At 42.1% G+C, this 142,548-nt stretch overlaps 6 protein-coding genes and 1 non-coding gene across 35 annotated transcripts; 4 read left to right on the forward strand and 3 right to left on the reverse strand.

Moving 5' to 3' along the window:
* Positions 1-1,286: 1,286 nt before the first annotated feature.
* ZNF789 (zinc finger protein 789) lies at positions 1,287-21,752 on the forward strand. Of its 9 annotated transcripts, none has more exons than XM_033110590.1 (7): positions 1,287-1,494; positions 4,595-4,672; positions 8,558-8,678; positions 8,835-8,961; positions 10,916-11,029; positions 12,157-13,220; positions 21,395-21,752. In XM_033110590.1, exons 3-6 carry the CDS (start codon positions 8,664-8,666, stop codon positions 13,167-13,169), a joined length of 1,269 nt encoding a protein of 422 aa, XP_032966481.1. In that variant the 5' UTR covers positions 1,287-1,494; positions 4,595-4,672; positions 8,558-8,663; the 3' UTR covers positions 13,170-13,220; positions 21,395-21,752. The 9 variants fall into 9 exon arrangements, with proteins under 9 accessions (XP_032966481.1, XP_032966482.1, XP_032966484.1 ...); XM_033110591.1 differs by having other exon boundaries at positions 1,287-1,489; XM_033110587.1 differs by lacking the exon at positions 8,558-8,678 and adding an exon at positions 15,179-15,403 and having other exon boundaries at positions 1,288-1,494.
* Positions 21,753-21,994: 242 nt separating this feature from the next.
* ZNF394 (zinc finger protein 394) lies at positions 21,995-32,088 on the reverse strand. Its single transcript, XM_033109979.1, has 3 exons — positions 31,463-32,088; positions 29,208-29,334; positions 21,995-25,125 (listed from the first exon to the last, which is right to left on the reverse strand). Exons 1-3 carry the CDS (start codon positions 31,913-31,915, stop codon positions 24,053-24,055), a joined length of 1,653 nt encoding a protein of 550 aa, XP_032965870.1. The 5' UTR covers positions 31,916-32,088; the 3' UTR covers positions 21,995-24,052.
* Positions 32,089-32,172: 84 nt separating this feature from the next.
* ZKSCAN5 (zinc finger with KRAB and SCAN domains 5) lies at positions 32,173-67,194 on the forward strand. 13 transcript variants are annotated; one of them, XM_033109957.1, is made up of 9 exons: positions 32,173-32,252; positions 32,399-32,450; positions 43,595-43,876; positions 45,124-45,639; positions 49,074-49,212; positions 53,251-53,333; positions 53,614-53,749; positions 58,038-58,646; positions 64,747-67,182. In XM_033109957.1, the coding sequence occupies exons 4-9, from the start codon at positions 45,229-45,231 to the stop codon at positions 65,856-65,858; spliced, it is 2,490 nt and encodes an 829-aa protein (XP_032965848.1). In that variant the 5' UTR covers positions 32,173-32,252; positions 32,399-32,450; positions 43,595-43,876; positions 45,124-45,228; the 3' UTR covers positions 65,859-67,182. The 13 variants fall into 13 exon arrangements, with proteins under 13 accessions (XP_032965848.1, XP_032965850.1, XP_032965851.1 ...); XM_033109959.1 differs by having other exon boundaries at positions 45,127-45,639; XM_033109960.1 differs by lacking the exon at positions 43,595-43,876.
* On the reverse strand, positions 37,020-37,126 carry LOC117025399 (U6 spliceosomal RNA). The gene has a single exon (XR_004423602.1). It is a non-coding gene; the product is annotated as a U6 spliceosomal RNA (small nuclear RNA).
* A 16,711-nt stretch (positions 67,195-83,905) lies between the features above and the next one.
* Positions 83,906-88,536, reverse strand: FAM200A (family with sequence similarity 200 member A). 2 transcript variants are annotated; one of them, XM_033109977.1, is made up of 2 exons: positions 88,186-88,536; positions 83,906-85,817 (listed from the first exon to the last, which is right to left on the reverse strand). In XM_033109977.1, the coding sequence occupies exon 2, from the start codon at positions 85,713-85,715 to the stop codon at positions 83,988-83,990; it is 1,728 nt and encodes a 575-aa protein (XP_032965868.1). In that variant the 5' UTR covers positions 85,716-85,817; positions 88,186-88,536; the 3' UTR covers positions 83,906-83,987. The 2 variants fall into 2 exon arrangements, with proteins under 2 accessions (XP_032965868.1, XP_032965869.1); XM_033109978.1 differs by having other exon boundaries at positions 88,405-88,534.
* A 2,830-nt stretch (positions 88,537-91,366) lies between these two features.
* On the forward strand, positions 91,367-105,956 carry ZNF655 (zinc finger protein 655). Of its 7 annotated transcripts, none has more exons than XM_033109968.1 (6): positions 91,367-92,209; positions 93,165-93,327; positions 94,495-94,580; positions 94,976-95,102; positions 102,018-102,122; positions 102,637-105,956. In XM_033109968.1, the coding sequence occupies exons 2-6, from the start codon at positions 93,192-93,194 to the stop codon at positions 104,031-104,033; spliced, it is 1,851 nt and encodes a 616-aa protein (XP_032965859.1). In that variant the 5' UTR covers positions 91,367-92,209; positions 93,165-93,191; the 3' UTR covers positions 104,034-105,956. The 7 variants fall into 7 exon arrangements, with proteins under 7 accessions (XP_032965859.1, XP_032965861.1, XP_032965863.1 ...); XM_033109969.1 differs by lacking the exon at positions 91,367-92,209 and adding an exon at positions 92,252-92,488; XM_033109970.1 differs by lacking the exon at positions 94,495-94,580.
* Positions 105,957-109,017: 3,061 nt separating this feature from the next.
* On the forward strand, positions 109,018-121,143 carry LOC117024575 (zinc finger protein 239). Of its 2 annotated transcripts, none has more exons than XM_033109999.1 (3): positions 109,018-109,573; positions 109,881-110,042; positions 119,048-121,143. In XM_033109999.1, the coding sequence occupies exons 2-3, from the start codon at positions 109,967-109,969 to the stop codon at positions 119,989-119,991; spliced, it is 1,020 nt and encodes a 339-aa protein (XP_032965890.1). In that variant the 5' UTR covers positions 109,018-109,573; positions 109,881-109,966; the 3' UTR covers positions 119,992-121,143. The 2 variants fall into 2 exon arrangements, with proteins under 2 accessions (XP_032965890.1, XP_032965889.1); XM_033109998.1 differs by lacking the exon at positions 109,018-109,573 and adding an exon at positions 118,539-118,714 and having other exon boundaries at positions 109,961-110,042.
* The last annotated feature ends 21,405 nt before the right edge of the window (positions 121,144-142,548 follow it).

The following is a 142,548-nucleotide window of genomic DNA, read 5'->3' on the forward strand; positions in this document are numbered from 1 at the left end:
AAGGTTTTCTTCCTATTACTTCAAGAGTATATTCTGTGTGACAGGCATTGTTCTAAGTAATTTACATACTCATTTAATACTCTTAATAACCTTGTGAAATTCATAGTACTAGTCTCCTCATTTAACATATATGGAAACTAAGGCACAGAGGAGTTTAAGTAATTTGTTTCAGGTCAAATAACTAGTATACTACTGCTAAAACACACACACTCACACACACACAAACACACACACACACACACTCATAGAGAGAGTTTTGGGCCCATGGGAATCAAGACTTTAAGAGAGATTTCACATAATACCTCAAGAAGTATTTTTAAAATCTGTATTCTCTCTTACTTTTTTCTTTACTAAACACATGGAATCCTATCAAAATTTAATAAGCCCCACAATAAATTACAACTAATTGCCACTGTTAACTAATCCTATGTTGTGTCAACCTTTAAAACAAAAAGGCAAAGGGTTTAGCCAGAAAAATCAAGTTTATTCAGGACTGTCAGATGAATGGCAATTTGGAGCATGCAAACTAGGGGGAACCAGGCAAGCTGGAAGAACGAAAGAGAGGAGTGTGATTTTATAGATGAAGTTAGGAAGTTGGGAGAGGTAGTTTTGAACAAAAGCTCATTGGAGGAGAGCAAGAGGTTGGAGTTGTGGCAGCTTCTCATTGGTTGAATTATTGCTGGGAAAGGAGAAAATCTTTCTTTTCCTATCCAGGTTATGCAAAGTAAGCTGCTTCTTGCTTTTGTATGTCCGTGACAGCCCTCCCTTCATGAGTTCTGGACTCCATTTTGAATGAGGTTTTCTTTATTCATTTTCAGTTACTTTGTTTAAGTAATTGCATTCATGTAACAGAAAAGTAAATGACTCCAAATAACATCATTTTAGATAAAGATTTATTTTTAAAAATATTTTTTGTTAAAGTAATAATGAATATGTGTATAATAATTTAATTTATTATGCTTTTAGTCAGGTATGGCTGTATCCAGGGTTGGCTCTCTTAAAAAGTTCGTCATTCTACATTAGACTCAGAGAGGAGTTTTTAAAATATCCAATTGCACCAGAGCCCGCTCCTAGACATTCTGACAAGTGGTGTGAAAGAGTGGGTCTTAGTATTAGAATTTTTAAAGCCTCCAGGTGATTCTCACTAGTTTCAGGAACGCCGAAGGCGGGGCCTGGAAGTCACGTTGATTGGCCCAGCCAGGGTGGGGTGCCCTGTGCATGTGACTTGAGGACTACGTACTCTTAGCCCGACCATAGAGTTGCGGAGCCTCCGCGGTTCCTAGACGGTACGTAGGCGGGGACTTTCGGCTCCGGGCGCGCGAGTGGGCGGGAGAGAGGCGCGGGAACCTTCCGCGTTAGCGCCCTCAATTGGGGGTTAACGGAGGAGCCGATGACGTCCCGGGACAGGCAGGAAACCTAGAGAGGTACCCCCAGCGCACACAATCTTGCAAGTGGATACTTAGGACTTCCTGGAGCAGGCGCCGAGCAGGTTTGGTGAGAAAGAAGCTACTGTGATGGGAGGGATGGGTGCCGCGAGGAAGCCACAGTGGCTCCGCCACGGAAAGTGTCAGGGCTCAGAGGTTCCCCCCTTCCACCCCCGCCTTCCGGCCTTCAGGGGACGTCACATGACGTTTATGGAGCGTCTTCCTGAAGATGCCAGCTTTTGAGTATGTTCCTCGTAGTCGCGTCTTCAGCATTAAGGAAGAACAGAGTCCGATGGTTGATACTTTTGTTTAGTTTGATTTTGTTATAGGGGAAAGCAGGGTATGATTAAAAGTTTAAGGGGTTCACATTGTGAAGTGTCATTTTAGATTCTGAGTTCCAAATGTACAATATTCACAGATGACAGTTTAGATAATGAAAAGGTTGCGGTCCCTTCCCCAATGTCGGAGCCATTATCAGGACGTTTTTGAAAACCATCCTGCTTAAGAGGCAGAGGGTCTTCTTTCATAATATTTTTAGGGAATGTAAACGGTGTGTGAGGGATTTCCTTAAAAATGCACTTACATAAAAAGCAAGCTTCACCGGTAGCCAGAAAAGCACAAAAAAGAAATGCAAATTACGTTTATCCCATCACTTGTGTACTCCCTGAGAGTAACAATATTGAATTTATAGTGTTAAATAAAAGCTGAAGTGGAAGCCACAGTTTGGGTATATAACCCTAGGCCAGTCACCCCATAGCTGGGGAATCAAAACTTAAACTGTGCTAATTTCCCACCACTGCTGACTTTGTCCTTAAATGAAAAGTTGAGCTTTCTTCAAGTGGGGTGACCTTGCATCTTCCTAGCCAATCAGCTACAAAGAAGTTAAATTGTACAGTACTACTACTACACTAAAAGTAATGTAAGTTTCTAATAACCAATCATGATAGAAAACAAGGTACATCGTCATTCATGTATGGGGGAGAAAAATAATTTTCTCTCCCCTCTTCTGCGTTCTTAGCTAATACCCCCCTGCAATAAAGATTAAGAGAATAACAAACAAAAGTTTATTAACATAGTATATACTCGTATACTCATGTATATATGGTCGATACCCAGGGAGAAGTAACTCCTGCTTAGAATTCAGGCCCTAAATACCATCTTAATAGGGAAAGGGGAGGGCTGAGGTAGGCCTCTTAGAGGAGAGTAGAAAACTTTTAGGAATGGTAATAGGCCCTTAGAAGAATAGATAAGATGGCTATTAGTTTGCCTGGGTGTGCTGTTGACTTCTAGTCTCATCCTGTGACAAGAGTCAATCTTTCCTGGTTAATGAAACTCCCTGGGAGGGATTTATGACAGTTGAGTCCCTTTTGGAGTCCCTTTTGTAGGATCTGTATTTAAGCAGATAAGGGGAGGTCATAGAAAACCTCTCTCCGCATTTGCTGTTTTTCAACTGCCTGCAGCTCAAAAATAATCAATATTCCAAAGGGGCATATTTTGGGGAGGCGTGTTCTGCTATTCCTCATAAGCTTTAAACTGAGTGGTAACTGCCTAGAGCCCAGCTTCTTAACACTGAATTTTGAAGTCTCCTTGTTCAAGGTTTATTTCTTGCTCAATAAAATATTCATATCAAGTAAAGCTGAATTTCTTTTTGACAACAATTACGTCTTTGTATATAATATGTAGCCTGAAGTCTCTGATAACTGTCCTGAAATAGTTTTTACACTCTGAGCTGATTCTGTATGATGTAGAAATAAATTAAGACCACCCAAATAAGAACAAAGGCTCTTCACTCAGAACCCACTATAGTAAGGGAGTCAGCCACCATCACTCAAGTATGGCAGAGTCTCAAAGGCAGGGAAGGGAAAGCTTTATAGTGGGAAAAAAAGAAAAGCTGAACTATGCCCAGTTTGGAGGTTGGTGTGGGAAAGCTGGAGCTTTTAAATTAATAGAAGTGAGACATCCTGGCTGATTGGGTAGCGGGGAGCTTGTTTGGCTTTCTCTGTTGGTCCTAAATTGGAAGAGGGGGTAAATATTAGGAATAAGCTGGCAATTATTGATCAAGTCCTGACTTGGCACCTACTGTGTTTCCCCCAAAATAAGACCTAGCTGGACAATCAACTCTAATGTGTCTTTTGGAGCAAAAATTAATATAACACCCGGTCTTATTTTGCTATATATTTTACTATATATATTACTTTTTTTTTTTTTTTAACAGGACTTTATTGGGGAACAGTGTGTACTTCCAGGACTTTTTTCCAAGTTAAGTTGTCCTTTCAATCTTAGTTGTGGAGGGTGCCGTTCAGCTTCAAGTTGTTGTCCTTTCAGTCTTAGTTGTGGAAGGCGCAGCTCAGCTCCAGGTTCAGTTGCTGTTGCTAGTTGTAGGGGGCACAGCCCCCCTTGCAGGAGTCAAGCAATCGAACTGGAACCTTGTGGTTGAGAGGACGCACTCCAACCAACTGAGCCATCCAGGAGCTCAGCTGCAGCTCAGCTCAAGGTGCCGTGTTCAATTTTAGTTGCAGGGGGCACAGCCCACCATCCCTTGCGGGACTCGAGGAATTGAGCTGGCAACCTTGTGGTTAAGAGCCTACTGGCCCATGTGGGAATCGAACCGGCAGCCTTCGGAGTTAGGAGCATGGAGCTCTAACCGCCTGAGCCACGGGGCTGGCCCTATATTACTTTTATAATATAAGACCGGGTCTTATATAATATATGACCCGGTCTTATATTAATTTTTGCATTAGACGCATTAGAGCTGATTGTTGGGCTAGGTTTTATTTTCGGGGAAACGGCATTGCTCCATTGGTTGTGGTTTGAGTTCTGGGCTAGTTGCTGCAGGTTGCATGTCAAAGTGCCATTTTTGTCTTTTTTATCCCTTTATGTATTCAGTCTCTCAGTGACGTGCTACAGAACATAGTCTAGAGAGAAGGGGAGGGCAGGGCCACAGATTCTTTTGGATGTAGCTTTAGAAATTGATCTAACTTCAGAAATTATATATTAAGAAGACTTTTCTAGTGGCTCCTTTCATTTTATCACATATTCCAACACCAAACACAGTGACTTTGTATTAGCTGAGGTTTGTTAGTCCTGTTGGAATTCCCTGTCCCAGAGTTGCCTGGTGAGAGAGGTTCAAATTCGGACTGCCTTACTCGTTATCTTTTTCTCTCCTTCAGCCTACCCTGGCGGCCAGGATCGTGCCCCAGCTCAGAGGCCAGGCCATGGAGGCTGTGTTCCTGACAGCCCTGTGGAAGGTGAGCTGGGTTCCTCCCCTGCTTCCTCAGTATAGCCCTGTGGCTGGACAATCAATGGCTTTAACGTGGTGTTAACTCCTTCTTTTAGGTTGAGCCTAAAATTTGGGGATTTTTTTCCTTCTTGAAAGGTGAGGTAAAGACCTTAAACTCTGAAATTCAGACAGGTTCAAATCCATGCTTTGTTTTATATGTGTTACCTTCAGCAAGTTATATAAGTTCTCTGGGTCAGTTTCCTGATCTGTAAAATGAGCTAATGGTAGTACCAATAGCAAACAGTTGTGAGGATTAAATGAAATAAGGTACATGGAGTACTTTGCATAGTATCTAGTTACATTTTAAACATTCTGTGAGTTTTAGCTATTGTACCATAATTGTTCGTTGTTTCTATCAGTAACCATTATTGTGTACCTACTGTATGCCAGATACTGTATTTTGTGCTAGGAGATAAACTCTTCCCTGAGGGAGTTTATAAGACATTTGGAACGGTAGATAATGTAAAGTCTTATAATACAGAGATAAATTCTGATCTGTTAGTATTAAAGGCTATCATGGAAGCTTAGTTATTGCATTTGTAACGTTATGGCGGGTGATTATAAGAAGTTGATTTTGAAAGTAAGGAGACAAGTTGGGAAGCTGTTGCAACAATACGGAAAGAACAATCTTGATCAGGAGGGAAGGAGCTGGAGTCAGAACAGATGGACCACATTGCTCCAGTGTGTCCGCACGTTCTGAGGGGTTGTGAGCTCTGCCTGCCTTCCCGCTGCATCTGCAGCCCTCCGCCACGGCCAGAGAGCCTGCGCTCAGCGGTGCGCGGCGCTCTTCCGCTCCTCCATTCCTGTGTCTCCTGCTTTCTCCGTCCACAGGCAAGCTCGCCTGTTCATGTCTTAAGACTCAACTCAAAAGTCATCTTTGTGAAATCCTCTCTAACTTCCTACGTTAACTATATTATCCTCCTGTGCTCCCACGCGGGCGCTCCTGGTGGGTGGAGGGCGGTTTAGAAGAACAATTTCAGAAGAGCTGTGGAGGCCTAATCCAGATGGTGGCTTGTGGAGTGATTGGAGGTGAGTGTGGAGTTTTCTTTACAGAAGCTGGTCCAGTAAGCGAATGAGAGAGAGTGGAAACCAGAGGGGAAGAAAGGCTCAAGGAACATCTTTTTAACAATAGGAGAGAGTTTAGCATTTTGCTGGAAGGAGTTAGTAGAGGAGTGAGTGTTTAGGAAAAAACACTTCTGTGTTTCTCTTCTTTCACGCTTTACTTCACTTCTGACACCAGAAATGGGGTTTTTCCACCTATCAAGGTGGGGTTGTTCCACCTATCAAGCAGTTTGTGACACCAGCGAGGTGCCCTGTAACGTTACTCAATTCTGACCCTCTACCTGGACTTAGCACAGGACCCTACAGGTGAAGGCCTCTGTCCCACAGGACTGCCGTCTACTCCAGCCTCCGGTCACAGGTGCAGGTTGTCACCTGTGCTTCTGAATGATTGGCTCTAACTTGGAGTTTTCCACGACCCCCTCCTTGGGTTCTATGAATTTGCTGCAGTGGCTCAAAGAAGTCAGGAAAACAGTTTGCGTACTAGATTATGGGTTTGTTCTAAAAGGATAAAACTCGGGAACAGTCAGATGGGAGAGATGCATAGGACAGGGCATGTGGGAAGGCACGCAGAGCTTCCGTGCTCTCTCCAGGCGTGCCGCCCTCCCAGCATCTCCACGAGTTCAGCAACCCACTTTGGGGGTTTTATAGAGGTTTGTTAGATCTGATTGATTAAATCATTTGGCCTTGGTTGGTAGGTTCAATCTTCAGCTCCTCTCTCCTCTTAGGTGGGGGGCAGGAAGGGGCTGAAAGTTCTTACTCTCTAATCTTGTGGTTCTTCTCCTGGGTACTGGCTCCCAGTTTTAGGGACTTTCCAAAGGTCACCTCATTAACATAAACTTGGGTGTGTTGGAAGAATTTTATTATGAGAACTAGACATTCCTTTCACCTTTATGGCCTGGAGCAATCTCAGAAACCGAGGACAAAAGATCAGGTATTACTAGATGCTCATTTGCTCTTATCCGTTTAGGAAATTACAAGGGTTTTAGGAGCTCTGTGTCAGAAACAGGGACAAAGATCAATTACACGTTTCTTACTGTAAATCACTCTATCACAAGGGGAAAGAGGGGAAAGATACAGAAAAGGAAGACTCATTGTCATTGGATTCAGACCCTGGAGGAGATGAGAGAATGGAATCAAAGGCAGAGGAGGAGGGATTACTAGAAGGGCAGCCTGAGGGAGGAGGAGAGGAGGAGGAGTAATAATGGTCTGGGGCAGCGGGGAGTGTGAGGAGTTGAAGAGCACGTGCTCTGGGCTGTTTTCTGGGACATAACTAGCATCGCCTTCTGAAAGGCAAGGTGAGGTACCTGTCCTCACAGCCCCCTTTGATTACCCCCACGGTGTATTGGCCGCTGGGTCCTTGCCATGTCGATTTCTCCATCTTTCCCCACTGGACCGTTCACCCCTTGAAGCAAGGACTAGGGCTGCTATGGGTTTGTACAGTTGTGCGCTTAGCAACTCTAGGGAGCCCTGTCCACACAGCTGTGATGTCAGTGGTGTCCTTAGAGTTCAGCAGCGCACCGTCTGAATCGCTGTGTCATGTAGCCTCAGCAGGAACTGTAACCTTTATTTTTAGTACTGGCCTATAGCATGAAAGCTAACAACTCATTGCTCAGTAAATGTTTCTTGAAGGAACAGGAATGATAAAGATGTAGAGGACCACTGGTGAGGAATTTGAGAATGAGAGTTGTTGAGAATCATTAAGAGCCCCACTGTAAAACTCAGTGTACGGAGATAACTCAGTGGGAGATTGAACCGTTTCACACCCCCCGCCCCAGCGCTTGTTAACCTTCCTGTAGATGCAGACAGTGCGGACGGCTGAGTCGGTCAGGTTGAGGAGACTGTACAGGAGGGACATTCAGGACAGAGGTGAGGGGCTTGAGGAAGTCAGGTTTGGTAGGCAGGAAAGAAAGGCCATGTGATTTGGGAAGTTCTGGTGTCTGTTTCCAGAGGAGAGCTTCTCAGGATGGGGGTGGGTATTCCCTACTAAGGAGCACCCTTGTTCTGTACAAATACCCCCTGAACCCACACAGTGTCTTGTAAGAGAAAGTGGTGGGGAGACAACCAGGCCGCTGCTCCAAGGGCCTCAGTAACGTGTAAATGAGGCGCCTGTTCTCAGCCCACATGGGGTGAGCACACAATTGCAAATGGAAACTTCTACTGCAGACATTGTGCTGAATACTTTATCTCTCTGAATGTACTCTCCACCCTTCCCCACTTTGGTCTGTGCCCTGGGAGGCTCATCTTTATAATCACCATCAGTAGGTTCTCTTGCCCTCTGGCTTCTGGTAGGCTTTGACAATGGATGGAGGGGGTCAGGGGACCAGAGACTTGGAGGAAATTAATGTCAGGTGCTTATTCCCACAGCTCCCACCCTGCTGGCTGCCAGACGACAGTGGCTGCATTTCTCTAAGGCCCTGGCTCCAGCCTTGTTCCCTCTTCGACAACTTTCTGGATTCCAATAACCCTTTCCCTCCCCTCCTCTTTAGACCTAGTAGGTAATGGTTCCCCAGCATAGCCAGCCCCTGCATGCTTCAGCAGGCTTTGTTGGTTTTCAGGAAGCCTGTCCATTCCATCATGACTAGTCTGCATGCTAAGCTCTTTGCAGTGAGCTCATTTGTGTGTGCCATCTCTTCCTTATGGGAACCCGGGCAAAAGAAATATATTATTTGTAAAAGGTAGTATTGTATAGAGCAGGAATGGGCTGCTACCTGGACCTGGTAGTAAAGTTTTATTGGAACACAGCCATGCCCATTCGCTTATCTGTCCTCCATGGCTTTCTTTTGTGCTACAGCAGCAGGGCTAAATAATTGCTGCAGAGACCAAGTGGCCTGAGAAGCCTAAACTATTTGCCATTTGGCCCTCTAGAGAAAAAGTTTGTCGACGCTAGAAGAGAGAACATGCCTGGCCTGAGGGTAGGAAGATGAGTTGATCTCTGCCTGAATCTGCCTATTGATTGAATGAGCTTGGCCAAGTCACTTTACCTCATCAAACCTGACCTATAGAATAATAACAATTGCTCGCAAAGTTATTGTCAGAACTGAGGCTATAATTAGTTAATATGTTTTCAGGAGGAGTTGTCCTTTGAGGATGTGGCTGTGAACTTCACCAGAGAAGAGTGGAACAAACTTGACTGGACTCAGAGAGACCTCTACAGAGATGTGATGCTGGAGAATTACAGAAACATGATCTTGCTGGGTAATGACGGCTTAAAGATTTGGCTTTGAGTGCTTTGAGTGTCTACACAAGTCCTCAGTCCATTTTCTGCTGTTCCAAAATCAGAAAAAGTTCTGAAAACCGGAAGTATTTTCGTAACTCATTTGGCTACAAGACCCAACATGACGTCATCGGGTGACAAAACCTGATTTCATCCTACACGAAGCTATTTATCATCCTTATTTTTCCCACTTGGTCTTCGTTTTTGTTTTTTAGCATTAGAAATGTCAGTGTGTTTGATTTAAAGGTACAGCTCTAAACCCTGTTGAGTTGGAGGTGGTATATAATAGAAAATGACACACCAAGTCATCTTTCTAAAATCTGGAAAAATTCTGAATCCTGAAACACAACTGGCCTCCAGGGTTTCAGATAGGGGATTGTAGACGAGGAATATTTTCCTTTTGTTTTAGAGTCCATTCCCCACTCCCACTGGCCTCCTCCACCACTACCCTATAAGACCTCTTGGCATTGCAAAGATTTGGATTGGCCTATTTGGATTCTAAACGTTAGCTTCTTATTCTCTTAAAAAGTCTTTTCTCTGGCAATGGGTTACTTCTTTGTTTGCAGCATCACTACCTGATCAGGAAATGATTCTTAACTGAGTTCATTTCTGAACCTTCACTGCTTCCGTCTTCCCAGGAGCCAGCCTTTGTCTTATTCCAATGCAGAGTCCTGTGGAAGTTTCCTGGATAGTTTTCTTTCTGGGACCACATGTTTGCCCTCCACACTGACACTCTTGGCACAGAGTATGTGGTGGGATTGTCCACCTACCTCCGGATTTGTTAATGTTTATTTTCCTTTTACAAATTACGAGAGCATATTTGAATACATGGAAGGTATAGGAAAGCATGAAGGGAAGAAGAAAACATTCAGGGGTAACACTTAATATTTTGGAATATTTCCTTCCAGTTTTTTTGTTTCCCTATGCTTTTTAAAAATGTAGCTGAGCATATTCTTTGTATAATTCTGTAATCCCTTTAAAACTCAGTGTTACAGCATCAGCATTTTCCCTGTTATTAAAAGCCCCCATAAATACAGGAAAAATTTTAATGTAATTCTATTGTATGATGCATAATATTTAATCATTTTCTCATTTAAGAATGTTTAGCTTGGCTTTGTTTTTGTTTGTTGCTTTGGTTGTGTGTTTATCATCTATATTATGTTCCAATGGATATTTCTGACTATAAAGCCCTATATGAATATCTGATTATTCCCCAATATATAGTCCCAGGATTGGAATTTTGGAGTTTGAGGATATGGGCACTTTTCAGCCTCTTAATATATACATATTATTGAATGATTTTTCAGTAATAGAATAGAAAATAAAAACCATTACAGGCCCACTGCCCAGAAGTAACTTCTGTCAACATTTTGGTTTACTTTTTCCTTGTCTTTTCACATATATGTATACGTACATATGTATATGCACACATATAGATAGTGTTAAAAACAAAATGAGGATTATCATACTGTACATGAGTTTGGTATTCTGCTTTTAAATATCTAGGGGGCATTTTCCTATTTTAATAAATGTTTTTTGAACACATGGATTTTTAATATGTGTCTACTACTTTTGCCTTCATTGTATTAATGTGCTATACTTTAATTATCCCCCTATTAACGTTTAGTTTATATCCATTTTTGCATTGTTACAACTCTACTGAACATCTCTGGAACGTTAATTTTTGTCCTCCTGGTTCCTTAGGCTGTATTTCTAAGAGTGAAATGACCACATCCAAGGGTGTGAATATCGTTCAGGTTATCAATAAAAATGACCAAATTTTCACAAAGATTGTGCCAATTTCTATTCTCAGGAGCCCTTTGATTATTGTCCTTATTTCTTCTTGCCGCTGTAGACCCAAAGGTTAAACTGAGCTCTAGGACCTCTCTCTGTAACTCACTAACCACCACATCCCATTTGCTTCCCCATGAGTAGGATTTCAGTTTCCCAAACCTGAGGTGATCTGTCAGCTGGAACAGTGGGAAGACCCATGGATCCTGGATCTGCCAAGAGCTGGTACTAGGAAGGCTTCCAGTAATGCTTGCCCAGGTGGGTGAGGAGGCCCAGTCAAATGGAAATCATAAAGAGAAAGGGAAGTCACATTAATGAAGCCCCTTTGTGTCCCAGATACTGAGCCGGGTGATTAGCATATATCCTCCCACTTGTTTATCCCTACTGCCCTCAAGGTGGTAGGTATGACCACCATCCCCATTTTCCAGATGAAGAAACTGATAGATTAAGAAACCTGTCACACAGTAGATTGCTATTTGGGATTTGATTTCAAGTCCTCAAAGCTCATCCTGTCTGTTGCAGTGAAGTACTTCTTTAAAGCATCTGGTCTGGTATTTTCTGACAGCTCTTGCTGTCATCCTCGATACGCTACCCTCAATACTTATCCTTCCTTTCTACTTTTTCTTGTTCCCCTGCTTTCATTTTGTTTTTCTCTTCCTCAGTGTTTCTTGAGGTGCCTACTTTTTCCTACTTCCTATATCCTGCTCTGCTTCTACCTTTTTCCACATCCTTCTAAGGTTTCTCAGTAGAGGCACTTTGACGTTTTGGGCTAGGTAATTCTTTGTTGTGTGGGAGCTGCCCTGTGCGTTGTAGGATGTTTAGCAGCATGGCTGGCCTTTACCCATAAGAGTCCAGTAGCACCACTCCAATGTGACAACCAAAAATGTCCATTGTTACATGTCCCCCAGTAGCTAAAATCACCCCTGGTTAAGAACCAGTACTCTATTCTGTTGCCATTTGTACCTACTTCCCTCTGGTTCCTTTTCTATTCTATCTTATACTTTTTCCATTTTTAAGGAGCCGTTTCTCCCAGAATTATGTAAAGCATGCTTATTTAGAAAATGTAAGATGCTACCTCTCCTACATTTATGTGACACTACTGAGTACCCATAGTTAAGTTTGTTCAATAATGATGATGGGTTCATTTGGTTCTCACATTCTCTGATGCACACACTCTTGTTCATTTTTTTAGTTGGTTGATGTCAAGAGCTCTTTCTGTTATAAAATCTGGGAGTGCTATGAAAATCGGAATTTTGGCCAGATGTAACAAAGTGAGCACCTCTTAGCTTCATTTGGGTATCTTATGTCACAAACAGTTGACTTCTGTTCCCTTTTTCCTTCTGTGGTAGACAGGTCATTTATATATTTTCTTGTTACTTCACTAGGTTCTGAAGCCAGATACCAGATGATAAAGTTAACTCCAAAGCATAACATTTCTGAAGATTTAGAGTCCTGTAACGTATCGGTGGTAGGGCAGAAGATGGTCAAGAGACCTTCAGAAAAATTACTTAAATGGAACAAATTTGTGGACATTTATAGAGTTAGACTCCCTACTGTTGGTGATGAATGCAACCAGGACTTCGTTCAAAACCGTAACCCTTTTCAGGATCAGCATGCTCAAATAAGGAGGAAGCAGGGCAAATGTGAGGGATATGGAAAAGCCTTCCATCAGAGATCATCGCTTTTGAGGCATAAGCAAATTCCTACAAACGCAAAATCTAATGAATGCAGTGAATGTGGAAGAGTCTTCAAGCGTCGGGCAAATTTTGTTCGACATCAAAGAATTCACACTTCAGAGGACCCCTTTGAGTGTGACATATGTGGGCAAGCCTTCAGACGGAAGTCAGCTCTTAGTGTCCATAAGCAGTGTCACCCTCAAGAAAAGCCATATAAATGTCATGAATGTGGAAAATTTTTCCGGCAGATGGCATATCTTGTTGAGCATAAGAGGATCCATACCAAAGAAAAACCCTATAAATGCAGTGAATGTGAAAGAAAGTTTAGTCAGAATTCAACCCTTATTCGACATCAGGTAATCCATAGTGGAGAAAAACCCCATAAATGCCTTGAATGTGGAAAAGCCTTTGTTCGGAATTCAACCCTTAAGAGCCATCAACAAATTCACAGTAAACAGAACACTTACACATGCAGTGAATGTGGAGAATCCTTTGGTCGGAATATAGATCTCATTCAGCATCGAAGAACACATACCAAGGGAAAATTATTTGAATGTAGAGAATGTGGAAAAACTTTTAGTTTTAAGTCAAATCTTCGTCGACATGAAGTCATTCACAATGGAGAGAGACCCTACAGATGTGACAAGTGCGGGAAATCTTTCAGTTGGCGCACAAGCTTTATTAAGCATCAGGGTACTCACAGAGAGCGGAGAGCTACGTGATGCTACCCAGAAAAGCTGCCATTTAAAGACCAGAACGTACCACTATTGCAAGTATGTATAATTTGATTGTTTTATGAAAATTAGTAAACAGGAACCAAACTGGTTTTTCTGTGGGGACCCCTTTTTGTAGGTAACCTTCTTGCTGTAGTCCAGAACTACCTGATAGACAATGTGATAGGCTCTTGTGTGCAGTTTCCCTTGAGCCCCCTATGCCTTCATTCTCCCAAGTCAAGTTAAGGCGGAAGGAAGGCATAGTAGCTTTGTTCTGTGGTCCCCCAGGCTGGAGACCGTTGGATCATGAACAATTTATGAAAGCCTTTCTTGGTGTCATACAGAGCAATGACCTAGATTGATAGGCTGTTTAAAAATAAGTGCTACTCACTAGTAGCTAGTGAAGTATGGAGAATTACTTAAATTTGTTTATAGAATTGAGTATGCTAATACATTTTACTGCGAGTTCTAAATCCGTGTTTACAGCAGCTGCTGTTGGCACCCTGCCGTGTCCCTCCGGCCTTACTCCTTCCATGGGTTTCATGCGCCTTGCACTATCTTCATCTCATGGCCTGCGGGCTTTTTCTAAAACCATGAAAGGCCACTGTTCTTTGGGGGTGACTAGCACATCCTGAGAGCAGGCCATAACCAGTACTTGATGGGAATCGATATATCCCAGGTCTCCCTCTCCCATTGGGTGGAGTATCTCTGAAGCATGTACCATACATTGGTTTCAGATTTTCCCATGGGATTACATATATTTACGCATAGGATAGCTGCTGTATTCGCTGTCTTCTCTTATCTGTGTCTCTTCTACACTCCACTCCCAGTGTTTCAGCACCTCTACCCACAAAGAAATGGCTTGTACTCAAAAAGTGTCAACTGTTCTTGAAGAGCCATATCCTTTTTGTTCCCATAGTTCTTCCAGGCACATTCTCATATTCAGGTTAAATATAGGTTGAGCTGACTGTGTTACTTACTTTTCCCTTCAGCTTACCAATACAAGAAACCCATTTGAAATTCTAATATCATAAACATCTTCCTAGGTCTGCATTAAAAATAGCTATTTAGGGAGTGGCTGGTTAGCTCAGTTGGTTAAAATGTGGTGCTAATGACACCAAGGTTGCCAGTTCAATCCCCACATGGGCCACTGTGAGCTGAGCCCTCCTTAAAAAAAAAAGCTATTTAGACCCTGTCATATTATTCAAATCCCCTCTTATTTCTTATTCTTTTCTTACTACCACCAATTCCATGATTTCTTACCCAGCAATAAATTGCTATTAAGAATGAGAAGAACGCAAGTGGCACCCCATAAAATTGAGGACTCTTAAGCCTTGCAGGAGGAAAATATTGATTAGTGTTAGGTTGTATATTGGTTTCGAAAATACCTAATCAGTATTTTGACTGGTCATTATTGGCTAGAAGAAAGGGCTGCCAAATTTTGTTTCCCTAAGCAAAATTAAGAAGTTGAAATTTCTGACTGATGAGGAGATAAGCCAATGAGAGATAAGTCCCCTTTAACCTTGGGAGATGGCGACCTGTGAAAAGCAGATCCAGCCTTGAGTACCTAGAAGTCTGGGCCAGGCTATTAAATCTATTCTGTTCAGATAAAGTACAAGCTTCCAGCTTTCCAGAATGAAAGGGCACAACTAAAGGATCCAAGGTTAACATGAAACACGCTTACAATCAGCCACATCTGTCCCCAGGGGAAGAAAAGATCTGCGCTACTCAGTATGGTAACCAGTAGTCCTATGAGGCTATTAAAAATGAAGAAATAAAACTGAATTCCTTAGTCAAAATCCACATTTCAGGTTCAGCACAGATATACGTTTCCATCATAACCAAAAGGTTTATTGAATAGAATTGTAAAGAGCCTGTAAAGACTTCTTACGGAGACACAAGGAGACTTGTATTTGGTGCCACTTCCTTCTCTACAACTAAATTAAATGAACTTCTTTCCCCTGTATAAATGACCCCTATAAAATGTTTTCATTTATGTTTGAAAATATTTTTTTCAGTTGAATTTCTGGGACACAAAGGAGGCAGGGATGACACTGGTCTGGTAGGCTTGTTGAACCAACTTGTTTCGGGAGAAAGGAGCCCCCACCTCACGAGTGCGAGTGCAGGGAAGGCTTCCTGCCTTTCCCAGAAGCGAGACAGGTGCCAGGCCAAGAGCACAGATTAGCGGTGTCATGTTTGTTAACAGCGGAAGGCAAGAGCTCCAAACTAGTCCTCCAGAGAAGGTAATGGGAAAGAAATGTTCAAGTTTTGACTTTTCTATTTGCTTAATGGACTGGACCCATTGTTCTCCATGCTGGGTAGACTGAGCAACCATCAGCTCAATCAGTGAAGGTCGGGGGAGTCTGGCATCAACAATCTAGACTATTCCACTGAACTAGAAAAGGCACGTCTTTTCTTGAGAAGACCAGTGAAGCTGTTTCACCATATTTAAGTCAAGGGGAAAAATAAATAATACAAATTTGCCTGCTTTAGGTAAAATGCTAAATTAGAAATTAAAAAACAGGGAGTGTTAAAACTTAAATAAGATATAAAAGTTGATAAATGTTTTATTTTCTCATATTTTTATACACTTGAGTACACTTGACTACAATATCATGTAATAATGGTTTATGTGCATGACCAAAATGCAGCTCACATTCAAGTTTTGACAACACCTGTATGAATCTAGACCAGGGGTGTCCAAACTGCAGCCCGCGGGCCAACTGCGGCCCGCAATCCATTTTTAATTGGCCCGCAGCAAATTCCAAAAATATATTTAGTTTACTTAAATAAACCAGGTGAGGCAATACGTACTTCACCTCGAGTGAGTGGCCAGCTGTTTGTGTATTCTACTGCATATGGCCCTTGGTAAAACACGTTGAAAAAAGTTTGGACACCCCTGATCTAGACTTTGTTCAAGTTCATTCTCAACTGTAACTTCATCAAGGTGGCTTCTCCATTTGTCAACATTTCTTAGCTGGTGGAAATTAGGTGCAAGCAAGTATTAGGTTGGTGCGAAAATAATTGCAGTTTTTGCAATTTTTAACCGTTTAAACCGCAATTACTTTTGTACCAACCTAATATAAAGCAAAAACACATAATATTCAAAAATAAATTTTAGAATAAAGTAGAAATAAATGACTTCCTGGCAAAATAAATTTTCAGTTAAGTTCTCACATTTTTTAAAGTAAATTCATGGCTACTTACTTGTGTCTCTATTGTAAATGGATATTTTTCCCACTTCCATTCTGAAGTGCATATGGCTAATATAAGTGAATCAGTAATGATATTCTGAAATACTAATAATTTCAAATTTAGAAAAAATTAGATAGTACAGAAAACTCCCTTGTACCATTTACCTAGATTCACCAAATTTAGCATTTTGCCACCTCTCTATGGGATACTTTTTAGCAGTTTGAGTAATCTAGATACAGATACATAGTTACAGATATATAGATATATACAAAAACCAATCTAGATCCAAAATGACATTTAAAGTAGAATATGCTCTTAAAATTCTGAAAGCTGCAATACTACATGTATTATTTATGGATGTAAGATCTTATAAGGAAAATATAAAATGGGGAAAAGGATACATAATTTCAGGATATTCTTTCTGATGAGAAAGAAAAAAGAATGGGATTAGAGAGGGTATATGAGGGTCCTTAACAGTATACATTGTTTTATTTCTTTAAAAAACGATCTGAAACAAATCTGGCATTTTAAGAATTGATAAATATGTGTGGTGTATATGTGAATGTTCTTTAAAATCAATCTATTTTGTGTACTTGTCTGTATGTTAGCAATATTTCACAATAAACTTGTCTATGTTTATTGTGAAATAATGTAATTCAAAAGTCCATGAAGACATGTGACAGTAAATAATTATAAAAAGAACCCTGCATGCATCTTAATTCTAGTTAAGAAATAGATCATTTTCAGAATCATGAAAGCTCCTTGTATTCTCTCCAAACTTAGCTCCCCTCCTCTTTACCAAAGATTCACAAATACTGTGAGTGTTATGTTAACCACTCTCTTATATAATGTATACATAGCACCTATTTATATCTGGACACTATATTACTTAGCTTTGCTTTTTCTGGAATTTTACATACATTGAATTATACTCTTGTTCCTTCACTGTACATGTGTTTTGAGAATCATCCAAATTTCTGTGTTGTTTAATCCTATTCACTGATACTGGGCCGTGAGCAGCCAGAGGTCAGCGTGAGCTGCCTGTGCTGCCATGGGCCACCGTATGCTGCCATGAGCGGCCGATGGCCAGCTTGAGTGGCCGGCAGCCGGCGAGAGCTGCTGTGAGCTGCCCTGAGCTGCCCTGAGCTGCTGTGAGCGGCCGACCGACGCCTGGCAACTGGCTGCCTCAGCCTGGGAGAGCGCAAGGCTCATAACACCAGCATGGGCCAGGGAGCTGTGTTCTACACAACTAGACTGAGAAACAATGGCTGGAGTCGGAGTGGGGTGGGGGGAGGTGGAAGAAGGGGAAAGAAAAAAAAAGGTAATGCCAAACTTTTCTATAATACATGTAACAATTTACACCCCCAACAGCAATAGATGAGATGTCCTGCCACTCTGTATGTTTATCAATACTTGCTTCTGACAGATTTTTAAAGGTTGATATTCTGTAAGGTATAAAATAGTATCTAATTATGGGTTAATTTGCATTTCTCTTATTACTAATGTAGTTGAACATCTTTTCGTTACCATGGGTTGTGCTTCCTATTTTGTTTGTCTTTTCCTAATCTTAATGTAGTTGAATTTATCAATCTTTTCTTTTATGATGGTGCTTTTTGAGTCTTGTTGCAGATTGCTACCAATTTATCAGAAATTTGTTTTTGTTCTTTCTGGGCACACAGCTAGACCACATTTCACAGCTTGTGTTGTTCACTGTAACGAGGTGACTGAATTCTAACCGTTGGAGTGTGAGTACAGATGATGTGTGCCACTTTTTGGCTTGGCCCGTAAAAGCCCTCACACCTCCATGCTCTTTTCCTCTTTCCAGTTGACTAGATTAGAAAACCCAGGGCATCTTGGAAGCTGTGTATTGAAGATGGAAGAGCTGTCATCAGATTGACTGCTTGGAGAAGAGCCACCCTGGCAGTCATGTTTGTGTGCCTTAAACTATTACCATGTTTCCCCGAAAATAAGACCTAGCCGGACAATCAGCTCTAATGCGTCTTTTGGAACAAAAATTAACATAAGACCCGGTCTTATGTTACTATAAGTAACGTAAGACCCGGTCTTATGTTACTATAAATTAACATAAGACCCGGTCTTATTTTATCGTAAAATAAGACCGGGTCTTATATAAGACCGAGTCTTATGTTAATTTTTGCTCCAAAAGACGCATTAGAGCTGATTGTCCTGCTAGGTCTTATTTTTGGGAAAACACAGTGTAGGACTGAGAAATGAACAACTATAACTTTTTGGGTCTATTTTTTAGAGCTGTTATAATTAAGCTAACTTAATGCAGAGTATTAAGATATTCTTTATTAATCTGAGATCAGGACAATACCTCCTATATTTTTTTCCCAAAAGACTTGTAGTGTTTCAGTAAAAAAAAACTGTATGAATTACTGAACAAATAACTAAGCTTGATCTTTTAGCAGTTTCTATCTGCTATGTGTTTAGTTGTGTATCCACTCCCAAAAATGTGTATGTTGAAGTTCTAAACCCTAGTACCTCAGAATGTGACTGTATTTGGAAATAGGGCCTTTAGGAGGTGATTAAGTTAAAATGAGATCACTAGGGTGGGCCGCAATCCAGTCTGACTGGTGTCCTTAGATAAAGAGGAAATTTGGATTCAGATCTATACAAAAGGAAGACCATGTGAAGACACAGGGAGAAGAGAGCCATCTACAAGCCAAGGAGAGAGGCCTCGGAAGGAACCAACCCTGCCAACACCTTAATCTTGGAGTTCTAGCCTCCAGAACTACGAGAAAATAAACTCCTGTTCTGGCTGGTTTGGTCCTGGTGAGGACTCTGCCTGGCTGGCCGAGAGCTGCTCTGTCCTCACAATGGTCTTTCCTCAGTGAATGTGTGAGGAAAAGGAGCGAGCAAGCTTTCTGATGTTTCTTCTTAGAAAGACACTAATTCTATTGGGTCAGTGCCCCACCTTATGAGCTCATTTAACGTTAATGACTTCTTTAGAGGCCTCATCTCCAAAAGCAAGACAGGGAGTTTAGGGCTTCAATACATGAATTTTAGAGGGACACAAACCTTCAGTCCGTAACAAATGTCTACAAGTACATCAGTAATATGGATACATTTCAAAAATGTAAGTGAAATGAATTAGACACGAGAATATATACTGGGTGATTCCATTTATATAAAGTACAAAAACAAGTAAAACTATGTTGCCTGAAGACAAGATAATGCCTTTGGTTGGGAGATAATGATTGGAGTGGAGCACAAGGGGGAGGGACTTTTGGGGGCTGGTAATGTTTATTGATTGGGATGCTCGTTACGTGGGTGTGTTTGTGACATTCATCTAATTTGTTTATATTGTAAATTGTACTTTGTTACAGGTTTTTTAAAAACCCAAGGGGTCCAGTGATACAATGCAAAAGACCTTTCCAAAGATCAAGATCTTTAAGATGCCCATAGCCCTTAATTTTAGTACTTTCCAAGAATTGTAATGATTTCCTGATTCTTTCGGAGTTGCTGTCATGTGAGCAAGTGGCTGGGTATTTCAGCAAGGAGAAGTGGGAAGACTTGAACTTGGCTCATAGGGTATCTACAGAGATATGATGCTGGAGAATTAAGCAAACAGGTCTTGCTCTGTCCCTACAGTTTGGCCTTGTTTGTGGGGTTCTAGATATGTATCTATCTAAAATTTTATGTAGGTAGATGTAGATATTTATATGTGTGTGTGTGTATATATATATATATATATATATATATATACACACACACACACATATGTATTTATAAATATATATATAAATGTCCAAGGCCTATATATAAAAATATCCACAATCCTTTTATTTCCAATTCTAAAAATCCTAAAATCTCTGAGGGCAAAAATGTTTCCTCATAATCTACTTGGTTACCAAACCTGAGCTGATCTGAACTCTGGTGGCAAATAAGGTTTACAGTCCCAGTGGCCATTTTCATATTCATACATTTTGTTTCAGAAATACTAACATGTTGGATTATGGAGTATTGGCCCAACCCCCTATGTGGTGTTATGTAAATACTTTTCTAAAAACTGAAAAATTCTGATTTTTGAGACACATGTAGCCCCAAGGCTTTATTTAGATCAAGGATTTTGCATCTATGTGTACTGGAGATTTTGGAGCTCAGAGTAACATTAACTTCCCCACCCACCTCCACAAGGAAGAGCTTGAGGGACGTGTCACATCAGGAAAGAGTAGCAGCCCTATTGGGCTGACAATTACCCTTTCCAAGCACTTTCCTTCCCCCACTGTCAAGTGGTAGCCATAAAACTCCCTGATAAAACAAAAAAATGGCAGCTTTGGTTGTATGGATGAGAACTGATCTGGAGATCAGCAATCTGGTCAGACAGAAGATTGAATTACAAGCAGTACATTTAGCTATAGGAGAACCAGAGACATGCCCTAAAGGCTATTCGTGGCTGTGGCCAACAGCTAAGCCATATATATAATCTAGTAAGTGGGTCTTGGACAATTAAAAATAATCAAAATGTGGAGCCCAATTATGATAAGCCCTTTGCTCACCAAAAGAATCCAACATGGATTCTGAAGGGGACAGGAGTGCAAAGATAGATTATCTAGACCAATCATTCAAAGTGGCAATGTGGCTCAAGATGAGTGGCCACTGAGTCCCCCAAGCCATGCTGTGCTTGTCCAATGATCCCACATTCCATTATGATACCTGCTAGATCAATAATGGTTGCCAGACTATTCAGAATCCTACCAGAAAGTAAGCATGTGGGAAGAGGGGGGCTCACCTGCTCAGCTTCAGCAGGACCCTCTACTTGGGCCTGGTAGACAGCCCTGCCTCGCACACCTTCTGGAACCCTGGATGGTTGGAGACCCTCTGATCCCTCACTCTGGCCAGGCTCCTGACCCTGCAGTCCTCGTTAGGGGGCACCAGGAACTTTCCTTTTAATTTCTGCTCTGGAGACCTAGAAATTCCAAGTAAGGTGCCCAACCTTCTAGAATAGAATTTGAAAATTTTAAAACGACATTCTAAGACAAAGATTTTAATGACTTTATAACTCTCTCTCCCAGCTCCAGTCAGGTCTTCTGTGACTTTGGTAGCAAAAATCTAGGTTTACCATTTTGTCGGACACTGCTTGGTACTATGGGAGAAAACACGTAATTAATATGATTCCTTACTGTTATGGAGCTAATTAAGGTAAGTGAGGTTGTCAGTGTGGGCCTTTCATTGATAGGACTGGCGTCCTTGTAAGAGGAACAGACACCAGAGTTCTCTTTCTGCCCACCACACAGGAAAAGCCATGTGAGGACACAGTGAGAAGGCAGCTGTCTACAAGACGGGAAGATGCATCAAGACACCAACCTTTGACGGCACCCTGATCTTGGACTTCCAGCCTCCAGAACTGTGAGAAAATAAATTTATGCTATTTATCCACCCAGTCTGTGGTATTTTGTTATGGTATCAGAGCAGACTAAGACACCCTTTATAATCTAGGGATCAGAGATGGCATATACTCGTACACATTAACTTACTATATGTAGTAGTTTGCACGTTTTCAGAAATGAAATTTAAAGTTGTTTTACAAGAGTGGAAGTTTTCCTTTATTAATTTGGTGATTTAGGGGCTGGGGAATGGGAGCTGGGATTAAAAGCAGAGAAGCATTTTGACGAAAGGCATATATGTGGGAAATTCAAGTAGTACGTAGGTAACAGTAAATGTCTATAGAAAGGAGAAGAGGAGAAGAATAGAGGAAAACTAAAAATGGAGAGAAGACGGTCCATTCTAAGTTTGCAAAATGCCTCTAGTAAAAAGAACACAAGGATCAGCACCTGTACCAGGTTATATATATGTATGTATGACTATCTACTAGCTATCTGACCTGGGGCAAATAACCTTGATAAGCTTGGGGAAAACAAGCTCATGGCCTGCTTCAACTTTTACCATCGCCTCACCCTCAGCCCAATTCTCTTAATACTAAATCTCATTTAAATAAAAGTTAAATACTCCACATGACCCCCTGAAGCCTGAATGCATCTAAGCCAGCCCTTCCACGGTAACTTCTGCTGGTTTTAAGGAGGGTCAAAGGAGATAGCATGCACTGCTATTCTACCACATCCAAGGTCAAGAACGTGAGTTCTGAAAGGCAGTTAATTTCGTTTCGGTTTTTGTACATTTAGGTAAAAAAGTTAATGTGAAGTAAGGTGATAAAGCTAGAGTAGAAGTCTCATAATAGGATGTAATTTGGCATTTGCTTCCAGGGAAGGAAATTGGGAAGGTGTATTAAAAGCCAAAAGTAGCTCACACACTGATCAAGGAATTCTACATGGGAACCTAGCCTGAGATTCTAAAGAACAATCCAAATTATAATGGTATTCACTATAGCAATGCTTGCAATAATACAAGACGGCAAATGCTTGAAATGTCCAATAAAAGGAAAATGGGTCAATTGTTACATCTACTTGATGGACTATGGTGTAGCCATTAAACATAAAATTTATGAAAACCATGTAAAATCCTTAATACACATTAAAGATACGAAATATAAAAACTATTTTTATTATATAAAAATATGCACAGAAAAAATCAGAAGGAAATACAGCTGACCCTTAAACAACACGGGTTTAAACTGTGAAGATCTGCTTATATGCAGACTTTTTTCAATACAGTCGGCCCTCTGTATCTACGAGTTTCACATCCATGGATTCAACCAAACACAGATGAAAGACAGTATTTTCAATCCATGGTTGGGAATCCACAAATGTGGAGGGCTGATTATATGCATTTTTCTACAGCATTTTATACAAGGGACTTGAGCATATGTGGATTTTCATACCCACAGGGTTCCTACAACCAATACCCATGGATACCTAGGAATGACTGAAATTTTTGGGGTGTCAAAAAGTTATACACAGATTTTGGACTGCACAGAATGTATAGGTGCCCCTAACCCCCGCGTTGCTCAAGGGTCCATTGTAAATGCCAGTAACAGATCAGGTGTGGGAGTATAGGTAATTTTTTCCTATAGTGTTTTCCCAAATATCCAAGAATGTGCTTATATCCCCTTAACTTAAAAAAAAGGTTCAAAAAGAATTTGGATGCAATACATATTACGAGTGTGCAGAACTAGAAAGAGAGTAAGATAGACTTAAGATCTAATCCAAGTTTTTAGTTGTTTAACCCAACAGGGAAAGAATGGGAAAGAGAGACTCTACAAAGTTAATTTTTTTTCAAGTCAAAAATACAAAGTGGCTCTTGTATGCACTGAACTGTACGAGGTGTTTTGGATGATAAAGTATTTGAAATCCTCTCTACCACCTAAGGGGAAAGACAATTCTAAGTGACTAAAATTAATTCTTAGGAAAGGAATTGGAGTGGAAAGGAATCAAATAGGAAAGGAATCAAAGATTTGGTCCCTGAGCAGAGGTAGGAAGAGTGAAGAGACAAGGACAGAATGTCGCATGTCAGCCCTTACTCTTGTCAGCCCTTAGGTCTCCTCCATGGAACCATCTGCTGGAGGGGCTCCCGACTTGTGCATTTCTCCTTCATAGCAATACTCTATCAACGTGTGTCTGGAGACTTGAGTCAGACCAAATCTATCTTGGGTATGATGCCCAAGGAAATACGATCCACAATAGACTGAAATACTTCACAAGCCAAAGAATGTAGTTTCTGGGCAATAAAAAAAAAAAAAAGAAGAAGAAATACAAAACAGCTCATGCAGAAGCATGTCAAAATGATGGGACTTTATTTCTATGGATCCTTTGGTGTCGGATAAGGTGTGGACTCTGTCTAAAGCTTTCCCCACATTCAAGACATTTATAAGGTTTTTCTCCAGTGTGAGTTCTCTGGTGCGTAATGAGGGTTGCACTCTGACTGAAGCATTTCCCACATTCAGAACATCTATAAGGCTTCTCCCCAGTGTGGATTCTCTGATGTTTAGAGAGGTCAGAGCACCGTTTGAAGCTCTTCTCACATTCTTCACAGGTATAGGGTCTCTCCCCTTTATGGATTCTCTGATGTCTAAAACGGTTAGAAATTCGGCAGATTTCCCCACATTCATTACATTTGTAGTGCTTCTCACCTATGTGGATTCTTTTATGCCGATTGAGATGTGAGCTCTGTCTGAAGCTGTCCCCACATTTGGAACATATGTATGGCTTCTCCCCTGTATGTGTCCTCTGATGTTTAATCAGGGCAGCACTCTGACGGAAGCTCTTCCCACATTCTTGGCATTCATAGGGTTTCTCCCCAGTGTGGATTCTCTGGTGTTTAAAGAGATCAGAACGCTGTTTGAAACTCTTCTCACAGTTATCACATTTATAAGGTCTTTCTTCACGGAACTGCCTTAGGGCCTCAAAGAGGCCTGGACTATGGAAATTTTCCTCGTTGTCAATAGATCTGTGAGGTTTCACTACTGGAAGTTTCACTGGACCCAAACTCTGTTTGCACTTGCTGCCACGTTCTTCAACATTAATGGACCTCTCTACTGTCAGGTCATGCTGACAAAGAACAAAGTTTGAACTGGCACTATTCCCAAATTCATTATTTTTGGAGTCCCCCCCTTCTGTGTAACCATTTGTGAGATCTGAGATGCTGGTGAGTCCTTGCTCTTCAGGAGAATGTTCAAGTTTCAGTGATGAGTGGTTTCCTGATTGCTTTTCGACCCTCTCATGTGTATCGCCACACTTGGAAAACGGGGGAGCCTTCCCCTGGGACCCTTCTTGTAGCTGCCTCTGTGGCTCTACGTCTAGAAATTCTTGCTTTGGAATCAACTCTTTGTTCTCAGTTCTGGTTTCCAAACCTGAAACATTAAAATGACAAATTGTTGACATTTCATCCTGGCAAGAGTGAAATAAGCAAGTACCAGCAGAAACACAGCCCCCGCCCCAACCTTTTTAATCTCCATGAAACCACTCCTGAAGCTAAATTGTTTTAAGTTAACCTGTCAGATGTGCTGACATTTTCCTGTACAAAACCAATTCCTTTGCTTTTATACTTGTGCCTGTACCCACTAAGCCATCTCTTCTCCCCCCGCCCACTCCACTGTTGTTCGTCACCATACTATGACAGGTAAATTGGGAAGGGGTGTTAAGAGAGGCGGTCTAGCCTTTATCCCATGTCTGAAGGATGGTTTAACAAAAGAAATTCTATTCCTGTGATGAGTTACAGTAGTAGACATACCAGGAGCCTCCAATGTCTGAAGGCAAGGTTTGTGTGGGAGATAAATCTAGGACTGATTTGAAACTCTATAAAGGAACCAGATTCTATCCCCTGGTCCAGAATTCTTGCAGTTTACTCTCCAGGAAGGCTGAACCAGATAAATTCTGGATTGGGGACATCAGACACAGCTAAGAATAGGGGACAGGTACCACTATCATATCAGAATGATCAAGTGAAAAGTGACACCCTAATTAATTGGTAGAACCTCACTACACTGTCCTCTCCTCAGGCTCAAACTATTGCTCCAAAAGCTTATATCCTCCAGGCAGAAAGGGCAGTAATTTTTATGGCAGGGATTTCATAGGCTTATTCCCTGTTGTATCCCCACTTAGAACAGCACCTGGCTTACTGCAGACTCTCAATAAAATATTTGTTGAATAATCTCTCTATGGTAAAACTCACCAACTCAGGCCAAAAGACCTAGAGACACTGACATAAGGGAAGTCCAAAATCTACCATCACCTGATGGCCAGCCACCCCTATCCTGGAGATCCCCAGTTCACAAGTCCTACCCTAACAAACAGAGATTCCAGTCAGAATTCTTACGTTTGACTATTAAATACAAACAGAAAGTGAAAGGTCACCAGTAGTTCAAGAAAACCTCTAATAGATATGACAGTGAAACATATAATGCATGAAATGAGAAAACTTAATAACCTATAACTAGTATTCTCAGATAAATAAGAGAAGATATTGCATCCAGAAAACAAGGAGGCTATAAGAAAAGGAATATTTAAAGAAAAAAAGTTCTTGAAAGTAATGAGAGCAAAAATATTTCAGTTTAAGAGTTGAAAAATAAAGCTAAGGAGATCTCATAGATGAAGAAATGGGAACAGGGTGAGAATAAATGGGAACAGAAATGGGAATAAAAAATTCCTCACAACTTAAAGGTATGAGTGTCTATATTATAAGGCCCACCAACTACTCAGAACAATGAATGAAAAAAAAAACACCTCACACTAAGGCCTATCCATGGTGAAATTTCATACTAGCAGGATTAATAAAGAAAAGCTTCTAAAGGCTTCTATACAGAACAGATTGTACACCAAGGATGAAATATCACAATGGAATCAGATTCTCAATAGCAACATCGCAAGCTAGCTAGAAAATTCACTGTCTTCAAAATTCAAAGGTAAAATCATTTCTAACGCAGAATGTTTGTCCAACTACTCTACAATCCAAATGTGAGAGAGGAGTAAAGACATTTCTGACACTCAAAGTTTCAAAAAATTTAGCTCCCAAGTATATGGAACACACTGGAAGATGTTCTCCATCAAATCAAGGGGGTTAAACCAAGGAAGAAAATGGTATGAGATCCAGGAAAGAATTCCCAGGGTAACAGTGAAGGAAAGTTCTAGGATAACAGCTGAGTAACAGGTCTGGAGAAGAAGCCTGTTCACACTAGAGCAGAGGAAGCTTCAGGAGGATCTCTCCAAGAAAATTTGAAGATGATGGCATATCTGATATATGTGAACACTAATGGACAAAACAGACTGATTTAACTATAATGAGAGAATTATGGACTGCTAAATGTGTGTATGTTGGGGGGATAAAACTCTTGTCTTAGTAGGCAGTCAAGAGATAATGACTGAAATTGGGGGAAAAATAGTAGAGTAGGTATCTTATTTAGAAATATAAAAATAAGTACCACTGAAAAGAGTTAAAAACATTTTCAAGTTGTTATGTCTGCAAAATTGGAAACAGGATTAAGAAGGGCCTAATATTTCCTAAGACTATCTGAACCATAAAGTAAAAGATTGGAAAAACTGACTATATTAAAAATTTTAATTCTATATAGCAAAAGATGCCATAATGAAAAGACAAGCCACCTGTATAACAAATAAAATAACAAAGGATTCATATCAAAATTATAAAGGACAGCCACAAAGCAATTTTTAAAAAGATAATGCAGGAAAGAAGGGGAGATAAGGATATAAACAGGCAATTCACAAGAGAGGAAACCAGAATGTCCAAAATATATCTGAAAGATACTGAACTCATAGAAATCAGGGTAAGGCAAGTTAAAGCCACCAAACACCATTCACTCATTAATCTAAATAGTATTTACCCAGCACCCGTTCTGTGCCAGGCACTAGTCTAGGCACTTAGAATATATTAATGAACAAAACAGTCAAAAATCTTTCCTCTTGTGGAGTTCACATTCTAGATGGGGTGGTCAGACAATAAATAAACAAAACATTAGACAGACTGTTTGAGGTAATAAATGCTATGGCCCAAGTCAAGCCAGCCAGAGGATCAGTCAGCAGGGTGGGAGGAGACGGTCAGGTCAGACCTCACTGAAAGGTGAAATCGGAGCAAAAACCTGAAACAAGTCAGGGAGTTTGCTTATAGTTTGTGGAACTCTGGAAGAACATTCCAGGCAGAGAGAGGGAACAATTAGAGCAAAGACCATGAAGCGGGTTGCCAGCCATGGTCGAGGAGTAAGTAGCAAGGTCAGTGGAGCTGGAGCAGAGTGAGTGAGGGGAGCAGGAGATAGATCGGTGTGGTAACGGCCAGTCACACTGGGCGTCACAGGCTTTTACTCGGAGTGAAATGAGGAGTGTTGCAGATTCTGAGCGGAGGTGGGACGCAAGCTAACATTTCAAAAGGAATACTTGGACTACTGTGTTAACACATCATGCCATCAGCTGCACACCAAATGTTGACAAAGATGTAGAGAAAGAAGAAACCTCGTATACTGCTGGTATCCTTTTGGACAGCAAGATGAGCAAACACCCCTAAGTACCTTCTCTTCAGAAACTCCTACCGTGTTTCCCTGAAAATAAGACCGGGTCTTATATTAAGTTGTGCTTCAAAAGACGCATTAGGGCTTATGTTCAGGGGATGTTATCCTGAAAAATCATGCTAGGGCTTATTTTCTGGTTAGGTCTTATTTTCAGGGAAACACAATACATATGACCACAGGGAGAAAGATACAAGAATGTCCAGTGTGATACTGTTTGTGGTGGTTAAAAACTAGAAGCCTTAATGTCCGTTTATAGGAGAATGGATAAATGAATCTTGAAATATACACAATGAAATATAAAGGTGTTAAAATGAATAAACATCAACATGGATAAATCTCAAAAATGTAATGTTGAGAAAAAGGCAAGGTGCAAAAAAATCATACAGTAATATAATTTATATACCATAAAAATAGTGTATACACATTCACAGGTTTTTATATTTACATGTTTATACATGTATATGTAGAGAGAATGTGTGTGTATGTGGTTACATAAATATATAAAAAGAATATAAAGCAAACATGGAAATAATAAATACAACAGGATATTGGTTACTTCTGGAAAAGGAGCATAGGGAACCGCTTTCACGAAGGGTTGCACAATAGCTATAACATATTATTTTGGGGAAAAAAAATGAAGCCAATATGGCCACTACTAAAATTTGATAAACCTGGGTGGTAGATACACAGGTGCCCATTATACTTTTTAATACTGTATGTATTTTATTAAAAAATGAACCAAAATAAGCTGAATCTATCACCTAACAGTATAGAACAAAAAAATCTTCCTTGGGTCACAAAAGAGACTCTAGGTCTCTCCACTTATGTCTGTGAATGGCACTGGCTCAGGGAGTGGACTGAAGCAAGCCCTTCCGACATCACACATCGCTAGAGACAAGCAAAGTCACAGCACTTACGTGGCGGGACTGTGTTCCCATAATCCTTCGGTGTGCTCTCCCTGTAGAAGTCCCTCTGCACTGCGTCCAGATGCTCCCAGTCCTCCCAGGTGAGAGACACAGCCACATCCTTGACCTTCACCAAACCCTAAAACAACAGGAGATCTCTCAGCACCTGCTGTCCCAGGACAGCGTTCCCACGAGTCTGAGGATGAGGCTAGACTCCAGAGAAGGGTCAGCCAGCACCGAGGAGGAAGCACTGAGAATGAAATAACCACCATGGCTGTTGAGTCCTTATCAGTGAATCATGTACTGATGGGGGAGTTTCAAAGTGACTAATGACAGAGGCTGCCATTCTCTTGCAGTCCCAAAAAGCCTTTCTGTGGACCATCTACACATTTGAGGTTAAGAGTGAAATATTCACTGGAGTTATAGCCCTGTGATTTATCAAAATGGAAATCTGGTATAGATGAAAAATGTACAGATGACTAGAAAGTCCCAAGTTCCAATGCTGGCCCTGAGACAGTTTCCTCATGTGTGAAATAGATAACAAAAATATACCTTAAGAAATGAAGGTACCTCACCAACAACTCCTCAGTATTAATTTCCTTTCCCTTCCTTGACCATTGCACAGTACGATATTATCCAACAAGATAACCTTTTCAGATGGTTTATTTAAATATAAGTTGACCATTCAGAGACAGTAAGAGTTATAGTTCTTATAAAGGGAAAGTTTTAAAACTGATGCAGGGAGATGGCTGTCTAGGTTCCACTAATGACTCACAAACTGACTCCAAGGATCTGTCACTCAGTGACAAGGAAGGGGAATATATTTTGTTTATTTCTGCTATGTCTTGTTATATTTTATATTGTTTTGACATCTTAAAACAAAAACAAAACCACCTTTCTGGCTGTGGAGAGTGCCCTTGCTGGGGCCAGCTAGTTCTTAGAGCAAAGGGCTCAGCTGAGATTGGTTAATCCAGAGCCCGTATCTTCTCCATCTGGCCCATACACTCCAGGAGGCAACATTCCCCCGCTTTAATCATCCCAAGGCCAGGTACCAGGCAACTAGGGACACTGCTATAATTTATAGCCCACTGAAATTAAACTAGCAGATCCTACTGCCCCCCCCCCCCCCCCGCCCTGCCCTGCCTTTCCATCAGAAACCCCAACACAGGCTCTGGCCTAAGCTTTCCCTTAGCTCCTGTCACCTGCTTGACCGCCCTGGTGTCTTTTCCATGACGTCTGGCATGCAGTGCCTCCTGTCTCTTGGACCTGAGTGTGGTCCAAGTTTCCCCCCAGCCTCTCCTCTCTCTCTGTGTAAAGGAAAACCACACTCCTGTGTGTCTTTTCTTTCAATACTCTGAATACTTCACTACAACACTACTTCACTTCTAACACCAGATGTGTTTCCACACGTCAAACAATTCTGCAACACCAGCTGGGTGCCACACCGTTTAGTGTAATTCTGATACTGCCTACCTGGAGATGGGCTCAGGTCCCACAGATTAAGGGCTCAGTCCTACAAGACCGCCCCCTCCCCAAATTCAGGCACCAACTGCAAGGCCATGATCTGTTTCTGACCAAGCAGCTGTAGATCAGAGGTTTCCACAACCCCCTCTTTGGGTTCAATTAATTTGCTAGAGCGGCTCCAGAACTCAGGAAAGCAGATTACTTACTAGATTATCAGTTTATCAGAAAAGGATATGACTCAGAAAAAGCGAGATGGAAGAGATGCATAGGGCAAGGTCTGGGAGGGTCCTGAGCTCAAAAGCTTCGCTTCCCTTGAGTTGGGGTGCATCGCTCTCCCGCTAAGTGGATGCATTTACCAACCTGGAAGCTCCCCGAACCCCATACTATTGGGATTTTTATCGAGGCTTCATCATGTAGGTATGATCAATTATTAACGCCACTTCCAGCCCCTGTCCCTTATCAATTGTGGGAGAAGGGAGTCGCCAAACCGTTAAAAAGTAAAAAGGTTCCTCACATTCGGAGTGGTAGGGAATTACCGTTCTAGCCTCCTGACATCTTTCTTTCCCAAATAATCTAGACAGACAAAGGGGTGTCTAACAATGGGTAGACAATACTCCTGTGTAGGTTTTGTGCTGAGAGGTCATAACTTAAGGACCATTTCCTGGTTGGATTTGTCAGCGTTTCCCACGTAAAGTTTCATGCACATTCTAAAGTTTACACAAAATGTAATGAGGAAAAACTTCTGAAATTCGTAGCAGTCATAGCCCTCCGTTCCCCACACTCCCATCTCCAGCACGCCTCACCTGGGGAGAGGTGGCCCCGAGCGCTCTCTGAAAAGCCCGCACTACCGCTGCGGCCTCCTCCGCGCTCTCGGGGCAGTGCTTCCGCACCCAGGCCTGCAGCTCGGCGGGCAGGATGGTCAGGAACTGCTCCAGCACCAAGAGCTCCAGGATCTGCTCCTTGGAGTGCATCTCAGGCCTCAGCCACCGACGACAAAGTTCCCTGAGCCGGCTAAGCGCCTCTTCGGGTCCCGCCACTTCCTGGTAACAGAACTGCCTAAAATGTTGTCGACAAGCTTCGGAATCGTGACAGTCCCCTGGTGGGTCGGGCTCCCGACCTCCGGCTGAGTCTTCCTCCACTTTAACTATCAAAAGTCCATCACACAGGGGCGGCGCGGCGACCCTGGCCCCCCCAGCCACCCTCCAGGTCTCCGCCTCAGCGTCGCTGCTTTGACTTGCGGTGAAGATCGAACTCATCTTTCTTTGGACCCTGTCGACTTGCCCCGAGTTTTACCTTCAGGTGAGAAGAGAGCAATCCCTGCAAAAACCCAAGAAACTCATGGGCTCTCCCCAAACAGCGGCCCCCTCCGGGACTCCTCCTATCCACAGCTGTGCCACTTAGGACCTGCCTCTTTGGTGACAAAAAAAGGTAGTATCCCAGGCAGGAAGTGCGTCACCGAGTCACTGCGTTGCCCACGCCGGCAGGCATTTCCGGGGCCTCTCTAGGCGCCCGGGAGGAGTGAGATGCATCACCCGTGGTTATCCTTTCCCACTCCTTCCAGGGATTCTCTACTTCTTTCCAGGGATTCTCTAGGTGTGTACCTTGCTTTGTAGGGCTTGCAGTCCTTCCGGTTACAGAACTAAAGGATACTCTTCTTTTAAAACTTGAATATCATTCTTTTTTTTTTTTTTTTAAAGATTTTTATTAAAATGTAGCTAACATACAATATTATGTTTCAGGTGTACAACATAGTTATTCAACATTTATATACCTAAAGAAGTGATCACTGTGGTAAGTCCAGCAACCATCTGACACTGTACCACTCTATCACAATATTATTGACTATATTCCCCCCGCTGTATATTACATCCCCATGACTTGTTTTATACCTGGAAATTTGAAACTTATTCTCTTCCTCCTCCCCCAATCTTAATTTTTCAATTACAGTTGATATGTAATCTTTTATATTAACTTCAGGTGTACAGCATAATGGTTAGACATTTATATAAGAACTGATCCTCCTGACTAGTCTAGTAGCCCCCTGGCACTACACATAGTTATTACCATATTATTGACTATATTCCCTGTGCTTTACTTTACATCCCCGTGACTATTTTATAACTACCAATTTGTACTTCTTAATCCCTTCACCTTTTCACCCTTTCCTTCAACCTTCCTCCCATCTATCACCCTGATAAATCTAGTACCCATCTGATGTCATACATAGTTATTACAATATTATGGACTATGTATATTCCTTATGTTATACCTACATTCCCATGACTACTTTGTAACAACCAATTTGTACATCTTAATCCCTTCCCCCTTTTCAACCACCTGCCCAACCCCCCTTCCATCTGGCATCATCAAAATGTTCTCGTATCTATGAGTGTGTTTCTGTTTTCTTTGTTATTTTATTCTTTAGATTCCATATATAAGCAAAATCACATTGCATCTGTCTCTATCTTTCTGACATACTCCACTCAGCACAACACCCTCCAGGTCCAACCATGCCGCCACAGATGGCAGGAACTCATTCCTTTCCATCGCTGAACAATAGTCCATTGTATATATGTACCACCTCCTTTTTATCCATTCTTCCATCGAGAGACACCCAGGCTGCCTCCATATTTTGGCCATTGTAAACCATACTGCCAAGAACATGTGGATGCACACATTCCCCTTGAAGTAGAGTTTTGGATTTCTTCAGATAAATACCCAGAAGTGGGATGACTGGGTCCTTCTTTGTCTCTTATTATAGACTCTGTTTTGCAGTCTATTTTGCTGATATAAGTATTGCTACCTCAGATTTTTTTAAATTCATTTCCATTTTCATGAAACATCTTTTTCCATCCCTTTACTTTCAGTCTGTGTATGTCTTTCTAATTGAAGTGAGACTCTTGTAGGCAGCATATGTAACGGTTTTGTTTTCTTTTGTGTGTGTAATATGACCTATTTCATGTTTATTAAGCTTTCTCATTTTTATTATTAGTTTCAGGTGTACGAAATAATGTAATAGTTAGATATTTATATCCCTTACAGTGATAACTCCCCTCCCCCAATCTACTACCCCTCTGACATCGTATATACCTGTTACAGTTCCACTGATTTTTTTTATTTATTTATTGGGGTGACAATTGTTAGTAAAATTACATAGATTTCAGGTGTACAGTTCTGTATTACATCATCTATAAATCCCATTGTGTGTTCACCACCCGGAGTCAGTTCTCCTTCCATCACCATATATTTGATCCCCCTTACCCTCATCTCTCACCCCCCATCCCCCTTACCCTCTGGTAACCACTAAACTATTGTCTGTGTCTATGAGTTTTTGTTTGTCTTGTTCTTTTGTTGTTTTTGGTTTATATACCACATATCAGTGAAATCATATGGTTCTCTGCTTTTTCTGTCTGACTTATTTCACTTAGCATTATACTCTCAAGATCCATCCATGTTGTCACAGTTCCACTGATTCTATTCCTTATGCTGTATTCCACATCCTGTGAATATATATATGTATGTATATATATATATATATATACACATACATACATATATATATAATTACAGTTAACATTCATTATTATTCAGCTTCAGCTTCAGGTGTGCACTGCAGTGCTCAGGCACCTGCACCATCTGTGAAGTGGACTCCCTAATGAGACAGGTGTCCATTAAATACCCTACAAAATCTTTACAACATTATTGATTATATTCCCCAAACTGTCTTTTGTATCCCCATGGCAATCTTGTGGTTACCAATTTGTGCTTTCTAATCCCCTGACCTTCTCCTGCATCCCCACCCCCTCCCACCGAGCAACCCTCAGTTTTTTTTTCTATATCTGAGACTGGTTCTAATTAGTTTGTTCATTTATTCTATTCTTTCGATTCCACATATAAATGAGATCATATGGTATTTGTCTTTCTCCATCTGACTTATTTCACTTAGCCTAATGTTCTCTAGGTTCATCCATATCGTTGTAAATGGTAAGATTTCATTCTTCTTTATGTCCGAGTAATACTCCATTGTATAAATGTACCGCAGTTTCTGAATCCAGTCATCTACCGATGGGCATTTCGGTTGTTTCCATGTCTTGGCTGTTGTGTATAGTGCTGCAATATACATAGGGGTGCATAAATTTTTTAGAATTGGTGTTTTGGATTTCTCTGGATAGATACCTAAAAGTGGAATTGCTGGGTCATAAGGTACTTCCATTTTCAGTTTTTTGAGATACTTCCATGCTGATTTCCATAGTGGCTGCACCAATCTGCAATCCCACCAGCAGTGCACGAGGTATCCTTTTTCTCCACAGCCTCGCCAGCGCTTGTTGTTTGTTGATTTATTGATGATAGCCATTCTGACTGGGGTGAGGGGGCATCTCATTGTGGTTTTTATTTGCATTTCTCTAATTATTAGTGAGTTTGAGGATTTTTTCGTATGTCTGTTGGCCATCTGTATGTCCTCTTTAGAAAAATGTCTCTTCTGTCCTCTGCCCATTTTTTAATTGGGTTGTTTTTTGGTGTTGAGTTGAATGAGTTTTTTATAAATTTTGGATATTAACCCCTTATCAGATGTACCATTGACAAATATCTTCTCCCATTCAGTGGGATGCCCTTTTGTTTTATTGAATATTTCCTTTGCTGTGAAAAAAACTTTTTAGTTTGATGTAATCCCATATATTTTTTTCTCTTACTTCCCTTCCCTAAGCGGCTATATCAGTAAAAATATTACTAAGGATAATGTCTGCAAATTTTCTTCCTATATTTTCTCCTAGGAATTTTATGGTTTCAGATCATACATTTAAGTCTTTAATCCATTTTGAATTTATTCTTGTATATGGTGTAAGGAGGTGGTCCAGCTTCATTTTTTTTGCATGTGTCTGTCAAGGTTTCTCAGCACCATCTATTGAACATATTGTCTTTACCCCAATGTAAACTCTTGCTTCCGTTGTGGTAAGTTAAATGACCATATAGGTATGGATTTATTTCTGGGCTCTCTATTCTGTTCCATTGATCTACGCGTCTGTTTTTATGCCAGTACCATGCTGTTTTGATTACTATAGCCTTGTAGTATGATTTGATGTCAGGTACTGTGATACCTCCCACTTTGTTCTTATTTCTCAAGATTGCCATGGTTATTCAGGGTCTTTTATGGTTCCATATAAATTTTAGTATTATATGTTCTATTTCTGTGAAAAATGTCCTTGTTAGTTTGATAGGAATTGTGTTGAATCTGTATATTGCCTTAGGCAGTATGGACATTTTAACTATATTAATTACTATATATATAATATGCATAATGAAATGGCAATAACTACATTTATATAAACAATAAGTTTCAATATAAATGGATTAAATGCCCCAGTGGCTGATGGATAAGAAAACAAGATCAAAAATAGTTTAAGTGATATGTGGGATAACATCAAGTGCAACAACATGCGTGTCATAGGAATACCAGAAGGAGAAGAGAGGGAGCAAGGGATCAAGAACATATTTGAAGTAATGATGACCGAAAACTTCCCTAACATGGTGAAGAAAATCAATATACAAGCCCAGGAAGTGCAGAGAGTTCCAATCAAGATGAACCCAAACAGGCCCATGTCAAGACACATTATAGTTAAAATGGCAAAGGTTAAAGATAAAGAGAGAATCCTAAAAGCAGCAAAAGACGGACAGTGAGTTACATGGGTGCTCCCATAAGACTATCAGCTGACTTTACTACAGAAACTTTTCAGGCCAGAAAGGAGTGGCAGGAGGTATTCAAAGTGATGGAAAAATGATAGGTTTGCTGGATGTAGTAATCTTGGTTGTAGTTCCTTGCTTTTCATCACTTTGAATATTTTGTGCCAATTCCTTCTGGCCTGCAAAGTTTCTGTTGAGAAATCAGCTTACTGTCTTATGAGACCTTCCTTGTAGGTAACTATCTGCTTGTCTCTTGCTGCTTTTAAAATTCTTTCTTTGTCTTTAACCTTTGGCATTTTAATTATGATGTGCCTTGGTGTGGGCTTCTTTGGGTTCATCTTGTTTGGGACCCTCTGTACTTCCTGGGCTGGTATGTCTATTTCTTTCACCAGGTTAGGAAAGTTTCCCGTCATTATTTCTTCAAATAGGTTTTCAATTCCTTGCTCTCTTTCTTCTCCTTCTGGTACTCCTATAAAGCAAATGTTGATATGATGTTGTCCCAGAGGACTCTTAAATTATCCTCATTTGTTTGGATTTTTTTTTAATTTATTATTTTAATTTATTGGGGTGACAATTGTTAATAAAATTACATAGATTTCAGGTGAACAATTCTGCATTACATCATCTATAAATTACATTGTGTGTTCACCACCCAGAGTCAGTTCTCCTTCCATCACCATAAAAAATATGGAACGCTTCACGAATTTGCATGTCATCCTTGCGCAGAGGCCATGCTAATCTTCTCTGTATCGTTCCAATTTTAGTATATGTGCTGCCGAAGCGAGCACTGTTTGGATTCTTTTTAATTTGTGCTGTTCTGATTGGGGTTTTTTTGCTACCTTATCTTCTAATCGCTGATTCAATCCTTTGCTTTATCTAGTCTATATTGATTCCCTCTCATGTTTTCTTCATTTCAGTTGTATTCTCTGTTTCTGGCTCTATTGGCTCTATTTTCATGTTTCTTATCTCTTTGTTGAAGTTCTCACTGAGATCATTGAACATCCTTATAACCTGTGTTTTGAACTCTGTGTCTGGTAGATTGCTTGTCTCCATTTTGTTTAGTTCTTTTTCTGGAGATTTGTTCTGTTCTTTTGTTTGGGACATGTTTCTTTGTCCCCCCATTTTGGCTGCCTCCCTGTGTTTGTTTCTATGTATCAGGTAGGGCTGCGATGTCTCCCAGTCTTAGGAGAGTGGCCTTATGTAGTAGTCGTGCTGTGGGGCCCAGTGGCACAGTCTGCCTCGTCACCTGAGCCGAGTGCTTCAGGTGTGTGTCCCCTGTGTAGGTTGCGTATGCTGTCCTGTTGTAGTTGAGCCTTCAGTGCTGTTTGCACATCAGGGGAGGGATTGACCTTCAGGCTGATTGGTTGTGAGGACTGACTATGACTACAAAGGAGGAGCTGTTATTAGGGGCTGACCCTATGGAGCAGGATTTGCCTTTGCAGGGCTCTGGCTTCTGACCAGTTCTCAGAGGTGACCAGGTGACATTCCAGCTCAGTCAGAAACTGGCCATCAGGAGTGCCAGCTCCAGGGCCTCCTGGATGGTGTCCCACCATAGGCCAAGTACAGCTACAGCCTGTGCCCTGCCCGGGGTCACCAGGTATGAACCATAAAGCAATCCGCAGATGGCTGCTACCCATGCTTGGCTTGGAGGTACCTTGAGAGGCCAAGTTGTGAACTGATGCTAAGCTGTGAACTGGTGAAGGCTTGGGGCGGCTCAGCAAGACATAAGGGACACACTAAAGCCAGATGCTGCTTGTTTCAGTTTTGCAAACCTTTAAGAGGTTTTGGAAAACTCTGCAGCATGAGCCAAGACCAGCCATTTATATGGAAAAGCCACTATAAGTGGCTTGGGTGTGCCTGAAAGTTGGGTGCAACAGGGTCTCAGGGAATCACTAGGGTAGAGCAAATAGTGTTAGACAGGTTGATGGAGACTCAGATGTGGTAGCCCCCTGCATCTGCATGCCGGGAAGGGGGAGGGATCAACAAAGAAAAATGGATTCTGTCAGCATGTCTTTCTGGGAGAAAGCTGCCCCTATAGCCCTTGCTCTGAAGTCAGACAACTCAGTTCCTCTCTGTATGTCCCTGGCATCTTTTGAGATGCTGCCCCAGCACTGGAGCTCAGAGTGAGTCCATCAGTGAGTAACCTGTGAGGGGGCCCTTTAAGAGGATTGCTTGGGATTCTAGCCACCCTGTCTCACCCAGTACAAGCTCCACTGTTTTATACAGCTAGAAGTTATGGGGACTTCTCTCCCCATCACCGGAACTCTGGGCTGAGAGCCTGGTGTGGGACTGGGACCCCTCACTCCTTCAGGGGGGACCTCCATAGCTGAGATATACCTCCCAATTTTTAATGGCCACACATGTGTGGGATCAACCTGTTCCACACCTCCCCACCTTGTACCTGTCTCGAGATGGCTTCTTCTGTATACACTTAGTTGTAGGACTTTGGTTCAGCTAGACTTTAGGCTATTCTTATTAATGGTTCTGTAATTTAGCTGTAATTTTAATGTGGTCATGAGAGGAGGCAAGTTCAGCATTTACCTACTCCACCATCTTGGCCAGAAATCTTGAGTGTCATTGTTTAATACATTGTCTGTGAATAAACTTTTGTGCATCTTGTTTTAGGAAAAGTTAAAGGTCCAACTGTGCAATGAGGGGTAAACAATCATTCGTCCACATGGTATTTGTTTATACAAGAAAGGTTTGGAGTGTATCTTCATGCCAAGGCATAGTATTTTACACTATAGATATAAAACTGGGGAAGACATAGTCCCTTCCTCAAGTTGCTCACTGTCTCCAGGGACAGACACCATTATCACTTCTGAAATCTAAAACCCTATTCCCCACCTTTTGTCCTTTGTCTAAAATGTCATATATACCCAATGTTGCCTCACTGTCTTTGGAATTTTCAAGCATATGTGAATTCCCTATGCACATGTATTGAAATTTTAATTTCTCCAGTTAATCTGTTAATTTGATTATTAGCCCAGCTGCAAGAACTTAGAAGGTGGGAAGAAAAGTATTAATTTTTTATTTTCAGCCCCCACGGTATACAGACACCCACAAGTGACAGGGCTACATGAGGCCTTATCTAGTCAGCATCAGCATTTCCTGGGATTTTGTTAGAAATACAGAATTTCAAGTCTTACCCAGACCTAATGACTCATAATCTGCATTTTAAAAAGATCCCCAAATGATTTGTGTACACACTTAGTTTTGAGAAGTAGTGATCACATGAACCTTTCTGACAGTAAAAAATGTAGTTAACTATTCTGTACATGTACATTATGTTTAGCATACATAAGCCATTTCCACTATCCTTCATTATTTGTACACACAAATATTTTGTGAGATGACAATGTGAAGCAGAGTTCTATCCTAGGGGAAATTCTAGAAGCAGTAAAGCTCCACCTGTAGGTATCTTGGACCCTTCATTTGAAACTAAGCTTTAATTCAGTTTGTAACAGGAGTAAATGGCAAATTATAATTTTGGTCATTTTTTAAATTTACCTTCAAAATATTTTATGATGGTTTGATTTTGACTCTTGGACTCTATTATATATGACGGTAACTCTTAATTATAAAATGTTTGAAAATACATAAAATATCAAGGACTTATTTCAGTATCATGGGAATAACTGAACCTTTGGGTCCCAGGTACTCAGAAAAGTCAGGCAGGTAATAATATAGCTAATAATGGAAGATTTCTTTCTAGTGTTTTTTTTTCTTGATTCAAGAAACAGTATAATGAAACTACAATAATAATCTTTTACATGTTTCATATCCATTTATATTCAACAATGTTCAGAAAAACAAATCACATAATACTATCCACTAATTTAACATTTACATTAAATCATCTGCATTATTTAACAAGTGAAGAATTATCAAAGTTATATGTTATAGGTAAATTCATTTTTAAAATTCATTTATTTAAATGAGTAAAATGAATGTCCTGATTTATGAATGCAAAGTCCCAGGCAGGGTCAGAATTCCTTATGATATCTCTATGGACTAAAGTTTAAATTATAAATTAATGATTTATCCAAAAGTTGTGCCAAAGCACAGGTAGACAACCCCTACTTTAGGCTTTAGCAGCTAAGTGGTCATACTACTTTGTTGTGATGTTTTGATTAGACATAAACAGGACATGAAACAGGCCAAGGCAGATTTTTCAGGATTAATTTTTAGGACAAATCTACTTCTAGACAAATTCACTACTCTCAAGGCTCAGATTTGTCATTCTAGAAATTTGGAGCAATCTGTAATAATTTAATGACATAACTTATCCCATGTTTGTATCTGATCTCTCCAAGTGGCTTCAAAGTCCCTGCAGGGCAGAAACTTTGCACAAGTCTACTTATTCATCTGTTTGAGGGCGCTATCATAATCTGGCAGAAATTCAAAAGTTCTTTTCCCAGTATTGCGGGACAAAGCTTCAAGGATGGGCAAGGAAATTAAAGGTAGAATGCAAATTCATAATTAAGCGAACCCTTTACAGTATAGGCAAACTTAGCTCCAGAAAATATCTACCTATGTAACTAATATGGAATCTAAAAGAGAACATCAAGTACTATGAGGGCAGTACAAGCATTTTTCATTACTTCCCAGCAAGAGAAGCTGTAGGTTCTGTCTGCTCACCAGCTGATTACCAGTCTGTCTCCGGGTTGTGTTATGCACTCTGATAATGGTACACTGATTTTCTTAACGCTTTTCTCCCTTTCTCCTGTAATGTAACTTTTGCCTTCATCTGTAGAATGTCAAGTGCTTCCATCTGCCCTCACTGATATCACTGAATGGTATATTTCCGTGTTCCTAGTATCATTTTTGGTGCTTTGTACACAGAAGTTAATTGAGAAAGGCTAGTTGCCTCACATTTAAAAAGTAATTGAGGAAGTAATTAAGTGAGAAAAGGAAAATAGTGCAGGATAAGTAAGATGGAGCCATAGATAAGATGGGATTACAAATTGCCTATGGTAAGCTCCTATGTACTGGCAAAAGATAGCCCACAATTTGGCTCTGAAAAGTGTCAGCATTCAATGCAGGAAAAAAAATCAGTTACATGATTTGCAGTATATCTCGGGGAAAAGCAAACTATTAATAGTGGCTTAGGAGAAATCCAGCTATTCTTGGTACCAAGAGAGAAGAGAAATTTCCCTTGAGGGCCGAGGAAATGGACACTATGTGACATAATGGACAACATCTTAAGATTTCCCAAGTAAATAAGCTTAACGGATTTTACTTCCCCTTTAATGTTAGCTGATGTTAGGTATCAAAGCAGAATTCAAAAAAGCTGATTCTGTGAAGGAAGAAAACAGTGTAGTTTAACTATTCAGCTATCTTAAGTTCTGGTTTAATATAGGACAAAATTCAAAGTACCTGGAGCAGCACTTTCCAGACCTTTTGCCACTCCATGCAGACTGATGGTTATGTGAAAAGTCCATTTCCAGAACTACCTGGATTGTCACTCATTTCTCTCCTCTTAAGATAATACATCTTATCGTAGTACATTGCAAAAACAGCCACTAAGGTAAAACAGAAAAGATAAAATACCAGGAATACACTTTGCAGTTTCTCCTGTCAAGAAGTTGAGTACTTCCGCACCATTTGAATTTGGGCTGGCCTTGTAGCTTGCTTTGACTAACACAATGTGGCAGAAGTGACTATTGAGCCTACGTATCAAGACCCCTTGTAACCTCTCTTTTGCTCTTGGAATCTGCCACCACCAAGTGAGCAAGTCTGAGTGAGCCTGCTGGATGAAGGGAGGCATGTGACTCAGTTGCTTCCTGTCACTCCAGCTGACAATCAACCAATCCCCAGAAGAACTGCTTAGCTTACCAGCAGCTCACCACAAACAAAAGAAGGAGCCCAGCAGAAGAGCCACCCAGATAAGCACAGACCAAATTGTCAATCCACAGAGTCATAAGCTAAATAACTGATTGGGTTTTTTTTTAAGTCACTAAGTTTGGGGGTGGCTTGTTATACAACAAAAGGTAATAGATATACTTTTAAAAACTAAATCAACCCACTTCACAATATTAACAAAAACACAAAACGAGATATGTGCAAACCTATATGAAGAAATATTTAAAACACTCCCAAAGGATCCAAAATTAGGCTTTTTCTTCTACAAATGAAAAGACATACCATGTTCTTGGATAGAAAAATCAACTTTGTATGGATGTCAATTCTCCCTAAATTAATATAAATTAAAAATGACCTTAATACAGATTTCATTCTGGAACCAGAAAAACTGAATCTGAAGTCAAATTGGAAAAAATAAAGAAGCAATAATACTTTGAAAAAGAAACGCAATTGTGGGCATTTGCCCTAAGAGATATTAAAACCAATTATTAATCCTCAATAAATTTAAACAGCATGGTATTATCAAATCCATAAACAAATAGACCAATGCAACAGAATAGAAAGTCTAGAAACAGACCACAAAACATACAAATTTAGTATATGATAAAGGCATAATCACAAACCAATGGGGGGTAAAGTTAGACTTTTTCATAAATGTTGGGACAACTGGGTAGTGATTTGGAAAAAGATAAAGTTGGATCTATACTTCACACTATACACCAAGAAAATTCTGAATGGATCAAAGGACCCAATGTTTCAAAGTGAAACTATGCAAAGTTCTAAATGTAAGGAGTGAAACCATACAAATACTACCGTGTTTCCCCGAAAACAAGACCTAGCCAGACCATAAGCTCCAATGCATCTTTTGGAGCAAAATTAATATAAGACCCAGTCTTACATAAGACCCATTATTATATTATTATATTATAATTATATAAGACCCGGTCTTCTATTAAAATAATTTTTGCTCCAAAAGACACATTAGATAGAGCTGATGGTCCGGCTAGGTCTTATTTTTGGGGAAACACGGTACAATGTACCAAACATACTGAAGTGTCAATTTAAACCTCTCCAGCTCAAGGTCTCCCTGGAGATAGCAGGGGAGTTTAATTTTTTTCATTCCCATAAGGTAGACCACAGCGCTAGCAGGATAGTCTCAAAACCAATCCTGGATTGAGTGAAAATTCATCCCACACACTAAAAAATAATTCTCCAGGAGTATCCAAGGATGTGTGCCTCCTGACTCATAGAGTGGAGTCGGTGAGCCTCATTTTGGCGACGCGTGAAAGAGAGATGATAGTCTTGTCCTATCGAACAACTTTGTAAACTGATACAAAAATGAGAAATTATTAAGGATGAGATCCCCTTGGCTGACTCCCCTCTCTTCACAGGTATGCAGGGCTACCCCTACTTTCCCCAGCCAGGAGGGCAATGGACTTCCCCACACACCGCCTTTCAGCAAGAGGCGCCCAAGGAAACGCCTCCCTGCCCTCCCGCATTCAGATAGGCCCGCGAGACTGAGGCTGCAAGGAGAGCCACGGCTCTATTGGTTAGCAGGCATGGTCCGCGCGGGACTTCCTGGGATATGTAGTCCCGGGAGCCGTTGGCTCCCGCGATTCGCGAGTCTGAGGACGGAGATTTCGGCCCAGAGAGCTGGCTGCGGTGGTAAAGAGGTGGGTGTGTCTGGAGAAAGGGTGCAGGGGTGGTGAGATTCAGATGAAGAAACCGAAAGGTCTAAAATTAAAGAGAAATGAGTGTTGCGATCTCGCAGAAAGGCACGGACCTACTTCGAATTGGGGCGCAGAATGTTGAGGGTGGGGGAGCGCAAGTTCCACGGCCAATCAAATACTAGCAACTGTTGCCTTAGCAACCGCTCAGGACATGTAAGGCTCTGCACCCTCTCCGCTCTCTAAGGAAAAAGGAGGAGCCCAGGCTGTTTAAATGGCCTTGGGGTTGGGTGGGGAAGGAAGGTACCTCCGTTTTCTTCGCCGCTCTAGTGACGCTGACCCTGCGGTTCGGTGGGCGGGGAACAGCCCAGTTTCGGGAGGTAGGACGGATCCCGGGCTGGCGCCCCATCTCCCCGCCGATTGGCCCTCAGCCTCTCCGGGGCGGGGCCTGGTGCGGGCACCTCCCACCCGATACGAGGAGAGGACCTCCGGGATTCCTAGAGAGGATCCGGAAGTGCTCTCTGGGGTGGGATTTTGGCTCAACCCGGTTGGACTGGGAAAGCTTGGACTTGCTTACTTCCGGCGAGGAAGTGTTGTGAACTGTCGGCTTCGGTTTTCTCTCGGTTTGTAAGAAGAAACCCGTCTTCTGAACCTTGATTGCGGGAGCTTGGTCTTCCAGGAGAGCTCCCGAGACTGCGGCCTTGAGGAAAGGAAATAGGCTTTGTGTCCAGGCGGTAGTCCTGTCCCTAACCTTGACCGGGCCGGTCTCCGTGTCTACCGGGTCAGGGTCGATTCCAAGGAATCCAGGTCCAGATCTGTACTTACAAACCTGCTTCCCCTCGGGACCAATGAAGTCTTCCGTTGGTCTGTCAGGCTCCTGTGGCTTGAAAGACAGGACCAATTTTGACCAGTGTAATGTTTTTGACCCGTGTTCTGACTTAAGTTTGGCTTATGGTAGAGAGAAGGAACTACTGCGTCTGGACTAGTTAGTAAGTCTTGTCCTTTTATTTATATGAAATTTAATGTTTTTTACCACTAAAATTGTGTTGGTTGGTCCTGATGTCAGATTTTTATGGCTCTCATTTCCATTTTTTAAAAGTTAGAAATAGTCTCTATTAGTAATTATTTTATGGGTGGAGTGACGGCTGCCTTGTAGTCCCTATTTTTAAGTAAATTACTCTGTTGATTTGCCCTCTTTAGTATAGATAACCTCTTTGTCATCTTTTTGCTAATAATGATTTCCAATATATCAGTAGGTTGTACACTAATGAAAGCGTCCTTCAGAAGATCTTAAAGAGCAGAAAACGTTTGATCAGTGTAACACAGCTAACCTGGAGAGACATCCCTCTGGAGTTGGAATGATAATGACAGAATCTGGGGAAGTTACAGACTTTCACCCTCCAGCCCAGACTTCACAAGAGCAAGAAGACCTTATAATAGTAAAGGTGGAAGAAGACTGCACCTGGATGCAGGAGTACAATCCGCCAGTATTTGAGACTTTTTACCAGCGCTTCAAGCGTTTCCAGTACCATGAGGCATCAGGCCCCAGGGAGGCACTCAGCCAGCTCCGGGTCCTCTGCTGTGAGTGGCTGAGGCCGGAGCTGCACACCAAGGAGCAGATCCTGGAGCTGCTGGTGCTGGAGCAGTTCCTCACCATCCTGCCTGAAGAGTTCCAGACCTGGGTGAGAGAACATCACCCAGAAAACGGAGAAGAGGCTGTGGCTGTGGTAGAAAATATACAGAGGGAACTAGACGAACGCCGACAACAGGTGAGTGGAGACAGAGCAATGAGGAAAGAGAGGAAGAAAGTTAAGGAGCTGCTGAGCAGGGGTGAGATCTTTAGCGCTCTGGTGCTTCATTCATATTCTTTTGTTCTCCTGGGATTAGGTACACTGTGGAGATTTCCTGCCACTCCAGCAATGAGAAGCAGTATCCAGTGTGTTAACCTGGAGAAGACAATCTGCGATTTTATTTATTTTTAAAATTACTGTATTTATTTTTTGAATGACATGATACAAAATTCAAAAGGTACATAAGGTTGTAATGAAAAGTAAGTTTCCCTCCCACCCCTAACTCCCCAAGCCGCCTAGTTCTCCTCACCAGAGGCAACCATTGTTACATGATACATGTATATCCTTACAGAGATATTCTCTACTCTATATGTAAGCATATATGTACATGACATGCTTAAGAAAAACAAATGTTTTAAAATCACTGCGCACTTCTGCCTCTTGCTTTTTTCTTATATCTTGGTTTGTTCCATGTTAGTGCAGATAGAGCAGCCTCACTCTGAAATTGCATTATATTCCATTGTATGGATGTACCATAATTGAACTCCTGTTGAGGGCTATTTAAGTTGTTCCTTTAGATTGTTAATGAAGTTTTACTATAACCAGCTTTGCTGCAATGAATATCCTTTACATACATCATTAATTGTAGAATGAATGCTGAGAAGTCCAATTGGCTCAGAGGCCATATGCATTTGTAATTTTGACAGCTGTTGACAGATTGTCCTCCATAGATGTTATACCAATTTATATTCCAACAGTGATGTATGAGAGAAATTTTTTGCCCACAGCCTGATGACACAATGTTATCTAACTTTTTGATTATTGCCAATCTGAAAGATGCAGTATTCCATTTTGGTGCGATTTTAATATGCATTTATCTTACATGAGTGAGTTTGACCATAGTACAAGTTTTAAAGGGCTATGCCTACACCTTTTTTTTGTGAATTATCTGTTCATATTATTTACCTATTAGAAAAAGTAAGCACTGTGTCTGTCGTCTATGTTGCAAGTGTTGTTTTCCCATGTTGTTGTTTGTCTTTGCTTATGGAGATTTTTGCTTTGCAGGGTTTTAAAATTTCTATGCAGTCAGTTTAAATCTTTCAATTTATGGTTTTTGGGTTTTGTGCCTTACTTAGAAAGGCCTTTTCCACAACAATATTATAAGAGAGTTTTTTCATAGTTTTTTCTTCATTTTTTTTTTGTACTTTTAAGTTATTGATCCATCTGGAATTCCTTTTGGTTTATGGTGTTTGATATGGTTACAACTGTGTTTTTTTCCAGCTGTCTACCCAGTTGCCCCAGCAACATGTATAGGAATCCACCATTTTCCTCTCTGAATAAAATGCCATTTTTATTACATACCAAATTTCTGCGTGTGTTTGGGTCAATTTCTGGTCTTTTTATCCTAGTTTATTGATCTTATTGTCCATGTATCAGTGTTTTAATTATTTCAGCTCTATCAAGGGCTTTGGTATTTGTTAGGGCAACCCTTCCTTCTTCCAAATTATTTTTCAATATTTTCTTTTTTTCTTACGAACTGGAGAATTACTTATTTTGTTTTCACTACCCGAAAAATCCTGTTGGTATTTTTTTTGGATTCCATTAGATCATATATTAATCTAGAGAGGAACCAAATCTTTATGTTGTTACGTCTTCTTGTACTTTGTTACTCATTTTTAACCTGACCCTCTACCTTCCTCTTGTTGCTAGGCTTATCCTCTCTTAAACTTTCATTTTCCTTTTATAGCAAAGAAACAAAACTCATGGCATTGTGGGGATACAAGAGTTTGAAGTTAGAGAATTTCCCTCTTCTTCAGAGCAATTGCACTTCAGTGTAAGGTATCAGTCTCATTATCCTTCACCTCTGGGTAAGGGATATTTCAACATTTTAGAACAGCTTTAAGCTCCTCAGCTGGTTTAGCTCACTCCATGAGGCAAGTGGGCAGTGGAGAGAGTTGCTGATGACCTGTGGCGAGACCCTGCAGCTCTGCTGAATAATCTTCCTGCAGGCGGGAATGTTCGAACCTTTGTCTTGCTTCTGTCAGGACAGGAAGTAAAGGTTCATGGTGACATCTAGTTATTATAGTTATTCCTTTTAAAAACCTAATTTGGGATTTAATAGATAAACTGTTTTCTATTTTTCAATAGTAATAAATATTCAAAAGCATAGGTTAAAACAAAGCAATTTTTTAATGGAGGATTTACAGCAGATATTACACGTTTACCTCTCTCAGTGTGATATGCAGCCCATCTTTGGAACGGACAGAGAAAAATCATTTCTTAGTGGTCGTGAGGATTTGAGGCCCAGAGAGGGGGTTTCCCATGAGCCCCCACAGCACACTTTGTCTTTCTCTCTGCCTACCTCCTGTATCCCCGGCATTGTTCCTCAACTTTATCTCCAGACAGTTCGTGTCCCAGGCTTTATCCTTACCCCTCCTCCTTGGTTTCTCTGTCCTAGTCTTAGGGGACATCAAAGGCTGCTTTGATTCTTTGGTGCCTGCGTGCCTTTTGACATAATTGGCATCATCTTAACTCTTGTTCTGAGTGGGTACACAAGAACATAGATTTCCATGCGAAGTGATATTTGCCACAACTGTTTTGCAGCTGCCTCTTAATGTAAGTACTAGGACGGTTAAAATCTAGAGTGTTCTGAAACGTGAGGGGGGAGGGAGATGGCGATTCTATCTTGTTACCTGCTAGGATGCCTCTGTGCTAGTGGCACCTTCCAGAATAGGCAGATTCTAGAGACTGGTTGTGGCAGAGTACTTGTCTGTACCCTAGGGTTGAGGAAGAGCCCAGAACAGAAAGATGGAGGACTGCAGCACGTTGGACATGAATTAACTCCAGTTTTGGTGTTCTGCTAGGGGACCGGGTGTGACTTCCTGAGTCCTACAATTGACCCTTCCAACCTCCGTTCTCACCTCTCTCCCGCCTTCACTGAACTTGACTCACACTGACCTTAGGATTCCGTGACTGTGCCAAACACGTGCTTTCTGCCTGAGAGTCCGTGCTTATGTAGTTCTGTCTGCCTGCTACACTTCTTACTTTTGTCCTGGCTGGCGTCTTTCATCCTTTAGGTGTTTACTTAGGTGACACTTCCTCAGAAAAGTCTTCGCTGGCCAGCCAATCCTAAGTAGGTCTTATCTATTCTGTCTCATGACACCACTTTCTTCTCCTTTCTAACATATAACACAGTTTGTAATTATGTATTTGTATGTTGATATGTTTAATGGAAGTCTTCTTCAACTAGACATAAACCATATTTGTTAAGTCATTGTATAATCAGTGTCTGGCTCATCATAGACTCACATTAAATATTTGGTAAAGGAGTGAATTAAAGAATAATGTGAGTTTATTGGACTCTTTAATAGCCTTCTCAGTAATGTACTGATTGGTGTGGTTGTGGTTGTTAGATTGTGGCATGTCCTGAAGTCCTTTCTCAGAAGATGGTGCCACCAGGAGCCGTGCAAGAGTCCTTCAGTCAGCCGCTCCTGTCTCTGGACCCCCAGCCTGAACAAGAGCCACAGAAGCCTGATCATCTGGAGGAAAATGGTGAGGCTCTCTAATTCAGTGGAACAGATGTGGCTAGAGAGTGGGTGCCCTGGCCATGTGGGTAAGCAGTGTCTGTAACAGAGACTTCAGGCTGGGCAGCGTCTCTGCCCTCAGGAGGCTGGGAAGGGCGGTGACCTGGAATTGAGTCCCTGGTGTTAAAAGAGAGGTCAGCTTATAGGATGTCTAGAAACTGTACCACAGTTCTGTTCAAAAGTTAGAATGCAGATGATGATAACTACACAGGTACTGTTAAAAGATATACAAAATTATTTTAGAAAAGTATCATTGTTTTACAAGAGTTCTCAGACTCTACCTCATAGATTTTGTTGTCTTAATGCTTAGGTTAAGAAAGCTTTCCGGTTCCTAACTGCATTCATTTTTGGCCGCTCATTCACCTTGACATCTTATTTCAAGCAGCACTTCACAATGACCTTTAGAGCATTTGTTCTTTCTCTTTCTCACCTTCCCTCCCTTTATTTGTTTTATTAACCTGTATTAGATAACATCATGGAGAGATTATGAACAGCTAAGTGTCTTATTTATGATGATATATGTCTACAAGTGTGTAATCTCTAATCAGAAGTTCTTGTTATCAGATATATTTTAGAATTCAGAATTTTTCAGATTTAGTAAGACAATATGATTCATATACCGTATATTACACTATCAACAGGATTTGGGGTGGTACCCCGTAATCACACACATTAATATTTCGGCAGTAACGTATGCATATTTACAGTAAGATTAAATAAAACCTTCGAATAGCTTCATATATGTTCTTGTCAGGTTTTATTGTCAAATTAGTTCAATGCCTAACTTAATGAAAAAAACAACCTTTGATATTTAGAACTCGGTGATTTCAGAATTGTGAATCAGGAATCGTGAACCTGTATTTCCTGTTTGGCCCCAGGCTTTCTTCTCAGTTCCCCTTAGTGGTCAGGTCTTTCACATGACATGTCCCATGGCTCTAACCTCTTCCAGCTTTCCCTTCACTGTGCTGATAACAACAAAAGCAGCAGCAGCAGCAACTATTAACTGTGGTACTTACTGCGGATGTGTCAGGAATTGCTCTAAGCTTTACCTACAGGAATTCATTTAACCTTCAGTATATCAGGAAGAGTAGTCTTCACTGTTACCATCTGCCCGTGGGTCCTTTCTGTTTATTTATTTTAATATTTAAGTCATTTTATATGTAATTTACAGAAGAAGAATCAAAAGATAATGAAAACAAATTTTTAAAGAAATTTTAATAAGAATTAAACCTCTTTGTATCAGGTATATTTTGATAATGGAAACAACATAAAAATGAAAGAATACTGCTATACAATACTATCCGTTTCGCAAAATGGGATGGTCCAGAATCTTGTAAAATTTGCGTGATGAAGTCCTTCCTGTTGAATGATTCACTGGATGAGATGGTCATATTCCTTTTATGAAATTAGAAATAAAGTGTTTATCATTGATTCTTGAGTTTGAGAGAATTCATCTAGGATATTATCATTTGTAGACTCATTCTAAAGTTCCCCTTATACTTTCAGTTTCATCGTTTTCATTAAGGAGCACACTGCTCCCTGTCTCTCCATCATTTTCTCATTCATCTAATAGTGAAATGTTTTCTGCTGCAAATTTTTTTCTCTTTGCCAACATGGGTGGAAAATGAAAAATTCTGAATTCTCAACTATGCTCAATGAAAGCTAAAAGCTGGTGTCAACAGTCTTATACCTTCTTGAAGATGATGCAAAACTCTGGGCAATGCACTTAATACTTAGGAAATAGTGAAGAATGATGATGTATTTCAATATTGCGCAATCCTATTTCCTTTATTTTACCATTTTCTTACTATTTTAGTCTTTTATGCTCTCATTAGGAATAATTAATGAATAATGATAGTAAAAATGAAATAATTCCTAGAATGATGAAATAGAAAAATGTTTCATGATATAGGAAAACTAAAAGCACTCAGATCCCAAAATGTATCCTGGATTTGTAAAAGGGTCCAGTAGATAGATCCATGTGGAGATTACAAGATAGAATGAGTTTTACTCTATTTTTTAATAATACTAAAATGCATTTTTTTGTTCTTCAGAAGGCCTGTAAAGGAATACAAGTCATGTAATTCTAGTCTTTAAAAATAGTTAAAACTGTTCAAACCCCAAATTGTTTACCAGGCCTGGTTGGCATGCGAAGGGTTAATGCGCACCCTAACCCAGTGGAATGAATAGGTATTGCTGTTACCCTTGTGTTAGAAATTAAGAAGCTGAGGCCTAGAAAGGTTAAGTAATTTGTTCAGGGTCAAAAGCTAGTATGACAGAGCTTGCATTTTAACCTAAGCAGTCTGGCTCGAAGTCTACACTTTTACCCCATTCTGAGCTATCCTGCCTTTGCTTTACCATCAGTCCCTCCCAAGCTGCAGAATCTTATCCTCCTTAAACCATGTCATCTTCCCTCCACTTGCAGAGTCTCATTACATCAGGTTACTCTTTTTTTCTGTTTCTAGGTGCTGCTTCTCTTTGCCCTGTTAGCCAGATCCTAGCCAGTTTCTTTATTTCAACAAAATTACTGTGGTTTTTTTGTTTGTTTTTAATACTCTGGGGGAAGCTGTATTCCTCATGCCTTTGATAGCACTGAGGGCTGGTCTTCTGCCCCTGGGACTCTTTTGAGCTTGAGAGGAGCTAGTCATCTACTTGAAAGCTAAAGAAATAACAGGTTTCACAGGAACTTCAAAAAATAAGTGGATTTGGAATGTAATTCTTATAATCCAATTACAATTGGAATGTAGTCGGTAATCATAATTACTGTTTGAGCATAGACTCCATTCATCCCTTTCTTCAAGTCATCTTCTGACTCTTTAGCCACGCTCCTGGTTTCAGATCCTGTCTCTGTTTTTGGCTTTCATCCATAACCATTGTCTCCTCCTTTTTGTGTCATTGCTCATTACTTCCTGTTCCTTGGATGTAAGCAAGCTACATATGCTACATACATCTCCATAACTGGGGGAACTGTAGCAAGGTGTAAACCATGGGGTTAACAGTTAAAACCAAGTGGATTTGTCCAAGTTGGGGCACACGTAGAGAGTGAGATCAGGGCACACCATGAATCTTGGACAAAGAACAAGCAGAGGTGACAGCAGAGAGTCAGATGGTCACCAGCTCTAGAGAATAGACCCTCTAGGCACTGCACATTATTCACTCGGCCTGCAAAGCACGCTTATTCCTACCTCACCCACCCATACTTCCTGTAGGAAGGCTTTCCTGATGCTCCCACCTCCCGCTGTCCACGCAGGTGTCCCTGCCTCTGTGTTCCTATGGGAACTAGGGTTAACTTCAAGTACAGTACTCTTTACCCTATTCTGGAAGTAAGTAAGGCTTATGTGTCTGTCCTCCCCATTGGACAGTGAAGTTTTGGAAGGCAAGAATTGTTTTATCTGCCCATTCTTATAACACACAGAGTAGACTTAATAATACATACTGATTGGCTGACTATAAAACAAGCACAGTAATTCCTTAAAGGGAGAGAATGTGGACTAAGGCCTTGCTAATCAAAGTGTGATTCAAGGAGCAGCAGCACCAACAGCACCCGGGAGCTTGTTAGAAGTGCAAAATATGGGGGCCCCCCCAGACTTACTGAGCCACAATCTGCCCTGTACCAAGGCCCCCAGGTGAATTGTTTACACATTAAAGCTTGAGAAGCTCTGGGTTCTGGGCAGGACTTCAGCTCCATGGATGCCGTGGGACTTGGGTTCTTCTTTGAGATGACTAGGTTCAATCTGGCAGAGTAGAGCGCATCCTTATAGGGTGATGGCACAATCTGAGGTCAGCAGCAGGGATTCACCTGACCAAAATAGGGAGTCCAGTGTTTTGGGGAGAAGGGTGAGTATAGGGTAGGTGGGGAATGTCGAGAGTCTTGAGAGCCAAGCAGAAGAATTTGGCCTTGATGTATCAGGGCACCGTTGTGGATTCTTGAGCAAAAGCGGAACATGATGGCAACTGGAACTGGGCAAAGATATTCTCACTGACACCTCTTTTTCTCCCCCCTCAGCCCTTCCTGCTCTCCAAGTTTCTCCCCTTCCCCTGAAGGACAGCCAGGAGCTGACAGCCTCACTTCTCTCAGCTGGGTCCCAGGTGAGCTGGCGTCCCTGTGCCTGCTATGAGGACCCATGTCTATTCTTGGACAAGTAGCTGCCTTAATCCTGAATCTTTATCAGGAGTTCTGTCTCTCTAATTGGAGAACGGGCCCATCTGGCTTCATACTTCAAAGTCTTTTTCGTTCTACCCAGTACTCCCCTAACCTCTTTGAAGAGTAGTCCCTCCCCCTACTTCTTTCTTTAATGCTCACAGTTCTTCCCCTCACTCCAAATTTGAACATAGGGAATGGGAATTTAGTGGAGGTCTCATGTTTCAGAAGTTGGTAAAAATTGAAGATGTGGCTGATATGGCTGTTTCCTTCATCCTGGAGGAATGGGGACATTTGGACCAGTCCCAGAAGTCCCTCTATAGGGATGACAGGAAGGAGAATTATGAGAGTATTACTTCCATGGGTAAGACTTGTTTCGTCTGCATGGATTAGGACATCTTAATTTTGTTTTAAAGAATATTTCTAGTACATCTTATAAAAGCATGTATGTTTTCATTGTTATGGCTTATTTTTTTCTGTGAAAGAGTAAATCTATGTGTTTTTTTTCATTCAGCTTATTCTGATTCTTTCCATCATAATAAGGGTATGACTGAAGACTGATAATACTTGGGGGATAGTATTTGTGTGCCAGCAAATACTATCTTTTTACTGCTTTAAAATAAAAGAGCGTAAAACTAACAAGTTTGAATTTTAACAGATCTGTAGTAGCTATTGTATTCTATTCCTTGACAAATTGAATAATTCTTAATTGAGTAATTCTCATGTGTGAAAGCATCTCAGACTTTGCTGAATAACTGTTTATTATAGTGATCATTACAACATCTCAATAGCATTCATTCTTTTCTTTCTAATGCATGGATGGCTAGTTGTTCACTCTGTTACCATTCTCAGATCACTGGTACCTATTTTTTGATGTTTGCCCTGTTGGCATCTACACTTTCCATGTCGTATCCCTTCTTGAATTTTGCCCCCTCCAAATGAGATTTTTGCACCTATTTCTAACTAAGTTATGATCCTGGAAACTAATATTTGATTGTGCTGTCTGGATCAATTATAAAAATTTCAGCTATAGCAAAATTTTGGAGCTTATAGCTTTTAGCTTCTTTTGAATGAATTCTTTTAGAAGAATCACTATATATCAGGTACATTGGTAGACTTTAGATGAAATACTTGATAATGCCAGATTTCTTTTGAAAAGCATTATACCAGTTTATGTTATCTAAGGGATTTTATTCATTCACAGGCTTTTATTTAAAAGTATAAAACTGATTCTTGCTCTTTTAAAGTTTCCATTTCTTTTATTACTATTTATACATGTATCTATTTGTATTCCTTTTCATTGATTTATTTGTGCATGACCCCTGCTTATTTATCTATTGAGATCTAGTGGTCTTTCAAGGAATTATTTATGTAGTGTATTTAATGCAATTTTTTTCATTCTCTTTTTAAATTAAATTCAAAAACCTCACTTGTCTAATTTGAGTCTATTAGTATTGTTTTCTTTTTCAATTACTTTACAGGTATTTGATGGGTTTTAGAGTTGGAGGTTATTGGCACAGTTCTTTTGTATACCATTCTCCAAGCAGTTTTAAATTCTTGCTTTCTGATTTTTTCTTTGCATTATCTATCTGTTTACTCTTATACTCAGTATACTCTTCTACATTAAGAACATGTTCAGTGGTTTCTGCCTTTTTCATTTCTATGGGAAGAAAATAATCACATGAATCTTGGAAATGAATCTTGGAAACAGCTGTTTCCATGGAGTGGCTTGGGATGTTTGGGAACGAAACACAGTTCATTGAAGATTGAAAAGGAGAGGAAATTTGAGAAAGTTCTTACAGATAAACTTTCAGGAACTTTGTCTATGCAGGGGAAGAGAGAGAGGGCTGGTCACTGAAAAAAATGCATGGGTTAGATGGATGGATTATTTTTGTATGTTCTTTTATTTTTAATAGACATTTTAAGCATACTTAAATGCCACTGGAAAAGAGCTAGTAAAAAGTGAGCTTGCAGTGTTGGGGCAAGGAAGAATGTATAATTGATGTAGGGAGGTCCCTGGAAAATCGGATGGCAGGGTGAGATCCAGGGTGCAGGAGGAAGGATTGACCTTGGCTAGGAGACAGACAGCTTTTCCACTGTGAGACGAAGGGAGGGGGAAAGAATAGTCTGCCAGCAAGTTTATAGTTGTGGTTATAAGATATTCAACGAGTTCTTGACTAGATAACTTTGACCTTCCTGAAATAGAAGACAGTCACCTGTTGAGAGTGAGCAGGTGATGGAGTAGGTGGTGCAGTAGAGGTAAGTGCAGTGGGGAACTTTGATTTTAAGAAGGTCATGACTGCACCTAGTTAAAAAAAAAAATAAAAAAAAAAAATATATATATATATATACACACACACACATATATATACATATATATATGTCTTCATATATATATGATTTCAATGTCATATATATTTTATATATATATACATATATATGTATGTATATTAGTATAAATGGGTATAACATGAAAAGTGAGTCACCTCCCCCCCGATCCCCAGTCTCCTAGTCCCTCACCGAGGCAGTGACTATTACTAGTTTCTTGATTGTATCTAGACATATTCTGTGTATATACAAGTTTGTGCAAAATGGTAGTGTACCATACATATTATTCTATTTTTTTAAAATAAGTTTTTATTGGGGAATATTGGGGAACAGTGTTTTTCCTGGGCCCATCAGCTCCAAGTCGTCTTTCAGGCTAGTTGTGGAGGGTGCAGCTCAGCTCCAAGTCCAGTCGCCATTTTCAATCTTTAGTTGCAGGAGGCGCAGCCCACCATCCAATGCGGGAATTGAACTGGCAACCTTGTTGTTGAGAGCTCGTGCTCTAACCAACTGAGCCATCGGGCCACCCTTCAGGAAGCTCAGCGGCAGCTCGTTGTCTTCAATCTGGTTGTAGAGGGTGCAGCTCACTGGCCCATGTGGGAATCGAATCAGCAACCGTCATTCAGAGCTTGCACTCTAACCAGCTGAGCCATCCAGCCGCCCCCATACTATTCAATTTTTAAATACAGTGATGTATCTTGGAGATCATAATGGAGACCTTTTGATGTAGTTTCTGACAAAAATGAGTAGGGAAACTAGCCAACCTTAGAAACATAGGATGCTAGACAAGGCACCAGTTAGGTTGAAGAGCATGAGTTTACAAAGCACCAAATCTGCCTGATGGGGTGTTTTTGTAAACCATTGCCCCCCATCACACACACACATTGCATGACTCAGCAGCCAGGCATAGCGTTGAGCTGTGAGTTCAGCTGAGCTATTGAGTTCTCTGTCAAACATACAGATAAACCAGGACAATCAACAGAAAGCTTGTCATGTATGTAGAGAAGAGACGGAGGAAGAGGGAAAAAAGCAAATTTGTAAACTGACTCGTATAACAACCTGTATAATCACCTTCTCTGGAAAAGGGCGATTGTTAATTGCCTCAAAGATGTGCTTTGGGCTAATCGGATTTTTTTCATATTCACCCCCAGAAAAAGAAAGACATGAGCTTGTTTGATTTGTTGAATGGGACAGAATTCTAAGAAGAATAAAATGTGTGAGCATGAGTAGATGTGAATGAAAAAGAAAATGAAATATTACGATAGTCGAGATTACCTGCCTAGTTGAATGCAGGAGGAAAAAACATGTAAGAAGTCGGGTTTTGTGATAGAGCTTTTTTGTTTGTTTATATGTTTGTTTCTACTATTAAAACGTCTGTTTAGGAAGAGAATTAAGTAAAAATAGAAGCTAAATTAAAAATAAAGTCTTCATGGTACAAGAATTATAACTTCTCCCTCTGTCAAAAAAAGATAATAATATCTACTTCAAAGGGTCATTTTAAGGATTAAATGCCATAAAATTGTAAAGCACTTAAAGGCATAGTGCCTGGTCCATAGTATGCATTCAGCAAATGTTAGCTTTTATTACCATTATTGTGTGATATTTGAAAACAGCTTTTATTTTTACAAAAAAAATTGTTAGAAAATTCTCAATAGGCCGTGACCTATCTCTCTAGCATTTAAACATTAATATTCCCTACTTTTTTGTTAACTACTGAAGATTTGTCTTTGCAAACCATTTTAAATGTTAGTGTTTTGAGTGAAATATATGTTGCTGATTCAGTTACAGGAAACTGTAGTCTCTTAAACATCTATATTCATCAATGACTACTGAGTATTAAGCTAGCTCTTGACAGTAGTAGGTCTTCTCTGTGTGTAGAAAGAATGCCTTTTTTCCTTTAGATTAATTCATACCAAACTAAGCTAGAAAGATCCCCTTTCTTCCCCAAGCTATGACTAAACAGGAAGAGGAAGGTGAACACTGGGTTAGCTGTATAACCTGATGTCAGATTTAATTAAGAATAGCTAATATTGCTCAGATATTCACAAACAGGTACTGTATTTAAGTAGCATACCAAGAGGACATCATCTTCATTAAATAGAAGGACCGCTCTCCCAGTCTCATCTCTGAGCCATTCTTGCCAGTTCTTTCTTCTTTAGCCTGTCTCAGTCTTCTGCTTAAATACTCTTTATCCCATCCCTGTATTGTAAAGTCATTTTGTAAAGTCATGCACTCATGTTGATTTCATATAATGATTCTGTATCCCTTAGGCCTTTTTTTTTCCTTCTAATGCAGGAAATAGCTAAATTTTCCTCCTATTATTTCAGATTATGAGTCCAGAAATGACAATGTGGAACTCATAGTAAAGCACATTTCTGATGAAGCTGAATCGCACTGGATGACATCAGGAGGCACTGAAAGAAATGTTCCCCAGAGTCAAGAGTTTGGAGAAGTTAGTGACCTTCACAGCATGGTAGAAAGGTGGCAGGTAAGCCCCACTGTGGGCAAGTCAAGGCAGAACCCTTCCCAGAAAAGAGATTTTGGTGCCATCACAGACATTAACCATAAGCAAAACACAAATGCTGAGAGAGGTCATAAATGTAATGATTGTGGTAAATTTTTCCTTCAAGCCTCAAACTTCATTCAACATCGGCGAATCCACACTGGGGAAAAACCATTTAAGTGTGGTGAATGTGGGAAAAGCTATAATCAGCGAGTACACCTTACTCAGCATCAGCGAGTCCATACCGGTGAGAAACCCTACAAATGTCAGGTGTGTGGAAAAGCCTTCCGTGTGAGCTCCCACCTCGTCCAGCACCACAGTGTACACAGCGGAGAGAGACCTTATGGATGTACCGAATGCGGGAAGAACTTCGGTCGGCACTCCCATCTGATTGAGCACCTGAAGCGCCACTTTCGAGAAAAATCCCAAAGATGTACGTGTGAGGACTTTGTATCGGAGAATAAATGGAGGCAAACATTATTTGATTAGCTTAGAATGATAGCACTGATGGAGTGTGATGCTGGGAGCAGTAGGATGGAGCAAAGATTACAGTCTATTTTATTATTATTTATTCTTTAATTGTCAAATTAGTAGGCAAAACCCTATGCCCTCTCCCCCATCCTCACAACTTCTCTTTCCCCAGAGGTACTGTTTTCAGCTCTATTTCTTCTGGTAATTCCATATTTTATTTTTTTATGATTATTATTTTTTAATTAGTTTCAGGTGTACAAAGCAACATAATAGACATTTAAACCCCTCATAAAGTGATAACCCCCATCCCACAAGCTACTCTCTCTCTAACATCTTATATAGCTGTTGCAATACCATTGACTATCTTCCCTATGTTGTACTCCACATCCCGTGACTATGTATACCTGTATATTTAATTATAGTTGACATTCAATATTCTTCTTCAGCTTCAGGTGTATAGCTTCAGTCTATGAAGTTATCCCCTGATAAGTCCAGTGCCCATCTGGCACCTTACATGATCTTTACAACATTGTTGATTATATTCCTCATACTGTATTAACTACCAATTTATATTTCTTAATACCTTCACCTTTTTCACCCTGCTTCCAACCCCATTCCCATCTATCACCCTGATAGATCTAGTACCTGTCTGGCACCATACCTAATTATTACAGTATTATTGACTATATTCCTTATGCTATGCCCTATATTCCCATGACTACTGTGTAACAACCAATTTGTACTTCTTAATCTCTTCCCCTTTCACCCATCCTTACCACCCCTCTCATCTTAAAGAAGTCCCTCTAAGATTCCTTGTAATACTGGTTTGGTGGTGATGAACTCCTTCAGCTTTTTCTTGTCTGGGAAGCTCCTTATCTGTCCTTTAATCCTAAATGATAGCCTTGCTCGGTAGAGTAATCTTGGTTGTATGTCATTTTTCATCACTTGGAATATTTTCTGCCACTCCCTTCTTGCCTGCAAAGTTTCTGTTGAGAAATCAGCTGACAGTCTTATGGGGGCTCCCTTGTAGGTAACTAACTGCTTTTCTCTCGCTGCTTTTAAGATTCTCTGTCTTTAACCTTTGGCATTTTAATTATGATGTGTCTTGGTGTTGGCCTGTTTGGGTTCATCTTGTTTGGGACCCTCTGCACTTCCTGAGCTTGTATGTTTATTTCCTTCACCAGGTTAGGGAAGTTTTCTGTCATTATTTCTTCAAATAGGTTTGCAATTCCTTGCTCTCTTCTCCTTCTGGTACCCCTATCACGTGAATGTTGGTATGCTTGATATTGTCCCAGAGGCCCCTTAAACTGTCCTCAATTTTTTTGGATTCTTTTTTCATTTTGCCGTTCTGGTTGGGTGTTTTCTGCTACTTTACCTTCTACATTGCTGGTTGGATCCTCTGCTTCATCTAATCCACTGTTGATTCCCTGTAATGTATTCTTCATTTCCATTAGTATATCCTTATTTCTGACTGGTTCTTTTTCATGGTTTCCATCTCCCTTTTTTTTTTTTAATAATTTTTTTTTTGAAAGATTTTATTGGGGAAGGAGAACAGGACTTTATTGGGGTACAGTGTGTACTTCCAGGACTTTTTTTCCAAGTCAAGTTGTTGTCCTTTCAATCTTAGTTGTGGAGGGTGCTGTTCAGCTTCAAGTTGTTGTCCTTTTCAGTCTTAGTTGTGGAGGGCACAGCTCAGCTCCAGGTCCAGTTGCCATTGCTAGTTGCAGGGGGCGCAGCCCACCATCCCTTGCGGGAGTCGAACCAGCAACCTTGTGGTTGAGAGGATGCGCTCCAACCAACTGAGCCATCTGGGAGCTCAGCGGCAGCTCAGCTCAAGGTGCCGTGTTCAATCTTAGTTGCAGGGGGCCGAGCCCACCATCCCTTGCGGGATTCAGAGGAGTTGAACCGGCAGCCTTGTGGTTGAGAGCCCACTGGCCCATGTGGGAATCGAACCGGCAGCCTTCGGAGTTAGGAGCATGGAGCTCCAACCGCCTGAGCCACCGGACCGGCCCTCCATCTCCATTTTTATCCTTCCTATTTCTCTGTTGAAGTTCTCCCAGAGATCACTGAGCATTTTTATAACCAGTGTTTGGAACTCTGCATCTGATAGATTGCTTATCTCCGTTTCACTTAGTTCTTTTTCTGGAGCTTTGTTCTGTTGTTTTATTTGGGATATGTTCTTTGTCTTCCCATTTTGGCTGCTTTTATGTGCTTGTTTCTATGTATAAGGTAGGGCTTCTACGTCTTCTGGTCTTAGTAGAGTGGCCTTATGCAGTAGGTGTGCTGTGGGGTTCGGTGGCGCAGTCTTTCCAGTCACCTGAGCCACGCAGTCCAGGTGTGTCCCTTGTGTGGGTTGTGTGTACCCTCTTGTAGTTGAGCCTTGGCTGATAATTGCACATCAATGGGAGGGAGTGACCCTTGGGCTCACTCACTGGTTGTGAGGACTGGCCTTGATTACAGTGGAAGAGTTGTTGTGCAGGGGCCGATCTTACTGAGCAGGATCTGCCTCAGCAGGACTCTGGTGCCTGCACAATCGGCCCCTTGGGTGTGTCATACTTGGAGGCAGCTGGGTAATGCTCCAGTTCATTTTGAAGCTGGCCACTGGGGGCACCACCTTGGGGGGGATCCGCTGTAGGTCAAGTTCAGCCACAGCCCCATGCCCCACCCAGGGCCACCTGGCTGGAGCCACAAAGAAATCCGCAGATGGCTGCTAGCCGTGCTGTGCTTGGAAGCACCTTGAGAGGCCATGCCATGAACCAAGGCCGGCTTCGACTAGTGCTGCACTTAAGGCTGCTCAGCCAGAGGCACAGAACACGCTCAAGCGAGATGCTGTTTGTCTGGGTTCCACGAACCTTTGAGAGAATCTGCAGCTTGAGTCAAGGTTGGCAGTCTGCACAAAAAAGCCCCTGGAAGCGACCTGGGTGTGCCCGAAAGTTGGGCGAGGCCAGGTCTCGAATCGCCAGGGCGTGGGCAACAAACGGCGGAGAGTCAGATATGGCGGCCATGTGTCCACATGTGAGGAAGGGGGAAGGCTCAGCAAAGAAACAGTGGCCTTTGCGAGCTCCTCTGTCCAAATGAAAGCCACCTCTCCAGTCCCTGTCAGCAGCCAGACAACTCAGTTCCTCCCCATATGTCCCTGCTGCCTCTCCAGCCCCTGCCCTAGCACTGGAGCTTAGAGTGAGTGATTCCATTGGTGGGTAAGTCTGTGTGTGGTCCCTTTAAGAGGAGCACCTTGGAGCACAGCTGCCCTCAGTCTCACTCAGTCACAATCTCCACTGGTTTTCACAACCAGAAACTATGGGGACTTCTCTCCCCGGCACTGGAACCCAGGGCTGGGTTAGGGCTGGGACCTCTTGCTCCTCTGGGGGGTGAGGGGGTACCTCCACAGCCGAAAGATCCCTCCCGATCTTTGATGGTCACTCACAGGTGTGGGACCAGCCCATTCCGCGTCTCTGCCCTTCCTATCAGTCTGGAGGTGGCTTCTTCTGTGCGTCCTTTGAAAGGCTTCAGTTCAGCTTGACTTTAGGTGATTCTTAATAATGGTTGTTTTGTAGATTAGTTGTAATTTTGATGTGGTTGTGAGAGAAGGTAAGTACAGCGTTTTACCTACTGTGCCATCTTGGTTGCCCCTCCCAATTCCATATTTTAAATTTGCTTGACTTTCTATTAAAGTAAATGAGGATTTTGGCTTTTACTTGCTTCTTTCCCTCTTTTCCCAATTTAGTTATTTCACTTTAAAATGCTTGAATAATAGTACAGGAAGTTTGGAGGAAAAAAACTGGGAGAAAAAAAATCACCCATAATCTCACCATCCTAACTAATAGACTATTATTATATAGGGTATTCCCTCCTGTCCTTTTTCTTCCTTTTTCTTTTTTTTAAAATTTTATTGGGGTGACAATGGTTAGTAAAGTTACATAGGTTTCAGGTGTACAATTCTCTAATACATCATCTATATATCACATTGTGTGTTCACCACCTAAAGTCAGTTCTCCTTCCATCACCATATATTTGAATCTCCTATCCTTTTTCATAAGCTTATTTTTACATAGTTGTACTCATAGGGTACAATTAAATATTATTAGACATACACTTTTTCCAGTGTTGCTTGGCCCTCCTGTTTGTTATTTTTGACAATCTGCCATTGTGTGGAGGCATCATAATTTACTCAGCTGTTCCCCTGTTGAACTTCTAATTTTTTCTCTTTTGTCCTGGTAACTTTGCTTATGCTTTTTTCTATATTCAGGATTATTTTCTTAAAATAAATGCCCAGAAGTGGGATTAGTGGATGAAAGGCCAAAAACATCTTTATGGCTCTTCATACATATTGCTAAATTGCTTTTTAAAACAATTGTACCACATACAAGAGTATCAGTTGTACTAAAATTCTTCCAGGGTTATCAAAAAAATTTTTTTAACAGATTGAATAAGCAGAAGAGAATTCTTTCCTTTATTCATTTTCATAAATTTCGTATGAATGAGATTGTGTTATTTTCTTGTTAGTTTACTTATTTTTTTTTAATTGCTTTAAGTGAGTTTTAAAGGATGAGATTACATTAAATTGTGCTGTGAACTTAATGGCTCTTATTAACATTCTTCAGAAAATTCCAAGACTGGCCACAGTATTTATTTTTCAATTATGCTTTTCTTTTTTTTTTTTTTTTTAAATTGGGGAAGGGGAACAGGACTTTATTGGGGTACAGTGTGTACTTTCAGGACTTTTTTCCAAGTCAAGTTGTTGTCCTTTCAATCTTAGTTGTGGAGGGTGCTGTTCAACTTCAAGTTGTCCTTTCAGTTTTTAGTTGTGGAGGGCGCAGCTCAGCTCCAGGTCCAGTTGCCGTTTTCTAGTTGCAGGGGGCACAGCCCACCATCCCCTGTGGGAGACTAACCGGCAACCTTGTGGTTGAGAGGACGTGCTCCAACCAACTGGGCCATCCGGGAGCTCAGCGGCAGCTCAGCTCAAGGTGCCATGTTCAATCTTAGTTGCAGGGGGCACTGCCCACCATCACTTGCGGGACTCGAGGAATTGAACTGGCAACCTTGTGGTTGAGAGCCCACTGGCCCATGTGGGAATCGAACCGGCAGCCTTCGGAGTTAGGAGCATGGAGCTCTAACCCCCTGAGCCACCGGGCCGGCCCTCAATTATGCTTTTGGTGTCCCCAAGCCCAGCTACTTGTCGTTCACATTGACAGCCACTGCCACCTCTTTCCACTGGGCTTGGAAAACAATTGCTTTAAAATAACGTCGTTTCTATTACATCTTCCCTGCAATTGTTCTTCTGACTAGTTTCCTAGTTAATATTCACCTACCTCCCCCCATTTCTTTGATCAAAAGAAGGATACTTTGTGTGTTCTTCCAGCCATATTTATTGAGAGCCTCTAGTGCTGCGTGCTGGGAATACACAATGAACAGAACAGATGCAGTTCATGCCCCTGTGAAGCTGTTGGTCTGGTAGACATAGCAGATACTAGGAGTGATGAGCGTTTTCATAGGAGAAGTATGGGGTGCCGGGGGAGGGAAGCTGAAGCTGCAGTGTCAGCTAAGGTTGAAGAGAGCCGAGACTGACACATCACCTACCCTCTTGACAATATTTTATACTGGCTCATTTCTCTTTTCCTGGCTTTAACCAGGTGTTCTTCCAATTCCATGTACCCTTCATAATCCTTTGCTTCCCATTCTTCCAGTTTTTGTCAGTTCTCACCATCCAGTTGTGTATTTCTGTTCTATCTCATTCTGTCCGCCTAACTCATGTTGTGGTAATGACCCCTTCCACATATTCTACCTCCTCTCCCATTTCAGAATTCCTGCTGATCCCTGTGATTGCCTAACTCCAATCATTCTTACCACCCTTCTGAATAAGCCTCTTCTTCGTCTTGTTTTTTTCACTGAACAAACACCAAACGGTTCTTTTCAGTCCCGTTAGCATCAAGTACATACATGCATCCCCCTTTGTTCTTCCTATTACATCGTACTTTCATTTGATTATCCTCTTTTTCCTGACAGTTTATTTTTGTTCTGTAAAAGAATCGATGACATTTCCATTTCCTCTTTATTTTTTTCAGGCAGCGACAAAAGAAATAAGAACACAAAATTGAATGTTAAGAAGAAAATTTCAGAATTTTCAGAAGCGGACATGGAACTCTCCGGAAGAACCCAAAGAAATGTTTCTCAAGTTCAAGAATTTGGAGAAGGCAAGTTGGAAAGAAAGCAGGGAATTCCCATGAAAGAGATACTAGGACAACCCTCTTTAAAGAGGATAAATTGCAATGAAGTCACATATGTCCACAAAAAGTCCTCCACAGGAGAGAGACCACATAAATGTAATGTATGTGGAAAAAGCTTTATTCAGAGCGCCCATCTTATTCAACATCAGCGAATACACACCGGGGAGAAACCATTTAGGTGTGATGAGTGTGGGAAAAGCTACAATCAACGTGTGCATCTAACTCAACATCAGCGAGTCCACACCGGTGAAAAGCCGTATACGTGTCATTTATGTGGGAAAGCGTTTAGAGTGAGGTCCCATCTTGTTCAGCATCAGAGTGTGCACAGTGGGGAGAGACCTTTTAAGTGTAATGAGTGTGGAAAAGGCTTTGGGAGGCGTTCACACCTTGCTGGGCATCTGAGACTCCACTCCAGAGAGAAATCCCATCAGTGTCATGAATGTGGAGAAATCTTTTTTCAGTATGTTAGCCTCATTGAACATCAGGTGCTCCACATGGGTCAGAAAAATGAAAAAAATGGCATTTGTGAGGAAGCATATAGTTGGAACTTAACAGTGATTGAAGATAAGAAGATTGAGTTACAAGAACAGCCTTACAAGTGTGATATATGTGGCAAAGCCTTTAGTTATAGTTCTGACCTTATTCAGCATTACAGAACTCATACTGCAGAGAAAACCTATAAATGTGATATATGTAGAGAAAATGTTGACCAGTGTTCCCACATAAAACAACATCAAAAAACCTATTCCAACATAAAATCCCATCAATGTAATGAATGTGGCAGAGGCTTCACTCTGAAGTCACATCTTAATCAACATCAGCGAATCCATACTGGTGAGAAACCCTTTCAGTGTAAAGAATGTGGGATGAGTTTCAGTTGGAGTTGTAGCCTCTTCAAACATCTGAGAAGTCATGAGAGGACAGATTCCATAAGTACCTTAAGTGTGTAGATGTTTCTTTTGTAGCACAGCTCTTACTTAATTTTAGAGAAGTCTTCCTGAAGCGAAACCCTACTTGTATAATGAACGTAATAACAACTTCAAGCAGTTTTGCCAGCTTAACCCTCAAACCTACAGATACATTGAAACTCTTCAGTTAAAACTTAGGAACACTGGAGAACAGTAAATAGATATTCCTGTTGAGAAAATGCTTCCATTAGCGTCTTCATGCTTGAGAATGTAGACAAGAGAACCCACAGATAAGGTGGATGAAGGAAAGCCTTCAGGCACTCATTTGAATCTCAGAACATTGACACTGAGAAAAGCCTCATGAATGCAGTAGATAGAAGCTTTATTTGTAGTATCTGCCTTGTTTGACAGCTTATCTATTCAGGGAAGAGCACAGGTCAAGGAGAAGAGAACTCTTCAGCAGGATACCTATTTTGGTACCTCAGCAATGAACCTTTCCTAGGAATGATTATTGTAGCCACTAGAATGCTCTGGTCATTGTTCCCATCGTAAGTATTAAACCTTTTGAAAAGAAATTGACTTAGGTATTTTGGCAAAGTTGGGATTCAGAGGCTGGATGGTATGTGTTCCTGCTGTCTTAATCTACAACTTCTCCATGAAACACACTCTACTTTTTTGTTTTCTTTTGATTCTACTAGAATCAAGGTTAGTTATTAGAAAAAGGAGTTCCAATTTGTCAATTCAGGAGAAACTGTTGGTCAGTCACGTCTTGAGGTGAAGGGAGAGGGACCTTAGTGGAATAGAGAAGACCAGCCAAACTGTGGACTGTTTATTTTCTGTTCCCCACAAGAATGAGGGCAGCTACGTCCATAGAAGGAATTGGACCAAGTTGAATTAAGAATCGTGGTCCAAGCAGTATGTGTACCAATTCCTAGTTGCTCTGGAGATAGGTCTCCCCCATAGGATAATGGCGTGTAGAAAAAGTTTCAATTTGAGTTGCAGCTGCATTTGAAAGTAAACAGTAATTAGGAGCAGGGAGGACATGGTCTGGTTAGGCCTGTCTTGTGGGAAAGTCTGGGTACGAGTTGTGGGGGGAAGAAGATGACATGGGGAAAAGGGTTAACCTGAGCCTATTTGCTAGTGAAAGAGAGTACTTGTGGGCGCTGCTGAAGGCCTGCTTCTGCCGACTGCCTAGCATACAATAAACAATAAATACTTGTTGACCATGTTGTACACTGGTGTCCTGTTCAGATCCCTTTGACCGAGCTGGCACACCCTTCCCTCGCTGCTCTGAGCTTTGGCTGCTAAGTGCTTGCAGCTCTTCCCTTCTCCAGAGACTCTGGAGAATTTACCCTCAGATGGTGGGAGCTGCCTCACTCGGGAGTAATCTGCCCTCCCACTGCCCAGCCACTGACAAATTGGAGGCACAAAAGGCTGATTCACTTGCCTCAAGGCCGGGGGGAAACTAATGTATTAGGTTGGTGCAAAAGTAATTGCAGTTTAAAGGGTTAAAAATAATTGCCAAAACCGCAATTATTTTTGCACCAACCTAATAGTTCATGTTCTGGAACACACCCTTTGTGGATCAGGCCAGGGCTAAACCTTACGAGATTACATCCATGCTTGGCTCTTACCCTTCTTGATCCTGTTTCATTCCCTCCCACAAAGACTTTTCCTAAAGAGCACTCCCTAGCTAATCAGTGGCTCTGAATCCCTGTCTCAGGCTCTGCTTTAGGGAACCTGATCTAAGACATTTGGTGCTGCGAGCAGTCCTAGGAGGCTGACTGTAAGAATTAACTGTGCAGGTGGCCCCGACCAGGAGGCAGTGTGGATGCCGTCACTTATGGTGGGTGGCGCGCGGGGTGGTAGTCCCTGGCATCGGGTGACTGTTCAGGTGTGAGACACTCACTGGTGAACTGGGAGGTTATACAGGTGGAAAGGGATGTACTGACTTGAGTAAGGTTTAGGGAAAAAATGAAAATAACAAGGATTATGGAATTGGATGGTTCTTGCTGAAAGTCACTGATTGAAGAGAAAATGACACACTTGGGACAAATAACCACCAACTTAATGCAAAGTGTGAGTGTCAGAGGGTCTTCTTGGGAGCATTAAGGAGACTTGTGTCCTGCAAAGAGAATCCTAGAGCTAAAGGTCAGGTATAAGACGAGAGTGACAACTTCAGTAAAGCCTAGTGTTAACATTTATTGAGCATTTACCATGTTCTATACATGCTGAGTGCTTTATGAGGATCATCTCAATCCTCACAACATCAGGAGATGGTTTCACTCATTAGCACTCATTTACAGCTGGGAAAAAGTGAGGTTCAGAATAGTTCATTCACTTGCCCAAAGTCACACAGCCTCGTGCAGAACTAGCATTCGAACCCAGCTTATTTTGCTTCCAAAAGCTAAGCTCTTAAGCACTAAACTATGCTGTGTCTTATTAAACATCAAACATTACAAAGTGGTAAAAGTCTTGTCACCTGTGTGGAAAACAGTTTTGATTCAAGAACTGCTAAAATCATACAGTTTGAGAATCTTAGAATTGTAATGGGCCCCATAGGATCCTCAAACCCACTGAAAGAATCCCCATTCAGTTTGTAGGCGTGTGCGTGTAACATGTGCTTAATAACTGTTGAACTGGAGAAAACATTCCCTGGCAACTGATGAGCCAGTTTCTGCATAAAACCCTTTGAATGATAGGGAGTTCATTGCCTTCCAAAGCAGCCTCTTCTATTTTAAAACAGTTCTGATTTTCAGAAACTTCTTTCGGAGCTCAAAACTATGTTTATCTGTATGATCTTAAATCTTTCATTGCTTCTAGCTGCAGAAAAAAAATTAGTTTTTTGATTTCAACATTTGACTGAAAAGTATTTTGCTGCCACAAGTCACATTTATCACAGCCTTCCCTTCAAAACCTCCAAAGGAAAGGGAAACAAAACAAAACATATATTTTGTTTGCACAAGTTTGGGCCACTTAGAGCAAGATTTGTTTGCTCAAGATGCTACTTCCTTGTCCTTTTTAACATTTTCATGAATATACTAAAAAGGACTAAAGGCAAAAGAACAGTACAATCTGCATTGCAATTACATTGGTAAATGATGTCCTGAGCACGTTGGCTGAATTCTGTAGAAATGTTTGCTTAAGGCACTAGGGCAGGGAAGAAGCCTGTGACTGATTCTATCAAAAGTTTTTGTACAAAACTACCGGAGCCATCTTAGGGGGACCGGGTCCTGGTCATTAGCTTGGGGTCCTTTCCCTGCAGAAAGAACAATTAGAGACAGATACCGTGCCCTAGTTCTCAAAACTTGTGACCTGCGCCTTCCACCCAGGAGGCGAGATTCCCCATCAGCCCCTACTTCTTACTCATTGGTGAGGAGCTGCTTCTTAACCTTGGTCTCTTCCCCAGACTGAGGAGGAGGTTAAATTACCCTAGTTTTATAGAGGAAGGCTCAGGGAATCACTGATTCTGCTGGATCCTAGCAAACGGGGGGCTCTGGGGGAGGGGATGGGACTGGAAAGCACTTCTGTAAGGCTTTCTGGGACTTGTTCTATTTGTCCTGAAGGTCCTGTGTTCTGCTTGATGTCCCTCTCCAGGGCTGAACCCGTGACTGAGTTCTAGGCTGCGGATGGTGGAGGGGAAGCCAGCTGCTTGTAGCCACGGCCCCTCCCACCCCCGCTTGCCCCCCGCCCTAGTATTTGGCCCCAGCAGGATATAGAAAGAAGCCCCTCTCCCATGTGTCCCTTTCTCCCTTCCCAGCCCAGCTTTGTGCTTTGACTTAACCCAAATGATGGCATCCATTAGGAAAGGCATTGGAGACAAAACATAAGATACAAGCTTTGTTCTGCCCTTGTACAGAATGATAGGTGCCTTCACCATAAAGTGCAGCTCTGGTGGTTTGGACCTCAGGAGAAAGAACAGCACCTAGAGATATTCCAGAAAAAGGAAATTACAAAATTTAAGGTGATCACAAATTTGAACCTCCCAAGCCACAGGTAGTAGAACTAAGAGACAATCCTTGAAATCATAATGAGATAAGGAGAAAAATTAACAGAAATACTCTTACTCCATGGGTAATAAACTAATGGGGTGCCTACAGAGATACAGAAAATGTAGCAGATAAAAAATTAAGGAAATTCAAGGGCGAGTACCACAATGGAGGAACTAGTGTATTTTGGAATTGATGTCAATGACAGTTTTGCCTCTTCACAACACATCTGTCCCTTGGTACCTCTGACAGGCAAAATGATGAGCATGGCAGATCATGAGTTCGAAGCAGTATGGCATCTGCTTGTTTTAACCTTGGCTGGAAACATTAAAAATACACATCACTAATCATGAGGACAGCCAGGAGAGGATATGACTGGATTAGCACAAACGCATCACTCGGTCTACATAAATAATTTTAACAAGCCATGGGGACAATAGTATAATCTTGTTTCTAAGGGAAAAAAATGTTCTATTTGTTGTGCACCGGATAATGTGGTTATTTCTGTGCTAAGGATCTTACATGGTGTCTTAGGCTGCTCGGGCTGCCATAACAAAATGCCACAGACTGGGTGGCTTAAACAATAGAAATGTATTTTCTCCCCATTCTGGAGGCTGGAAGTGAGAAATCAAGGTGTCCGCAGGGTTGATTTCTACTGAGCCTTCTGTCCTTGGCTTGCAGACAGCTGCCTTCTCTCTATGTCCTCACATGGCCTTGCCTCTGTGCACATGTACTCCTGGTGTCTGTTCCTCTGATAAGGACACCATTCCTATCAATGAGGACCCAACCCTTATGACCTCATTTAACCTTTTTTTTGAAGTTGGGCATTTCTTTTTTCATTTTTTTTATTAGTTTCAGGTGTACAAAACAACATAGTGATTAGACATACACACCTTACAAAGTGATAACCCCAACAAGTGTACTTCCCACCTGACACCGTACATAGCTATTACAATCCATTAACTATATTCCCTATGCTGTACTTTACATCTTGTGACTATGTATTTTTAAATTATTTTCAGGTGTACAATGTAGTGGTTAAGCATTTATGTAATTTATGAAGTGATCACTCCGATAAGTCTAGTGCCCATCTGACACCATACATAGTTTTTTACAACATTGATGAGTATATTCTTCATATTGTATTTCACATCCCTGCGACTATTTTGTAACTACCGATTTGTACTTTCTAATCCCTTCACCTTTCTCAGTGACCTCATTTAACCTTAATTACCCCCTTAAAGGCCCTATCTCCAAATATAGTCACACAGACTTTTAGGACTTCAACGTATGGATTTTGGGGGGACACAGTGTAGTCCATAACACATGTATGATGTCTGACAATTAAGTTCGTGAACTTGCCACCATGCACTTACACTGGCAGCACTATACAAACAGCTCGGTAAGGTTTCATAACCTTGGTATGTCAGTGTCTCACAGCTGTGTTCATGTCAATGTGGGGTGGTGTTTTGCTGATTGGGTTCATTATTGTTGCATGTTTTCATATCCTGTTACAAGAATGAGCTTGAATCAGGGCAACGAACAAACATTAAATTTCTTGTTAAACTTGGCAAGAGTGGAAGAGAAATCAGGGACATGTTAGTCCCAGTTTATGGGGATAATGCCATGAAGAAACGGCAGTGTACAAATTGATTAAACGTTATTCTGAGGGGAGAGAATGAGTTACTGATGAGGAGTGGTCAGGGCGGCCAGTAATGAACAGAACTGATGAAAACATTGCAAAACTTCATTGAATTGTGTGTCAAAACCATCGGCTGACTATGAGAAGCATAGCAGACCAAGTAAACATCGATACAGAAACAGTTAGGAAAATCTTGGCATGAGAAAGGTGTGTGCAAAAATGGTCCCAAAGGAGCTCACCAATGAACAAAAGCAAAGGAGAGTTGAAGTTTGCCAAAACCTTTTGGAGGGGCAAGATGATGTTTTGGGCTGTGTTATCACTGGTGATGAAACATGGCTGTACCAATACAACCCTGAAACAAAGCATCAAAGTGTACAATGGAAGTCAGTCAATTCTCCACGACCAAAAAAGTTTGTCAGTCCAAATCAAGGGTCAAAATGATGTTGCTAAACTTTTTTGATATCAGAGGGATTATTCATTATGAATTTGTACCAACTGGACAAACAGTTAATCAAGTTTACTATTTGGAAGTGCTGAAAAGCCTGCGTGAAAAAGTTAGACAAAAATGACCTGAACTTTTTGCCAACAATTCATGGCTCTTGCATCACGACAATGCACCAGTTCACACAGCACTGTCTGTGAGGGAGTTTTTAGCCAGTAAACAAATAACTGTAGTGGCACGCCCTCCCTACTCACCTGATCTGGCCCCCAATGACTTCTTTCTTTACTCAAAGATAAAGGAATATTGAAAGGAAGACATTTTGATGACATTCAGGACATCAAGGGTAATACAATGACAGCTCTGATGGCCATTCCAGAAAAAGAGTTCCAAAATTGCTCTGAAGGGTGGACTAGGCACTGGCATCAGTGCATAGCTTCACAAGGGGAGTACTTCGAAGGTGACCATAGTGATATTCAGCAATGAGGTGTGTAGCACTTTTTCTATAATAGGATGAGTTTGCGAACTTAATTGTCAGACTGTATTTACAATAACTACTTAGGAGTATAGTCCAATTTTACAGTTGAATAGTCTGAGCCTCAGAAAGTGAATAAATTATCCATACTCAGGGAGTGAGAGTTGGACTCAGATTTGAATCCCTAATGTGCCCAGCTCTGAAGCCTGAGATTTTTTCTCTACAGCATGTAGAGTATGTTTTTTCTTATGTAGTTTTATGTGTATTTATGTTTAAATAGTTAAGTTTCCAAAGCATTGTCATGTGATCTTCCCAAGCTCTGCAGGGGAAGCAAGTAGTATAGTTCCATTTTACAGATGAAGAAATGGAGGCACAGTGATATTATGACTTGACTGTAACTCTGAAATGGAGCCTAGAGCCTCAGGTCTCTTAAAACCTAACCTAGATAGTCCTTTGCCTACAACGAGGAAAAAGAAGGTCTGTATCTAATGTTTTCACAGCTTTCTAATTCTCTCATTCCGGCAGCAAATTACTAGAGCTCCTTTCCCCATTCCATCTTTCCAGAAAAGGAGGTGTTTGAAGGTGGGGCTTTTTTCTTGTACGGTCCCAGCCTCCCAGGGAGGCTTTCCGTTGGCATAGGTGTTTGCCGCAAAGGGAGGCCATATCTCTCTCTTAAGAGAGCAAGATGTTGAGAGACTGCCTTCCATTTGGGGACCCTACTCGGTCCTAGTCCAGGAAGGGGAAGCCTGGAACATGCCCTTAGCTTCCCAGAATAATCTCTGAGGCCCTCTGAACAAACCAGGGGAGGAGCAGCTGTGGAAAGTGGATTGTTGGTGCACTGGTCCCAGCCTCTAGGGTGATGGAACAGCTTTTTCTTTCCTGCTCGTGTCTCTCATCTTCAGCATTAATTCTCTTCTTAGGAAAGAGATGATCCTCTCTAATTGAGGGTCCTTATAGCTTTGGAGGACTATTTGCCTGGTTTTTGTATTTTCAGAACCTGAGTAGCAAGGATAAGAAGTCAGCTAAGCATGTATATTAGAATATTAGTTATATTCTTAGAATATTAGTTTGCTTCCAGTTCTTTTTTGTGCACTAGTAGCTCAGTAGGGTAGTTCTGCTTTGTTACGTGTTAAGAGAGTATTGGTGGCTTAAATGATAAAAAGTGCTTTCGAATCCATTATCTCAGTTTGCAGTTTCCCTGTAAGTAAGATGGAGCAGATACTATAAAATAGACCCAGCAAGGTTCATAATTTATCCAACATTACCAAACCTGTTAGCAGAGCCAGAACTGAAAAAACTAATCTTAACACCACAGTGGTGATCTAAAATGGGAAAAGTAGGCACTCCTGAGAAAGAAGAGTGAAGAAACTCAGCCTGCCCCAGGACCTGCATTATTTGGCTTTGTGATAAGGAGGGTTGTGCCTGGTGCTGTGAACCCGGGGTTGGTTGCTAGCTCTGGCTCTCCACTATTGACTGACCCTGAGCAGGTCACTACTTTCTTGGGCCTTATTCTTTTTCATGTAAAAGGTGTGGTGGTTAGATTAATTAGCCTTTAAGGCAGGGGTGTCCACATTTTTTCAACATTTTTTACCACGGGCCGTATGCGGTAAAATGCGGTTAAACAAACAGCCGGGCCACTCACTCGAGGTGAAGTACGTATTGCCTCACCTGGTTTGTTTAAGTAAACTAAATATATTTTTGGGATTTGCTGTGGGTCAATTAACAATGGATTGCGGACCGCAGTTGGCCCGCGGGCCGCAGTTTGGACACCCCTGCTCTAAGGGCCCCTCCACCGCTAACACTATAATCCTGAGACCTTTCAAAGTCAGAAAGGAATGGGCATCTGAGATCCTGCTCTACATCCATTCATTCATCATTGTATTCAACAAATATCTGTTGAGGACCTACTATGTGTGACATGAACTAAAAGGATAGATTACAAGTAATTAAAAATGTTGGGAAATGTCACAGGAAAAGGATAGGGTATAATGAGAAAAAACAAAGACACCTACTTTAAATTGGTGGGCAAGGAAGGCCTCTAAGGAAGTCAAATTTGAACTGAGACCAGAAAGAAGGTGCAGAGCTAAGAGACTGACTACAAAAACAGACAGTGGCCAGACCATACATAAAAATAGAACCTGACCTACAACCTCCAGCACCAGCCCAGGAAACTAACCCCTTATCTATAGTAACCAGCTGAGGAAGCCAACCTACTATGTGCAGGCCAAACTTGTAGGATGTCAGACCACTTCTCTAGCAACCAGGGCAGGAAGCCAAACAATAACCCCTGTAACAATCATCCCCAAATAGCCAGGACTTGATTAACAACTGACAGCTTCCCTAAGTTTCACCCTTGCTTCTAACTTAGGACTAATCAGAGAAAGCCAAATATGTGCCCTTAACCAGTCACAGAGGATGCCCCGTTGCTAGTGAGCCCCCCTAAAGCTTTCCAGGCAACAGACTCCAATCAAGGCACACCTGAGACCTTCCCTCTTCCCCACTCCTTTGCCTGCCTTGGAGTCTCTGCCAAAACAAGTGATTGTGGCTGACTACCTTGTTACAGGGAGCTCTGAATAAATAACCATTACTTGTTCTCATTTGGCTGATTTCTGTTTAACTCCACAGAGCCAGGCAGGTGAGTAAAGGGAAATACTCTATTCCAGGCAGAGGGAGCTGGCGGCAGCACAGTGAACTAGAGAGAGAGTGGTACATGCTGACGTGGGAGAGGTAGATGAGGGCTGTTCATCCGGGCTCTTGTAGTAAAGAATTAGATTGTATTCTAAATGCGATGGGAAATTATCAAAGAGTGTTAAGCAGATGAGCGACACAATCCTGTTTATATTTTTAAAAGTCAGTGCTGACTGAAGAATGGGGGCATTGAGAGCAGAAAAAAGCAGGATTGCTTAGATTACACTCCTCGGTGGCTTAAGGCATGGACTCTAGTGGGAGTGGGTTGGAGAGATGTGGACTAAGTCAGTTCATTAATTCAAAGCAGAATGATAAAAAAGATCATTGAGTCGTACACTTAAAATGGCTGGACTTCATTATATGTAAGTTATGCCTCATGAATGCTGTTTTCAAAAACTACAATTGGCAGAATGTGATGATAGGTTGAAGGTGAGGTAGTGAGAGAGAGAGGCAGATGTCAGTATTGATTACTGGGTTTCTGGAGTCAGCATCGGGTGACTGGTGGCGCCGTTTGAGCTAGGAATGATTGGGACAGGAGAAAGGATGGGGTATGTTATGTGCGGAGTATAGGGAGACGAAGAGCGTAGTTTTGGACATAAACCGTGTTTTGAAATACATGAGAGATATCCAAGTGGAGATACTTAGTAGATAGTTTACATAGTCCTATACTCAGAGGATAGATCTGGGATGACGACGTGGATTTGGCAGTGATAAACTAGTAAATGGAGATAGTGTTCAAAACCATAGGAATGACTCAGATCACCTCTGGAGAGAAAAAATTATAAAGGAGGACCCTGGACTGAGTCTGTAGACCTGCGATGTTTAGAGGCTGGGTAGAGAAGGAAGAGCCAGTAAAGAGAGAAACCAATAAATTATAGCTAAGAGACGGAAGTGTTCTGAAGAGGACAGAATGGTCAACTTCTGAAAGGCTACTGAAAGCTCAAGTAAAATGAGGATAAAAAACCCCAGCAACATTGTATTTGGCTACATAGACTCAAGTGGTAATTCAGGCATGAGCAGTTTTAGTGGAGTGGAGGGAGAAGCATCGAGACTGGAGTAGACTGAAGAGTGACCAGGAAACAAAGAAAGGGTCCATATCACTTGTATTGACAGCACTGAGCGGTGTTAGGTATGGCGGGTGAAAGGATGTGTTAGGGAAAAAGGAGGTTTTGTAAAACGGGAGGTATTAGGACAGGCTTGTATGCTCAAAAGAATAAACCAGCAGAGAGAGAGAGAGAGAGAGAGAGATTAGAAACCAGAAAAGAGAATAATAGAATTGAAGTTCTTGAGAAGAAAGGATGGTATGGAACCAGGAGCGCAAATGGAGGTATTTGCTTTTAATAGAAGGACCACCATCTCCATGGCATAGGAGGGGGAAAGGAAAAAATGGCTGGAGACACAAAGACTATAGATTTGGTGGTAGGCAGATCAGTTTACAATTGTGTTTCTTAATTAAGAAAACTAAATACAAGGTGAGATCATCTGCTGAAAGGTGGCAGGTGGAAATAGGGGTTTGGGGATGTTACAATCTTGTCTGCATGAAATGACTGTTACTACTATACTGGTCTTTTTGTACATCTGGGCACCTGTCAAAACAGCAAGTGAAACACCCCCTTGAATAATTTTTGTGCTGCCCCACATCCTCCAACCAAGTCCCTCAAGCAAATGTTCATTGCATACGTTTTATGCGTCATTTCTTGAAACCTGATGAGGAAGTTGCCTTAAAAATGTGGTAACTGTAAGTTAGACTGCTCAGAGAAGTCCATCCATGTGAGACAGAGAGGTCAGAGTACTGAGCTGTCTGCCCTGGAAGTGGTGGCCTCATGACCATCTGTTAAGGCTCCTGTAAGAATGGCCATGTCCTGGATGGGGAATGGACCGAATGACCTTTCATGCCCTGAGCCTGTCTACCAGTGAGTCTGAGAGGCTGAGCTAGCTCCAGAAGGCGTGTGGAGAAGGTGGCGTGGAAGGGCAAGCATGACGTGGAATGCTATGGGAGGCTACTGTGCACTTCTGCTTTCCGTACAAAGTCTCCTAGAGGTCCCTCTGCCCCTGCTTCCCTGGCCATTCCCAAAGAGTAAGGTAACAACGTTCTGATCGTAATCGGTCCAAGAGGGGTCCAAATTTGATTCTGTGTCTCTATTTCCTGAATGACTTTACTGCCAGAAACTCAACAGCCCTAAGGAGGGAAGTGGGCCAAATCTAGACTGCTTAAGTCTTTTGTAGAGAGGACTCCAGTCACCACCATGAGTGATGTGGGGGCAAATTGTAATAACCGGGATCACAGTAACAGTGGTGGTGGGTTTTGCGTGTATGTGAGAAAATGTAATTGGAGGTGCCTGTCTTTCTGCTATGGTGGGAGATAAGACCAAAAACCTTCCTTCTCTCCCTTCCTTCCTTCTTTCTTTCCTTCCTTCCTTCCTTCCTTCCTTCCTTCCTTCCTTCCTTCCTTCCTTCCTTCCTTCCTTCCTTTCTTTCTTTCTCAGGTGTATGGTAGCACATGTGAGGCACCTCCCAGGTGTGCCAAAAAAATGTATATACATTTTAAGAAAGGAAAAAAGTATTAAATTGTAATAGTATATACCGATAACAAAAGATGACTACAAGCCATGTGTATACATTTTTTGGCACCCCTAGTATATATCATGTATATCATATATATATACATATATATATATGTATATATATGGTATATATATTATATATAATATATACATATATAGGACATATAATATATATATGACCTATATATGTATAATATATATATATATATATATATATAAAACATATAAAATATATATTTAATTCTTACAGCAAACTTATTAGGTAGGTCCTGTTATTGTTCCCATTTTATAGAGGAGAAGACTGAGCCACACAGAAGTTAACTATCTTACCCAAGTACAGGTAATATGTGCTAGAGCCAGGATTCCATCCCAGGCAGAATGGCTTCAGTGTCTGTGCTCTTCAGGCTTCCTATGTGAGTGTACTTGATTTCTCAAGCCTAGAAAGCAACCTTTGAAGACTAAGTATCCTGCCTTTGTTTCTTTTGAGTGCATCCTAGAGTCCAAATAAATATTTGTAAAAACACTAGAGAAAAAGGTGTATCATGTGCTTAACAGGAAGGGTGCAGAGTTTGTCAAGTTGGTTGAAGAATAGATATTCTCTTGTTGGCTGAAACTGAAAACTCAGAAGCCATGGGACAACTCTGGCTCTGGCAACCCAGCACGGGCCTCTCCTGCTCACCCTTTTTTCCTCAGGAGAGAGATGCTCAGGGGCCCTCTTTTTATTACAGTGATAATTATCATAAAGCTGTACACTGACTTGGAGACCTGGTACTGTGGACTGGCCACAGTGCCCTTTGTTCTGCTACAAACCTGAGATCTCCAAACCCTCCCTCACTTTCCTAACTGCTTGCTGTCTGTCTGTCCACTCCTCAGAGACCCATATCTTCCCCTTTATATTCCTACTACTTTGTATCTGTGTCTACTTATTTATGCCAATTTCTCTGTACATCCTCATACTGCACATCTGTGTGTGGGAGATACTTGCAACCTGGGGGACATGGACATAAAATATGTTTGTAACGTATTTATGAATCTATCAAGAGGTATTTTTTCCCTCCATGCCGAAAAGAGTGGCTAGGAAAAGACTGGGCTTATGAATAACTATAGTTGCATATGTCAGATCTTCAGCTATTTATTTTAATTTTAATAAAACTAAGAGTAGTAATAAGCCCAATTAATTTTTCACTTATATACTAAGCAATATCTTCTTCATTAAAACTGGCATGAGCAGAAAACTGGAGAGACACTATGGTCTAGCAAATTGTTGCAATGTGACTTGACTTATGTTACTCTGTATTCCCTGGTCATTATGCTGTAATTTCTAGATGCTTTCTTGCCTCAGCATAAGCTTTCACCTCAGGTAGACGTTGGTCTGAATCCTGTCTCTGTCATTTGGTAAATGTGACAACGGGCCAGTTACTTAGTTTTCCGAGCATTTTCCTCATCTGTAAAAACAGAAAAATAAGAGCCCCCTACTGTGTTACTGTGAGAACAACAAAAAGAAAGTACCTAATGTAGTGCCAGACACATAGCAGGTGCTTTATCGATGTAATTTCTCTTCCTTCCCTCCTACTTCTTTCCCCTGGCTGTCCCCCTTCAGCTTCTAGTTTTGTTCCCATATGCAAACGGGTACCATTTGCTGCCTTGTATCTGCTGTCATCCTCAGCAGATTAGGGAGCGAATGCTGAGCAGTGGGGCATCCGTAGTGAGATTGTTAGTCAGGGGGCAGAGCCAATGTGTCCCTGAAGGAAACATGTTAGAGAAATGTCCTCTAGTTGATTCTTTCTTCAACCCACAATGGCGACCCAGCTTTCCCTCTCAGGCCCAGAGGGTCATGACAAAGCAGGGAGTGCAGAAACCCGCAGGCTATGGTCTAGGCCAGCCAAACACCTGACCTGGTGAGAACAGGCTTTCTGGTGCTCGTTATGCATGGTGACCCTGGTCACATCCCTGTGAGGGAGAAAGCCAAAGCTCCTGCCTTGAAAATCTAGAAAAACTGGAGACAGATTACATGCAAATGGCCTATGGAATTATACGAATCTAGTTTCTCAAAGGAACAAAAAAGCTAACAGGAATTGGGAGCCAGTGTGGGAAAAGGTTGTCAGTATCATCAAGAGATTCTGTCACCCTCACTTCCTCTCCCCCATTGTTACAGGCAACTGGCCTCTACATCATTTTATTTCTCCTTGATTTTATATCTTGGATCACCATCACTTTAAAAATACTTCTCTCTTAATTCTTGATAATTTCTAAATAGACACAATTGGTCCTTCTAACACACTGGTCTCTCAGTTCTCCGAATCCTGTCCTCCATCCTACCGCAATTACACTTCAGATCTCGTCATTACCTGAAACTCAACTTCATGCATTCCACTCTGATAACTACCTCTTATCTTTCCAGCTTCCTTTCTATAATATTAAGTTGGTGCAAAAGTAATTGCGGTGTAAAAGGTTAAAAATTGCAAAAACCTCAATTACTTTTGCACCAACCTAATATATACAGACCCGACCACCTTTCCATATTGCCAGGGCCTCCAGCCCACTGATGTTGTTACATGTTTGCTGTCCTTCACCCCACTGACCCATCATAAAGCCCATGGGCTATCACTATAATCCGTCCCTCTTTGCTTCGGCATACTCACTTGACAAAATCAGTCATGATGAAATTCAACCTCTGCCTACTCAGTACTTGCACTCCAGTCACTGGAAATGACTGAAGAAAAATACATATCTTGCCAACTCATCTTGTTCTGAACGCATGACCAGAAAACTCAAGTGAGATTATGGGCACTTCCTCTTCTGGGAAGGAGAGTACTGTTCCCCCTCCTCCCACTAAATATACCTAAAAACTCTGGAAATGTAAATTTGTCGTGTAAAACAAATATACGAAGACTCTGAAAGGTGGATAAAAGGGAAATTGTGTTTAGGCCTTGGAACCCAAGTGATGACATAGCAGTGAGTTCCCTGGGTTCTTTTTCCACCCCATATGTGCCAGACTGGGTGCTGGAGAAGCTGGCCACCTAGAAATGCCAATGGGTGCAGACTTTAAAAAGCCACAAGAAAATCCTGCAGGAAAGGGGCAACCTAGCAAGACAGAAAACTTTTAGACAACAACCACTCGACTCCAGTTAAACACCACAGAAAACATGATGACTGCACTCCCGTCATCCTCAGCAAAGGCTGAGTGGGCTGCCCAGGCTGGAGCCCGTGGAGACCACATGGTAAACTGCACTGCCACCCTTACGCAGTGGTAACAAGGCAGCCCCGCCTCGCTACATACATGAGTGTATTTATAGAGAGAAGGAGTCAGTGAAAAGGAGGATATTTAAACGAGAAGACAATTTAGTGGAATACGATCCCAGAGACAGAAGGGAATGGTACGGAGAATGAGGCTGGGATGATCCTCTTCGATGACACTAGGAACACCAGTTCCTTAGATACACAAGGAAAGGAAAGGACAAGAGGTGAGACTGCTGAGGAAGAAGAGAGAAATTAGGACATTTTCCTCTCATGTCCTCCTGTCGAGGCAGTGATGGACATGGGTGCTCCTTTCCATTGATTCTTTTTCTTTATAAACCTACCCATGTTTTCCCTATACTTGAAAACAAACAAAACAGTCACATCTCCTCTCTCTCGTCTTGTTTCAGGCAAGCTTCTTAACCCTCTCCAGTCTTAGGCTCTGGTGGTATAAGTGCTCTTGCTGGTTACCAGTGGCTTGAACAGCACACATCTTTGACTCCTGCAGTCAGCCTTTTACCGCCAGGCCCCAGTCTACTCCCATTGAGAACTCCACGTCATTCCCACAACACACCACAGCCTTTGACCATGCTGTTCTCTTAGGCTGGAATGCCCTTCCGTCTACTCCCCTTCTAGGCCCAGTTTAGATGTGACTTCATCTATGAAATTTTTTCATCATTCAAATCCTCTCTTTCAAGGGCCTACAGAACCTTGTTTCTCACCTGTGTTTTAGTACTTGATTCCTTCTGCTTACATTTGAGTTGGTTGTCATCTCCAAGTCTGTCTTCCTCAAAGGCTTTCCCTCCAGTAGGGAACAGGGACCATGGTTTGTCCCCTTTGATTGCCCCTGCAGCATCAAACACAGCTTGCCTTAGCAGCTTCCAGGCGTCTCAAATTGATGCCAGGAGTATTTAGGACTCGGAGGTTCTCTGCTCTTCACTAACTCTCCCACCCCATCTTTACCTGCCCGCCTACTCCTTGTTTAGATAAAGAAGGTAAGGGCCAGGGAGGAGTTTTAAGAATGACAAGGTGGCAGGTGGAGATGCCAAGTGGAAGGTCAGAGGTGCTGTGGCCTCCTAGCATGTGAAAATTACGCCCTTCCAAATTCATTGGTGCCCATAGTTGATTTACAAAGGGCTGTTGTCTCTACTCCCTGTCCTGTATTAGACAAAAGCCAGGCACTGTAAGGGCTATGACCGAATATATGCTTTAAGAATAAAACGTAGATTGTGCCAATTGACAGGTGCAGCTGAGAAAAGCTGTTGGCACAATTATCCTAAAATAATGGATAAGCCAAAATCCATTTTCCTCTATTTTTGGGATATATTATTAAGCATAGATTTTCCTTCTTAATTGTATTGAGTCTAATATTAAAATGATACTTCTGTAACATAGAGGAAAAAACATGGGAAGCATTCAAAACCAAGAGTTCTAATAATGGCTGGTGAGTCAGTTTTCTCACCTATAAAATGAAGAAATTCAACAGATCATTTTAACATTCCATAAAGTTTCCTAATTTCCTGGGCCCCCACGGACTGCAGTGGGAACAGCCAAAGAAGGCCATACGGGGCTAGAAACCAGTGTCCTAAATCCGGGATCTGGTACTTGGGCTGAAGACCCACCTTTGCATCATCGCCCCTTTGGCACCAACCATAATGGTAAGAACTGGAAGAAGGGTTTGCACATGTGGTAAACCCAACCCCCCAGGATGGAGTGTTTGGTGTTCACAGTAATCACTGCACCAGATAATGTATAAGGACTGTTTGCAAAACATCCTTAGTAAATCTGGGCCAGTTCAGTTAGGAAGTGACAGGTCCGTGACTGGACTCAATCTCCTGACTCCTCTGTGTGGGGCCTTCTGCCATCAGTCACCTCCAAACTCCAATTCCTTCTTTCATGTCAAAACTCAATGCCAGCATCTCCAGGCCAGCGTTCTCACCGCCACTTTGCTGAGTCCAGTGCTCCTGACTTAACGCTGGCCCAGGTGGGTGTAGGTGAGGCTTTGGCTGTGCTGCGGGCTCCCCTTCCTCTCCACACAGCCGTTGGACAGGGCACACACGTTTACCGGGCACACCACCCCCATTTGCTTGTGTCAGACTTGTCTCAGAACTGGGGAGTTGGGACAGAAAGCCCGCAGACCGACTGCTCAGTGAGGTCTGCAGCGTGAGCTTGGGGCCCCGGCTCTCTTCCCCAGAATTATTCACCTTCTGGGCTCTGGCTTATCCTCAAGGACACAAGGACTTGGTCTCTCCTCCTCTTGGTCAATTTGGACTCTATTTCACAGGCCCCAAACTGCTCCCAGACTTGACCACAAACCCCTAAAACGTCTCCTCTATTGAAGTGTGCTTCTCTCAATACAGCTCACTGAAATTTGCACGAATACCTACCTGTTGATTATTTTGCAGTTCTCAGATCTTTCAGATGCTTGTTGCTTTTCTGCTTCCTTTTACACAGTGGCTTGTGACTACATTAATTTTGTAACTGTTGGTGGGACCTGTCAGCTGGTATTGTTGTAGATGCTGCCTATGGGTTTCAGTTTTGCTATCCTAGTTGCTGTGTTTTTAAGGGGGGGTTTGGGGCGATTCATAAACTATGCCAGTATCATCACTATCTCTTCTCTTGTGTCCCTGTCTGAGAGCAAGGGAAACCTTCACAGCCACATCCTGATAGACTGCCCTACACACCTCATTAGCTAGAAGGATAGCACATGCCCCTGGTTACATAAACCCAGTGACAAGGAGGACGGTATTAAACCAGGATTAGCATCGAGATTCACTTCCTGGAATTAAAACAAGGGAAGAGCACAGAGGCCCATCCGTGGTGAGAAACTGAAGGGGGCTCTGCCTGAAAGGAAGGAATAAGACAGCAGCAGTGGACAGGGGAACGGGTCTGAGCATAACACTATCAAAAGCGCTATTTCTCAAAAGTGACAGCAATTCCCAGAAACGTATTTTACAATATTACCCTGTACACACACCTTCACGTAACTGGCAAGTTTCCTAAAACAATGCTTACTGTTGCTATGCAGGAAAAAGAAACGTAGTCAATTCCAAATAGAATTTTATTACTATTTAAATACAATATACAAAACACTGCCAAAAATTAAGTACAAAACCAAAATTTCACAAAGATTGTATTTAATGTGATGGGTGTGCTTGCCTGTTCATAAGTTCATTCCAGTCAGGGACACATGAAGATAAGGCTACACGCATGTCAGGTGCACTATTGAGCCTATTTCTTTTCTTTGTCTTTAATCGCGTCAAGATTGAAAATCCTAGTTCACACAGATGGGTATTTGTGAATGGTAATAATAGCAATATACACTTTCTACTTAGTAACGGAAATTCATCTTTGATCTTAATCCAAAATGCTGATAAACTTAATGTCTTATAATAATTCCTCAGCGTGAATGATGAACTGAGCTGCAACAATTCATTCTCTTCTTCAGGCACCAAGTTTAACTCAATTATTGATTCTGGGGTTTGAAAGGCAAAGGGATCTTTCATCCAGACATTTTCCTTTACTGATTTAAATATCTCTTCTGGAAAGTAATGATTAAAGGTTTGAGACAAAGACGTGAGATGCAACAATATCTCTAATTTTATTTCTTTTAAGCAGTCTTCATTAATAATGTTCTCTTCAATGTGTTGTAACAATGTTGGGAACATGTAGTAGCTAGGGCAGTTACTTTTAAGTCTTGTTTGCCACAACAATAATGTCTTTTGGAATCTTAGAATATGGTCAACATATTGAAATATATCATTGTTTTTCCCCTGTAGTTTCAAATTTAATTCATTAAGAATGCCAAAAATATCACTTAAATATGCCAATTTTGTTACCAAAATGTCATCTTCAAACATAGTTGCCAAATGAGATTGCTTTTCAATGAGGAAAGTGTAAATCTCATGCCTGAGTTCATATACTCTGCTCAATACTTTTCCTTGAGACAACCAACGAACTTCTGTGTAACACAGTAAGTGGGTATGGTTAACTCCAATCTCTGAACAAAGTATTTCAAGAAGTCGGCTGTTCAGTGAGCTTCCTTTAATAAAATTAACAGTTTTCACTGCATTTCTCAATACATCCATTAGACTTGGTGGAATTTCTTTGGATACCAAAGCTTCTCGATGAATAAAACAGTGATTCCAAAGAGCATTGTTATGGGTTGCTTCTAGCAATTTTTCAATAACTTTGCTATGTTTTCCAGTCATATTTGCTGCTCCATCACTGGAAATTCCCTTACAATTTTTCCAGTTTAATTTATATTGACCAACAATGCACTTTTCTAATTCAGTAAATAAATCTAATCCAGTTATATGTGAATTTAAATTTAAGCAACACAACAGATCCTCTATAAAATCATCTTGCCACACATATCTCACATAAACCAAGAGTGTCGGACAACTTGCATTATCAGTGCTCTCATCAAGTTGGATAGCAAAATCTATACCAGACTGTAGCCGTGTAATGAGCATTGTTTCTAAATGTTTTGCAATAGTACAGATTCGACGAGATATTGTATTATCACTAAGAGGTATCGTTCTTAATTTATCAGCTGATTTATCGTCAAAAATTGTACGTACCATATCCATACATGCTGGAAGAATAATTTTTTCAGCAGCTGTGTGAGCCATTTTCTCTTTTGCCACTCGATATGCAACTAAATATGATGATAATAAGGCTCTCTCATTCATAGTTGTGGAACGACTAGGAAATTGTGGGGATAACTCTATCTTATTTCTTTCTCTTTGAAAATGGTCTTCCTCATCTTCATCTTCCTCCTCCACTTTCACTATCACTATGCCTTCCATCTCCTGAGTAGCCTGGAGAGACAGATCTGCAGTATCCCTTGATTCAGCAGTCATTATTTCAGGTTCAAGGGAACTGGCTCACTTGATCCAAATAGGGTCTGTTTGCAGGACTGTCCTTTCTGAGCTAGATATTTTATGAGATTGGTTTTTACAATCCTGTAGGGTAGAAAAATTTAATAGAAGTGTTAAAAAGTAACATTGTATTGCTATGCTGCCAACACCTCATGTAAGTATTCATGAAGACAATTCACTAAATCCAATGGTGTGACATGGTAAATGCTGAACAACTGTCATTTGTGTTAGCTGTGTGCCACGCAGATTTGATGCCTTACATAAACAGCTCATTTAATATCCATGGAAACCTAATAAAGTACACAAGCTTATTATTCCTATTTTACAGATGAAAAAGAGAAGCTGAGAAAGATTAAATAACGTATAGTTTAGTAGAGCCAGTACTCAAACCCAAGTCTGAAGCCCAAGGCCCTAACTATGCTGCTACAGTGACATCTAGTCACTCTAAAAAGTGATCACCAAAGCAGAGTGTACAAGATGATCTGTAGGGAAAACTAGAACTTGTATTTATATTTTTAAAATGCTGAAACTCATTTAATCTTTCCTGATAAGCCCTAACTTTTGCTGCCATTTTATAGCATATATTGCAAAAGTAATTGCGGTTTAAAAAGTTAAACATAACTGCAAAACCCGCAATTACTTTTGCACCAACCTAATATATTCCGTCATCATTTGTTGCCCTTCTTATATTCATCTTCCAACTATCATATTTTCTTTGCTCATTTCCTTTCATTTTTAATGATATATTTTCTGAAAATTCCATTCTGTTTCAGGTATTTTAAGATTGAGGAAAATGAATTTTGATTTTTGACACCTGGGTTAAAGTTTTAAAGGTGGGGAAGGGGGCATAACATCCCCAGAGGCCTTCCCCCACGTGACGGTATTTATCAAAATGAAGGGACTCCAAGGAGGTGAAACTCAAAAGATGCAGAGATGAGGGCAGGAGCATAGTCATGCCTCTCCAACCTGGACAGGCCCACCTGGATGTTTCCTGCTCACATTCTGGGCAAACAGCTGTAGAAAGACTAGGTTTTATTTTATATTTCTTGAATGATCCTAGCACCCAGTCATCTTTTGACTTTAGACTCGTTAACTGTTTCTATCACTGTTTGGTCTGCAATATTTTGATAGCTTTTACGCTGAAATTTAATTTTTAATGCTTTCATGCCTTATCTCAACTAGATTAACTCCTCAAGAATAAAGACTGTCTTTTGCTTTCATGGTTGCCCTTAAGTCACTTACTGTTCCTTCCAACCCACAGGCATTTAAAAAATATTTGTTTTAAGGAATACAATGTCAACATTTTCTGCCCATTTGTACAAAGTTCAACAAATTCATTATAGGCCTGGTATTTCGGTACTTAGAAGGGCATGTCATTTATAAATGAACAGATTTCAGTACATTGCGACTGTCGGGTTATTTATGAAACATCTGAGTAAGAATGGGAGAAATATTAATGGCAGCGGGTTTAAAACGCAGAAAAAATTATGTGTCAATTGGGTAAGTTTCTTATATATTTCCTGTTACACTGTGTAACCAACCTATTTCTCCAGCAAACAATAAGGTTTCATTGATCTGCTTTCAGTATATTCTCCACAATTCATTTATTCATGATCTCTTTAGCACTGGCCTGTGTTTTCTTATACCTCTCTCTCCACAATGAAAGTATCTTTCTGTATCGTGGTGGTACTGCAGGAAATGGAGATGGGGCATCAGGTTTGGCCTAGCTGGATTTTTCAGTTTATATCACTCTATCAATGAATTTTTAAGTTGGAAGGGCCCTTTGAGATAAGCTAGTTTATTTTACTTAGGACAAAATTGAGACTTGGTGGTGTTTTGTCCAAGACCATCCTTGTAGTCAGTGGCAGAGAGCACTGGTAATTAGTCTCCTAACGGCCCAACACACTTTCCACTACACCACCACAAACTCCCTTCACTAAACACCGCACCAAGTCAAACTCAGCTCCCACAACTGAAAAATCCAACTAATGTCTGAAATCATACATTAAAAAAAATTCAGAAAGTTCAGAAACTTAAAGGAAAAGGGTGAATATATAATCTTACTGCATCCAAATCACAATATTCACGAGGCTTCAAACACTCTTTAATCACCACCATTAATAGTGGTGGGTTTGGGGGTGAGCAGATGATCTGTAAACACTTAAGAGGTTTACACTTGTCCACTATTACAAAAAACAACCACCACCAAAAAAACAGCCCGTGGAGCTTGCTTGGTAGCCTTGTGTTTTCCTCATTTTGCACCTCGGGGTCCCTAGGAACTTAGAAAACATCTCACCAGAAAGAGAGCAAATGGAATGATTCCCTAGGGAACACGGAAATTAAACGAGTCATTTTGTCCCCGACCCCTTTGGGTGAAAACCAAGGACGAGACTGCTTCTTCCCGGGGACAGGCAGACTGTCTACTCACGGTCCCCCAGGCATCTCATCCTACCTTAGTCGGGAAATGAAAACGTCGTCGTTCCCTTCCTGTTTGGATCCAGGGCTGTCTGCAGGGAAACGGCGCTGCCTACCGCTAAGGCTGGGGTGCAGGATGGGGACGTGGACCCTCCGCCCCGTTCGAGGGCGGTCGTGACGTGAGGGATCGCGCAGCACAGCCATACTCATCCACCTCTGTCCCCACCCGTCTTCCCCCGTTGGACCCACGTCTCACCGTGAACCCCGGAGAAGTCTGGGGGTGCTGGAATGGAAAAGGGAGCTGACCCAGGGGATCGTAGGCCAGCGAGCTTGTTACCAATGAACTCTGCTCACCCTAACCCAGTGAGACTGCGTGTCTGTCACAGCAGCCGGAAGTGCGTCAGCCCCCGTCTTCCGGGACTGGGCTGCGTTTCGGGGTCCCCTCTAGAAATGCGGGAGGACTAGGCGTCCCTGTTCTCCAATCGCAGGGTTCGGCTTTGGGGAGGGAATCTCTCAGCTCAGCTCAGCTTTAACACCCCAGATAAAGTGGGGGTTAAGTTTCCCTTGATACTGTCCTGCTCAGATACTTACATGTTTCTCCAACTTCTTACTGATGGCAGTAATCGGAATTCTAGTTATTATCAAACAATAATACTTAGTGATCGTGTGTCTGTGGCAGAGAAACCGAAACAAAAGTGTAGACAGGAAGATCAAAGTGAAGTCAGGAACAAACCCGAAGTGGTGGCTTCTCTGGGGACCCTGATTATGCATTACCACTTGAAGGGACAGTATTTTCAAATACTTGATTTATGGGCAACAGATATTCTTTCCAATAACAGAAGTTATACGATTTGATTCTGGCTAATGTGTCCAGGGAATTTGCAGAATAACATCAATGGTATCAACTATAGTAAGTCGAATTTGAGCCATTTTGCTGTCAAAATGTTATCAATAATTACGGCTTTCACCATTACTTCTTGGGTAGAGCAAGAAACTTCATCTTTTATAAAACAGTAACTGAGACCTGGAATGACTGTGACACGACTCTAAGTTCCAAGGCAAGTTTGAGCACAATAGAAAGCCCACAAAAGGAACAGCCACCCACTGTAGAAGTTACCAATGACTAGGTGATATTCTGCATAACTTTCAAAGCCCTGAAAAGTCTTCCATTCCCTGTGAGGTTTGATCTTGCTGTGGTTGTCATTATTTTCTCTTTCTACTTCCCTATGACTCTTCAATAAACCACCTGAGTAGGTCTTTGCTGCTTTATCACTGGCTGGCTCACTAACCTATAGTCCTCCTTGAAGACATCATATTCGCAGAACTTCTTCCTCCACATACTTCCTCCTATTTCTGTTCAGTGTTTCAGGTCATCTAAGAGCCATTACATTGTTATGCATTGTTTTTCTTCTTTGTCTAAAACCTGCCCTCTCCCGTCTACTTCCACGCCTATTTTTACATTAAACTGATAAAGGGTCCAAGAAGGTAGGTTATTGAGTGCAGCTGGCTGGGTATGTGTTTGTATTTATGTAGTGTGTGTGGCAGGGACTGTGGGGATGTTTATATAACTCCATTGTTTGCCCACTGATTTACTGGCACAAGGAACCCAAAGTGGCCTGGTGGCATTCTCCGTTTCCAGTTCAGTAGAACACTTAATGTAGCTCCTAAAAGAAATGTTCTCCCTGAGAATCAGGATTATAGCCCAGCAGACTCTAGTCTTGGAGATAGGAAGCACAAATTCCATAAATGGATTACTGGGTCTGACAGTAATAGAGGCCACTCCTGTTTTGAACCCGTGGTTCCTGTAGTTATGTAGTCTTTTTATTGGAGACACAATACCATATATATGTTATTGGTTCAGTGCATATCAATGCATATACTGTATCCCCAACTTTGCAAGGTGCTATATCTTGTATCAGCAATTCAACAGTCTTCGACATACCATTCCACACTTCTATCAGGCTAGCTGCTTCTGAGTGATGAGTAAGCACCACAAATTCTGAGTTTTACAAGCTCATTGTCACACCTCCTTGACTACAAAATGGCTTCCTTAGTTTAAGGTATGTCCGACGGACACGGCATCCTGTAAGCCCTCAGATGATGGTGCTGATAGAGGCAAAGCAGTCAGGAAGACAAACTCTATTCGGGGCAGGCATCAATTCTGGTGTGATATTTTACTTATTTTGTATCCATGCCTAGTGCAATGGTAGGCATAAAGGAAAGATTAACGAAGTGCTCAATTCTTTGGGAATGGTTGCTTACACATTTTCTTTAAAGCTATGTATTTTAAACTAAAAACTCACAAATTTTATGAGTTGGTTAATTGTTTCCACCTGTTATCTGAGGAACCCTTGAAAGAAAATTTTGCTTAGAAGCAAAGGAGTAGCTACTGTTTCTTACCACTCTTTGTTAGGGATTGATGCTATTGGTGGGAAGTAGACCCTTAAGTTGGTCCCTCCTGTCGTCCTCTCACTGGAGCACAAATGCACCACTGCCAGTTTGCTCATCTCTACTGGAGAAATGCAGCACTCTGCTAATAGGTACAATTTGTGGGGAAATAGCAACTCAGGAAAGAACCCCGAACTTACAGCTATCCTAGAATATTAGAAGAGCTGTTAATGAAAAGGAGGAAGTAATGTGTCATCTGTTGTCCCAGGGATCTCAACAGGGAAAAGACATCACCAGGGGCTATATTTCTGTTCAACAGAAGCAAGTTTCTAGCTGGAGCTGTCCAGCAAGCAACTGACTAAGCATTTTCTATGTTATGCCGATTCCATTGTGACAGGGATACTGTAAACTAGAGAGATTGTGTCATAGTAGGAAGTTATACCATGTTTCCCTGAAAATAAGATCTAGCCGGACAATCAGCTCTAATGCATCTTTTGGAGCAAAAATTAATATAAGATCCAGTCTAATATTATAAGACCTGGTATTACATTTTATTAATTACATTATACTTATATTAATTATATTATACTTATCCTATAAGACCGGGTCTTATATTAAATTTTGCTCCAAAAGACGCATTAGAGCTGATTGTCCGGCTAGGTCTTATTTTCAGGGAAACAAGGTATTAAATCAGTGATACTAAAGGAGGAAAGAAAGGGAAGACACATCAGAATATGAAGCTGAGTAGTTTGAAAAAACAGAATGCCACGCTTTTGATTTTTCTTATAATTTGATATCAAGTAGCATTTAAGGATATCTGATTTGTGAGCTTAAACAAAGGAGTAATATCTAAAGTTCCCTCCACTTTTTTGATTCTGCAAGAGACTTGCCAGTCCCTAGAGGATCTATTTCCACAAGACATTGCATTCCCTAAGGATCCAGAAGTTATAATGTCGTAAGGGATTTCGTCCTAGCACGGGGCCTGCCTGTCCACGTGCTCCGTGCTTATCTGTCCTTGTTTCTGCATAGTCCAGCCTTTCCCCAGGAATGTGGCTCTCTTCCAGTCTGTTTCTCTTCCACCTCAATATGCGCAATGCTCCCGCCTTTCTCCAAGAACTTCAGTAGATTCCGATCCCAGGATTTTCTGTAGTCCTCATTATCACCGAAGCGCCTTCAATCCTCTCTTTAATAAATGTACTCTATACCCTTGTGCTAGTTCCCTACCGGCTGTCTCCTGGATGTCGGACCTTTAGGGCTTCCGTTCCCTTTCACCCGGATACGCACCCACGTGTGCTAACCACCACCCCACTGGCAGTCTCGAGGGTTGGCTGAAGCAGGGAAGGGCCAGCGGAAGCCCTTTCCCAAGTCCGGGGCTGTCACGGTCATTACTGGTATACCGGCTAGAGTCAGCCAGCGAGTTTACCAGAGGAGACGAAGCCGGAAGACCGACGTGAGAAAGCGACGCAAGCCGGCTTCCGTAGGAGCCAACTTTTACCTGGCGCCCTCATCCGGGGTCCCGCCCTCCGCACCAAGCCGTCGGACTCCGCCTCCGGAAGTGCCACCGAGAAGCGCCGGCCTCCAAGCGGTGTAGAGCGACCCCCGAAAGCCCAGGGTGGCCCGGCGAGCAAGGGTGTCTGCGACAGGACGGCAGTTTCGCCCGCAGTTCCACTTGGGTGAGTCCCCGGAAGCCGTCCTGGGGTCGCAGTGGGGTTGGCCCCCTGTTTAGCCTCCGGGAGAGGAGGAGGAGGAGGTGCCCGGTCCTGCCCGCCGCGCTTTGCTGCCCCAGGAGCGCGCGGGGCGGATGGTGCGAGGGCCTGTTTCACCTCAGTCGGTATTTGCCCCGATGCCCCGCGGACTGAGGGCCCGGCTGTCAGGACCCGGTGACTGCCCTGGAGTGAACAGGGTCTCTGTGAGCCGCCTCGCCCTTTTGGGACCGAGTCTTCACCTAACAGGGAAGTGGGAGAAGGGCAGCGCCGGGCGAGGCCTTCTGAGGACCGGGCGCAAGGGCCCTGTTGTGTTGCGGAAGGGAGACGGAACGCTGTCGCGTCCTTGGGTTTGAAGGACACCAGTCAAACCTGTTCGAATGGCAGCTCTTCCCTGGGTTACTGTCAGGATTGTGGGAAAAGGCCTGCCTGCCTAGTTTGAGTAAGCGACTCCAACCGTGAAATTTTGTTATTTAGACAGGACCATTTAGTCATTGAATGTGGGCTGACGTGGTGTTTACCAAGTAATTCCTAAGGGCCTGCTTTTAAAAAAAATTAATGAGCAATCATAATTAGCATATTTCTCTGGTTACAAACTTGAGCTTTGAAAGAAGTTTGTAAATTTCGAATATTTTAAACTTTGCATAGAAATCTTTATGCTATTAAATTGTACTTTCTTGATTGTGTTTGAAATACCACAAATTCTGATTTAGTGGAGTTCAAATAAACCTGCATTCTTGGAGTGTATGATAAGGTTCTCAGCTATTTAAAACTGAATAATATCCACTTTTCCTTTTGTTATTTAATTTTATTGACTATTTTTTTGTTGAGTACAATATATAAGATGCTTTGCTAAGTCCTGAGGATATGAAATGATGGGCTATTTTAACTTACTACAATAATTTCTCCTAATTTCACTCCACAGTGATGGTCATTGTTCTCCAGAACAGGGATGGAGGAAATATCAGCCCGGGAAGCAGCAGGATCACCAAGGGTCCAGTTTCAATCTTTGGAGACCCAGTATGAGGGTCTGCCCCCAGAGCCTCAGGTCGTGCAGGACACCGCCATGGAACAGGGACTCGCTGGGGGTAAGGCCAAGAGAGCACTGACATCCAGGAGCACGGGAGTGTAGAGTTGCTCCCAGGCCTGGGACTTCAGTAAGAAGATGGCCCCTGGAGGGAGGTCTGGAAGGGAGGGCAGAGGCTCAGTCCTGGTCTGGGACCCTCTATTAAGGACAGCCCATCTTTTCTTAATAGGCAGAGGTGGTCACTCACTTTGTTCCAGATGTTTTTGTTCATACGACCTTCACTTTATTCCAGTTACCACAGCCACAATAATTGCTAAGATATGCTGCCTTTGCCACATCTCACAATCCCGGCCTGGCTTTCACTTCCTCTTAGGTTTGGGGCCTGTCCCTCACCCTGTTCCCTTCACTTAGTTTCGTTGCAGTTTCGTTGCACTTTGATGACTTTGTGTGCTTTGCCACCTGCTGTTCTATTGCAACTGCAGCGTTTGTGACTAATCTAACTTTGATAAAGAAAGCACCCATTAATTCCTTGGTTGAGTGCAAGGAATTGCCTGTATGAATGTATACATGTCACACTGACTATACGATATAACGTTTTTATGTACTGTTTAGATAGGTTGATCTGTCTTGTACTTCCTTTGTTTTGTAAGAATCTTAGATTACTTGTGGCCAACTGCAGTGCCTGAAATAACTCGTGTCAGCGACACTGAGTGCCACAGTATGTAGAGTGCTGTGAGGAACTGGAGGCGTGTGGAAAGGATTGTGAGGAAACAGATGACCATTCCTTATTCTTAGGGGCCTTACACACTGGTTGCAGAGACAATGTCCATTAATAAGAGAAAGGCTTAGTGATGTTTACAGAACAGTGCTTGGGAAAGGGTCAGAAATCTCCTAAATCACCGTGGCCCTGCACCAGGCACTGCGAGTCCTTATGCTTTGCTTTGCCCATCTGCAAAAGAGGTATAGTGCTTACCCTTCTGTTAGAGGAATGTCGTGTCATGAGGATAAAGTGCAATATGAGATTTCATAATAAAATCCTCTATCACGGGTCTAAACATGTGTAAGCAGGATATGCAAGTTCTGAGAGGGAGCAGAGTACACACTCAATACCTGATAAATGTTCGTTGGTTTTACTAGAATGTTGATGTGAAGAAGCGTCCCACTGACTCCTGTAAGGGAGCCCTAGGGAAGGGCTACTCTCACTCTTGGCTCCTTTCTCCTCCCTTAGCTCCACCTGTTCCCCAGGTGCCTGCTCTTCCCCACGAGGGAAGCCCAGGAGACCAGGCAGCTGCACTCCTGACAGCCAGGTACCAGGTGAGCTGAGGAACCCTCTGCTTTTCCTCAGGGACTATTGCTGCTGACTGAGTGTGGCCTTTCCCTCATCCCATCTGTAAACCTTGCCTAGAATTTTTTTCAGTAGCAGACCACAATTTGGGAACTGATTCTCTCCAGAGACCTGGACTTCACACAGACCACCTTCCCGTCTTCCTAACACCACCAGCAAAACACTGTTTCTTGGTCCCTGGTGCTGTGCTGGGCGCTTATTAGATGTTAAAGGGTTGTGGAACTTGTTCCCTCGATTCTAATCTGTTCTCACTCCTCCCAACATAAGTACACACGGGAGATCTCTCTGTATTGTCTCCTTCGTTCTCTGGCCGTGGTGCTGTCGTGGCCTCCTTCCCCAGAGCAGCCAGGCTGTGTTATTTCAGGAGTTTGTGACATTCGAGGATGTGGCTGTGCACCTTACCCGAGAGGAATGGGGATGCCTGGACCCTGTTCAGAGGGAGCTCTACAGAGAAGTGATGTTAGAGAATTATGGGAACGTGGTCTCGCTGGGTAAGGACTGTCTTTTTATTCAGTTTACCTGTTGGGATTTCTGTACTGAGTAGGTGTGAGGTTTCGGAGAAAGTAGAGTGTGGCTCAGATTCCAGGTCTTAGAGCCTTTGAATCCTCCATCTTTAAGGTCATCTCCTCCAGGAGTGGTTTTCCTTTGGGGGTTTCAGGGCAAGACGTTCTACTCCTTATCCTGAGTTAACAGTTCCTGCTTTTGTGGGGTATCTTGTTAGAAAAGGGAAACTTGCTTGTGCTTTGCCTAAGTTCTTACCTTCCTTGCCTTTTCCTTTTTTATGAGAGACTCTAGAACAGGGATGTCCAAACTTTTTTCAACGGTTTTCACCAAGGGCCATATGCGGTAAAATACACAAACAGCCGGGCCACTCACTCGAGGTGAAGTACGTATTGCCTCACCTGGTTTATTTAAGTAAACGAAATATATTTTTGGAATTTGCTGTGGGCCAAATAACAATGGATCATGGGCCGCAGTTTGGACACCCCTGGGATAGAGCCTCCCAACCCACAAGCAGACTCTTTCCTTCCTGGTAATTCAGTGCTCTTTTATCCGAGTTTCCCATTTTCCTCAGAAGAAGAAATGCCATTTTTAGAGAGAGGCTAAAGTCCTTCTTGTTAAGTAATCCCTCTTAAGATCCCTAAATTCATCTCCAAGCAGACAGAATTTGAGAGACTTCATTTAAAGGCACGACTCACTGCTACTACATTTCAGTGCGTCACCCAGGTGGTAATCCTAAGTAATCTCATCCCCAGGAGTGGAAGTCTCAGAGTTAAACCAAGTCTCTCCTTTGTCGTTGGATGGTACAGTGGGCAGCAGAGGTTAGGCAGCCTGTGGTGCTGGAGATACATCAGTGGGGGTGTTGGCAGCCCTTTTGATGTGAGCACTGCTCCTTTTTCTCTTTCTTTTTTTGCCTGTCCCTGCTTTTGTTCAGTTCCTTTTATTTATGTATGTCACAGTTATTCTTTTATTAATCTCAGTTATTCTTTTCTCTTTCTCTCTCTCTCTTTTTGCTTTGCCTATGCTGGTGGCATCCAGGGTGTTGCTTTGTCTCCTCGATTACACTCAGGATTAAAGAGGTCTTCTTGTCTGTGGGGAGGCAGCCTGCCCACTGGGAAGGTTTTTAGCGTGTTTTCCATTCCTGGCTCTTTGATCTTTATAGGCATACTTCTCCGTCTTCCCACCACCCGGATTCATAGTGTGAATTCCTGCCCGGCCCTGAGTCATACCCAGGCAAGTGCTTTCTCTGGAGAAACACTTGCAGTCCTTTCGGCAGGAATCTCCAAGAGATGGCCCAAGTATCGGCTTCCCATCGATATTGCTCGTCCCTGCTCGGAAACTCCTTTTCCACAATTATAAAATATTACACTTGATTGATGGAATAGATGCTCCCCAGGATGCCACCACTATGTAAAATTGCAGCTCCTCAGATGACCTTTGTTAAATCTCTGAAGGGCCCAGGAAGTCCTCTGTTGCACCAGATGCATTTTGAATCCTGAGTTCATTCAGAAGCCGCGGTTGGTGGCCATCTACTTGTGTTCTGAGAAACCACAAAGTTCAACTCCAGCTCTTCATTTATGATCTTTCATGTTATTTCAGGATGTGGAATGTATGCTGTGCGCCCCTCTTTTTCTGTAGTGAACAGGACCTGCCCCATCTGTTGACTAACTCTCCTGCGACCCCTGGGCTTTCCTCATATTTAACATTCTAGTCTTCTTCAAGTCCCTGTGGCCCCTTCCAGGGTCCTGCCTTTGTCCCCTTTATTCTTTTTTGCTAAACAGATTGATGCACTTATGTGACCTTTCCCGATCAAGTGTTCTTTAGTTCTGTTCCTGATGGAGGGGAAATGGGAGGGCAAAAGAGTTCAATTTCTTTATTTCAGGGTATCAAATTGAATGTATGTTTAACAACTTTGTATATTGTACAATGATATGTAATTGTAAGATACTGTTAATTTTATCTATTAATTACATAATTTCCAACAGTTTATCTGTCTACTTTTTGGAGTAAAGAAACTTCTTAGCAGCTTAATCAGCCAAATAACACAGCATGCTATTGGACTGAATTTTATCCCATTTCCTCTGTCATCTCTGCACACACAGGACACGCATGCACACTCACACATACTGGGTACAAATGCATACAAGGAATCCTACTCAGTTTTCTTTTGTGACCAAGTTAGCAGCATCTCTTTAGTAATTAGTTTTTACAGTTCTTGGGAAGTCATTTTCATATTTGTGGGTTCAGCAAACTCCATGTAAAATTTAAAGTTATACACTTAATTAACTTAAAAGGTTTGGTGTTAGAAAATTGAGACTTTATAATTCAGTCCCTGACTGAATTATAGCAGCCCTACATTCCAGTTTATATCTTTTTATCATGGCAGTAGCTCTGAGTTGTGTTTACCACAGTCATCAGAACTTTAGTCCTTTGGTTAAGTGTGTTGACTATGCTAAGTATGTAGTAAATGTACAGAATATGAACAACTGAGTAAAAGAATGAAAAAAATAGCTAAAAAGTCATAATTTTCATTACCAAATTGAAAAGCATATTCTGTTGACAGTGTATAAATTACTGGCTTGATGGTCATGCCCACAGGGAAGTTATCTGTGACTTGGTGCTTAAAATGAAGATTAAGACTGGGAAAGAGACTTGGATTGCATTTTACATGGGATAGTTTGGCAGGTGACCTATTAGATGACAGCATTAGAAACATACTTATCAAAATTCTAGTTGAAGATAAGAAGGTTGATAAATCAGGAATGTTTGACATTTACCCTTTACTTTTTGAAATTGATGTCCTGAGGACAAAAATGATTTTGTATAGACTGGCTTACTGTCACAGCTGTTTACTATTTATTGAGCAACCAATATGTTTCTAGGTACTATGTACCATTTACTAGGTACTATATTTCATTTAATCCTTACCATAACCCCGTGAGCAGGTATTATTCTGTTTTATACCTGAGGAAACTGAGGCTCAGAGAAGGTGAGTGATCCATTCAGGGTCCGAGCTGGGCGTGGGACTCAGATCTGACTCTGAAACCCATGCTCTGTTTCACTGTTTTGTGCCTTTAGTACAATTAGTCAAACCACATGTGGCGTTTTTCATATTTTTATGGCTTTGTACTCTGATGATAATTAAAAACGGCCAAGATAAATTGGACAGATAGTCATAAGGTTCTACAGTTTGGGAGCAAAAAAGACACACATTCATGAAGAAGTAAAATTGCTAGGGATATATTCCGTTATAATAGGTATATACACAAAAAGGTATTGCTAAGGAGAGGTTTTATTTGTGTATTTGTTAAGGACCAGGAAAGAAAGGCATGAAGCTTCCAAATAGCTAAACTTTAGCACAAGTCTGGTATAAGCAGCAAACCAAATAATGAGGTATATATATTTTTTATATTTTTTATTTATTTATTTTTATTAGTTTCAGGTACACAAAACAATGTAATAGACATTTATCATTTATATCCCTCACACAGTGATAACCCTCCTCCCCGCATCTACTACCCCTCTGACATTGCATACAGCCATTATTTTAAATGTTACTTTTAAAGACAGGATAAAGTTAAAAATAGATCTAATTAGAAAATGGTCAAGGTTTAAATTTTAAAAATCAAAAGGTTTTAAAAATTTTTAGATAGGAAAAATTTTAAAGCAAATGTATGTTTTGAAACCACAGTTTTGACTTAAATTTAGTAAAAGGCATTCAGGCCAATGGCAAGAAAACCTGCTTTAATGCTTTCTGTGACCCTTGGTAGATTGGAAAGAATATAAACTGGAATCAGACTTGGGTTCCACTTAGCAGCTGTGATATGCTGAGCAAATATTTAAACTGACACTCATTTTCTTCATCTATAAAACATGAAAAATAATGTCTACCTTTCTGGTTTGTGTCAAGGATTAAATTAGATTATGTAAGTACCTGGCTCATAACCGTGTTACCCCGAAAATAAGACCCAGCCGGACCATCAGCTCTAATGCGTCTTTTGGAGCAAAAATGGTCTTATATTAATTTTTGCTCCAAAAGACGCATTAGAGCTGATGGTCCGGCTGGGTCTTATTTTCGGGGTAACACGGTAGTAGTTACATAAATGTTTGTTTGGAAAGGACGCAAGTGGTAGGAGCTTTGAATCAGATTTTCTTTTTTTTTAAATCTTACTGGGGAATATTAGGGGACAGTGTGTCTCTCCAGGCAGTTGTCCTTCAATCTAGTTGTGGAGGGTGCAGCTCAGCTCCAAGTCTAGTCGCCGTTTTCAGTCTTTAGTTGCAGGGGGCGCAGCCCACCATCCCATGTGGGAATTATTGTTGAGAGCTCGCACTCTAACCAACTGAGCCATCTGGCCACCCCTCCGGAAGCTCAGCGGCAGCTCATTGTCTTCAATCTAGTTGTGGAGGGCGCAGCTCACTGGCCCATGCCAGCATCGAACTGGCAACCCTGTTGTTCAGAGCTTGTGCTCTAACCAACTGAGCCATCTGGCCGCCCCTTTACTGGATTATTTTAAAGCCAGATTCTAAAATAAGACTGTCTGGGTTTGTGCTCTGGCTTCACCATTTATGACCTGGGGCAAGTTAATTAACTTCTCTGAATCTTCATTTTCCCATTTCTAAAATGGGTACAATAATAGTTCCTACCTCATAAAGGTTTGGTGAGTATTGAGTAAAAGCTTGTAAAGCTCTTGGTGTGGTTCTTTGTACCTACCAAATGCTTAGTAAACCTTAGCTTAATATTTTGGTGATACAGATGACTTTAAGTCTGTATCTTGAACCCTGTTTACTCTTCTAAACTGCAATCTTGTATCTCTAACTGCCAGCCAAGCATTTTCTCTCATACCTTTCTACATTACCTTAAACACAAATCTAAAATCAAACCTTTCATCCTACATGAAGATCTTTTTTGTTGTGCGTATGTGATTTAAGGGTAGATACAGAGTAAATAACCAAAATTTATTTCAGTTTTCAAAGTTTAGGAGCACCTTAATATCTCAGAGTTAAAAGTTGCAAATTATGTTATCAGAATTCTGAGCAGAATAGTTGCTGCTTCATGCCACACTAACGTTTTCTTAAATTGCAAAACTATTTCATTTGACATGGAAGACCTTAACTAAGTTAAGTGTGCAAAAGGAGAATCAACTCTGTTTGCCCAGAAAGAATTCAGAAACACAGTAAATGTCATTCTTTTTTTTTCCCCCTTGCGGGAGTCGAACCGACAACCATGTGGTTGAGAGGATGCGCTCCAACCAACTGAGCCATCCGGGAGCTCAGCGGCAGCTCAGCTCAAGGTGCCGTGTTCAATCTTAGTTGCAGGGGGAGCTGCCCACCATCTCTTTTGGGACTCGAGGAATCGAACTGGCAACCTTGTGGTTGAGAGCCCGTGCTCCAACCAACTGAACCATCTGGGAGGCAGCTCAGCTAAGGGTGCTGTGTTCAAGCTTAGTCGCAGGGGGCGGAGCCCACCATCCCTTGCGGGACTCCAGGAGTTGAACTGGCAGCCTTGTGGTTGAGAGCCCACTGGCCCAGTGGGAATCGAACCAGCAGCCATCGGAGTTAGGAGCACGGAGCTCTAACTGCCTGAGCCACCTGGCCGGCCCCAGTAAATGTCATTCTCATAATCTGTCTGATCTCTCTGCTCATAGGCTCTCATATGGAATCCCAAGAAGGCAGCTTTGCTTTATCGTATTTTCCAGGCCCAATGCCCTTTTTAAAACATTGGTTATCTGTTATATGCTGACTCTTGGGCACAGAATTGGCACTCAGTGAGCAGCTCCTAAATAAATTATTAATCAGAACAAGTGCAAGATACAAGATACATGGTGTTTGTTATCAAAGAGTTTATAAATCAGGTAGAGATGAAGATACTTGAAACCAATTTTTAAAAAATGTATAAACTCCATTATATAATGACATGCCAGGATAAGAGGAACAGATAAAATTTGTTGACATTCAGTAAGTGGAGAGAAAGGCTTTTGGAGATGAGAGGCTTGAGCTAGACTTATATGTGTGCAACTAGAAGCTTTCTGGGCTGAACACATATAAAATAATGCCCCTTTGATACTATAATAGTTCTGCCCCTTTAGAAGCTGATTGCCTCTTTCTTTCACTTTAAAAGAGATTAGATCCTCCCAGTCCATTATGCAAGCCAGACAAAGACCATTTCATGTAAAGATGCACTTTTATTGTACTTGCTTCACTATATCATATAGTTATTTATATCTCTGTCTCTGCATTTAAGAGTGTAAAGTCCTTGAGGGGATGGACCTTTCCTGCTTGGCTCTTTATCCCCTGCATACTTTGCATAAATGTTTGTTGGATAAACAAGAGTGTAAGCTCCTAATGGGTGAGAATGTGTCATATTATTCTTTGTTTCCTCATGTGAATTGAAATGAATTGTTTCTTGAGATTGGTCCTAGGAATATTTATTCAGGCTTCACTGATTCTGTTGCTACAGTTCAGCTCACCCTACAACAGGGCTTGAGTATTCACCTTTCTCCAGTCCAGCAAAGTTGTAATTTTGATTACCTGGATTTGGACTAGGTCTAATACTATAGACCAGGTCTAACACAAGATTGATCTATACGCATCAGATGAGGACTGAAAATAATAATTTCTGTGAAATTATCCCGTGCACAAATTCCCTTGTCTGAGGAATGTCAGATGACTTCTCTTGCTCCCAAAAGGCATCAGCCTGCCTCTTACTAACACGCCTCTTTCTAGAGTACAAATAGGAGCTCCTTGTAGATGCTCCTTGTAGAGCATCTTTGCCACTCTCACTCTCCAGGCTTCCCCAATGTCTTCTAAGAATTTACTTTCTCCATTAACCATTAGTTAATAGAAAAATGGGTTGGTGTAGTATCCGCGGAAAAATTGCCACATCCCATTTCCTTCTCTATGAGCAGGATTTCCAATTTTCAAGCCTGATGGGATCTCCCAGCTGGAACAAGATCTACTGGTCTTTGATCTGGAAACTAAGAATAGAGAAGTCTTAAGAGATGACTGCTCAGGTGAGTAAGGCAGAATCGATCAGATGGAATTAGTAGGAAAGTAAAGTCCAGATGTTGAACCAAGTTGTAACTACTTGGACAGTCAAAATGAAGAGCTCTGTCTGTATCACAGAATGGAGAGCTTTGTCCTTTCCCTTCAGTTTTGATGAACTCTGCATTTATTTTGTTCCTTGTCATCCACAAGTTGTACTAAGTCCCTATTTTAAGTTGCTTATTTTTAATTCTTTTGAACTATTTTCCCTATTAACTCCTTTGAAACACCTTAATTGGTTGTCTTCTTAGTCTGATGAAAGTACCTTCTGTTTCTGCCATACCCTGAACCATTTGGATCCTACCTCACTGTTTCTATTCACACCCTTTTATCTGCTGTTGAGATTTTGTGCGTGTGTTTCAGAGTAAATAAACTCTTATCCTGGTAGAGACTAGATTATTTAGTATTTTCCTCTCTGAGTTTTCTTTTTCTAAGCACAGGGTACAGATTACATTTGCATTTTCTATTTATATATTGAATCAGATGGAGAAACCAGAGAAGAGAACAAGCTGTTGATTCCTAAGCAGAAAATTTCAGAAGAAGTACATTCATACAAAGTGAGAGTAGGAAGACTCAAAAAGGATATTGCCCAAGTTCCTGAGACTAGAGAAGCGTATAAACCTGAGGACAGATTAGAAAGGCTTCAGGAAATCCTAAGGAAATTTCTCTTCCTGGAGAGGGAGTTTAGGCAAATAACAATCAGCAAGAAAACCTTCACCAGTGAGAAGAACAATGAATGTAATGAACCTGAAAAAAGCTTCAGTCTGGAATCTACCCTTGATACAGATCAGAAAGATCTTAGAATACAGAACATTGATGACATTGATAAGTATGACATGAGCCTCAACCAGAATTCAGCTGCTGAGAAACAGGAACATGTAAATCTGACACAGGATTTTCAGAGTGGTGAATATAAAGAAAGCTTGATGGAGCTCTCCCACCTTAGTAAATGTGAAAGCATTCCTACCACTGAGAAATTCTATAAATGTGATGCATGTGAGAAAGTCTTCCACCAGAGCTCAGCCCTTTCTAGACATCAGAGAATTCATACCAGAGAGAAACCCTACAAATGTAAAGAATGTGAAAAATCTTTCAGTCAGAGTTCAAGTCTTAGTCGACATAAAAGAATACATACTAGAGAAAAACCCTATAAATGTGAAGTGTCTGATAAGTCCTGTGAGTCATCTGACAAATCCTCTAGTCAGAGCTCAGGCATAATTCAGCATAAGAGGATTCACACTAGAGCAAAATCTTATAAATGTAGCAGTTGTGAAAGAGTCTTCAGTCGTAGTGTACATCTTACTCAACATCAGAGAATTCACAAAGAGATGCCCTATAAGTGTACTGTATGTGGCAGCGACTTCTATAATACCTCATACCTAGTCGAACATCAGAAAGTTCACTGTGAAGAGAAAGCCTATGAATACAATGAATGTGGGTTGACCTTTATTAAACATCAAGGAATTCGTCTCAGAGAAAAGCCCTATACATGTAATGAATGTGGGAAAGACTTCAGATTGAATTCCCATCTTATTCAGCATCAAAGAATTCACACAGGAGAAAAACCACACGAATGTAATGAATGTGGAAAAGCTTTCAGTCAAACCTCATGCCTTATTCAGCATCACAAAATTCATAGGAAAGAGAAATCCTCTGAGTGTAATGATTATGAAGAAAGTTTTAATCATAGCTCAGATCTTGTCCTACAACGAGAAGTCCTCACCAGAGAAAAAGCCTTTGATTGTGATGCCTGGGAAAAGAACCTCAGTCAGAGAGCACACCTTGTTCAACATCAAAGAATTCATACCAAAGAGAAACCTTACGAATGTAATGAACATGGGAAGACATTTAGTCAAGTTCAGGCCTCATTCAACATCTGAGAGTTCACCCCAGGGAGAAATGTATGTACTGAATATGGTAAAACCTTCAATTATAGCTCAACCTTTATTCAGTATCGGAGAGTTCACACCAGAGAGAAACCCTCTGAATGTGACAAATGTAGTAAAGCTATTAGTTAAACTCAGTCGATGCCTGCAAACCCATACCAATGAACAAACCTACGAATATATTGAATGTGGTAAATGCTTCATGCTATGTTCATACCTTAGTCACCATTGGAGAATTCATACAGGAATAAAATTCCATCACTGTAATGAATGTGAAAAAAGCCTTCAGTCAAAGACACAACTTGTTCATCAAATTCATTCCATGCAGAAAGCCTATGAATGTAATCAGTGTGTGTAGGGTTGGGTGGTGGGGGGGAAGATTCAATCGTATTTCAATCCTCATTCAACATGAAAAAATCCATACCCTGGAGAAGTCATTTGAGTGTAGGAGTTCAAGTCTTGTTCATCATTGGAATATCTGCACCAGACCAGAATCTGGTATAATGCAAACGGAAAAATTTACTGCCATATTTCAGGCTTTATTCGATATAAAAATGTTGGAGAGAAAATTGTTTATTGTTTGTATATGAAATCGTTAATATATAGTTCCAGTCTTTTTCATTGCAAAAGAATCTATTCTGAGGAGTGACTTGGTGAATTCAGTGCTGTTTTATTACAGCATTCTTTTATTTAATATAATAGGTATTGTAAGTAATTATGTGTACTTTATTTATGGAATTCATTTAAGCTATTTTTATTTTAATATGGCCTATAAACATTTTAGTTCCTGGAATTGGTACTTATTATTCACAGCTTCCCTAAGGTATTACAGCAATTTTAAAACATCAGCATCTGGAATGTAGCTCATTTAGCTTTTTCTGCTGTTCTCAGCCCAAATTCTCTCCAAAACAGACTGTTGGGCCTGCTCTTTTTTGAGGACCCTACATACTCGTTTCCAGCCACAGCACTTGAATTCCTATGGATTTCTCCATTCTCTTAAGCGCCTTGGAATGGTGGTTTCCTAGTTTTAAGCTTTTCACCAGCAGGTATGCCTTCCCTACTTGATGTTGCTATTCTGGTGTCTTCTTTCATAAAGTGAAGCAATTTCCTTTAAATTGGATTGCCACATCCTGTTCATCCATGAGTATGAATAATTCTGTCTCCCTTGAGTGTATGGCAGGCAGCTAAACATTTTAAAGTGATGCCCAGGTTCTTAGCGGCCTTGTCTGCACCCACAGCCCTCTAAGAGATGATAAGGACATCAGGGAGCCCACGAGATGATGGTGGTCTAGCTACATTCAGCGCTTATTCTGCATGTCTGAGTTTAGAATTACTTTATATACTTCCATTGAAGACCAGCAAAATGCTTACGTCTGCTTTTGATAGGGCAAAACATAAAGAATATAAACTATTAGGTTGGTGCAAAAGTAATTGTGGTTTAAAAGGTTAAAAATTGCAAAAACTACAATTACTTTTGTACCAACCTAATAAAAAATTCAAAGAGCTTCATAAGGCAGAGAGCTCAGCCTGCCAACAAAAATATTGCTGTTCTTAGGTAATATCTCTAGAGAGAGTATTTCAAGAGAGTGGCAGGTCTGTTCCTGGTAAAATTTTAACTGTTAACGATTGCTTCTTTATCTATTTTAATTTCTGTCCCCAGTCTTCCCTCATCAATCCAGGACAGTATTTGAAGTGTGGGGGTTTTGTGTATAATTATTTATCATTATCACACTTTCGTATTTTACTAGACTCTACAAGCCATGTAAAAGAACGTGAGTTTCTTGATTGATAAAAGTCATCACAGATGTTGGCTCCAGAGTTCATCGTAACGCCTTCCGTGTTTCCCCCAAAATAAGATCTAGCCGGATCATCAGTTCTAACGCATGTTTTGGAGCAAAAATTAATATAATACCGGGTCTTATAGTAAAATAAGACCGGGTCTTATATTAATTTTTGCTCCAAGAGGTGCGTTAGAGCCGATGGTCAGGTAGGTCTTATTTTGGGGGAAACACGGTAGCAATAGTTCGTGATTCTTTAGATAATGTCAAAGCATTTTATTGTATTTTTCCATCTTAAGGTCCATAACATTTTGTGAATAAGACAAGTGTTATTTAAAATTCTAGTCATTCCAGCAATTGAGGCCTTCATAGTTCAGATGTTATAATATTCACGAGGGATCCTCAACAAATATATAAAAATGTATTGCTCGCTTTATAAGCATCTTACGGCTAACCTCTAGGATAGTTCTACCACTATATTTTACCTCTTAGCCATCAGCAAGCATAGGATCCCATCAGGGCAAGGTAGGGATCTAAATGAATTAATCTAAATGTAAAAGCAAATGAAAATGCATGTTTTTTTCCTGTTAATGAACGTGTATACCTTTACTTGTAAAGACTAATAGTCACCTCCGGTGATTATGAAACAGAATTAATCCGTAAATAGTAGAATATGTAAAAATCACATGTATGCATTTGGTTTAACAATGTGCTTTTGTACCTCCACTTGAATAAAGATGTGTTTGATACTCTGAGAATCTGTTTCAAATAAAATCTGAATGCCTTAGCCAGAAGCATTTGGAAATTTTGGAATCATCTTCCTGGCTGCAATTCAGTTCCTTCCAAAAACCTGTTTCACAACAAGTGGATCACTCTCCTGTGTACTGGTACCTGCTCTTCCATAGACCTCTGGAGGAACAATGTCTGAATGTTTAGGACTTAAAGAGTTACTCGATTGGGATGCTGTCCATACATAAAATAAGAGGAAATCATTCGAGGTTTCAGTAGAAGTAGGCAGAATGTGTTTTTCTTAATAAATACATTTTTAAAAATGAAAAACCAAAATAATCCTTAAGAGTAAGTAACCTGCCACTTTAAGCTTGCCGATGTTTAATCGGTCCAAATAATGAGTTTGAGTTCTTTGTCTTTTTTAGTCTTGAAGTTTGGAAAGGTAAGAGAAGAAATCTAATAGTTGAGGGACATCTAATTTTATCTGTCTTCTGTCCACTCACCAAGTGTACATGTATGTACATATTCAAACTTAATCCTCACAACTACTCTGCAAGGGAACTAGCTCTGTTTTACAGAGGAACTGAGGCATAGAGAGGTTAAAGAACTTCGTAGGTCACACAGCAAGTTCTAAGTGAGGTCTGTTTGACTTCAAAGTTTTCCATCATCATGAAGTTGGTGTTAGACACCAACCAGAGAAGTTTTCTTTGATAGCTCTTCATTCCCTGTTACAACCCAATGATTCGCTATTATGGTTTGCAGCTAATCCTAAATGCACCCAGAGCTCTCTGGTATACTAGGGGCAAATATCCCAATATCTTGTGGGAGCTAGTCAGAGACTCCTGCCCCCTCCTTGAAACAGGCTTAGACAATTTTAACAATGACGGGCCACACGTCAAAGCTTCCAAATTCCTATTTCCTGCCAAGACACCCCCAAATCCCATCACTAGATACACATTCCCATTTTTTCTGCTAACTAGAACTTGCTGATGGACATGTATCTTTACCAAGATTTACTGTCACCTCTGGTTATATATAAAGCCATGGAGCAAAGCAGGTAATGGGAAAATCAAGTTTGATTCCTAGGTTTCAGCTTGAGCAAAGGAGGGATAGAAGTAGACGAGAGGGAGCGTGCTGCAGGAGGAGCAGGGGGAGGATTGCAGGCAAGAAAGCACGCCAGAGGCCTATACATGAAAGAGTATGGCATTTTCAGGTAATGAGGTCTGGAGAAATGCCTCATCCTAGGAAATGGCATATGGGTAACAGGAAGTTTTAAGAATGAAGTTCAAAGGAGGCCCATGGGGTGTCATCTCAGCAAAGCATAATGGGCTTCCCACATCTGAAAATGTAACCTCATCTATCTAGTAACACAGTTGCCAGACACTATGATATTCAGTGCTGGCCAAGGGATACAGTTAAATGAATTAACCCATCCACTGAGTGAAGACTGGCAAATTGTCAAAGCAATGGCTTAGGAATTAGACATACCTGTGTTTGAACTTTGCTGTTTACTAGTTGTGTGACTTTGGAAATTTTACGTAGCCTCTCTAGTTTTCTTGTCTATATAATGTTAATAACAGCATGAAAATTAAATGTACTGTGCCCAAAAGTTATTAATATAAACACTAATATAAAACCCCGTAAAAATAGAAGAGAGATGTTTAGATAGAAGGGAGATAAAATTTTAAAAAGGGAATTAATGAGCAAGCATTTAACAGTGCAGTACTAGCATTGCCCAGGGAGGGATACCCTGGGTTTGGAGAACTTAAACGTGACTAGAGAAATCATCAGGAATCCTGGGCTGGGATAGGAAATGCCTCCCTACAGGTACTAGCTGCTGGAGTCAGCAAACTGTGACATCTGACTCTTCTAACATTTGTATCATATGACAACACATTTTCAAAATGGGAGTGTACGAAGGAACCAATGTTTAATCCAGACCATTAAGAGTGATTTCAATTAAATGGTGCCCTGTACAAATCAAAATAAATGCTGGAATTTTTTATTTTGCTGATGCAACCTATTCACTCTCTACAGTTTTAGAAAATGGTTAGCCTTTTATATTTGTATTTCATTCATGTTAATAAATTTGCAACTTCGGTATAATTACAGGCATCTACATTTTTTCTGCAGTTGCTCATATTACAAGTGTCCACCACCCTGTCTTCATTGTCCATTCATTGTCCAGGGTGCAGTTAGCACCAGGCTCTGGTTTGAACTGGCCAGGGTTCAAATGCTGCCTCTAGTTGCTAACTACCTCTGCAGCATCTGGCATGTAAGATAGTAAATGTACCAACTTCATGGGATTGTTGTGAGGGTTAATGAGATGTCAGTTTAAGTGCTCCACAACTGGTAGCTGTTATTGCTGAGTTTAGCAGGAAACTACCCTTATAAACAACTCATTTCCTTAACCTTTTTTTCCTGCTTCGACATATCAAAGGTGCCTCTAGCAAATCTGTACTCCAGGCTCAGAAGGGTCTTTGGATTTGACCTCTTTAAGTCTTTTCTTCCTCAGATTGGTATTGGTACCAGTATGTTCCTCCTGCAAAAGTGGGAGGGGCAGGGTTGAAGCGACAAAGGGAGAGAGGACTGGGTGGAATGAGGGCCTAGGTGACGAATTCGGGCCCAGCAGGGTTAACCTGGCCAGTGATTATGAAGAAGGGAGGTGACATGAGTAGTAAAACAAGGCAGGTCTCGAGCAGAGGAGGCAAATGGAGTACACCCAAGACGGAATGAGAAAGAAGGAAACCGATTTAGATGCACGGTCCACTTAGGTAATGAAGGGCAAATAAAGAAATCTGTACCATCCTCCTACAATCCTTCCTGGGGGAAGGACAAACACCAAAGGAGGTCTCCATCCCAAAGCCGCTGTGCGCCCAGCTCCCCGCAGAGAACCCGCTTTCGAGATTAGACCTCCAAGCTGCCTAGATAGGACCCGGAAGTGCACGCCGGGAACCCGAGTTCCCAGGCCGCCTACTGGAGGCGGAGGTCGCCCACACCGCGGAGCGCACGGATCGGGTGGGGCCAGTGAGTGTCCGGGCTCAGCGATCCGGGGTCGGGGGTGGACAGTGGGGAAGCCCGCTCCGTCGCGGTGGCCGCCTCGGGCAGGGGGGCTCTCGTGGGATTGGTGTGGGGCCGCAGGAACCTGCTCGGTCACGGCCGGGGCGCGGCGCCTGGGGCCACAGGCCGCCTCCGGTGACGCCAGCCTGGCGGTCTTCTCGCGGCGGGGCCTGAAGAGAATGAAGCTTCTCAGACCTCCTGGGATGGGAGTCGCTCTGGGGAAAGTTTCACCTTCCGTTTTCCCTCTGTCCCCTTCTCCCACCCTTTCCTGAAGTGACCGCCCGTCCCTTGTGCCCTGTTCTGAAGAAGTTTTAGAGAAGACCTTGGCTTTGGAGCGGCACCGGTTATTGGACCCAGCCCATGGAGAAGCTGCCTGAGCAGATGTCTCCGGAGTCCCCGTTTCCATCCCCCGAGCAGGAACCCCGAAAGAGCAAGGGTGAGGAGCTGACCTAACTGGCTTTCTTTGTCTAAACTGTCCTTCTAACCGGGGCCTCAGATCAGATGGACACGATTTACATTAGAATTGTCCTGGTGCAAGACTACTGTTTTTTTGTTTTGTTTTGTTTTGTTTTTTTTTTGTACCTAAAGCTCTATTGCATGTAAATAAAGCCTATAACTTATGTTTCCTCTCTGACTGTGTGGAGCAAACCTGCAGGAGCACTGTCATAGCACTAAGTCTTGAGTTGTCATTCCAGCACCTGCCAACTTGCCTAGCCTTTGGAGAAGCTCAGTGCATGTGGTTTGAATAAATGAATGAATGAACCCAGTAAAGTATGTCCCATACCCCAGGTTCCAGGAAGAGTAGACTCCTTCCCTTACTCTCCTTCATCATTAGGGAAGATACGTTTTCCACCCAAGATATTAACTGCAAGAGGGTGCCTTGCCTGTGGTGTACAGTAGACAAGCCAGCCAACTGCTGATAGAAAATGAAGTTAAACTATAAATATCCACATTTTTATTTCAATCTGCCATCTCGCCATTATCTAGTATATGTTTGGCCATTTAAAAAAAGTGGACTTGGATTGTTTAATTAGGGGACAAAGGCTTAGATAATCCACATTGGGACTTTGAGGTGGCTTATGTTTGGGGATATTTTCTTTCACATATTGAGCCTTCTAATGAGGTTTTCAGGCTAATTTTTAACAAGTATTAACTGAGTTATTATTATGAGGTGTTGAGACTAAGTTGAAAGAAAACCTAACCCCTACCCACCCACGAGCTTCGAGTTGAGTTGGACTAGTTAACTATGAGAAACTATGGGACAATAAACAATGTAAAAGTTCACAAGAGGAAATTGCTGAGAACTGGTATTAGCCCAGGAAGCCTTAGAAAATCATGAGTTTGGTCTGGGAAGAAGTCAGAGAACGAAAGGAGTCAGGTTTTAGATGAGAGAGGATAGGATAGGCCCTTACCACAGGCTCTTTGCTGCTGGTCTTTATAAGAGGCCAAGTGCTTTTATTCGCCTTCCTAAAATATTCATGTTAGTTCACAGTGCCCACTGGATTCAGTCCACATTTCATAACCTGGCATTGAGAATCCTCTTTAAAGTCTTACATCAGGGTTCCCCGAGACAAACACAGCAAGAGGGGTTTGTTTATACAGGGTAATACAGAACACACATATATTGCTGCATGCTACGTTCTCACCTATCCAAACCCCACACAACTCAAGGTCCCATGCGGGAAGACTCAGTGCAGGACAGCCTCTTCCTTGAAGCTCCTGAAACAGATCAGGACTGTGAAGAAGGAAACAAACGGATGCAAGAGACATTTACATGGAAACCTGCAGGACTTGGTGACTGAGCAGTAACGGGAAGCTGGGTACAACTGCCTTTGTTCCATTCACTGGCATACCTCTTTTAACAAAAGTCTTCACCAGTTGCTAATATCTTTGTCATTCCCATTCACCTCTCAATGCGGGGTACTGCTTCTGTGCCATCAAAACTGCTTATATCCACGTTGCCAGTGGCTTAACTAATGAATCCACTGGACACATTTTTTTTCAGCCCCAATTTTTTTGACCCCTTAGTATTTTTTTGTTGATGTGCTTCCTCTTCCTTGTAATTCCTGTTCTTTGGTTTTGGAAGCACCATATTCTCGTCTGCATCTTGTCTTCTCAGGGCCTTTCCCACTCCTGTTTCTCCACCTGTTCCTTAAACATTGATTTTCCCCAAGACCGTTCTCAGACTTCTCCTCTTTTCCGTCCTGTAGATGATGCTGTCCCCTTCCATGACTTTAGTTACCACTATATATGCTGCTCTTCCAACTGACTCCTGAATACTAGATGTTCACAGTATGCTTCTGAGCACATGCTTTTCTTGCCGTCCCCTACCTCCCTACCTTCCAATGACTACCTTGGTTAATTTTAGTAACCAAGGCCTACAGATGAAAGAGTATGGCATTTTCATGTAATGAGCTCTGGAGAAATGCCTCACTCTAGGAAATAGCATATGGGTAACTGAGTAAGTTTAAGAATGAAGTTCAAAGGAGGCCCATGGGGTGTCAGCAAAGCATAATGGGATTCCCACATCTAAAAATGTAACCTCATCTATCCATTCATTCAGTAGTACAGTTGCCAGGCACTATGATATTCAGTGCCTGGATACAGTTAACCTAATCAAACGAGACTTCTGATCTCATGCTTTTCTGCCATTCCCTACCTCTCTACCTTCCAATGACTACCTTGGTTAATTTCCCAAACCAGAAAACTTGGAGTCATCCTCTACTATTCTCTTTCCCTCCATATTCAATCACCAAATCCTATCAGTACTTTTTCAGAAAGATCTGATTCTGTTACCTATCACTGCCACTTCCTCATTTTAAGCCCATTATATCTTTTCTGGGTTGTCGACACATCCCTATGCTTTGGTTATTTCCCCCACCCTAGGCTCCCCTCCATACTGCTGCCAGAATAAACTTTCCTGGAAACAAGTCTGATCATATTATTCTCAGCCTATAGGATAAAGTCCAAAATCCTGAGTGTGGCTTATATGTGTCTTCATTATCTGGCTATATTCTATATTTCTGCCATATCTCTTGCTTCCTGCCCACATGGAGCATATATTTTGGTCATGTTGAAATTTTTTTGAATATACCTTAAATTTGGTATTCCCTTTTAGGTTTCTGAGCCGCAGCATATACTATTATTTTTTCCTGGAATACTCTTTACCTTGTTGATCCTGGTCATATTTAAAGACCCAGCTCACTGTACTTCTTTGAGGATGCCATTCCCAACTCACGTACGTCGGTTGTGATCATTCCTTATTTTGTGCTTTGAAGCACTTTGGTCATATATATCCATTTTAATACCTCTACCAGTATCTTGCACATAGTAGGCAGTAAATATGTTTGTTGATTGGTGAAATCAAACGGGAAGTATATTAGTTTCCTAGGGCTGCTGTAACAAATCACCACAACCTTATGACGTAAAACAACCGAACTGTCCTCTATCATAGTTCTGGAGGCTAGAAGTCCATGAGGAACAAACGCCCTCTGAAAGCTCTAGGGAAGATGCCTTCCTTGATTGTGCTTAGCTGCTGGTGGCTCCCAGCAATCCTTGGGGCTCCCTGGCTTGTAGCTGCATCATTCCAATCTCTCTCTAGGCCTTCTTCCCTGTGCATTTCTGTGTCTGACTCTCTCTTTTATCTTACAAAGACACCAGTCATAGGATTTAGGACCCACCCATATCCATTATGTCCTCATCTTAACTGCTTCTGCAAAGACCCTGTTTCCAGATAAAGTTATATTCTGAGGTTCCAGTTGACATGAACTTTTTTTGGGGTGGGTGAAGGGAGGTGGGGGTGGGACACGACACTATTTAACCCCGTACAGGAAGCACTGCTCATTTCTTCTGCTGTTAGAAGTAAATGTACGTGGGATCACACAGCTTTGTAGTTAAACTACTTGAAGCACTGCAAAGATTTGCCCCTGCCTTTAAATTAGAAGCAGATTAGTCGAGAAACTTTTTTCTTTAAACCTTTGGCTACAGGGACACATTTTATGTGCCTGTTATTTCAAGAGGCAGCTGCTATTCTTTTCTTGGGCTTCTCTCGCTCTGTCTCAGACTGGCCCCTGTCTGCCCAGGCATTCCAGGGGGTCCTGCCATGAAGGGGTAGAGCTCTAAATTCCATTTGTATCTTTGTATCTTAGTCCAGAAGACTTTAGAAATGGTCTATTTGGGACCCTTAGTGATTTATAGATTCTTCTCTTGATGGAGTAGAACTTCTTTTTATTAATGGATTGCTGGGAAATAATCAGGAGCACTTTTTATTTTTTTAATTTTTTTATTGGGGAGTATTGGAGAGCAGTGTGTTTCTTCAGCACCCTTCAGCTCCAAGTCCAGTTGCCGTTTTCAATCTTAGTTGCAGGTGTGCAGCCCACCATCCCATGCAGGAATCGAACCTGCAACCTTGTTGAGAGCTTGTGCTCTGACTGAGCTATCCGGCTGACCCTCCGAACAGCTCAGCGGCAGCTTGCTGTCTCCCTGTCTTCCACCTAGTTGTGGAGGGCACAGCTCACTGGCCCATGTAGGAATTGAACTGGCAACTCTGTTGTTCAGAGTTCGTGCTCCAACCGACGAGCCATCTGGCCGCCCCTCGAGCAGTTTTAAGCACCTAATGTGGGCAGAGTTCTTTACATAGTCCTGGGGTTGGAGAAAAAGAAATGGAAGACATATTTTACTTTAGAGATCCTTTCAATATAAATTGAAGGAAACACACATACAAAACTAAAAATATTTCTGAGGAGAGGCCCAAAGACAGCGTGGATAATTAAATGCCGCGAGGGAGGCAGGAATTGTATGCTTTAGATTCAAAGGAAAGAAACCACTTCCAGCTGGGGCTGGAGCTGGGTTAAGTTTCACAAAGAAGGCTGCCTTTAAGCTGGGTCTTGAAAGACGAATAGGATTTTGATAGGTGAAGTTGGAAGGGAGGCTGTTCCGTGTTGGAGGAGAAGGTTGAGCAGAAAAGGAAATGCCTGGGACATAAATGCTCAGAAGACGTTAGTTCAGATTAACTGGACCATAGAGAAGATGTGTAAAGGTAAAGTGGAGTAAGGCTGTGGAAAATGAATGCCAGGCCAAAGAGTTCAGATTTTGTGTGGCAGAGATCCTGGGATATGTTAGCTTTTCTTAACAGGAGGATAGTGGCTGAGTGTTGTGTATCAAGAAAGAGAATGATTTGTTTAGGGAGCCAAGAAGTGCTTAGTATCTGACTTTATGACATTAACAGTGACAACAGGAAGGCAGGGACAAAAATCAAGTAGTATATTGTAAGTAGAAGCAGTAATACTTGTTTACTGAGCCGATGTGGAGCAGAGAAGGGAGTCCCCTTCCCTTTTCTATTTTGAAAAAATGTTAAAGTTGCAGGACAGCTGCAAGAATATGATACCAAATAGTCATACACCAGAAGGAGGAGCAGATTTGGGACTGGTACGAGAGCCACATAGAAATGTTGTTTTAGCTTATTGGTGATGTTGATTTACAGGTATCCCCTTCTCAATAGATGGGAACACCACCCTTCCGGTTACCCAACCCAGAGAGAAACCTTTGTTTCTCTCATATTTATGTCCGTTGGTCAATAATCCTGTCATTGTGACCATCAACATTTCCCCCAGAATCCAAGTACTTCTTACAGGCTCCTCTGCCACTATATTGGCCCACGTCGCCATCATCTCTCATCTGGGTCATTGCAGTCGCCTCCTGGCTGGTTGTCCTGCCTTCCCTGTGGCCTCCATACAGCCACTGCCCAACATAGCAGCCAGAGTGATCCTGTCGAAATGTCAGCTCCTGTCTTCTGGTTAGACCCCTCCAGCGGTTCCCGGACTTCCTTAGTGAACTCAAACCTCTTACAGTGGTCTACAGGGTCCTGTGCTCTCTGATCCCCTTTTTATGTCTCTGACCTCATTTCTTACTACTCTCCCCCTTGCTCTTTCTGCTCCAGTCACACTTGCCTCCTTGAACACCCAGGTCCTTTGCTATTTCTTCTATGTGTAATGCTCCTTCCAAGATACCCTCATCTACTTCAAGTTTTTGCTTATATGTCATTTTCTTAGTCCTTCTTTGACCATGGTATTTAAAATTGCAATCCTTCTGCTCACTCACTGCCCCTGCCACTTTAATCCTTGTTCCTTGCTTTTTTCCTCTATAGCACTTTTATCAACCTTCTAATAGCATGTGATTGACATCATTTATTATCCATCCCCCTTACTAAAATGAAAGATCTCAGAGGGCAGGATTTTTGTGTGTTTTGCTCACTGTTGTATCTCAGAGCCTAGAACTATACCTGGCATGTTGTTGGTACTCAGTAAAATCTACTGAATGAATGTGAATGAGTGAAGTGTCATATGACTTGTAAAGATGAGTAGTATTTCAGGAATGATAGAAGGATCACCTTCAGCTTCATGGAGAAGGTGATACTGAACAGGGCCTGAAAGCAGTAGGAGTTACGTTCTTGAATATATCTGGCAGGCTGTCAAATTTTTGGCAGTGGGCCAAATAAAAGGCACATCCTTTAGAATGTCTAAGTCTTCGTATGTTATGGTAGAGAAAGAATAGAATGGTTCAACAAACAGCAGAAGAGGCTTTGTGTAGGGGAGAAGGTCAGAATGAGACTGGAAAGGCAGGTAGGGCCCAGGTCAGGGAGCCATAGAAAAAGCCTTCGTTTTATTATTTGCCTAAGCCAAGTACAGAAGACAATTATTATGAAGTATGTCAAGTCCAGGTGGAGTCATGCCCCGGTTATTGCTCTTTCACTTGTTGATGAGCTGATGGAGACTCTATTTGTTATCTTCTCTTTCTTGTGTTTCATCTTATTTAATGAATCCAGTTTTGAAGGACTTCTAAGTTTAGGTGTGCCAAGCCCTGTGTGACAGATTTGGCAGATTTAGAAAGCTCTAGAGTTATGCTGTCCAGTAGGTAGCCACTAGCCACAAGTGGCTAACTAAAATTAATTTAAATACCATGAACAGTTCAGCTCCTCAGTTGCGCTGGCCACTATTGGGTATTGTATTGGACAGCACAGATATGGAATGTTTCCATAACCACAGAAAGTTCTGTTGGATTGTGCTGTTGAAGCCATCAGTGAACAACTTGAGTGCATTATGGTACCTTGCTAAAAGAATTGGCCTGCCTAGCTACTATTTAGACCTGCAAAAGTAGAACTACCAATATGATCCAGCAATTCCACTCCTGGTTATTTATCTGAAGGAAACAAAATCATTGTCTTAAAAAGATATCTGAACCCCCATGTTTATTGCAGTATTATTTATAATAGCCATGACATGGAAACAACCTAAATGTCCATCAATGGATGAATAGATAAAGAAAATGTGGTATATGTACATAAGGGAATATTACTCAGCCATAAAAAGAGGAAATCCTGCCATTTGTGACTACATGGATGGACCTTGAGGTTATTATACTAATTGAAATAAGACAAAGTAAGAAAAATACTGTATGGTCTTACTTATGAGATGTGATCAAAAAATACGGTGAATGTTTACATTTAAAAATGTATTACAGTAAAAGACACATTGCCATTAATACCCCTCAAAATACTCCCCCTCGCTTCGAACACATCGCATTTTTCTTGCAACTTTTTGAAGCAGTTGTGCTGTCATGACTGCCTCAATGTCCTGAATCGATTCAAAACATTTACCTTTCATGGTCAGTTTGTCTGGGGAAGAGCCAGAAGTCACACAGTGCTAGATCCAGTGAATAAGATGGATGAGGACACACCATAATGTTTTTATTTGACAGAAAATGCCATACCAGAAGTGATGTGTGACACAGAGCCTTTCCGTTGTGATAAAAAAATATGGTGAATGCTGCTGCCGAATGCCATCCAACAGAAAGGCAGGGATCTTCAATCGGGGAAGTGGCACGTCGAACCTTAGCAACAGTATGTGACAAGTTTCAGCTTGTTTGGTGTACTCGGGTGTGAGCTACGGTTGAGAGAAGGTGTATTTTAAAGTGTGCCGTAAATCATCCTCCGTTATGACAATGGTCTGTGTCACACATTGCTTCTAATATACAGCAATTTCTCTCAAATAAAAACATTATGGTGTGTCCTCATCCACCTTATTCACCGGATCTGGCACTGTGTGACTTCTGGCTCTTCTCCAAAGTTGAAATGATTCATGACATCACTGCAGCCATGACAGTGCAACTAAAGACATTTATGAAAGAGGACTTCCAGAACTGCTTCAGGAAGTGGCAAGAACGATGGGATAAGTGTGTTTGAAGTGAGAGGGAGCATTTTGAGGGGGATTAATAATAATGCGTCTTTTACTATAATAATTTTTTATTTACATATTCACAATATTGTTTGATCACATCTTGTACATTTTAGGCTTTCACTGATGATAGAAATGCTGCATTGGAAATTCCTCAGCACCACCTTCTTCTAGAAAGATCCCTCTAAGCACGGGGCCTACTTTCTCTGGGACTGCAAAACAACTTCTCCAGCTTCAGTAAGCCCTATTTAATAAGTAAAACTTATTTGTATGAAAGTACCCTGTTTGCCCGAAAGTAAGACCTAGCCAGACGATCAACTCTAATGCATCTTTTGGAGCAAAAATTAATATAAGAACGGGTATTATATTATATTATATTATATTATACTCGGTCTTATAGTAAAATAAGACCGGGTCTTATATGAATTTTTGCTCCAAAAGACGCGTTACAGCTGATTGTCTGGCTAGGTCTTATTTTCGGGAAAACACAATAAATGGGAAATATTTTTCTATCACGTCTCCCTTAGATGCAGCTAGGGTACAGAATTTCTTTTTATATATTCTCTTAGATTTGAAATAGATTTGGAAATGTTTCTCTATATTATTCTTCATATTTTAAACGACTTTTCCTCCTGTTCTCTCTCACTCCACCCATCACCCTGCCTTTGTCAAATCCTCCCAATTTGCACTTTTTCTAAAAGGTGCATGTAAGGTCTGAGTATGTCTGTTTTCATGAGTAAGCATGTGAGCATCTGTGTGTAGAGAGAGACTCTCCGCAGGAGGAAGATGTTGGTGTCTGATTATATGACGGGAGTCTTCCCCTTTACCGCTGAGACAATCCATATGGCCATCGTACCATGTGGACAGAACATCTGGGGTGAGGTTCTCCTCTTTTATTTATCTGTTCAGTCCCTGCCCCTCCTCACACCTGTACACCAACATCACCCTTCCTGTGGTCTGAGATATCACACTTCCCTCTGCTTTTCTGTTAATCCCAGTGTATCTGTCTGGTTGGCTACTTCATATATAAATCCTAACTTTAGCTTCCCCACCACTTTCTTTAAATCTACTCAACTTGTATCCATCTTTTCCCTATATTGCAAGGCCATTTTTCCTACTTTTTTGAATAAGACACTTCTGGAATACTTTGATCATCCTGTTTCCCATCAGGTTTTCTTATTACATTTACCTTTTTTATATTTTCTGTCAGATGGTGAGACCTGGGCTGAGGAGCAATTGATTATAAAACAGCAAACTCTTGAAGTAGGGATACGACTACATAAAGGAGATGAATGTGAACAAAATAAACATGAGGGAGTCTTTGAATATGGACGAAACTTTGGCAATATGGGAAACTTTATCCAACAGCCACAAATTCTTACTGAAGAGAAATCTCAAATGTGTAATATTTGTGGAAAATTGTTCAGGCGGAGCTCATACCTTATTCAGCATGAAAAAATCCACATGCAAGAGAAACCTTATGAGTGTCGTGAATGTGGAAAAGCCTTTGGCCATAGTTCAAACCTTATTCAGCATCAAAGAATACACACAGAAGAGAAACCCTATGAATGCAGTGAGTGTGGGAAAACCTTTCGGCGCAGCTCACACCTTATCCAGCATCAGATAATTCATACAGGAGAAATGCCTTATATGTGTAATGAATGTGGAAAAGCTTTTGGTCGGAGCTCAAGTCTTATTCGACATCAGAGAATCCATACTAGGGAGAAACCCTATGAATGTACTGAATGTGGGAAGGCCTTCAGCCAGAGCTCAAATCTTATAGAACATCAACGAGTTCACACCAAAGAGAGACCATATGAATGCAATGACTGTGGGAAACGTTACAGTCGTAACTCGCACCTCATTGAACATCAGAGAGTTCATACTGGGGAGGCTCCTTATAATTGTAATGAGTGTGGGAAATCTTTTAGTAGGAGTTCACTCCTTATTAAACATCATAGACTTCACACTGGAGAGAGACCCTATGAATGCAGTGAATGTGGGAAGGCCTTTAGTCGGAACTCCCACCTTATTCAGCATCAGAAAACTCATAGTGGAGTCAAACCCTCTCAATGTAAAGAGTGTGGGAAAACCTTCAAGTATCGTTCATACCTTATTGATCATCTGGGAAATCATACAAGGGAGAAACTGTGAATGAAACGAAGGTGGTAATGCATTTGGTCGGAGTTCAGCTCCTATTGAACATCAGAGAACTCACACTGGAGAGAAACCCTTAGGGTGTAGTGAGTGTGGATGGGCTTAGTCCTAGTTCAGCTCTTCTTAAGACCTGAAAGTCCACACAGTGGACAGATCTCATAGATGTGTTCAGTTAGATCGAGTTCCTGCCTTAGTCAGCATCAGCAGGTTCATTTTGGAGGAATGATGGATATGGGAAAAGCCTCGCTGTGTGTCAGAGAGGGACACAGAAGGGGCGTAACGCAGCACTACCAAGTTGATGACTCAAGCAGAACCGTAGCATTGCTTTTGATATTCAGGATCCACATCAGAGGGAGATTCTATGGTTTGCTTTTCAAATCTCCTTAGTCATCCTCTGAAAATGGAATGAGTTATGTCCATTCCAGGGAAGAAAGAATCAGGGAATTTTGGATTCACACTCACATCAGGAAAGCAATAAGGTGACCTTTGAACCCAATAGTTTTCCATCTATCTCATCTGTCCTGTTTGTTGTAATTAGATGGAAGTGGCTCTTGGCTCTTTCTTGGGTCAATATTTTGCTCCTCGATGTCCTACAGACTACTGAATCTCCTTTTGTTTTATGTGACATAAACACACTCAATAAATGTGCAGCTTTTCTAAGCCAAGTAATAATTCCTCAGTATGACATGTCATGGCTTATGTGTTAGTTTGGGTAGACTGAACTACATTTGCCAGAATTCCTTATGTTTCAGTTCGTGTGGGCTACAAGGCAATTCTTGGGAGAATTGAGGGCAGGAGAAAAGCAGCAGTTATTTTGTAACTCACACGCATTGTTGCTAACTCACCTCACTGGCTTGAAGCAGCGGCTGGGAGGGTGTGTGGTGTGTGTGTGTGTCCTCCTGGCTCTGCTTTTCTGAATCCTAGTAATTTAAAAGGAACCTCAATAATAATTTTCAAGATTTCCTGTTAGAAAAAGCTGGTTCAAATTCCTTTATAATAAAACTTCCACCATAACCTTAGGTAGAGCTTTACTACCATGTAATTGTTGAGGAACAAGTTTGGAAAGCATTTGGATAGTGTGATACCTAATTGATTGATAAAATTAACAATAAAAAAAAACCTCTGAGCCCCCATTTACCATGAATATTTTAATCATTAAAAGAAGTTCCAGGGGCGGCTGATTAGCTCAGTTGACTAGATGACAGTGCTCTTAACAACAAGGTTGCTGGTTCGATCCCCACATGGGCCACTGTGAGCTGCGCCCTCCACAACTAGATTGACACAATTACTTGACTTGGAGCTGATGGGTCCTGGAAAAAACACACTTAAATAAATGAAAGTTTAAAAAAGATTACTAAAAAATAAAAGTTCCAGAAATACCTCTACTAGATACTACATTGTTAGATTTATTCTAGGTATCTGAGAGAAATAACTGCTTTGTTGTAAATGCTTGTTTTTTATCTAAAAACATCAGATTATTTTTCCTCCAGTTAGTCTGGATTAGGGATTACTAAAAAAAAAAAAAAAAAAAAAAATCTGAAAATTATACTTACATTGAAATCGAAAGTTGCCTCCTGTAGTCTCCATGCGTGGTCTGGTGCTGTGCACATGGTAGGTGTTCAGTGGATGGCTGCAGAATGAATCTATTTACTGGAAAATAAGGTCTTCTTGTCTCAACTCTCTTCACTGTACTCTTCTGCCTTCCTCCGCCATTCCCATAGGGGGTTATTGACATTAAATAATGGTCACCTGGTTCTAAGGACACTCTTACTATCTGGATGTCCTGAGGGTGGGCTTATACTCTGTGAGATCAGATCTGAGCTCTGAGCTACTGTGCCCACAGACTCCACTTGGCACGTGACCCTCCTCGAGGCCCTCCCCACCCCCTTACACCACAGAAAGGGCCCTTTCCTTCTGTGGGGTCTGAGAAGCTTCAGGAATGAAGCAAGGCTTGAAGACTTGGGTGTGAAGGCTGGGCAGGGTTCTAATGGGCAGGAAGCATAGCAGGGAATGTCACCAGGACTGCAGGATTGTGTGCCAGGCTCCAAGGGCGGAGGTGTCTGGAGACAAGGAAAGGGGAGAAAACAGTTTGTCTAGCAGTCGGGCTCTGGTTCTTTGGACACAAGTGTCACTAGTGAACAGACTAGTTCACCAAACTCTTAGAGCTCAGTCAAGTGAACATGAGGGCGACCAACTCATTCCAGTTTGCCAGAACTTTCTCAGTCTTAGCATTGAAAGTCCCACATCCTGAAAATGCTCAGTCCTGTGCAAACCAGAATGTTTGGTCACCCAAACCTATAGTGACCCTATCCCCTGCCCCCTCATGGCTCCTGGCTGCAACAAGCGCTAACAGAGCAGGAATCCTCAGCTTAGGTTGTGTGCTGGAAGCACCCGGGGAAGCTTCCCAGTAGCGAGGCTTCAGTCCCGACCTCAGAGAGTCGGTGCGTTTGCTGTGGAGTATGGCCTGGATATTGGGATTTTGTAAATCCCCAGGTAATTCTAATGTGCCACCAAGATTGAGAATCTATACAATAGAGGATATCCACGCTTCACCAGTGCTGAGAGGACACAGAGACCACATAGGATCTGGTGGCTTGGTCACTGAGGGCCAGCAAGAGGGCTGGGCTGACCTCTTGCCAGGTGACCCTTATTTAATGTATGGACAGCATCAGGGGCCTACGAGTATGTGAAAGAAGAAAGCATGTCTCAGGCTAAACTGAAGGAGCGGGGAGAGGGAACCATTGCACTGGGGGTGAAACCAGCTATTGGGAGCCAGCTTACTCATGGGGGCAGGGGCCTGCTCATTTCCCCGTTCTGTTACACCATTAAACTGCAGTTTGGGCAACTTGGGGCTCTGGAACCAAGGACCAAGGGCAACTTTGGAGCTCTGAACCAAGGAAGCACAGAGCCTGGGGGCAGTCAGAACTCGAGACCCCAGCCCCAGCTCCTGGGCACTGCTCCACCCCCTTTACCACAGGCAATTCCCTCTTCCCTGGCACGTCCTTCTACCCTAGACCTGCGAAAACATGAAATTGCTTCCAGAAGTAGCTATAACCTCAACTGGTGCACACATTTTAAAATTTCCAGTCAAAGGAGAGGCTGGCGTGGCAGTCTCTAGCCATACTGTGTACATAGCCTTGCACTCTTTCCCTCTCCTGGGTTAGAGGCATTTCCTGTGCTCTGGGTAAAGAGTTAGGAGTCCGGGCGAAGGGGAGATAGGAGGAAGGCGATGAATTTTAGCACTGGCACCCAAATGTGACTGCTTTAATCCCATCAAAGGGCCCTCAGGGCTCTCAGGATGAAGTCCTACCAGACCCTTCTTCTCCAGCCCTGACCTCTGACTTCTCCAGCCCTCTTGTGGCCACCCTCCCGGTCATTTTGAAATTCCGTGGGTTTTTGAACACAGTATTTTTCAACTGTAGGTCAAAAGCCAATAGTGGGTCATAAAATTGATTTATGGTAATGAGTTGCGACCAGCACTAAGTGTAAAAGAAAAAAGCAGGCAGGACTACAATGGAATAGAAAACATCCACGTGCATTGCACATAACAAAGGTAAGTGAGAGTTTTGTTCTATGTGTGGGACGCACGTGCGTGTGATATACCGTATTTCTCACCAGAGAGCAGGTGAAAACCTCTGCATAATGCATTCCCCTCTGGGGAATAAGGTTCCATCTAAATGGCGCCTCCTTGGCAGGTCTTCCCTTGGACTGAATTGTTCTCACTCTGCAATTCCCGTAGCGTGCTATACTTTCCTGTGTGCACTGATCACACTTCTAAAAAAATGATTTATTCACTAGCCAGTCTTCTGTGCTAGATTGCAAGCTCCACGAGGGCAGGGGCTGTATGCACCTAACATTGTATCTGTCATTAGAGAACGCATTCGTATTGAGTGGCTGACTGAGAAACGTGCGTTTAGGTTACAGCTGTGTGTGTTCTTAGTTCTCTTTATTTTTTCCAGCTTTTTATCTGAAAGATTTCAATATACAGAAAAGTTGAAAGACTAGTATAATGAACACCCTTTATACCCTCCACTTAGATGAACAATTATTAACATTTTTCCATATTTGCTTTTGATCTATCTACACACTTTTTTCTGAATTATTTGAAAGTGAGCTTGGATATAACTTTCACCCCTAGATACTATGGCATACTTCTTCTAACAGAAAGGTTATTCTACATAATCAAAATACTATTAACATACCTAAGAAAGAGTATAATTCCATGACACCATCTAAAATGTAGCCCATATTTAGATTTTTCCCAGTTGCCCCAAGAATGTGTTGTATAGCTATGTTATTTCAAGTCAAAATAAAATCAAAGGTCACATATTGCATTTGGCTTTATGTCTCTTCTTTTAATCTAGAATATTCCTCCACCTTTTTAAAAAAATGACATTGACTTTTGGAGGAGTCAAGAACAGTTATTCTTTAAAATTTTCCACAAAATTGATTTCTGTTTTCCTGTGGCGGTGTTTGACTTCCTCCTCAACCCCCTGTATTTCCTCTAAACTTAAATGAGGTTTAGAGGACTGGTTAAACATTTTTGGCAAGAATATCTTACTGGTGATGTCTCCTTCATGCTGTATCACCTCCAGAGGCCTATGATGTCAGACTATTCCATCCAAAGTAGTGCTGTTTGCTCACTTGTTTAAGATCTCTCCTAGGTAAAGATATGTTTTCCTTTTGCAATCAGCAATTTGCAAGGATGATAAACTCCAGCACTGTGTGAAGAATCTATTCCTCTACAGCCTAATGTTTTTAGCAATCATCCATGATCTTTTAGCAACTATACATGATCGTTTGGGCAAGTTCTTAACCCAAGATTCAGTTTCTTAATCTGCAATATGGCGATAATAATTCCTGTCATTTTTGGATTTGCTGTGTAATGACATTTAAACGTAATGCACAGGGGCTGCGGATGGCTCAGTTGGTTAGAGCGCGAGCTCTTAAGAGGGTTGCAGGTTCGATTCCCACATGGGCCAGTAAGCTGTGCCCTCCACAACTAGATCGAAGACAACAAGCTACAGCTGCCGCTGAGCTGCTGGAGGGATGGCCAGATGGCTGTTGGTTAGAGCATGATCTCTCAACAACAAGGTTGCCAGTTCAATTCCCACATGGAATGGTGGGCTGCGCCCCCTGAAACTAATGATTGAAAACGGCAACTGGACTCAGAGCTGAGCAGCGTCCTCCACAACTAGATTGAAGGACAATGACTTGGAGCTGATGGGCCCTGGGGAAACACACTGTTCCCCAATATTCCCCAATAAAATATTTTTTAAAAAGTAATATTGTGGGGACAGAGCCAGGAGTGCAGTTTCCAGGCTCTCGTGCTCACGTGGAAAGGTGCTCACTCGGATAGTAAATGGCCATCAACTGTGATTGGATGGCCATCAGCTGTGGCTAGTTGGCTGTCAGCTGTAACCAGTGAGCCATTGGCCACTAATACAACTGCCGTGGCTATGCTAGCAGAAAATGGGGGCTAGCAAGAAGATGGTGGCTGAGCCTGCAGGCGTGGATTGCAGTTACGACGGCGGGTTGCAGATTGTGTGGCTCCTGCTTCCTGTGTCTCCGGCCCATCCCACAGCGGGAATATAGTGGTATGACTCCCCTATCTATGGCTCCTTGAGTGTTCCATTTTGGCCTCACCCTCTCTTGCGTTCTTATGTGGGGAGCAGGGCAGGAGACCCCGCATGACACCCTGCATGACAAATCTATAAGAGTACATATGAAAATGCTGTCATGGTCTGCCATCGTTTCTCCCTTCCTCCGAGAATACTATCCCCCTTTTTTAAGAAAGTTCTGTCTACCCCGCTCCGAATATGTGGTCCAAATTGCTGGCTTCTTAGATGGCCCTATCTGCCTGGCCACTGTGGGACACACCTGACTCATCTTCTTTGGCCACAGGGGTATGAACACGTGACCCAAGCTGAGCCGATCTGAATGCTTCTTCCCTGGGAAATTTTGAACCAAGTAAGGGTCGGAATAAGGAGAGGCAAACATCCTTTTTCCCTAGGGTGGATAAATGTGAGGATGTGAGCCTGGAAGTTGACTATTTCCCCTGCCACCTGGAGAATAAAAACCTGTCAGGCGGCAAAGATCAAAGCTGTTTTTCTGAGATCAGGGCAGAGAAGAGTTGTGCAGGGGTCCACCTGGCCTGGCTCCAGCCCTTGCCAGCTGTACCTCTGCCTGCCCCAGCTAAGTCATTGAAGGCCCTCTCTTGACTGAAGCCTTGCAAATTGGGTTCTGAGCCTTATGACTCATATTATAGAATCTGAATAGCACAAGGCCTATCATTGATAGATGACTCATAAATTAGCGCTCCATTTCACTCTCACCCCTTCCTGTTGTCTTTGAATATGTACTGGCTAGTGGAGAGGTGTGAAGGGGTGGCAGACATGGTCCTGGTCCTGGATTTTAAAAATCTCAATGAGTTTTAAATGCATTTCCCTGGTGAGTGCAGACTCAGAGCAAGGGGGACTGGCAACTTACCCTGCTCCAAGTCTGTCTGTTCTTATCACTAGAACCAGCCCCCACTCCCAGATCCCTAGGACTGGAAGCCAGTCCTGCCTCCATTGAGTGCTCTCTCTTTGAAAAGTTTAAAACTGGCTGGAGTGGTAAGAGGTGCAGACAGCTGGGGCAGGGAGGCCTGAAGGAGATCAGAGCGCAGGCGCAAGACATGGACAGCGGAGCGAGCCTGGGAGCGAGGCTCTTGGGGAGGGGAGTGAACTGGTGGAGTCAGATAATTCAGAGCTTCTTACAGTAGCTCCAGGTGGAGGCTGCTGTTTGTGCAGCGCTATCTCTGCGTGGGGTGGATAGTGATCTCTTTTCCAGCCACTTCTCATTGGATTCTTTCTGCCATCCAACAGAAGTTACTATTATTATTCCCCTTTCACAGATGAGAAAACTGACACTCAGGAAAGAGAAGTAACCTCCCCAAGGTTATTCTTCTGCAGCCGACTCTAAGTTGCTCCAACCCCTATCGGGTCCGCGCACCAGTGAGCGAGGCCGGGAGGGCCCAACAACCTCTAAGGCCAGATTCCTCCAGCCTGAGGGCCAGGTGAGCAGCAGGGCTGCCCGCGGGACAGGTGAGCCCCGCCCTCCTCCGCGGGGCCCCAGGGCTGGGGACTCTGTCCCGAGACCAAGCATACCTGCGCTGGTGCCAACGGAAACCTGGACCCGGCTAAAGAGGCCGCCGAGGAGGGGCAGGGGGCTCAGCCCGCTGCCATGGGGCCGCCTGGAGCGAAGCCCCGCGCAGGAGACCCGGAGACTCCGACAGTGCCCCCGCGGAGGGAGGGGAGACCAGTGGGGGGCAAGCGGAGGTGGCTCCACGGCTCCGGAGGGGGAGGGCGTGGAGAAGCCCTCCCAACCCCAGAAAAACAAAACCCAGTAGGCTATTGGGACCCGTGGGGCAGGGTCTGGAATATGTCCCTGTGACTTCGGGGCCACGGAAGGGCCGGGCAGAGAAAGGTTATCCTCGAAGGAACGGCCTTTCTCCCCGGCGCCCCCCCACCCGCCCTCTCGCGGCCCAGACGGTTTTCTCCTGGTCTTTCCCCCATTCTAACCCAGGTGTACTTTACGTCGCCCACCTCTTTCATCCCCCAATACAGTTCCCAGGTGTCCCCGGGGGTGCACAGGGTCTGGAGAGGTGACAGGGCTGCACTCAACTGCTGCAGGATGGCTCAGGGAGACTCTCCCAGAGGGAACCCGGATTGAGGACCCTCCACCCGAGCCCAGCCGGTGGTTCCCAGATGCTGGTGCAGGCCCCACAGAGGAGTACGCAGCTCTTCTACCTTCCAGTGTCCTAGGTCCTTTTAAAATAATAATTAAAACAATCAACAATAGATGATAGTTTTTTGTTGTTTTGTTTTTAATGCCCTTGGGGGAAAAAAAGAGAAAGCTGTCAATCCTACATTCTTCCATTCTGTCTCCCTTTCTCACACATGCACATGAACACACCTATTAGAAAAAATTCATGGGTTCCACTAAATTCCACATCTGGGAATCCCTGAACTGAACTGCTGGTGGATGGTGGCTGGTAAGCTGGGAGGAGCAGTCATGTGGCTTTCTGGTTCCTGGTCCACTCTGACTGTGGGATCCTGGGCAGGATCCCACTCTTTTCCGCTCTGTTTCTTCCTCAGTACTAGGGGATCTAGTAATATAGGATCCCCTTTTATATTAAAATGTCTGTGGTCCTTTGAGTCCAGCCTATATAAGTGCATCCCCCAAATTGCGTATCCCTGAGGCATAGTCATCCAGTCGCAGCACTAAGGGCTATTCTATATAGCACCCTGGCCTATCCCTGGAGAAAGGCTGACAAGGTCCTCCTCACTGGAGAGCAGGGTGGTGGGGGTGGGGTGCAGACAGGATGGGTGCACTGGGTTATGCCTGGCCCCGCAGCAGCCCTAGTCTGGGGAGAGCAAAGCACTGTATCATGTGATGTGTTTGTCTCTCTCCCCAGTAGTTATCAAGAGCCTACAAGTTCCTGTCTTTTTCATCCCCGAATTGCCCCCATCGACCTACGCTGGTCATGGGACATCCAGTGAGTACACAGTTAATTTTTGGGGAGGGAATGGACAACGGCTGGTGGCTGGGGCTTCTGCAGGGAGTACACAGGACCAAGCTGAGTTTTGCAGGAGAGGTGGGATTTAAAAGGTCTGGAGGCACAGAGAGGGTACCCCCAAGGAAAGGAACCCAGCCATGGAAGCTGCAGGCACTTGGGGTCAACTGTGATTTCCAGGACTAGAGGGAGATATGACGGGTGTGGGGGCAGGAAGGGTGGTTGGTTGGGGAACTTTGTGAAGGGAAAACTAAGAAGATGAGGAAGGCTGATAAGATGGAGAAAGGAAGAAGGCAGCATGAGCTCTAGGCTGGAGTTTGGAGAGAATGACTGAAAGAGGGCTGACACTCAGACAGTTTTAGGCAAATTGAGGTTGGGGGTGGACAGGAAGGAGCGCAGACCATCAGAGGAAAATGTCCAGGCTAATCCATCCCATCGGAGGACGGGAGTCTAGAGGTAGCCATGACTCCGACCGGGAGAGTTTTAGAACTGGGACTCAACACTCTGGACCTACTGACTTCTTCATTTTAGAGTGAAGGAAACCGAGGTCCTGAAGTTCAGGTGACTCATCAATAGGCCTGAAGTTTTGGAGAGGAGATCGAAAGGGGAACTTTGGAGAGAGGGAAGGATCAAAATTTTCAGCTGGGAGGAAGAGAAACTGGTGAACGACAGAAAGAAAAAGCCCATTAGAACATTCCCAAGCGCTCTGACAGCATTCAAAGAGGAGCTGTGGTTTACCCATTTATAAACAGCACACTTGGGTGGGACGTGCAGGAGGGCACCCACACCTCTGCCCTCTGCCATTAGGCTTATTCTGCTATAGTGATCAGTAGTTCTCAAAGCCTCAAAGACACTGCTTGCCCCCAGCTGCAGTGAGGGGGGGTCTGCATCAGGACGGTGGAGAGGCCTCAATGCCTGGGCATGCGCACGGGCGTTTGCATAGGGTGCGGAGAGGGGAGAGCAGCGCCTCCAGTCCGAGGGCCCTGTCTTCTGCACTCACCAGGCAGAGCTTGAATCCTTGGTGCTGCCAAGGATAGTCCTACTTATGCAGGGGTCTCCAGGTCTGGCTTTGGGCATGACTTGGAAAGAAGGGCTGTTGTCTTGGGGTGCCCCTCACCTCCCTTGTCATGTCTCTCTCGCATCTCCTGATGCCTCCCTTCTGTACCACCATGTAGCCAGGGGCATCACAGTGCCATCCCTATGCCTCCCTGCAGTGCCCCCGGCTCCCACCCAACTCCTTTCCTTCCCCTGCTTGTTCCTCGCCACCTGGGGGAATCTCATTCCCCTGCCAAGCTTGGCAACGGCAGAGAGGAAAGCAGACCAGTTGAATACATTTGCTCTTAGGTTGTGAATGGCCACTAGCCCCTTTACCCACAGGGATATTTGAATTTTAGAAGTCCATCCCCTCATACTCCCCCTTTTGCCCCCCCAACTTTAATCAAGCACTTGAGTCCCAGCGGTGTGCTTGGCCCTTTGGTTTGCAGTATTTCATTGGGTCCTCCCCGTGACCTCACTGGGCAGGTGTCATTTCCTCCCTTTTCCAAATGGGGGACCCAAGCTCCTGAGAGTTTTAGCAAGTTCCCCAAGGTTATACAGCTAGCAAATGATAAAGATGGGACGACAGTCGAGGGCCTCTTCAGCCTAGTCCAGCCAGCTCTTCTATAATACATTGCAGGTGCTCATTCAAAAGAAGGCATGTTTAATGACAGTGGTGAAGGAGAAGACATGAGTGATCCTAAACTGACGGCCTTGACCTCCAGGCCTAGAGGGGTACCGAGGGCTTCAGGAGGGTCGATGAAACTTTAAAGTGATTTGTAAAACTTCCTGTATGCATATGATCTACTTATTTTTCAGCAGAGGGCTCCTCCCGGCCAGGTGGACCCCTCCCCATCTAAACCCCAGGTGCTGAGGCAAGAAGGCCAGTCAATGAAAAAGGGTACTTCAGACCCTGGTCTTATTATCTCCCCCTGGTCCTCATTCTGAAATCTCAAGCGGCAAATAGCAGACTGAAAGAGGGAGGCGGAGAGGTTCTTCTGTAGTCGGTGGGTGGGTGTTAACAACTGAATGGTTAGGACTTTAGAGCTGGAAGAGGTTGCAGTGGCCTAGTCCAACCTCCTCATTTTACAGAGGTGGAAATTGGTGCTGAGAGAAGGGCCCCCACATGCGCAGGATCACCTAGGGAGTTAGTGGCAGTAAATGTCTTGTGTGTTTTTTAGGTCCGCTGAAGAGGTCTGCGAGGCTATCAGTTTTATCGAGTCAGGGGAATCACCATGTACTGACGTATGTGCTGGCATTTCTATGGCATTATCTCCTGGTGCCACATGAGAACTTGGAGTTAGTGCCCCACCTCTCGCCCTCACGTTTCCCTTTTACAGATGAAGCTGGCTTTCGAGGACAAGGACATAAAGGGCTTCACGTGGGCTATCGCCCTGGCTTTTACCTCCTTGGGCTACCTGCTTGTCGTGCTGGTCACCGTCTTTCCTTTCTGGGTGCGCCTTGTGAACAAGGAGTCCGGAGAAGTGTTTTTCAGTGGCTTGTTTGAGAACTGCTTTCATATCACGTGCTGGAAGCCTCGACCCTTATCCAGTAAGGAGGGACAGAGGTGGGGACAGGAGAGATGGAGATGGAGCTAGTGCTAGGACTGGAGGACAGAGGACTGGTTGCAGGCAGAGGACAGAATTTAATAAGCCCAGAAGGGTATGTTCTCTGAGTCTCCACACACTTGGGGTTAGAGGAAAGGAGGAGGCTGGGTGGGGGTTAATAACGTCAGGCTGAGGCACTGACGGTTTTTCAAGGAGGCACTGCCAGTCAGGAGCAAATGTGTCAGCAACAAAGTTTATTTCTGGGAAGGAGTGGCTCCACCTGGGAGGGAGAAGAGGATCCTGCCCTACTCCGTGAGGCTCCCCACCTCTCAGGGCCACCGTTAGCCCATCCAGACAGCACCCTTTTGGGTGGGCACAGCTCCCAGCGGGGGAGCAGCCTGGTTAGCAGAGCACAGGCTGGATTTCAGCCTCCACTGTCCCCTTAGCCACACACCTGTACGGCTCTGGGTGGCAGCTCTGCAGATAATGTGCTCAGGCCTGGGTACCACATTTTCAAGGAGGCACTCGAGACCATGTTTTACAAGGAATTTGGGAAGTTCATGATGTCTGTCATGGAAAAGAGTTGACCCCGGGAGACCTAGGGTTTATCTCCTGCTAATAGGAGAGGAGAGCCATTTTAGGGGAGTCTGAGCCAGACGGAGCTCTTTGATCCAGGGTTCCTCCACCTTGGCACTACTGACATTTGGGGTCGGATGATCTTTGTTGTGGGGGCTCTCCTGTTTCTTATAGGATGGTTAGTACTGGCTCTCCCCTCTACTACCCACTAGATACCAGAAGAACCCTCTCTCCCTTAGTGTGACAACCATGATTACCTGGCATTGTCAAATATCCCCCGTGGGGGGATATTTGCCCCCCATGGGGGGCAAAATTGCCTCCAGTTGAGAAGCACTGGTTTAACCCAAGGGTAGATTCTAGAATTCTGGGTCTTCAACACCTTTGTCTGTTTGTCCCGCCCCCAGCTGTCCATCTCTGCACTCAGGAGGACATGCAAACTCATTTTAACATGGGTCCGAATCATGCCAAAAGTAGGAGAATAAATCACCCTGTCCTCAAGACTCTGGCTCTGTTATTTCGGGTCTGTTTCATTACTTCTATTAATCAGGAGAATTAAATAGGGGTTTCCTGTAGAGTTCAGAACATCTTGACCTCACAAAGTTCTACTTTTCCACCTGTGACATGTTTCAGTGTAACCAATACTGATGCGATTCTTCATGTTTCTATGTGCAACAAATTTTATCATGAAGGTTTTATGTTATTTATTAAAACCACCACATGTCTAATTTTTTCCGTATACTTCCATGTTATGGGGACCAAAATGGAGCCAGAGCATTCTTGGTGGCAAAGTGACAGGATCAGACAGAACCTCGGCCTCAGGCCCCATGATGGGATCTCGGGGTGGTGCAGCCCTAGGGGCTATTCCTATTCAGGATGCCAGCGCCAGCCTGTTCTCTTTCCCCTGCAGTTTACATCATCCTCGGCCGAGGTTTTCTGCTGTCTGCGGTCATCTTGTCTTTCCTCAACACCCTCATCATGGTGTCCTTTGCATCTCAGCTCTTTCCGAGGATGCAGAAGTACAGTTTTGTGTCAGCCTTCATCAGCTTCTTCACAGGTGTGGACCAGGCAGGCAGGCCCTGTCCTCAGGCAGGTTCCCACCTGGGGGAGGATCTGGGTGGTCTCTATGATGTCAGGGGGTAGGATTTTAAGGCCTCTTTCCTCAGTTGCCTTCTCTATGAAGTATCCCACCCCCTCAGGATTTATGACTCCTCTCTTTTGGGGCTTTTCAGCACTCCACACTTCCAGCTGGTACAGCCCTCACCACGTTGGCTTGGGGCCATTTGTCTGGGGGTCTTTTTACTAGAATTATCCCAGCGACTGTCATAGAGTCTGGCATAAAATTCTCATATAATTGAGAGATGTGATATAAATGAAATATAAATGTTTCTTGGATGAATGAATGGAACAGATCATCTCTGCTTTTTGGGACCTTTCATTTTAAAAGGCTGACCAAGGCTCTCCCCTGGGAGGCTCCCATCAGGTGGAGGAGGTAGAAGGCTCATAGTGGGAAAATCAGGTTGAGTTTCCTTCAAAGCATCACACCCAGGGCCCAGCCTGGAGCCAGTTGAGATCACAGGCACAGAGGGTATCCAGGAAACGGATTTCTGAGTAGGGCGCCCCTGGGAGGTGAGGCACACGGGCTTTGAGATGAGTTGGGAAAGGGGGTGAGACAGGCATATGATTGAAGGTTGTTGGCTCCAAGGGCAAGGGGTGCCAGCAGGAGAAAGGAGCCTCCATGCAGGCGCCACACAGGCTGTAGGCCACGTGGCTCTGTCTGATTAAGTCTGAAGAAGGCTGGAGTGAAGGAGGAACCACGGGAGGAGAGCAAGTGTGCCTGTCTGACCTGCAGGGGCCTGTGCGTGCCTGGCCTTGGTGCTGCACGCCCTGGAGATCCAGCGTCTGAGGATGAAGCCCAGTGCCCCCCACTTCTCTGTGCAGTGGCCTTACTACGTCCTGGGCTTTGACACCTGTCTCTTCATAGTGACTGGTGAGTGTCCTGGGGCTGGGGCCCCTCTCCCTGCCCTCTGTCTGGATTCATGAGCCATGGACACTCTAGAGCTGTGCTTTTCTTTCTTTCTTTTTTTTTTTAATTGAAGTTTATTGGGGTGACAATTGCTGGTAAAGTTATATAGATTTCAGGTGTACAATTCTGTATTACCTCATCTATAAATCCCACTGTGTGTTCACCACCGCCACCAGAGTCAGTTCTCCTTCCATCACCATATATTTGATCCCCTTTACCCTCATCTACCACCCCCCTCCCAAAATGTCCTTCGATAGATGAACGGATAAAGAAGTTGTGGTATATGTACACATATATACACAATGGAATATTATTCGGCGGTAAGAAAAGATGATATAGGAACATTTGTGACAACATGGATGGATCTTGAGAGTATAACGCTAAGTGAAATAAGTCAGACAGAAAAAGCAGAGAACCATATGATTTCACTGATATGTGGGCTATAAACCAAAAACAACAAAAGAACAAGACAAACAAGTAAGGGAGCTTTGCTTTTCATAACTGCAGTCACTAGCTATGTGTGGCTATTTAACTTTGATTAAAATGAAATAAAGTTAAAAATTCAGTGCCTCTGTCACACTAGACACATTCTAAATGTTCGATAACCACATTATTATGTCCAGTGGCTACAGATATAGAAATTCCCATCACTGCAGAAAGTTCTACTGGACACCACTGCTCTCACCCTATCCCCCACCCTAGTCCTTCCCATTCTTAGCCTTCGTGTTTTGAGAATCAGACTTCCAAATTTTCCCTCTTCCTTCTGCCATCCTGGTTCCTAAGCCTTATTATTCCTACATCTATCTTAATCCTGAAGTCCAGCTTATTCCTCACCTACCCACTTTATCTTTACATACCATCACCCTCTAAATTCTTAATCCTATCTAATTTTGTCCCTACTCCTAATCCTCTCCTTGTTATATTTATCGGACCCATAATCAATCTATTTTAACTCAATTTGATTATACATTGAATATACAAGGTTGGACAATTAAGTTCGCAAACTCATCCTAGAAAAAGTGCTAGGGGGAGCGCAAGGCTCATAACACCAGCATGGGCCAGCGAGCTGTGTCCTACACAACTAGACTGAGAAACAACGGCTTGAACCAGAGTGGGTGGGGTGGGGGAGGCAGAAGAAAGGGGGGGAATAAATAAATAAATAAATAAATAAATAAATAAATAAATTCTTTCTGAAAGAAAAGAAAAAGTGCTACATACCTCATTGCTGAATATCATTACCGTCACCTTCGAAGTACCCCCCTTGGGAAGCTGTGCACCAACTCCAGCGCCTAGTCCACCCTTCAAAGCAATTTTGGAACTCTTTTTCTGGAATGGCCCTCAGAGCTATCGTCCTATTACCCTTGATGTCCTGAATGTCATCCAAATGTCTTCCTTTCAATATTTCCTTTATCTTCAGGTAAAGAAAGAAGTCATTGGGGGCCAGATCAGGTGAGTAGGGAGGGTGTTCCAATGCAGTTATTTGTTTACTGGCTGAAAACTCCCTCACAGACAGTGCCCTGTGAGCTGGTGCATTGTCGTGATGCAAGAGCCATGAATTGTTGGCAAAAACTTCAAGTCGTCTAACTTTTTCACGCAGCCTTTTCAGCACTTCCACGTAATAAACTTGGTTAACTGTCCAGTTGGTAGAAATTCATAATGAATAAACCCTCTGACATCAAAAAAGATTAGCAACATCGTTGCAACAAATTCGTGAACTTAATTGTCATACTGAATTGCTTGCTTAACTCTCTAGATTCCTGTTTTCATTATGATTTTGGCTTCTAAGAATATCTTACTCTGATGCCAGCTTAATGATGCATTCACAAATAAATTTTTGAAGAAATATTTTATTTAGAATGTTTTTAGTGGGAGAGTATCTATAATGCTGAAACTAGAAGTTGTCCTTATTTAGTGTTAACATTAATATAGCGTTTGCCATTCACTTAAGGTATCTCCATTTGTTCTTATGAACATTGATTCTCTTCTTACTTTCTTTTACTTTTTACCGAAGGTCTTGAGTTGGGTGTCAAGAGGCCTGGGTTTTGTGTTGGACTCTCCTCTCTTAAACCTTGTTTTCTCACCTATTAATGATTAAACAATTGCTCAGATACCTTCCAGCCCTGGCCATGGTTCTGTGAGTTTATCCACCTGTTTGTATGCTTTGTCTTCTGATGCACTGTTTCCCCTCTACTCTTAGTGGGAGGGGAGTATTAGGGAGGGCAGGTACAGACAAGGAGTTGCATTAGAGGAGAGAGTTCCTGATCTCTACAGTGTGAAGCACCACACACTCTCTAACCTGAGCCAAACTTTTGCTGTTACCTAGGTGCCATCTCCCTCTTCCAAGAAACAGCCTGCGTTAGGTGCCATTTGTTGCCCACTACCCAGAGTCCTGAGGAAACCCAAGGGATCCCGCACCTGGAGAATCTGGAGAGTTTGGGAGGAGAACTTAGCTCAATAAAAAAGGAGACACTGCTGAAGGAAGAGACAGTTATCTAGTCCAGAAGAGTCTGTTCTCTACGCCTCGTCAGCTGTGTGAGTGCATGTGTTAGGTTTGTGTGACGCCTCCTTTTCTGCCAGTCTCCAGTCAGTTTAATGAGCTGAGTGTCAAATTAACCCTTCACTTCCCTATAAAGTGACTCTATTTTGCTCATATATGAAATTTGTTCAAAGGTTTTTGAATTCTTCTTGGCTTCCTGAGTGATTTCTCTCTCTCTCTCTCTCTCTCTCTCTCTCTCTCTCTCTCTCTCTCTCTCTTTCTCTCTCTCTCTCTCCTTTTTAATTTTCTGGCAGGTGTTTTCAACAAAAGGACTACTGCCTATTAATGCATACCTCAAAAAGCTGGCCTGGAGGGCCATAGGGGAGGCAGGAATATTATAAAATGATTGAGTGAACCTCCATAAAACAAAAACTGAACAGAATGTAACCACAGAAGAAGGTGTTTGAGTTAGTCACATTGAAAAGAAAAAGTGATGTCCCCATATAAAAGTGTGAGTCAGTACAGGAAACTTTTCTTAAGTATGTGTTGGGGGAAAGGGCTGGGGATGGTTAAAGGTGAAAACATTTCCAAAATTGAGTTCCCAGGTCTGGAAGTCTGAGCCTGATCAGTCTATGCCTCTGAGGAAAACATAAGGCAAATTACCCAATGAGTGTATTGGCATTGCATCCTTCCACTAGCGCCAGAAGCCTCTGAGTACACCTCTAACGTGCCCCCTTAACTGATGGTTCCTGATGGTGCTTACAGACTGGGGAGCACTCAGCCTCCAGCTAGGATGGGTGTAGCTAGGAAGTACAAATGCTTTGGGGCAGTGGGGAGGCCAAATGGTGGGTGATTCAAGACCTTTCATCTCAACAATACCAAGTAACAGTGCCTCCCCTCTTCTCTCTCTAAAGAACACATATGTGGAAAAGCTCTTAGAATAGTGTAATTTCAGAAACAAATACAGGGAGCTGTGTATATCTGTCTGGAGAGGAGATGTGATGGCCATGGCTAGGTCAAGTGGGCTCTGTTGGGACTGTTAGTGTTTATTAAAGGTTGACCTTGTGTACTGCACCATGGGGGGTATCAGAATCAATTCCTGTTCTCCAGAGGCTCACACCCAAGCAGAGGAGCTAAGACATACACACCTGAAAGATAGCCAGTAGGTGTTTTAATTATAATTTTTAGTTTGTTATTACATTTCTCTCCAAAAGGTATCTTGGGAGTTTCTTATAGGGATATGGTGACAACCATCTCACTTTTCCTCCTAAAAAAATCCATATAGGAACTATGAGTGTCAGTGAAACTAGGAATAGAGAAAATCTACAAACTCTAAAATATGTAACTATGGCCCAAACAACCCTAAACCAGTAGAATCAGTATGGGAAGCCACAACTGGAAGAATGGTATGGTGGACACAGTGGGGAGGGGGGAGGTCAGAAAATACACGGGGATTCTAGTGGTGGCAAATTCTCCAAATCATTAGCAAATATTAACCTTTAGATGTCTGAGAAGGGCCCACCCTGAGAGGGAATGGCTATGAATAGGATAGAGAAGAAACATGAGCATGTGTGTTGGGGAGGCAGAGAAGGCATAGGAAGTTCATGGGAGTCTTTAAAGGGAAAGATCTAAGAAAACACCACTTGTAAAACAGAGGAGACCACCTTGGAAGGCAGATGACAGTATCCCTTAACATCAATGACTGGTGGAGAATGGAAGGAAGGAGAAGAAGGAAGTGACTGGTCATATAAGCCCTACTGAACTGTTAGGATAGAAAAATCAGAGGAATCCTGGCTACACGGGAACTATGTATTAAAGAAAGTTTTCCTCAATGTAACAATTGAAGAAAAAGCCCTCACATTGAGAAACTGGGAACACTCTGCTTACCTGACTCCTTTTCCACAGTATCCTTCTCCAAATAGGTGGTCCAGGAATATCAAACTCATTGAAATAAAAGAGTAAAACAGATATCAATACAAGGGTATTATAGGAAAAAGCAGAAAGAGAACCAAATGTCTGGATATGAAAAAAACTCACCAGAAAAGTGTTGCCACAAAGTAGAGGAAAATTATAATTCAACATTCCAAGACAAATTTAAAAACTTAAGCAATTGCAGCTAGGGAAAAAAAAAGCACAACCACAAATCAGAATTATAGATACTTAGAGAAGAAATGTCCTGACAACAGAAGGTGAAAGCCAGATGATGGGGAAACAGGAACTGATAGAATTCTAGAAAGAACTGGAAAGAGTCAGAAATGAAGACTAAATTATGAGAGGCACCAGGGAGAATGGATACCAGAAAAGTAAGACATAAAGGATTAAGAATAAAACTGAAGAAAATGAAATAAAAGGATTAGAAAGTAAAAGCTATAAAATATAGATAAAAGAGATCCAACATAAAATTGGAGTCCCTAAGGAAGAAAAATGAAATAAAGGAAGAGAACAAATATTTAAAACAAATATTTAAAACTAAAATTCAAGAAAATTTTACTGAAATAAAGTTCCTTTCTATTGAAAAGGTGTAACATTTTCCTGGGAAAATTGATACAAAATGGTCAACTCCTTCCATGACGGGGCAGTGCTTTGTTTTCTACTGGAATAGATACTCTGGAACACAGTACTGGCCCATCATGGAAGGCCTGGAGCCGCTACTTCCTTTACGCACAAATACTGGCTTAGAATGCGAAATTATTAGACATGCAAAAAAGTGACTGACAAGGGGAAAAAAACCAATAGAAGCAGCTGCAATGATGACCCAAATATTGGGGTTAGCAAACACAAACTTTACAATAACTACTATTCAACTATTACTGTGTTAAAAACTTAGAAGAAATGCAAAATGTTCAAAAAATTGAGACAACTATACTGAAATGCTATTTCATGCAATACATTCTGTTGGCTAAGCTGTAGGGAAACAGGAGCTGTCATGCAGCAAATGGAAGTGCAAAATGGTATAACCTGTATTGAGGGGAATCTAGTAATACCTACAAAACTGAAGAAGCATTAATGCTTTAACCCAACATTTTCAATTTAAGAATATGCCTGCACATAGAGTTTAAAATGGTGTGGGTGCAAGGTATTAACTGCTGCAGCATTAGTAATAAACGATTAGCAGCAACTCAAATGTCCATCAGCAGGTGACATGTTAAATTGTTACATGCATACCAGCTTTAAAAAAAAAAGAAACATGTCTATGTACTGATTTAGAACAATTTCTAGGAAATATTACATGTTAAAAAGCAAGGTATCTAGTGTACTTCCTTTTGTGTCAGAAAGGGAGAGAAGATAGGGGAAATATATGAATATTAGTATTTGCAAATAAACATCTGAAGGCCATACAGTGAACTAATAAATCTTCAGAAATGGGGGGAGATTAGGGAATGGGACAGGTGGAGTGGATAGAGATAGGAGCAATAATTCTGTGAAACTTGTTATATGATTTTGACTCTTGAATCATATAAATGTACCTATTCAAAAATTCATATTAAATCTCAAAGGGTAAGTTGGGTAGTATTAGTCAAATATTCAAAACTGTCCACACCAGCACTTTCAACATCTCTACCCTTCATTTCTGTAGTTGATGCTAAAACAACTTTTACATCGGCCATTTTACTTTGTCCTGCTAAAGATAGGCCTGATATAATTCTACGCATACAGTTAATGAAGAACCCAAGAGGCGAGTATTTACTCCAACGCCAGGCCTGACACCCCAGGGCCTCCGATGTTCAGTACAAGGTTTTTAACATTTTTTATTTTTAACTAAACTCTGCTGCCTCTTCTGTTTCTTCTCCATGGTAATGGCAATGCCCCCTCTCCACCATTTCTGAATTTCACTCAATACCCTCATCGCTTTTCTCAGATAATTTTCTTCCTCCTCCTTCTGCCCCTCTGTCCCTTTCTCGTTCCCTTCCTGCCTTTCCCCCATCTTCTTTCCCAGGCCCTCACAATGCTCTCAATTCACATAGTACCATGTTCTTCACTAGAAAAAAAAGCCTTCATTTGCTCACCTTCCTGAAATCTGTCTCCTTTTGGACGACACCATTTCCTTTGGTTATAGTCCTATCTCTCAGGAGAAGAGCATGAGGTCAGAATGTGGCTGGTTTCTTTTGCAGTTTTCAGATGACTGTTTTTAATTTTTCTTCAAAAATGTCCTCTTTAAACTGTGCGAAAGAAGAGCCAGTGATGTAGAAAAGCTCTTCCAAATATAAAAGATATTATAAAACTGCAGTAATTAAAACAATGTGTCAGGTCCTGACACAGGAAATAGATACACTACAGAATAGAATAAGAGTCCAAACATAGAGCCAACTTGACATAGGAATATAATACTTGATAAAACTGGTCTTTTAAATCAATAAGGAAAAATAGATCCTTCAATAGTATTGAGGAAAGTTTGCTAGAATTTTGGGGGGGAAAAAAGGGAGAGGCTAGATTTGTATTTTTTTTTTCTTTGACCAGATGCATTTCAGACAAAACTAAGATTTCAACTTAACAATAAAACCATAAATATATTGGAAGGGCACATGGGGGATTTAAAAAATCATCTTGGAGTATGGAAGGCACAAAACAGAAGATTAAAAAAAAGAAAGATCAATTTGAATTCATAAAACAATCTTGCAATGCATGAACTTCCATTAAGAAAGACAAAATACATTTTAGGAAAATAATAGGAATAGGAAAATAATTGCAAAACATTTGAGAAAGGGCTAATTTCCTTAATGTGAAAAAAACAAAAAACAAAACTCATATCAATGAGAAATAAAAGAGAGGAAAGGAAAAAAATAGCCAGTTTACAGAAAAAGAAATACAAGTAATTAACGAAGGTAGGAATAATAATTGACTTCACTCATAATTAAGAAATGCAAATAAAAATTGGAATACATTTATTTCCATTATCAGATTGGCAAAAAGTGAAAAAGTTTGATAACGTCGTGTTAATGGAATTGTGGGGAAACGAATGTTATCCCCCGCGTTTGTGTGAGTAGAAACTGGTGCACCCTCTTTGCAGGATAATTTGGCAACAATAGCTGATAAAATTCAAAATGCACATAACTTTTAGCCCCAGAAATGTACAGGAATTCATCCTCAATTTATTTGCAAAGTGCACAAGGAATTATGTATAACAATGTTCATTCCAGATTTCTGGTAAATCCTAAGTCTAGGATAACCTAAATGTCCACCAATAAGCTTCTTAAGTCAGGGGAAACACATGCAAAGAAATACTGTGCAGCCGGTAAAAAGAATGAGGTAGATATCAATATGTGAAGATTTGGAAAGTTATATTGTTTAGTGAATAAAAGCAAAGTGCAGAACAGAATATAGCATGATTATGTGTATGAGAAACACAAAGCATATACATTTTACACCTAGCTTGCCTGTATCATTTCTGGAAAAATTTCTGAAACTTGCTTCACAGCCTCATCCTAATCCCCGATTCCTCAGCTTCTTGTTTTTCTTGGTGGTTTCCATCCCTCCTCTCTGCTTAGCTGGACTCCATGGTCACTCAGTACAACCTTCTCCCACCAGAGCCCTCCTTCCATCCGGCTTGGCGTTCTTTATAAATCATTGTGACAAAACCCCAATATTGGATTAATCCGGCTGTTTGTTTTCTGCAGATCTGCCCCCAGATTGCACAAACAATTGTGTGGATTGATTCTGTCACTTGTTGTTTTGTTTTCTTTTCAATCTCCATTGGTTTTCAGTGTTGCTTGACAATCTTTCCATTCATCCAATTGTTTTCTTACATCATTCCTCACAACAGATATTCCAATTTTTGCTCCATCATTTAAGCTCCAAGCCCATCACTGTCCTTTGCACTCTCAGCAGATAACATCACTGAGAAGAGGTCAAGAATGAACTCCTGAAACATCTCTCTAGAATAATTTTAAAATAATCTGCTTTAGGAGTCAGCAAACTAAAGCCCTTATGTCAAATCCAGCCCTGGCTATGACCTAAAAATGGTTTTTTTAGGATTGTGAAAAATGAAGACTATTCAACAGACTATGTGTCCTGTGAAGCGTAGGATAGTTATTACCTGACCCTTTATGGAAAAAGTTTGCTGAGCTCTGACCTACATCATCACCCATTTTTCTTTCCTTCCCAATTCAGAGTAACCCCTTTCTCCTCTCCAAGGCTGACTTAGAAACCTGTGATCTGATCCAATCTCCTTCTGCCTCTTCCAGAATGTCGTCTTTCCTGTGTCTTCTCCACAGCGAGCTGAAGAATGTTTTTTTTTATATTGCTAAGTATGTAGTGCAGTTTTCCCAAACTGTCTGAGCCAATCAGGCAGATTCTCTTGGTCTTAGATGGTTTAAGTTCCAGTCTCATCCCTCTTGGATGT

Source organism: Rhinolophus ferrumequinum, chromosome 7 (genome assembly GCF_004115265.2).
Source record: "Rhinolophus ferrumequinum isolate MPI-CBG mRhiFer1 chromosome 7, mRhiFer1_v1.p, whole genome shotgun sequence".
Classification (NCBI taxonomy): Eukaryota; Metazoa; Chordata; class Mammalia; order Chiroptera; family Rhinolophidae; genus Rhinolophus; species Rhinolophus ferrumequinum.

Coding starts and splice junctions, on each gene's coding strand:
- ZNF394 (XM_033109979.1), bottom strand. CDS start 31,915: ATGAGTTCGATCTTCACCGCAAGTCAAAGCAGCGACGCTGAGGCGGAG. Junction 29,335..31,462: donor TCGGGGCCACCTCTCCCCAG/GTGAGGCGTGCT, acceptor CTGTTGTTTTAG/GGTTTGGTGAAGGTCAAGGA. Junction 25,126..29,207: donor TGGGAACACAGTCCCGCCAC/GTAAGTGCTGTG, acceptor TTAATGTTTCAG/GTTTGGAAACCAGAACTGAG.
- ZKSCAN5 (XM_033109957.1), top strand. CDS start 45,229: ATGATAATGACAGAATCTGGGGAAGTTACAGACTTTCACCCTCCAGCC. Junction 53,334..53,613: donor TTCTCTCAGCTGGGTCCCAG/GTGAGCTGGCGT, acceptor CTCATGTTTCAG/AAGTTGGTAAAAATTGAAGA. Junction 53,750..58,037: donor TGAGAGTATTACTTCCATGG/GTAAGACTTGTT, acceptor CTATTATTTCAG/ATTATGAGTCCAGAAATGAC.
- FAM200A (XM_033109977.1), bottom strand. CDS start 85,715: ATGACTGCTGAATCAAGGGATACTGCAGATCTGTCTCTCCAGGCTACT.
- ZNF789 (XM_033110587.1), top strand. CDS start 4,640: ATGGAGGCTGTGTTCCTGACAGCCCTGTGGAAG. Junction 8,962..10,915: donor CAGAAACATGATCTTGCTGG/GTAATGACGGCT, acceptor CCCCATGAGTAG/GATTTCAGTTTCCCAAACCT. Junction 11,030..12,156: donor TTCCAGTAATGCTTGCCCAG/GTGGGTGAGGAG, acceptor TTACTTCACTAG/GTTCTGAAGCCAGATACCAG.
- LOC117024575 (XM_033109998.1), top strand. CDS start 118,624: ATGTTGGTGTCTGATTATATGACGGGAGTCTTCCCCTTTACCGCTGAG. Junction 118,715..119,047: donor ATGTGGACAGAACATCTGGG/GTGAGGTTCTCC, acceptor ATTTTCTGTCAG/ATGGTGAGACCTGGGCTGAG.
- ZNF655 (XM_033109968.1), top strand. CDS start 93,192: ATGGAGGAAATATCAGCCCGGGAAGCAGCAGGATCACCAAGGGTCCAG. Junction 95,103..102,017: donor TGGGAACGTGGTCTCGCTGG/GTAAGGACTGTC, acceptor CTCTATGAGCAG/GATTTCCAATTTTCAAGCCT. Junction 102,123..102,636: donor CTTAAGAGATGACTGCTCAG/GTGAGTAAGGCA, acceptor ATATTGAATCAG/ATGGAGAAACCAGAGAAGAG.